Here is a 142,179-nt window from a genome sequence, read left to right as displayed (position 1 = left end):
GTCTGTTTGAGTTTTTTTTGGTTAGATTTTTTGTTTATTTGTTTTGCTTGGGGGTTTTGTTTATTTGTTTTGCTTTTTTTGGTTTTGTTTTTGGTGCAAGAGGATATTTCACTGTCATCTTCCTGCACTGCTGGGGTCTCAGATCAGGCTTATTCTGAGACTTTCACTTTGTTTACCTGGGTGCGTGGTCACAATTAGAGAAGTGGTCAACAGAGGTTTAAAAGAATTAAATGAAAGCATTTCTCAATTTTTGACTGACCTCCAGGAGGTTCATGTTTTCTCCCTTGAACGTAGCACAAGCACAACACTTACATCTTGGTCTTTCAGTAAAGCACTGGCTGTTCCTCAGTCCCAATCCTAACGAAAATGGAAAAATATGGAGTGGAGGAGTATTGCTTGAAAAGTGTCATTGGTGAATAGTGGTTCTTTTGTAAAGGGTGGTTGTGGCTTTTCTAACAGCCCTATTTCCCACTTAAAAATAAAAAAAAAAAAAAAAAAAGAGGAAAAGAAAGGATGAAAAAATTACAATCTTACGTAGAAGTTTTAAAACCAAGGACCGTGTTTGCAGGTCTCAGCGTTTCGTTCTGGGCTATGAAGCACCACAAGTGCCTTCCTCATCCAGAGAAGAGTGCTGGGGATGGGAAGCTGGCCTGGCCTTTCCCTCCTGCCTCCCACAAGAATTGTTCTCCTGTTCTGAAGCACATGAAGGAGCAGGCAGGACTGAGAAACCTCCTGTGAGCAGCAGCACTGAGGAGAGTCCAACCCCCCCGGTTTCCTCAGGCTGTGGCCCTGAGGACCGTTCAGCTCCACACAGGGTGGGCCAGGCTCCACCTGGGAGCTCCACCATGTCACCCCAGACACTCTTGAGATGTCTTTGTCACATCATTCTGCTCCTGCCCTCTGCCTTCAGTGGGCACCTGCTACTGGGCCACCAGATATTAGGGCTGCCTGGGCCAGGTCTGCACTGGGCCGGAATTTCATGGAATCATAGGATATTTTGGGTTGGAAGGCACCTTCAAAGTCATCTAATCCACTGCCCCTGCCATGAGCAAGGACACCTTCAACTAGACCTGGTTTCTCAGAGCCTTGTCCAACTTAACTTTGAATGCTCCCAGGGATGGGGCATCCACCACCACTCTGGGCAACCTGTGCCACTGTTTCATCACCCTCAAAATAAAAAAAATTCTTTGTTGTGTCTCTTCTGAATCTTCCCTCTTTCGGTTTGAAACCATTACCCCTTGTCCTATCGCTGTAGGCAGCAACCAAAAGTTTGTTTTCAGCTCTCTTGAAGCCCCTTTAGGCACTGGAAGATCTTCTTCAGCCTGAACACCCCCAGCTCTTGCAGCCTTTCTTCACTGGAGCCCTCAGAGCACGTTTGAAGCCTCCTCTGCACCCGCTCCAACAGGTCCTTGCCTTATTTCTTGGGGAGGTTGGTGCTCCTGATTCATCCACAGCGGCCACCGAGGTCTCCTCACCGTGCTGGATCCTCCTCTTCCAAATCAAGCCGGCTGGCCCGAAATAATCCAAGTTTGGCGTCCGTGGAGCACCCAGCCCATGGCTGGCCGTGCCCGGCCGCCCCCTCCCCGCGCTCCCCAGCCCCGCACAAAGGCTGCTGCCTTTGAGCTGCTGGCAGTGCCTGGGCGCAGCCCTGATTAGATCGCTGTCACCAGGGAACAGGAAGGTTAATTGCCATTCTCTTTGTGTGCCGCTCGGAGAGGAGACCAATTTCAGCTCAGTAGCAACAAAGTGTTGCCTGCTTGCTTTGGAGGGGGGGGGGTAGGGGGAGAGCAAAGCAAAGTGGAGGGCAGGGAGGGGGGGAGGGAGGGAGAAGGGGGGGTGTTGGACAAGCGGGGCAGGATTGTGCATGGACTTTGAGCATAGCTGTGTCTTGTCTGGTCTAGCAAAAGAGAAGTGCTTAACAAGTATTAAGAGACACAAATAATTCTCCTTTTCTCCTCTCGCCCATTCTTTTCTCTCTTTCTCTTTGCTTGTAAATCCTGCTTATCGCATCTGAATAGCAGAATGGTTTCACACCGGACCTTTAATCTGGCCCAGAGCAGCCCCCAGAGGGGCAAAGTGGCTGAGGATTACCTTTTATTTTATTTGATTTTTTTTTTTAGCTTTTTTTCCACTCCTCCCCTCCCTTGTGGTGGTGGGTGTTTTTTTTTTTTTCTTCTTTCCCCTTGCTCTGCATTTGTTCTTGGAAGGAGTGAGGAGCAAAGGCTTAAGGGGGGGAAGGGGAAAAAAAAAGAAGTGTGTAGGGGGTGTTACAAACTTAAGGGGATCTGGATCTATTCAGAGAGACTTGTCCATAGCCTTGCTGCTTTTGTTCGCCTGCCATTCTTTAGCTGATTTCTTCACTCTGGTAAAAGCTCTTTAATTCCCTTGTAGATACCGAGAATCCCTCCTTCTCCTGCTCTCCCCTCCTTCTCCTCCTGCAGCCCTGCACACCCTCTTTCACTTTCTCAGACTCTTTATCCAGTGTCCTCCTAACCACCAACAAAGCCCAGAAACCATCAGGTTTTCTTTCAGAAGGATGAAAGAGAGAGAAGGAGCAGGAGGAGGGAGAGGAGACGGGGAGCAGTGTGTGTGTGTGTGTGTGCACACGTGCATCTGGATGTCTGTAGCACCTGCCCCACGCTGGAGGGTTGTTTTTTGGCTACCCCTGGCTATTTCTGATGTGGGTTTTGATCCCTCGTGGGCTATTCAGCTCCAGATGTGAGGCATATGGCAAAGTCCTTCAGGAGAAAAGGGCTGAGGAGCCAGCCAGCGTTGGAGGATGCAGAAGGATCTCACACCCATGGGCTGTCTGAGGGTTGATGGAGCTGGGGCTGGAAAGTGTCACCAGGGCACAAGTGTGGGCTGGAGACCCCGCCACAGACCTGGGGTGGGTTACCTGGACAAAGGCCAACAGACCAGCAGCCCTTCCAGCCACTGGACACTGAGGGAGAGGTTTGTCTTCTCCCACATTTGGCAAGGAGAGATTTTCCTGCAGGGGGAGAGTCTCAGAGCACCAGGCTGTGAACCACCCTCTGCAAACACTCAGTGAAGGTACTGACAGCTCAGTGGTGGGAATAGCTGCCCAGGATCTCAGTCAACAATCTCTCTGGGATCAAAATAGCTCCTTTGCCCATGATTTTGACCCAGAAGCTCAGGCAGGAGTTCAGCTGCCTGGCCTTGTGCAGGACCTCAGAGATGGCTGGCTCCAAGTGACAACGCCAGTGCTTGATGTGTTGTGAGGACAGTCACTGTATCTCAGGAAGGAAAACATCGTGGCTGAAAATGCAGATTTTCCAAAGGCAGTGGGGATCCTGGAAGCTGCCCTTGCTCTGCTTCAACCACCGGGAAACAAGAGCAGCAAACAGATGGAGTTTGCTGGAATTCACTGTTTCACCCCCTGGGGGTTTATCCATGGGAATCTTTAGGTGTGATTTCCAAGATCCCACAACTGATTGAGGTAATTGGTTATCAGCCCTCCTTAACTGATAAGAGAATTTACCAGGCTGAGCTCTCTGCAGAAAGAACAATCTCCCATCCTGGCCAAGGCAGGTTTAGTCAGGGTTTGTGGATGTTCCTGCTGCCAGCATGGTCCAGACCCAGCTGGCACTTGTGGAGACAGGAATCCTGGTAAAGGGGGAGGGATTGGCACATCCACCAGTGGGGGTGAATTGCTGCCTGTCTCACCGTGGGGAGAAGCAGATTCTGCACTGTTTTCCAGACAGTGAATACATGGCATGTGAAACCCACTCCCAGTTGGTTTGTCTCTGAGCTGTGCTTGTGTCTGATGAAAACCAGCACTCTAAACTGGCACTAGATGTGCAAACTGCCAGTCAACAAGAAAAATATTTGGACCAAACCTGCTGTTTGTGGAGCAGTTCTGAACTGGGATGTTCCTGTTCACCTTCCAGCACTTCTCCCTGCTTCCAGTGCTGCCTGGGAAGCTGGGACTGATGGAGCCAACATATGGCCCCAGCAAAGCCTGGAGAAGGCACAGGGAGAGAAAGAAGAGCAGACAAGGCCAGGTTGGGTGGGGGCCTGAGCAACCTGGTCTAGTGGAAGGTGTTCCTTCCCATGGCAGGGGGGTTGGGACTAGATGAGCTTTAAGGTCTCTTCCAACCTAAACCATTCCATATTCTATGATTCAATGACATGTAAAGGTGTTAGACAGGCTAACACAACATGTGTCTGCTCTTCCCTGGTCCTGGAGGTTATTATTCCAGTACCAGAAAGGGAGATGTGCCTTTATGTCCAATTGTGCACTGCAGCTGATGAAGTGTGGGGAGGTCTTTCCCAGTGCTGGTTCTGCTGCAGGAGGTGATAAATTCCTTCCTCTCCTCCTGTCCCACCTTTTGACTTCGGATTAAATCATATCCTTGGTGTTTGCTGTAATGCCAAAAACATCCCACTGAATCAAAGCCACCTTCATGTCGAGGAGATCCTTGGGGCTGTTGAAGCACTTACCACCACCACGATATGTTGAGCTAAACAGACCGTGCCCAGCAGGTGTGTGAGTGCAAAGCACACATGTCCCTGTTGTTACAGCTCAGCTGAAGGGCCCAGACTGGAGAGGTGGCTCCAACATTGAAATGAGTCAGGTTTTTTAGCTAATTAGTCCCAGCAAACCAGTAAACTCAAATGTCTGTGATACCCAGGATCTTGCATAAATAGTCCTGGAAGAGAACACCACGGTCTGTGAGTCTGGGATCCTGCTAACACTGATGTTACCTGCACAAGAAACTAGAGGCATCAGCAGAACATGAATTCACATGTTTGTCTCTTCACAGGCTGCAAAGGAGGCATTAAATCTATCTACAGACCACAACCTCTTCATCCAAAGGCCAGAAACCTTGAATGTGGTGCACTCCAAGAAAAGAGCAGGGGACAAGACCAGGCATCTAAAATTACAGTATCTCATGGGAGAGTCACATCTTTACTGAGTTGATACCTGATGGAAAAACACTGAAGCCAACTGATATGAAGGGAATGGGGATGCAGAGATGAGCCTTGTCAGAGTCCCCAGGGCACTGATTGCCCTTAACTGCCCTGACCAGCCTCAACTGGGTCACCCACATCTGCCCAGAGCCTAGCAGCTCTTCTTAAGGGTGGCCTTGTGCCTTTGCCCCCTCCCTGGATGTGCTGTCTATGGGATCAGGACCTGCTTTCACCAAGAGGGTTTGTTCCCACGTTGGCCAGGATTAACTCCCCCCTTCCCCTCTGAGCAATAGGAAAAGGGGGAAGCTGAGGCATTTCCTGCAATGACTAATTAGATCCAGCTCCTAACAACAATATGCACCAGAAAAAAGCAAAGCATTAGCCAGGACAAGGTAATGAGACTGTTTCCCCCCCCCCCCCAACAATTTCTCCCAATAATCCCAGACAAAACTCCCAACGCTGGACCATGTGTAAATCAACGGTGTAAATCAGCATTGCTCCACTTTGCTGATTTATAGCTGCTGAACGTCCCCAATAATCTACATCTTGAAAAAGTCTCATTTTGTGTATGTTCCCCTCTAATCCTTCTCCCCTGGGGTGCCACGGGGGCTCCCAGGGCATGGCCCTTCCTCGGAGGCACATTAAAGCTGCCACCACCATCACCGAGGGCACTGCCACTGCTGACTGAGGGAGGCATGAAGAGTGTTCCTGCTTTTACAGATGGCTGGATTTCTCCTGTATCCACTGTGGTGGCATTGGATTAAGCCTCAGGCCAAGCACAGGAGCAGTTTAATAATGAATGATGCTCACGTTGCCAGCGATGAGTAATTCAGGCAGCAGCGTGTGTAGCACAGCTGCTGTCTAAGCACCTGGCCTTCAAAGGGTGAATGAACATTAAGATTGTTCCATAAAAGCCAGTCCAGCAGTTGCAGGGGGGGATGTTTTATGAATGGAGGTGGCAACCTGGACCCAGCATTTTTGCAGGAGTTGGCCAATAGTGGAAGGAGATTTGTGGTATGTGTCTGTTGGCCAAAGGCTGGAGCAGACCAGAGCACGGTGGGGAGGCCTGGGGAATATGGGAGGAGGTTTAGGAACACCCAGGAGCAGAGGGATGTGGAACATCTGGGAAGAATTTCAGAGTGGGCAGTTTTTCAGCCGGAGTTTCCAGAGGAGATGTGTCTGGGCTTGCTTGGAAGTCACAAAGTGATGGGGCAGCACAGGCCCCACCTTTTCTCCTCTCCTTTGAGCCAAACCCATCAGATGGCACAGACAGCAGGACAAACAGCTGGCAGAGATGTGCTGAGGGTCATTCTGGAGCACCCAGTGCTGCTGCTCACAGACCATCAGGGTGTAGCTCAGTTCTGGGTGCATAGATGAGGAGCTGGTGGCTGCCAGACAGGGTTGTTGAGGATTCTACCCCTTGTGTAGAAGGGGTAGGCATCCTTGTAGGCACAAGACCAGATGAAATTATGAACACCTGAAGAGAAAGTGGTTTTGGCAGCTCCCTGAGAGTTGAATGCTGACCAACCCCTGGCCACGAGGTGGAATCCAGCCTGCTGGACTGCCCTCTCTGGTGCCTTCACTTCTTCCTCCAGATTCCTTCCTTTGCAGCTCCACCCTTACCTGCCAATCCCAGTGACAGAAAGATTACATTTGCCATCTTTCACACAGCCCAACAGAGGACCTGGCACTTCAGTTTGGCACAGATGCTCCCAGCCACGGGACAAGGGCTGCATATTCCCACAGCAGTTCTGGGAACTTCTTCCAGATTAATTCTCCACCATGGGACTGCAGATGGGAGAGGGATTTGAGATCAGCATCAGAACCCAGAGAGCCAATGGAGTCCAAAAAACCCATCCAATATTGACTGACAAGAAGCAATTCTGCTCTGCAGCAGCTGAGCCCTGAGTCTTTAGGAGCACAGGGTTCTCTGCAGTGATACCCAGGTCCCTGCAGTGGGTGTTTTGCAGCCCCCTCAGTGGCTCTATCCTTCTTTGAGAAGGAAAACACGGCCCAAAGAAGTAATGTTGAATGTGAGAGCGTTTATTTATTTATTTGTTTGTTTATTTATTACACAAAACCCACCCACAAGCCAGCACTGTCCTCTTGGCTGCTCAAATGCAGGCACCTCGGTGGAAGAAAACGCTTCTCCCGTGGGAATTTCGCCCCTCCTCCTCTTGGAAGGCACCGTCCAGCCTCTTTGGAGCACAGGCTGGGGAAGGCTAGGGAGGAACAGGGGAGAGGAGGAGCTGGATGTGTTTGCTTGCAAATAAAGGACTGTGTGCTCAAACACTCTTCCTCTGCCTATCCCTCCCCGGCAGCGTTTGCTCAGCAAACAGTGCTAATTCACCGGCTATCCAGCGTTTGATTCAGTCTGCAAAAGCAAACCTTGTATCCCACGTCCCCAGTGGCCTCCTCTCCCCCTCCTGCTTCACCCCAAGACGTGCTGCTCAGCACCAGCCCTTTGCTCTTCCCCACATTGCCTTTTTTTCCCTTCTACCCCCCAAAATCTGGTGGCTGGTTAAAATCATGCTGAGGTGTAGGTGGTGGGCAGGTGATGCAGCAGCCTCTCGTGCAGCCAAGCTCTCCTGCGCTGCCAGCCTTCAGAAACGTGGGAAAACACAAGCCTGGACAGTGTTTTCCTGGGATGCCACCCGTGCCCAGGCAACAGGCCAGCAGATAAGGGGAGAGCACAACCCTCAGGCTTCATGTGGGTTCAGTCATGGGAAGGGTCACGAGCCAGGTTATGTGGAGGTGGAGGAGGGAAAGCTGGTGTGAAGCAGAGGGGTGGGGAGAACTTCAGCCCTCACTGCAGAAGGGGCTCAGCACCTATTTTGGATTTGAATGGTTATTTGTAACCAGGGGCCCTTCTAAGGACATGACCCTGCACCTTTGGCTGCAGGAGTGGGAAAAGGTTTCCTTACTTGGCTTGAAGCTGCCCAGTAAAGCAGTGGCTGTTTGAAGTTATCAAACTACCAGACACAAGAAAACAACCTGAAATCACCAAGTTCATCCAGATATCATCTAATATAGGAGAGTCATCAGCTACTGTGGTGCAGTACAGCATGGAGGCACTGCAGGATAAAACAGGGTGGTTGTGAAGAGATCAGCATATTTAACAGGGGACACTCAGATGCCAAAACAACTCCAAAATGTTGAGTTTGAATCAGAGTTTTACATCCTTTTCATTTTGGGATGGCAGTGAATATATTCTGCTGAAATCAGAGAATCATTAAGGTTGGAAAAGCCCTTTAAGATCATCAAGTCCAGCCATTAACTCTGCACTGCTAAATCCACCTCTGAATGCTATGTGTCGTGTCTACACATCTTTTAAATGCACAGACTCATAGAATCATTTAGGTTGAAAAAGATCTCTAAGATTTAGTCCAACCATTAACCTAGATGGTCATTAACTTCTGTTTGTGGCTTGGCCAGGAGTTTGGAAGGATTTTCCATCTGGAAGCATGTTTTATCAGTCCCACAGCACTGCGGTGAGGTGTCAGGAATACCTGGCTCTAGTTGTGCTTGGACAAGGGACTTGTAGGACCAGCTCACCCCAGGTGCTGTGTCTTCACTGTGTTTCTCTTGATCACAAGGTTGTAAAACAGCTCACACACCTTTCCATTCTCCTGCTCATCCTCTGAGCTAACAGTACAGGGAAAAAACGATCAGAGCCAGGACCAAACCAGGAGAGGCTTGATTTGGGTGTGCTTTGCATTGTGGCTTTGGTCAGAGCTGTCTGGAGAGCTGCAGCTCCTGGCCACGCTCTGCTGGCCTTTGCCCTCACGCTGTGGGTATCCAGTGTCCATCACCCACCCTCCAGTCACGAGCATTTGGGTGCTAAAGGCCACAGCAGGTCCCTGCTGCGCTGTTGGAAAAGGAGAGGGGTTTGGGAAAGCGATCCTCTCCGCCTGCCTATGGCATGGGAAGCATCCCCCTGTCACTTAAAACCAGCCCCGGAGCTCAGGCGGTGACATATGCTCCCTTCTCGCCTCCTCTCCCGCCCGCCTTTCATCGCAGGTCCTCGCAGGAGGCCCATTAAACACTTAGCTGACCTTGGACCTCTGCCCGCGCCAGCTGCCCGCGAGCACGGGCAGGAACGCGCTCGCATCGCGCCGTGCCCGCCGGAGCTGTCGGCCGTGATTTACCGAGACTTACCGCCCCGCGGGGCCGGGAGCGGGAGCCGGGATGGCTGCGCGGGGAGGGCGGGAGGGAGGCAGGGATGGAGGCAGCGAGAGCCGAGGTGGCACAGCGATGCCACGGGGCAGCGGCCGGCTGCTCTGCAGGTCCGCTGGCCGAGCCGTCCCTCTTAGTGCCCCTCCGGGTTCAACCCCGGCTCTTAATTTTCCAGCTGACTACCCTCGTTCCTAACAGGAGCGAGAGGGGAAATGCAGATTAAAACAGTCACGGCCTCTGGCGCTATGTGGCTGAAGGATGGATAACAACTGGGTTGGGGTGGTTTTCCCCCTCCCACGCTGTCCTGATGGGACCAAGCCTTCCAGGGAGGAATTTCTGGTGAAGGGGTGGTGTGTCCCGGCCACAGGCTTTTGGGTGAGGTGTGTGGGCACAGCTGGGCTGGTCTCACATTAGGAATCAGAGTGGTGCCCCTCAGACCATCCCATCCATGCTGCAGCCCAGGACAGCATCCTTTGGGTGCCCACACCATTTTAGTTTTTGATTTGACACCCTGACTCTGAGCCACCACCTCACCATGTCCTGCTCGGCCACTCAGATGTCCTGGCCTTATCTCTAAAAAAATCAAATTTTCCATGGCTGCTTATAAAAGATCTTCCATGGTCTTAGCAGAGCTTGATGATCCCCTGTCCAAGCATCTCTGGGATCCCCTCCACTACTTGACCAGAATGACCAAGAGCAGGTCCTTGTCCCCAAATTACCTCCAGCATTTCTCAGGGCTGTCCTGGGATGCTCTGTTCATCCCTGGTTTGTGGTGTGAAACATTGAGGTTTAGGATATTCCTCGGGAAGAGAAGCAACCAGGAGCTGCATCTGCCAGACTTTGAAGGCAGCTGGAAAAGAAGAAGCCACATGAAAGAAGGTAGGAATGGAAAGTTCTATAAGGTACTTCAGCTGCACCATCAGCAGAACAAGGCAATGGCAAGCATAGCTATATTTGGGGAGAGCCTTAGGGAAAAAAGGGTGTTAAAGCACTTTTAGCTGCACCACCCTATTCATTGTATCCCCAGGGTCAGGAAGAGAAGTTCTGCCTTCCCCACCAGTGCTTCTCTCGGGTCATTTTTGGTAGTAATTAGCTTTTCCTGGGAGCCTGATAGGATACAGTGAGCTACCAAGAGTTGCTGCTCTTTGTCCCAGGGGAAATTAGTATGTGGGAAAGGGTGGAAAATGTGAATCTCTTTGCCAGGTGCAGGATGGCTGCTCAGAGAACCTCTTGAAGAGATGGGAATGTTTTCCCCAGAGACAGGCTGTAGGCACCTGTTAAATTAGAGTAACCTCCCATCAGAGAACCAATTTTTCTACCCCGTAGTGATGAGCAAAAGCTCACCAGAAGCTTGGGATGAGTTTGTACCTTTTTTTTACTCAACCCAGCGCATAGAAATGCCCCAGGGAGATTTTTAGGATGTTGTCTCACTCCAAGGGGAGGAATCCCCAAGACTCCAGTTTTTGCCACCCATCAGACCTCACCCTCCTGGTTGTCAGGACTGGGCTCAGGGCAGGGTGTATTTACAGCTGCGTGGCTGCTGTCAGGGATTTCTCTGCACACACAACAGAGCCAGGCTGTGATTTTCCAGCAGTAACCTCTGGTTTGGAGCGTGTTTTGGAGCAGTTCAAAGGCAGCTGGGCTGCAGCAGACAGCCTGCACCACTCCTGCCCTATCTCTGCTGGACACAGCAGAACTTGGGGACATGAAACTGAGGATCTAAAACTCTTCCTGCCTTTGAAAAATCTTCACTTGGTGACTTTGCTTGACACAGTGAGGAACAAAAAAGGATTTGGAGCTGCATGGGGGCACAGAAGGAGCAAGATATGAAGGAGAAGTGCTGCTCCTGATGTGCCAGTGCTATTTTGGTGCCTTGACTCTGAAATAAATGCTCCAACAGGTTCTGGGCTGAGATCTGCTGGCTTATTCTTGCTCAGCCGTGGAAACCCCATCACTCTTGGCTTGTCTTGGAAAAGAAACCCCCTTCAGGGCATTGGGGTTTTGTCTTCATTCCTACTGACCAGCATCTTGTGGGGAGCTCTTCAGGATGAGACATGGGAGGTGCTGGTGGAGTGGTGGGACAGGCAGGGACATCCTGATGTGGGAAACATGCCATGACTTCACCACCATCATTGCAGGGCTCATAAAATCATAGAATGGGGTTGGAAGGGACCTTAAAGCTCATCTTGTTCCAAGCTCCTGCCATGGGCAGGGACAAGTTCCACTAGACCAGGTTACTCCAACCCATGTCCAACCTGGTTTTGGATGGCTCTGCCACGATCCAGAGCCTGGACATTTCCTGGGGGAGGCTGGAGCCTGTGTGTGGGCAGAGAGAAGCTGGGCTGGTGCTGTGGCACCCACCGTAGGAGCATCCTGGAGAAGGCTGGGATGATCTTTCCCAGTGTCTCCCATGCATGGGTGTTGAACATGCCCTGTGCTGGTCACCTCCTTGGCCAGGAGAGGCCAGGAGAGAGGTCTCCTGGCCCCAACTATGACTCCAAAGTGTGCTGCCCTGCAGGTGGAGTCCTCCTTCATCTTTCCCCTTTGCATTATTATTATTTCCTCCCCCCCCCCTTTAAATTCATCTCCCTCCGCCAGCCGGGGCTGTCCCTGCTGGAAAATTACTCTGACAAAAGCTCCCTCAGCAGTAATTACCTAAATGGGGGGAAGGGAGGGGAGATCCATTTAGAATCCACTTCATTGCGGGATTAGCTAATTAATTAACGGTTTCACTGACAACTCGAAGGGGAAGAGTGTGTTAAATAGGAAGGCTCCGGAGCTTGATTTATGTGATCTGACACCCACGGTCTCTCCGCCAACTTCCCCTCCTGCCTTCCCCTGGCCGTGGGGTCCCGCCCGCCGCCTCTCCCGGGATGCTGCGGGGACGGTGCTTTCCCGGGGCTGCCAGAAGGCCGGGACATGTGTTCCTGCGAGCGGGGAGACAATGTGGAGGTGGGTGGGAGCACGGGGTTATTGGCTGGCAGATGAAGCCGGGCTTGGAGGGGGCTGTGGCCACCGGGCAGGCAGGGCCACCCATCTGCCCGGCTCTGGCACAAAGAGCCGGGGAGGAGGAGGATGGTCCTGCCCTGTGCCCCTCCCCGCATCCCACGCGCTGTCGCTGGGAGAAGGAGATCATGCAAAGTTGGGGCTGAGCTGCATCTGCTTGTCACCCTCCACCCCCAAACTCTGCCTGTGGTGACTGCAGTGGGCCCTTGGGTGGGTGGGTGGTGAGGGGTGGGATGGAGAGCAGGGTATGTGTCCCCTGACTATGAACGAAGTTGCTGAGAGGCCCAGTGGCCCCAGTAGCAGATTATTCCTCTCCTGCCACAGGCTCCTGTCACCCACAGAGCCTCCCTTTCTGCCCATCACCCTGTGCAGCCCCTTGGCTCAGTGCCTGCAGACCTGGGGGACATTGAGAAGTGTCCTGGGTACCAAACCTGCTCCTCACAGAGTTGGCACCGGTGCTGACCCCAGTTCAGTCTCCCTCTGGGCCTGACCCCCTACCCAGTGGCTGGGCAAGGTCCCAAAATGCACCAGGGATGGGGCTGGCCAGTGAAGCTGTGCAGAACAGAGGACCAGCATGGCCCTTGCCTGGCCATGTCCAGCCAAAGGGAATGAGGAGCCTGAGGGACACAGGCTGCCCAGGAGAGAGCTGGCAGCACTGCCCAGCCCAGGACACCCCATAACACAGCTGGAATGAGTTTAATGGTTCTCAGAAGGGAGTAGTTGCACTGAGTAGGAGTGAGATCCCACCAGCAGGAGGATGGTGGCCCCAATATCCCCCTCAAACATCCTTGCTTTGCCTGTCCTCTGCCCACCTTCCCCTCTGTTTTGTTTTTTGGGGAGTTGCAAGTTCTTGGAGCAAATTGGGGTTCAGGGCTTGCTCTGCCCACCACCCAAATTCATCCCCTGCTGCCAGGTGCCTCTCACCCACACCAGCATCTTGAGGGACAACCAGCTGTGTGTTTGGATGGGAAAAAATAAAACTCGAGAGTTTCCATCTGGATTTGTTAATTTGAGGCAAAGGTTAAAATGTGTATTGAAAAAAACATGCTTTTTTCCCAGTTAATTTGCATTTGTTTGTTTGTTTGCATTCTGCAAGGACTGTAATTCCCTTTGGAGGGAACAAAACTGCCAAGTTTCACACCTTCAGTGGAGGTGAAAATTTCTCACATTGGTAGCAAACCCAGGGATTGGTTTGGGGAGAGATAGGAAGGGGGAGAGCAGTGGCACTGGGTTTCCTTCTACTTTCATCTGCTTCTGCAAGGATGAAGGGGAAATATTGATTAACAGTTGCTCCAGAGCTGCCCATCCTTCCTGCAAAAACAGAGGGGGAGGGAGGGATGTGACAGGGGACGAGGTGGGACATCCAGAGTGATGGCCATGGGATGGCCATGGAGAGCCTTGTGGGCTGGGAGCTGGGCTTGTCCCGACCTCTCTACCCTGCTCCTTCCAGCACCCCATCCCAATCCCCCAGCACTGCCCAAAACCTCTCCCTGCTCACTTCGAATGTTGTTTCAGCCACTTGAACGCCGGAGGCAGGGCGAGGGTTAAATCCAAATAAATGTTAAATGCCAAATAAATAAATAAAGGCCGTTCTGGGGTGGGGTGCGCCCGTGTCTGACAGGCCCGTGGCCCCCCCTCCCTCCCCGTGGGCTCCCCCCCGAGCACTTGGATTGCTTTTTTTGATGGCTTCTAAATAGAGGCGCCCGATCGCATCTGGGAGGAAAATGAAACAGATTTCATTTTTCACACGCGGCACAATGGCCGCGCCGACAAAAGAGGAAGGCGGCCCATTGTCCTGCTCTGCATCTTCACATCCTACCTCTGTCCCCCGAATTAACCCCTTTCACCTCCGCCTTTGTGGCGACACCACTTCGGAGCTGCCGAACAAAGGCGGCAGAAAGCCCTCGCCGTGTACGGCGGGGGCGGGAGGAGCTGGGGAGGGGGGGAGAGCAGCGGGCTGAGGCATGTTGGTGTCCCTCATCTCGCTCCCCGGGGCTGGCAGTGGCCATCCCTGTCCCTTTCCCATCAGCCACTCGCCAGGCAGGACCTTTCCATCAGGTCCTACCTGCCTCCCTGGCCGTCAGGGGTGGGCAGGGGGATTTCTTGCCCCCGCGCCTCCTCTTCCACCAGGATGTTGGGTTTGCAGCAGCAGGGTCAGACCAAGGAGGTGGAGCAGCTTCACCCAGGGAGTGTCTTCACCCAAGGAGCTCTGGATGCTTCAGCAGCCTGGTGTCTCCAACCATGACGGACGTGCAGCACCCGGATCCCTGCAAAGGTCCCCAGCACCCCTTCTCCTCCAAAGGGCTGAGACCTGCTAGACCAAAACCCAGAGCTGTGGTGACCCCATCAACCACATCCTCCTTTTGCACATTAGGGGCTTTATTTGTTTCTTCCATAGTCTTTTACTCCCAGCTCCACGATGGTTTGGCTTATCCTGCTCAGATCCCAGCAGTGCAAAGCCACAAAGCTAAGAGGGGAAAAAAGGGCAAAGTGCTTTTGGGCAAAGCTCAGAGGCATTTGAGGGTTGCTCAGGCTGCTTTTGATCTGAGCCTTGGGCCTTCAAAAAGAGGGTGGGAGGGCTGGCACAGCTGCTGGAGCCGGACCCCAGCACGTGGCTGCAGCACAGCTCGGACAGCAGAGGTTTAAACCCACGGGAAAGTGATCTCAGAGATTTCAGCCTTTCTCAGAGCTGGGGAAATCTCAGGATTTCTCTCCCAGGCCTGCTGGTTTATCTGCTCGAGGTCTTGTTGCCGTATTTTGTTTCCCCTGATCATTTTGACTCCCTCACTGCCTTCTATCTGACAAGCCATTCTGCTCAGAGATGACACCGCTGTGATGCAGCCCGTGATAGTTCCCTCTGTCCCTGCAATCAGTGCCCTCTCCTGCAAAGGCTGCCTTCAGCTGCAGCGGGATTTTTAGATGGGAAAAAAAAAACAAACCATAAAACTCACACCCAGAGATTTGTTTTTCTGAGCTCAGTCTTTGCAACAGCTGCTCATCCTGGAGGTCCCACATCCATTCGCTGCCTCCATGTGCTTCCCAGCTGGGATGGCCCCTTACACTGGAGCAGGACAAGGGGGAGGATTGGGCCAGGCAGATGTTTTGAGGGGGGGATTTTGCTGCAGGATGATTTCTCTTCCACCAAAAGAAGGTCACCACGTGCACTGCAGAGGGGACAGGGACCTGGCCTGCCCTGTCTCTGGTGGTACCCATGGCTGTGCCATCCCTCTCTCTGCAGCTGCCTCGTGCAGTTCCCAACTGCAGCATCCCTTTAAATAGCGAGGGACTGCACTCCCACCCGGGGCCTGCAGAAGGTTAGATAAGAGAACACAAACCACAATGCTTGCCCTTTTTTTTTTTTTTTTTTTTTTTTTTTATCTTTCCCTTTTTTATTATCTTCTTATGGCTTTAGAATTATCTTCACAGACACTACATGAATTTAGTCAGGGCAGGTAAGGTCACTCGCAGACACAGTTGCTCATATTTATGTATATTCACCAGGCAAAGGAGATAAATGGGAAAACAGGCTCAGAGGGGGACGGGGAGGGGAGGCAGGTCGTGGGGGAGGATGGGATGCAGAACCCCGGGGTAGGACGAGGAGGGGCAGCAAGTGGGCACAGGCATCAGGGCCACGGTGAAGGTGGGGGTGAGCAGGGTACCATGATGGGTGACAGAGGGGACAACAGCCAGGAGGAGGTAGAACAGCACCTGGACAATGGCAAGGCCATTTCTAGTGCTGTGGTGTTAGAGGAGGGAGGGCAGGATTTCCTTCAAGACCGGTGGGAAATCACCCTGGATGATCATGGTGTTTTGGTCAAGCCCTTTCTTCTGCACATTCGTGACCGTGGGGTTCAAGCAACCTCATGGACGGTTGTGGATTTATAAAGTGGGTTTATAAAGTGAATTTCAGCTAGTTCAGGCTTTGGTAGCTCACTTAAAACACCAGAAAGTGAGGTGAGATTATTCTTACTCAGAGTCTTCGTTGCAGAAGGCAGTGTCCAGTCATGTGTCCAGGCCCTGTCTTGCAGGTCAGATGACACCACGAAGAGGTGATGGCCATGCCCTGGGGAGATGGGGGTCACCACATCATGGAGAGCTGGGTGCCCTGTGACCTCAGCCTGGCAGTGGCTGGAAGGTGGGTGCTGGCAGAAGGTGAGCAGTGCTGGGCTGCTGCCCTTGGTCCAGGCCTGGCCACAGGGGACCACGGGGCAGGAGCTGATGGTGCCAAGTGCTGCTCCAGGCTGAACTGGGGTAGATCTGGGGCATGGGAACCTGAGGTTTGCCAGGTGATGAGATGTAGCTGGGAACCCATCCAAGGACACCGGGATGGTGTGTGAGGGTTTGTTGCAGCGTTGGAACCAACTGGGATGGAGGAAGTGGAAATCCAGCTGGAAGCTTGTTCCTCCTGAACTGTGCTTTGCATTTTCCAGGGACATGGAGCGGCACCTTCCCCACACTTGGGAGAGTCATGGAGGAGGGAGTGTGGTTTGGAGGTGACAGAGCTCCTGCAGCAATGGATCTCTTTCCCTGGGAAGCCCCATTGCTGCCAGGTGTGTGCAGGAGAGCAAGCCACCTCCAGCCCAAGCAGCTGCAACCTCCTGTGTGGCAGGAGGGACCTCACAGGCACAAATGGCCTTTGTTGTGCTGCTGAGGTGGCCAAAACACCAATCTGACCCTGAAGTGACCCCCTACTCACTCAGCTGCTGCTCACCAGCACCTTTTCAGGGGAAGAAAAGGAGATTGAGACACCCAAAGGGCTGCTGAGATCAGGGTCAGCTTGGCTGGTCCTTGCTCATGCCATGGGCACCTCCCCATGTGAACCTTTGAGTCACCAACCCCATGGTCCACAAGCTTCCCAAAGGCTGAACATCATCTGTCTCCTGCTGGCAAAACTTTCCATGGGCTCCAAGCTGTGACCCCCCAAACTGGGTGGCTTTCAATGAAATTCAGTGACAAAGGTGATTTTACAAAGGTCTCTTTGCCTTGTGTAGACCTGGCTGGGAGGGGACAGGGGTCTTCCCCTGGTCTAGGGCAGGGACAGGGACAGGGGACAGGGGCTGGGCATCAAACTGCTGATGGCAGGAGCCTTCCTGGGAAGCTGGGTACCTTCCTGGGTACCCAAACGAGCGGCGTGTGATGCTATTTCAAGGAAAATATATAATGCACCTAAAGAAATTGTACAGAAATTGCAAACAAAGCATGCACAGGAGGATATAAAATACCGAGAAGCACAAGGGCACCCACCGATTATAACTTGATTTAAAACCACTTAATTCACTAAATAATAAATGAAGATTTACCAGAGGTGTCAGGACTAAAAGCATGCCTAACAATGCGTTTATTTAATAACTGTTTGCTCTCAATGTCAGGGCACTGTGTCTAGAAAATACAGGCAGCAACCAAAGGCTGCATTTTTTATTCCCTTTTTTTTTTTTTTTCCCCCCAAGGCCTAGTATATCTAGGGGGGGAAATATCAAGAAAGAGAAGTCAGAAATTGTAATGATCCAGCTGAGATGAAACCTGGCTTCTCTTTACCCGAGGAAATGGGAAACTCTGATGGGAAGTGGGAAGCAGAACAAATCCACCAAGGGTTTTAATTCTCTGCTGGTGTATGAGGGTGCAAAGGAGAAAGAGGTGCTGGTTTAAATGTAGCCTTCCTAAGGGAGCATCACCCAAGGGAAATGGTCACAGAATTGGCTCCTCACTTCACAGATGGAAGGTGATTTGTAATGTCAAATCAGGTGGGGATATTCCCAGGAAAACAAGGAGCTGAACGCTCTGCTGGTGACTTGTGAGCTGCTGCTGGGATGGTGGGAAGCTAAACAAATGCTGGGTTTGACTGTCTCATGCCCCAAGGTGTTCTAAGGAGTCATTTTTGCTGGTCTGGGAGACCACGGACTTTTATTGGCTCTGCACTGGCAAGATTTGAACAGCCACCCACCAGGATTTGGGGAAAACAGGAAAACTGGGGGGTTGGTGTTGAGCTGGAAGAGGATTTCACCACACACACAGGTCGAAGGAAGACCTCTGGGTCTTTTTGGGGGTTCAGCTCCACATGGGCAATCCCCATGCCCCCAGTGATGTCCTGGGCTCTGGAGTTTTAGCCATTAAACCTGGATGTGGAGCATTCCATGCATTGCATGATTTTTCAGCTCAGTGTGATGGGGCGCTGAGTCCAGTTCCTTGAAAACGCAGGGACAAGATTCCACCACCTGCCAACCTGCAGTTTAGGCTTTAGAAGATACCAAAAAGCTGAGAAGACCTCATATAGGAGGACCTGTCTTCTGCAAAGCTGCTGAGAGTTGTTTGCTGGAGCTTCACACCAACACGTCTTAGTGAAACCAAAGCAAAGAACTCCCCCACCCAAAACCCACCCTCCAGAGAAGCTCCTTTGGACCACTATTTTCCTGCTAGTTGCAACTGAGCATCCACAAATATTTTGAAGTCTTTGATCAGGAATTGAACCAAAATGTTCAGCCCTGCTGGTGGCCCCATGTGGGGACGTGCTCAGGACAGGGGTGATTTCCCCCTCAAAATCCATCTCCTGGTCTCCTCCCCCATTACCTTCTGCTCCATGCCCAGCTCTGCTCAGCATGGGGTGGGAAATTCGGGATCATTACTCTCTACATCCTTTTTTATTCAGTCTTTATATATAATATATATATAAATTATATATAAAATCATCACTGCTGCTGTGCTGGTGAACATGAGCTGCTCCTTACCCAGGCCTTCTTTCCACAGGTCCATCCCTGTGGCTCTCTGAGCCTCACACAGGGCAATTTTCACATCTCCCCAGGTTCTCCAAGGCCTTACTGAGCAAGCTGAGTGTCAGGCTTTGCAAAAATCACGCTGTGATGACTTTATTAGGTGGTGCCCACGAGGACCTGGCAGGGCTGTGATGGGCCTGGGTCAGCCTGGCTCCTCTGAAGGGGGCTCAGCACCGAGGGCAGGAGAAGGTATATCCCTGAATTTCCCTTTGAAAAGTCCAAGGCTGGTTTGTTGTTCGCCCCGTGAGATATTCCACGTGCAGCACATGCATCTCCAAAGCCTTCTTTGACCCTTGCTTTGGGAAAACCGGCACCTGTGAGAGCTTTGTTCCCCTGCAGCACCTTTCCCTAGAGCGTGGTGTCGACACAAAACCTCAGGGGTTTTGTGGATGTGGCTCTGTTGTGCAAACATTGGAGCAGGGGGACCGGTCTCCTGAGGAGCAGAGGAGCTGGGGACGAGCAGACCTGCTGGGATGTTTTCCCGGGTGACCCTCTGGCTCTGCCCCCGGTGATGCCGGCAGGAAGCAGCACGATGTGATAGACAGAGACGCTTTGCTTTACGTGGCTCGGGCCAGGCAAAACGAAGCTCTGAAGTCAAATCTTACCGTGGCGGGGCTCCCTGCCCGCACGTGGGTTTCTCCAAGCCCAGCCTTTCCCTTCCCACAGAACCCCCGTTCCCGCGGGGCCGGCAGAGCTCACACGGCTCCCAGCACGCCCAGGCATTGCAGATTCAGCTGAGGGGCGGGGAGGGGGGTGTCACATCCCTCTCCAGTGTCCCCCCCCCAGGGTGTCCATCACCCCACGGATCTGCCCCTTCTCCGAGGAGGACACACCCTGCCCTCCGCGGCAGCACCCGCAGCCGCGGGGTTTGGGGAGGGGAAAGAGGAGCCCGTGTTTCTTTCCTCTCTTTCTCAGCGTCACATGTCCCTGAAAAGCCGGTTATCTTCCCCAAATCCTGCGCCTGTCAGGGCACAAAGAGCCCCCCAAACCCTTCCAGCGCCGCGGCGAACCCACGGCGGAGGTCTCTGCTGGGCTCCTCTTCCTTATCCCCCTCCCCTCCTGCCTCCCCCACCACTGTCTCCCAACCTTATCTTCTGTTGTCTTCTCGTGGAAGAAGAGATAAAAGTAATTCTTATGGATGCTTCTCCAGCGGAAGGCTTGCCTCCTTCCCCCCCTGCCTCCCCCAGCATCTCCCTGCTCCGTCCAGATAAAGGGTGAGGACCAAGCACATGTCATTTTCTTTGTGCAAAATCAATATTCAGCAAAGTTTATCTGTCCGACATAGCAGGAAGCGCTAATTTCATCCACGTCAATTACTTTGATGAACGCTTATACTGTTCAGGGTGCGAGAACAAGATAAAAGAATTACTGAAATAAAAAGCACACGCCCGCAAAAGCGCCCCCCTCGCTCCCCCACCCTGCTCTCCCCCACCCCAAACCGCCCCTCCCGGGGTCGTGTGGTGCAGGGCAGGGCTGGGGGTGGCTGCTGGAGCCCAGGAGTGTGGGGCTGGGATGCTGAGAGAGATGCCCAGGCAGAGCAAGCAGCTTGTCTCTAGACAAACCAGCAAAATTTGGGTGGAAAAAAAGCCATGGTTTGGGTTGGGTGAAAAGCCAGAACTCCCCAGCTCTGGGCAAATGGGCATCACTCGTTTGTGGGCACATCCCCCAGCACATCCCCTGTTTGTACTTGGGGTTTTTTTGGATGTGCAGAGAGCAGATCGTGGGCAGGACCGAGGTTTTCCGATGCACTGCTTTCCCCTGGTGATGGTCTCAAAAATGGATAGAGGGAAGGATGGATTCCCAAATTCAGGCTTGGAGATCCACCTGGGGAGGGTGAAAGCTGTTGCTGAAATCAGTCAGGACAAAACCTGATGCTGCAGCCCATGAGAAGTGACCCCGGGGTAACCAGATGAGCCCCTTCCACCTGAAGCCACCGACTCCTCCAGGAGCTGCCTCTGCCCCTGTGTGGGAAATGGTGTGTGACAATTTTATGGCACTGCTGCTGCAGGACTGAACAAGCAGATCTTGGGGCCCAAGTCTTTAATTAACCAGCCAGACTTGATTTTTGCAGCAGGGCTGAGTGCACACCCACGCTGTCGTGCTGACAGTGTGGCCCAGACCTCTGCAAAACCTGCCTGTGGGTGCCAGCCTGGCCCTGCCACTCGTGTTCCCAGACCCTGGGTGGCAGGAGAGGTTGAGGCCTGGTATGCCTGGAGTTGGAGCTTGATCCTTGGAAGAGGAGGTGGTCCATTTCTCTTAATTTCCAGAAATTCATCCCATTAACTCTAGGTTTTGTTGGACCCCCGTGACAAACCCCCTTCTCCTTCCATCCCAAGCCCAACAGGAGTGGCTCCTGACCAGGCAGAGTGTGAGCCTCCCATGTCCATGAGCTCAGCAGCCCTACAGGAGCCTGTACAAATGGCTTTTCTCAAATATCTCTGTCTGTCCAACACAATTTGTCAGCCTGATTCTCCCCTCCCAGCCCTGGGTACGTGGGGCATGGAGTGGCATGAGCTCCCCACTGGAGGCCCAGGAGGGATTGGGGTTTTCCATGGGGATGCCTGAGGTTCTTGTCTCAGGACACAAAAGCTGGCACAGCTCTGGGTAAAGTCTCATCCTCAGGTTTTGTCCCCTTTTCTTTTGGGAGGCATCATCCCCCTTGCCAGGAGCAGCCACCCCACACAGGCAGCCCTTATCCCACCAGGCAATCCATTGGCAATGCCTCCCCTTCCAAAATACCCCCACAAACCTAAAGCAAATTAAAGTCAGGATGGTGGGAATTCTTCTCAGAAATCCCTGTGCTCTACAAAGCCTTGATATATATTAAGTTATGCGAGGCCTAAAGAGATCCTAGAAAATCCCAAACGCCTGGGGTGGGATGAGGTTGTCTCCACGAGGGACAGGCTGGATGCAGTTCCCTGTGTGCTACAAGGTGGTGGTGGGGGAGATCCAGGCAAAGCCCACCCAGAGCCTGGGGGGTCCCCAGGAGTGCAGGGTCGTGCCCCCACTGCCAGTCCCCAGCTCCCGAGGGAGGTGGCACTGGCTGGGGGATTGCTGATCACCAGGTGACCCTCGGGGCGCCTTGCAAGCAGCGGAGGAAAATGTGGCTTAGGCGAAAAGTGCTGCCTGCACATGTGCAGGGGCTGGGGACGTGCACTGGAGCGATTTCCACAGCTCAGCTCGGCAGCGGGAATTTGTTAAGTCACGGCAATTTGCCCGAGCGGGGTGGTGTGATCCAGAGGCTGTCCCCATTTCCAGCCAGCTGCGTGTCCCTGCCGTGCCAAGGCTCCCCGAGCGTGGCACTGGCACCTGCTGTGGCAGGATGGCCCCTCGCCCGTGCCGTGGGGGAATTCTAGTCCAGCTCGAGGTTAAGTAAACCTCTTCGATCCTATTCGAGGAGCACAGGTATCCCCCCCGTGGTCCCCAAACTGGACCTCATTCCCATCTCTGATGGGTGCCCACTCTGGGGGGGATGCTCTGTGCTGGGGCAGGGTGAGGATGTCCCCAGGAGAGGGGTTTGGGGTGCAATCTGAACTGGTGGCACCTCAGAAGGAGGGGGACTGTACCAGGGCTGGCAAGGGATAGGGAAGCCCTGGCTCACCTGGCTGGCAGCTGGCACCCCTCTGCTGGAGAGGGGGGTCTGGGGGTGCCTCTCTCTCCACTGGCTACAGGGGGAGCCAAGACATCGAGCTAAGCTGGGACGTGGGTTTTATCCCTGGAAGAAGGTAGGCAGAGCACACGGTGAGGATGTGCTCCCACCGGGATCTGCGGGAGGGCACGGGGACAGCTGGGGCAAAGCTGCCAAATCCACACGATTTTTTAGGGGTGACGCTGGAATTGCAGCATCGCAGTGCCCCAGGGGAGGGCTCCACCCTGAGGCAGAGCTCTCCATCTCTTTATCCTTATTGGAGCAGGTAACCCAGCCAGGCCCATCCTCCCCCAGCCCACCTTTAGCCCCCCTGTCCCACAGTGAGGACTTCCCCACAGCAGCAGGAGGATGTCCCCACCCCCAAATCTTGCTGCATGGGGGATTTAACTTGGAAACCCTATTGTTGATGGCAGTGAGGGTCCCAGTGTCACCTGTGGGGTGGCCAAGAGAAATATAACCCAGATGCAGGGCAGGATCCTGACCTCACATCCCCTGGACCTCCTCCTACTCCTCCAGCCCAACCCAGCAGGTCTTTTTGATGTCAGCAGTGTGTTTCTGCATGTTTGTGCCCCAAAAAGGGACCCAAAAGGCATGAAGTGAACTAAGAACAAGCCACACAAATGACAAAGTCCATAAACCAGGACAATTACTGCAGGATACTGTCCTCTCTGAAAGCAAACCAACCAACATCCAGAGACAAACACACAAGCCACAGGCTTAAAAGGTGCCCAGTGAAGAATTATTTCATTTTGGAGATTATTTCAGATCATGTATTTGCTCATTGGGGGTGTTTTTTTTGTCTTTCTTAAATGAGTTGCTGTTAACAGCACTTCAAGGGTTTTACAAGCGACAAATAAAAAAAAGTCTCTCTAATTAGTAAGACTTTGTTTGGGAAGAATAATCCTTCTTTGTTATTATTTGGAACAAGCAGACGTGGGTGGGTGGGATGTGTGTGTGTTTGTGTGAGAGAGGGAGAAACCAGCTGAATTATGCAACTAAATGTTCCAGAGGGGATGTCAGGACATGAGGCTTCGGTTTAAGCATGTGCATGGTCAGGCTTAGCTTTAACTGGGGCTGTCCAGGCACTGGGAACTGATGTGACCCTAAAAAGTCTTCATCACCCCAGCGGGGTGAGGAGGGATGGGGCAGTGCTGGCTGGGGATGAAGCCTGGCTGAGGAGGAGGTATCAGGGCAGGATTCGTCCCCCAGCTCTGAGCTTGCCCCATCCCCCCGGCCCCCCGGCTCCCTCCCCGCTCTCCCTCCTGGAGAACACAAAGCTGAGACTTGGATTATCTTCATTTCCATATGGAGAGCGATGTAAGCCCGTTCAATGCATGGCCGGTCATTTTGTTCACAACTTTACAGCAAGCGGGAGCAAAACCCGCTGGGGAAATCAACTATTCAGCTCCTCTCACCTTGTGTGCACACGCACGGAGCCGCAGCGCGGGAGCCGGCTCGGGATAAAGCTGCCTCCCCGCGCTGCCTCTGACCACCCCGGTGCTTTTTGGGGTCGAACTCCACACTGGGGAAGCCACCTGGGGGACAGATGTCGGTGTCAGGGCCGGCGTTTGCCGGCGAGCAGAGGCATCACCGCCACGGCATCCCGGGATGCCTCCGTGCCCCTCGGCTGCATCCCGGCCCGGGGCAGACCCAGGCCGCTGTCCCCCCCGCGCCACGGCCCGGCAGCCCTGAACTGCTCCATGCCTGTCCTCACCGGTGTCCCCTGCCGCGTCCCTGCGATGTCCCCGCTCCTCCTGACCTGCAGCCCCCTCTGCCGTTCGCCGCTCCCGCCTGGCCCCAGCGCATCCCGCAGGATGCATCCCGCGGGGAGCACAGGCTCCCGCCCTGCACCGCCCCGGCTGCTGTGACCCCTCTGGCCCCACTGTGTCCCCTCCCTCCCTGCTGTGTCCCCTCTGTCCCGCGCTCCCTCCCTGCAGCCACCACCCCTCTCACGGAGCTGGCATTGGCACACCGAGCACGGAACTGCTCCTTCCTTGGGCCCACGATGTGAGGAAGGGAATTGAAAGACCCAAACTTCAAAGGATTCAACCCAAAATTCTGCTTCCTTTTCGCTCTTGGCCTCTTTGTGAGTTCAGACAGCAGGGACCAGCTGGGGTGACGGGCAGGTCCTGCTTGGGGTGCTGGAGGCACCAGTGGGGCTCTGAGGGGATGCTGTGACCCCCCTGCCTCTCATCTCCATGGCAGATGCCCACCTGGCTCAGGACATCATTCCTGGTCCCTGCAGGGAGCCCCTGGCTTGGCCACAGAAGGGGTGGAGGTCCAGTCCATGAGGACACCAAGAAGGGCAGTTGCTGCTGGATGAGGATCCCTGACATTTCTCTGCCACGGAATTTTCTCTCGGGCACTGAGGCCTCGTTAAGAGCAGCGGGATAATCGTGTGTGCTCTGGGGGGCTGGCAGAGACCCCCCCCAGGGCCATTCCCAGGACCACTCTGCTGCCCTCTGGCCGGCCTGGAGCCCCCTCTCCCCTCCCTGGATGGGCAGTTGCTGTCTCAGACACCCCGAACTGGAGGCTGAGCACTTCCAGACGCATTGCTGAGCCCTGGGAGGGCTGAAGCTGTGGGGGCATCACCCCTTCCAGCTCCATCAGCCAGGGAGGTGATGGGCTCAAAGGCTGGCGGGCTCTGGGCTCGGGGAAGGCAGCTGGAATAGCGTGGGGTGACACTGGACCAGCCACCAGAGGAGCCAAGCCCAGCACAGCAGCCTGGGTCCCTCCAAAGCTGGGGCCTCCCAGCAGCCTGGGCTGGCTCCCACACGTGGCAGATGCCTTTGAGGGGAGAAAAGCCCCCTCATCCTGGCCAAACCCCCTGATCCCACCACCACACCCTCTGGACATCCCCCCCTGGCCTGGGAGGGGGGAGCTGGGAGCCTTGTCCTGGAGCCTCCAAAGCCCACCTGGCCTGCAGCTCTGCCCTTTCTGCTCTGCTCTCATCCATAGTTTTATTTTTTTCCTTCAATTTTTTTATCCTTTTTCATTTTTTCCCTTCTTCCTCTCCTTTTCTTTAAATCTTTCCCCTTTTATTCTTCTTTCCCCCAATTCTTTTACATTCTTTTTTCCTTCTTATTTCCCCTCTATTTTTTCTTCTTTCTTTCCTTCTTTTTTCCTACTTTTTTCATTTTTTCCTTCTTTTTTTTCTTCCTTTTCCCCTCCTTCTTTACACTTCTTTTCTTCTTCTATTTTCTTTCATTTTTCATTCTTCTTTTTAATTCTATTTTTTCTTCTTTCCACCCCCACTTTATTTTCCTTATTCTATTTCTTTTTTCACCCTTCTTTTCTCTTCCTTTGCTTTCTTCTTTCTCCCTTCTTACTTATAACTCCTTTTTCTTTTCTTTTTCTTTTTCTTTTTCTTTTTCTTTTTCTTTTTCTTTTTCTTTTTCTTTTTCTTTTTCTTTTTCTTTTTCTTTTTCTTTTTCTTTTTCTTTTTCTTTTTCTTTTTCTTTTTCTTTTTCTTTTTCTTTTTCTTTTTCTTTTTCTTTTTTCTTTTCTTTCTTTCTTTCTTTCTTTCTTTCTTTCTTTCTTTCTTTCTTTCTTTCTTTCTTTCTTTCTTTCTTTCTTTCTTTCTTTCTTTCTTTCTTTCTTTCTTTCTTTCTTTCTTTCTTTCTTTCTTTCTTTCTTTCTTTCTTTCTTTCTTTCTTTCTTTCTTTCTTTCTTTCTTTCTCTCTTTCTCTCTTTCTCTCTTTCTCTCTTTCTCTCTTTCTCTCTTTCTCTCTTTCTTTCTTTCTCTCTCTCTCTTTCTTTCTCTTTATCCCCTTATATTGTTTTATTCTTTCTACCTTCTTCCTTCTTCTTTTCCTTCTTTCCTTCTTTCTTACTTTCTCCCTCTCTTTTTTTTTGGTCTCCTTGTTCTTTCTTTTTTTCCCCCCTTCTTTTTCCTTCTTTTGTTTTCTTTCTTCTTTCTACCTTCTTCTTGTCCTTCTTCTTTCCCCCTCCCCATTTCTTTTAGTCTTCTTCTTCTTCTTCTCCTCTCTCCTCCTCCTCCTCCTTCTCCTCCTTTTATTTTTTCCACCTCCAGCCACTTTTTTTTTTTTTTTCCCCTTTCCCACCCCTTTCCCCGTTCCACGCCGCTCTCCCCGGGTGTCACCGCGGCGCGGGTGATAGGACACGGTGACAGATCTGCCTCGGCCACCCCTCACAATAGCTCTCAGACAGTCTATTAGTCAGCAATTGTCTGCCAGGCAGCCCGGCCCGGCCGTGTGCCGCCGCTGATAATGGCCAAGAACAAAGATGGCAGCTGCTTTGTAGAGGAACAGATTTGTGGCAAATCGAGATAAAATAAAGAGGAAGGAGAAAGGAGTGGAAAGAGAAAGAAAAAAAAAAAAAGCGGTATAAAAAGGGGGGAAAGGAGGGAAGAGGAGGAAGCGGCGGGGGGAGGGAGGAGGAAGGATGCTCGTGTGAGCTGTCAGGCTGCCCCGGCGTCGCTGTGCTCTGATCTGGGGGGAAAGGAAAAACACCGCGGGAGGAATAGCAAGGCTGGTGTACAGGAGAAAAAAGTCCTTTTCAGGCTCCCGGTGTCAGAAGTGCAGATGAGCCCAGGCAGGGAGGCTGTGGGGGGAATGGCTGTGGCCATTATCACACATCACATGTGCTGTATCTCCCACCAGCAGTGGGGGGATGCCCGGGGGGAAGGCCCGTGGTGGGGGGCACACCTCTGCTTGCCCATATGGGCAATGGGGCAGGCCCAGTGGTGTTTGGCCCCTTTTGGGCAGGGAGAGCAGGGGCTTAGCCTGGCTTAGGGGGGATCACCATCCCATCGAGCATCCCGTGTCCTGGGCTCATCCCACAGCAGGGTGGGCAGCAGGGAAAGGGGGGATTCTGCCCCTCTGCTCTGCTCTGGTGAGACCCCACCTGCAGAGCTGCCTCCAGCTCTGGGATCCCAAACATCAGAAGGACATGGAGCTGCTGGAGCGAGTCCAGAGCAGGCCACGGAGATGCTGCCAGGGCTGGAGCCCCTCTGCTCTGGAGCCAGGCTGGGAGAGCTGGGGGGGTTCACCTGGAGAAGAGAAGGCTCCAGGGAGAGCTGAGAGCCCCTTGCAGGGCCTAAAGGGGCTCCAGGAGAGCTGGAGAGGGACTGGGGACAAGGGATGGAGGGACAGGACAAGGGGGAATGGCTTCCCACTGCCAGAGGGCAGGGTTAGATGGGATGTTGGGAAGAAATCCTTCCCTGTGAGAGTGGGGAGGCCCTGGCACAGGTTGCCCAGAGAAGCTGGGGCTGCCCCATCCCTGGAGGTGTTCAGGGCCGGGTTGGACAGGGCTTGGAGCAACCTTGTCTAGTGGAAGGTGTCCCTGCTCCCATTATGCAGCTCTTTTCCTGGCTCCCAAGGATTTGTATCCACGTGGAATGTGCACCCAGGCACCTGCCAGCCCCGCTTTGCTGGGACACTGGAGCTCCTCAGAGCCATCCCAGCAGCTCTGAGCAAATCCAGGAGCTCCAATCCCTGCCCCCCCTCCCAAATTTGGCCCATGGATCTGGGACTAAGGGAAATGCAGCAGCCAGTGGAAGTGGTGGGTGGTGTTTTGAGGCTTGCCTGGCTCTGCCACCAGCGAGGGGAGACTGATCCCAGTGACCACAGTGACACCCACGATGCCCGAGGACTGTTGCTTATCATTCTGTGCAAAGGGGGGATCAAAATCAATTAAAAAAAACCCGAAATTAAAAGGTGGATGTTATAATTAAAAGCTGATTTTTCATTGAAGCTGGATTTTTTAATTTAAATGAATTACATTTGCCTTAAAAACTTAATCGAATTAAAATTAAAGTTAACATTATGGTAAACCTATGTTGAAGCCTAAGGTTAGTGTAATCTATTCACATGGAAATTAAATATATATGTACAATTTTATATACATATATAAAAAGATAGCTGTACGTATTTGCAGTTGAAGTTTTTAAGCAAGTTGAATTACTGAACCACCCAAAAGTTGACTGCTAAGTACCTAAACCGTGAGTTACCAGAGTGGTCCTTGCTAATAACATTATATGTGTAAAGATACTTCTTATTTTATTTCAGTTTCCTCAATTGGTCCAGCTCAAAGATTGATTTGTCCAACTTGGGAGAGGAATTGAAAGGTTGAAGGCAGGAAAACGTGGTTTTGTCTCCTAATTCTGCAGATTAAAGCCACGTGAGGGGTGAAGTTTGCTGGGGGACAGTTGGTTTGGATCCCTCGTTACAGACAACACTTCCAGTCTTCCAAGAGCCTATCCAAAAATCTGTTTAATGTTTGGGAAATGCAAGGTCTTGTTTCCCTTACGTATTCAACTTATTTAAGGTTTTGTTAAGGTATAAAAAGAAATGTCAAATCTTACTTTTGTAGGTTTAATTGAATTCCAGTTCCCAGCTAAGCAGTGTTTGATATGATGGAAAAATGGATTATCACCCATGTGGTACCTTCCACTGTCCATGTTTGGGGAGGAAACCCCAGGACACCCCAGTCACCTGGCACTGAGTGTGTGGGGTGGCCAGAGCTGGGCACAGCTGTGGCAGTGCCAGTGGGACCCCAGGAGAGCGATGCCATGTGGGGTGAACCAGGCAATGGGGTGTGCATGGCCAGGTGATCACACTGACCCATCCCGACATCAATGGATGCTGCATTTCCCCATCCTTTGGCTTCTCCCAGTGTCCCAGCATCCAGCATCCCAGTGTCCCAGCATCCCAGTGTCCCAGCATCCCAGCCTGGTGATGAAGGCTCCCTCCACACCTTATGGATCATCTCTGGAGCATCCTGAGCTGTCATTTCAGATGGAGAATTGTTGTTCACACATTAGCTGGGCCTCTCCTGCTGGAGATGCCAGCTCCAGGCATGGGTGGGTGTTTTGGAAGTCCCTGGCTAAAGGCAGCACCACTCTTGCCCATCTCCCTCCCTCCTGCCCCATCCCAGCTTTGTCCCGGGAGCCTCCCCCAGGGCCCAGCTCCGGGTTAGTTCAAGTCTAGCCTATTTAGATAACCTTCTGGTGGGTCTATAGAGAGCCAGAATATCCCTGCTGGAGGATCTCACTACAAATGAGCCAATCCTCCTAATCTCCTTATCGTTGTAGGCCTCAGCCTCAGGGCCTGGTTATCTATATGGATAAAAGAAAAGGGACACTGCACAGCACCTATCCCAGCAGAGACCCCTCCCCTTTAATCCTGCCAGGGTTGTTTCTCCCTTTATCCCCCTATTGCAAATCCCCAGCGAGAAGCCCCCGGCCCCCCCCACGCCCCTCTCCCCTCCCTTCACGCCTGAGCAGGGAGGCAGAAAGGATGTGAGAGGGCTGAGCAGCGCCGGGATGCTCTTATCGCCAACACCTGGAGTGGGAAAGCGGGGCTGGGGGGCACAAATCCCCTCGGCCCCGGCCGGGAGGGAGGCTTAGAGGGGCGGGGGGCTGCTCCGTGCCCCTCCGGAGCTCCCTGCCTGATAAGTACCTTAATCATTCAGGGCCAGGAGTCCCCCGGGGCGCAGGCTAAGCCCCGCGCATTCCTGCCGCACACAATTAGGGCTCTTTCCCCCTCCCTCTTTACATTTTTCCCTCGCTTTCATTCCTGCCCTCCACCCTTTCACCTTTGCATTAGCTCCCTCTTCCCTGCTTGGTCCCCAGCACATCCCCCCCATCCCCATTTCTTCCCACTCTTTCCCCCCTCTCAAATTTCCATCTTTATCCATTTTTTGTCCCCCTCCACTCCTTCCCCTCTCCTTCCCCCATCCCATTTTCACCCCTACCCTCTTTACATCCCTCCTTCCTTCAGCCCCTGCTCCCCTTTCCCCTTTCCCCCTCTCGGTTTGCTCTTTGTCAGTCTGTTCTCCATCCCTCAGTCTGCCTCTAATTTCTGATTAATATGTTCTTAGCCAAGGAAAAGGGAGAGAGAGAGAGAGAGAGAGAGAGAGAGAGAAAGAGAGTGTGAGAGAAAAGAAGGAATCTTCTAAATAAATCATTTAGTCATGTGAGGAGCTAATCTCCAAGTGACGGCCTGTGTTTATCTAGTTTTTAGCAGTGCATGTTAAATAGTGATATGGGACTAATTTTTTTTTCAGCTGGAGCTGCTGTGAAGGGATTTTTAACTTCATTTCCCAGAAAGAAAAATGGTGAAAGCAGAGATAAGGCCCCTGAGCAGCTCTTCCCCTGAACCGTTAGCCAGTGCAATTAAACAAGATGCCACAGAAAGGGCAGCAGAGCCCAGGTTGCCAATTACTGATGACTTCCCCCCATGCCAGGCACTGGGATTAGCATCCCTGGGACCCCCCCTGGACCATCTCACCCTCCCCTGAGATCCCCCTTTTGCAGAGATCCTGCTGCATGACCTTAGTCTTGTCACTCAGCACCAGCTTCTGCTCCCCTGGGGCTTTGCAGGACCCCTGGGAGGGTCTTGGACTTGCACAAAAATCACCTGGTGTGGGTTGGGGTTGATTTGGGTTGGGTTAGAGGCAAGTTTGGTAAAGGAAACCTCTTGTTTTGCAACAAGGTGGCCAAATATTTCCGTTGGAAAATGACCAGAGTCAAACATTTACACTTTTCTGGGGGATGAATATATTTTTATTCTCCTCTGCACTGGACCCTTGGATGAAAGTGACCTGAACTTTGAGCTCTTTCTGGATCCTCCCCCTCAAGAGATGAACATACATAGCATTTTTTAACATATTGCATTATTCCCTGACTATTTTTTTCACCTTTTCTCATTACTTTCCCCCTTGGTTCACTGAACAGTCACACCTTCCCAGGGTCACAACATCTCACCACGATCCCTTGCAAACCCCTCATCCTTTGGCTCCTTTTCCAGATAGGCAAAATTTTCAATTTTGGTCCCACCTCCCTCCTTCCAGCAAGTGGTTCTGCTCCCACCCTCCCCCTGGTGCTTCACAGCCCTTCCCATTTTCCTACCTCTTTTTGAGGGACAAAGATCAAAGAATAACAGAACAGTTTGGGTTGAAATGGACCTTAAAGCTCATCCTGTTCCACCCCCTGCCATGGGCAGGGACACCTTCCACTATCCCAGGTTGCTCCAAGCCCTGTCCAACCTGGCCTTGGACACTTCCAGGGGTGGGACAGCCACAATTCTGGTGTGACTATTTTTCCCTCTGGCAGATAACAGAGGGAGATGACAGGGAACCCCCCCCAGTCCCAGGGCAGAGGGATGGATAAGTGGATTAATCATGGGAAAAGCAGTATGGAAGCCATCACCACAGCTCAACTTCTTGAAGAAGACCTCTCCTCCTTCCAACAGCTTCTCCAGGCCCTAAACCCCAGGTGCTTCCCAGGCAGATGGAGAAAAGCATTAAAATAGATACCATTATTTTTAGTGCTCCAGGCAGCTCCTGTGAGAAGGGGCTTTTCCCTGGAGCCCACAAAACCCCTCAGGAGACACCCAGACCTTCTCCCTGGACCACACTGGAGCCTCCTGGGTTGGGTGGATAATGAGTGGGCAGGAGAGGCAGCTAATTTCCACTGAGAGCTTGGAGGGGGAGCCCACCAGCGATTGCAATTAAGCCCAGAGCATTAAACCCACGGTAATAAGGGGCTGGGCTGAGGGGAGGCAGAGCAGTAATTTAAATGATGGCCAGCTCAAATATGGAATGTCTAAATGCTCTCTCAGAGAGATTTATATGAGCACAGGCCTACCTCGCTCATTTATTTCGTTAACTAGCTCCTTCTTGGTGTATCTGCCCGCTCCGCCTGTGGGAAGACGGGTGGAAAGAGGGATATGGGATGTGTGGTGGGAGAATCCCTGTGCGGGATTCTGTGCCCTAAAAGCTCAGGTCACCCTGCTAAGGTGGGCAGTGCTTCCCATCCTCTTCCCAGCAGCTGATTTGCCTCCTCCTTCCACGGGTTTGCAGCTCCTCGGTGCAGTCAGAGCTGAAATCTGTGGGGCCATGGAGGGTTTGGGGCTGGGGGCTCCTGGCACTGGGGGGGTCTGTGGGCAGCTGTGGTGCCCTGACTGTGGCCAACAGCTTCCCACCCTGTGGGATCAGTGGTAAAAAAAACCTGGATTTGCCCAAGAAGTAGGAAAACGGGAAAGGTTTGTGATGCCCCAGGGTGAGAGTGGGAACGGGAGCACTTGCTGGAAGGAGGGAAATGGGACAAAACAGGACAATTTTGCCTCTCTGGAGAATGAGCCAGAGGATGAGGGGTTTGCAGGGGATCACAGCAAGATGTTGTGACTCTGTTCAGCGAGCCAGGAGCTGAAATAATGAGAAAAGGTGAAGATCTTTGGGACAGAAAGCCCTCCTCATCCTCCTGCAGGAGGGCTAGCAAGGAAGGGTGAACCCCCAAAACGCTGGAATGGGAATATTTTTCAGGGAAAGAAAAGTGCCGGTGCCAAAATCCTCCCTTCCATCCCTGGCTCATCCACCCTGTGGGACACAGCAGTGTGGGGACCCCTTCCATCCCGGCCCCCCACTGCCCCACTGCTCCCCCTCCAGAGCATCCCTCGGGCGGGTGGCTGGGAACAGCTGTCGGAGAGCTGAGATCTAATGGCTGCCTGGAGAGCAGTTAGTGGATAATTAATATTTGCAGCACAGAGCTGTGATTGCTCTACATCTTCCTCCTGACAGCGGCACGGGGAGGGAGCCCACTCCGACCGGGCTGGGAGAGATCCCAAGCTCAGGGCTCGGTGCCCTGGAAGAAAGCAGGGAGCTCAACCAGTCCCATCACCCAAAATGCTTGGAGATCCTTAGCTGTGCGTGGGGGAGGGAGCATAAAAAGCCTCTGCATGCAGCAGAAGGGCATCATGACATGGATGTGTGGTGAGGCCAGCAGGGCTCCATCCCTGAATCCCATGGCAGCACCAAGCAAGCCCCGCCCTGGAAAATCCCCTCGGTGAGATTTGTGGGTGTGAAAATGCTCCCACTCTTCCCTCGTTTAATTTTTTGGTTTTGGAGTTAAAAATCTAAGTAGAAAAGTGCTCCTCCTGTTCCCTGCCCTGTGGATAGGCAGGATGGGGATGCTCTGTGTGCCCAAAACTTTGGGATGGGAGGTGAGGAGGAGAAATGGGGGGACCCCAGCACCACCAAGGCTCTCCTGCCTGGCACAGGGAAGGGCAATGGGAGACCCAGGTCGACAAATCAGGATTGAGGAAGGAGGGGGTCACTGGCAGGGGGATGAGCAGACAGGGCATGAAGCCATCCAGGAGATGCTCCAAACAAACAGGGCACATTTGGGAAGGCAAAGCCTGAGTGTTTGGCCGTAGTGAGCTAAGCTGTGCCTGCCTTGGGACAGACCCAGCCAGGCTTTGACCTTGGGCTGAGCTCCCAGCTGAGCCTGGAGCGCTCCTGCTTGCCAGCCCTGGCAAATCCCTCCTGGGCTCCGAGGAACGGAGGCAGCAGCCCATGGTCCAGCCAAGCCACGGCTCTGGGCATCCCCATCCCAGCCACCCCCTGAGGGAGCTGCATCCTGACCACAGGGCCCTCAAACCTGGAAAAATAAGGAAGCAAAGCCAACAAAGAAATAAAAGCCTCCGTGCAGCAGGCAGGGACTCTGTTATCCTTCTTTATTAGCGTTGTTTTCCTAGTTTTTTTTGGCGAGGAGCAAATCCAGCCGTCCCTGGCTGCGAGCGGGTTTGCTGCAGCTCGTGGCATGCAGTTAATTCCCTGAACTGTTTAATTTAACAGCCTCTGAGCGTGCAGACAGAACACTGTCACTTGGCTCTTCGGAGAGCAGCCCAGGGACCCAGCCAATAAAGGGAAAATGCAAACAGTGTACTTGGGAGAGGCTCAAATCCCACACAATTCCCGCTCCCTCTGCCGGCAGCGGCTCCTGGGGCTGTGAAACCCACTGAGGGTGGTGAAGCAAGACAAAGAGTGCCAGGAAGGATCCCACCACCCTTGGAGGGTGCTTGGTGAGGAGCATCTCCCTCAGCTGGGCCTTTCATCTGCTGTTTGCAGGGTTTGGGAGGGTAAATGCAGCTGGTGCTTCAGCCCCATCCCCATCTCCCTCCTCATCCCCATCCTCATCCCATCCCCTCCTCATCCCTATGCTGTACTTACATCCCTACTGAAATAATAGAATCCTGGAATATCTCCAGCTGGAAGAGGACACACAAATATCCATTCTGAGCACCACCATCAGTGGCTTTGCACCACCCGTGCCTCAGTTTCCCCTTTGGCATGAGATGTTTCTTCTGATCCATGCTGTGAGATGGATAAAACTACTAATACTTGGCCAGTGAAGGGATGAACCCCAAGGAAAATCCCACCACTGTGGTCTCTTCCCGGGATATGGGTCACCTTTCCTACACGGGCAGCTGCCAGGGGGTTGCTCAGGGAGTGGGCACAGGGGTAATTAGGGGTGACTAATTGCACTCATGGGCTCTCTGCAGCATCACTGGGGGAAGACAAAGCCACTGAGGCAGAGGGTGAGATGTGCTGAGGGAGAGGAGCTGAAGAGCCCAGAAAAAAGACATTTTTTCTTTGCTCTGCCACCATCTGCCCATATGGCCTTGGCCATATCCCTTCATCCAGCAGATTCCAGCCTGGATCCCTCTGTACTGGGACAGGCCAGGCTGGAGGTTACAGGCACTGCTTTGGGGTTAATATGGAAAATTACCACCCTAAACCCCCCACTTTGTGACTGCCTGTGGGACCCCTGTGTCAAGATAACAAAATGAAGCCATCAGCATTTAACACCCTCCCAAATCACCATCCCCATAATCCCTATTTGGGGCAAAAGGGATTGTTTTCAGAATTATTATTTCCCAGCAAAAATCCCCGAAGTCTAGAAAATTCCTGCCAACATTTCCTACTGATTTACAAAAAAATAGAGCAGGAATTTGGCTGCCAAGAAAAATCCCTGGGACTGGCGTAAGCACTGCCATGATCTCCAGAGCTGGCACCACCAGGCAGGGGCTGTCCCCAGGGACATGTGGGACTGTCCCCATGGACACATGGCAGTGATATGTCATGAGTTGGGCAGGTCTCAGCATCTCCAAGAAGCTGCTGCACCATTAGGTGGGAGAATGGATTAAAGAAAACAGAGGAAGATCAAGCTGGAGGAGCCAGAGGGAGAACCACAGCAGCCCCTGAACAAAGCAAACCCCGCTGTTCCATGAGGATTTTGGGGTTGTATCTCCTTGTTGGCAGGGCATAAAGAGCTGCATCAGGCTCCAACATCTGGGAAGATGCAGGAGGATGCAGGAAGCTTTTCCAAACCCGGTTCCAACCCTGAGAAAAGGGAAAGGGAGAAAACCCCATAATTCTGGGGTGAGGGTAGCACTGTGTATTATACTAACACCCTGCTGATGTGTTGGCCATTGGGATGCAGCAGGACAGTGTGATGCTTCAGGATAACATGATTCTTTGGGAATAACATGATCCTTCAGGACAACGTGATGCTTCAGGACAGCATCCAACCCAGTCTTGACTCCAAACCCACCCCTAACCTTTCCCTTTGGCTCGCCCAGGAGGCAGGAGGGGAGCAGGGGGCTCTGGGTGCCCTCCATCCCAGCACCCAGCCCCGCATACGGGGCCCCCAAACCCTGTGCCTTCCCACGGCCGAGCAAGTGGAAAATGAGGCTACTTGTGCCATTGCTCCCTGGATTAAAAAATCCTATAAATAGCGGGGTGGCTGTGAGCAGCACCTCCCCAACCCACCGCCCGCGAGGGGGCCGCTCCGGCTCCGGCTTGATCCCGCCGCCTCCGGTATTATCCTTCCAATTTCTGCCGCAAACCCCGGAGTGCCTGGGCTTGCACACGCGGGAGTTCACACCTAGAGAACAGAGCCTTATCTCGGCGCTGTGTGCAGGACAAGGCTGTTTTACTCCTCCCTCCATAACCCTCTTAGACTTAATCCCGTCTTTAATGCCGCTTGGAAGGGGGCTTTGAACGGCTGTGCAGCCTAACTGGCTCTGACCTCTCCGGCTGCTCTCTCATGCCCATTTGGAGAACTCCGACTTTCAAAGAGATAACAGAAGCCCGGTAAATCCTCGCTGGGAAGCTAAAGCGATTGTCACACTTAGGGGAAGTTTACTCGGAAAGCAAACTTGGAGCAGCTTCCCGGCCCTGGCAAAGCGGGGGCGGGAGGGGGGGGTGGGATGGTCCCTGCGGTGGGAGGGGCTGTGGGGGGATGCACGGAACGGTTTTTGGTGACGACAGTCCCTGTTTTAGTTTTGTTGGTATGGATTTGGGATGAAGAGGCTGGGGGATGCTATCTGGTGGCCTTCATCCGCCTGCCTGGGCGGGGAGATGGGTGGGAGGCAGGGTGGGTGCTCCTGGCTCTCTGAATCCATCTGTGACGCTCTTCCCTCGCGGATTCCCCCCCCACCAGCCACAAAACAAGGAAGCTGCTGTTTCCCACCCCATCCTTGGCCGTCCCCATCCATCCCACCGTGCCGGAGCAGCCATCCCAGCGCTCATCCCGGGATGAACCCCCTCCCTGTGCAGCCCCGCGAGGTCCCCGGCAGCCCTGGGAATCGACACCTTTCTGTTCCGCTTTAAATTAATCAAACCCAGAGTCCCTATATTAATACTGTGGTGGGAATTAAAATCATGCAACGCATTAAAGATGTAATTTAAAATTAATAACTCATAATTATTTATCATGGCGTATCAGCGGGGCTATGAATTTTCTCGCCCGGCATTCATTTCCTTCCCTTTCCCTCCTTCTCACTCCTCTAATAGCTGCTGGACCATTATGAATATCTGCCAGAGATTTTTGGGAGATGCTGAGCTTAAGATAAAATGTTTCTGATTTTTTATTTTTATTTTTTTTTTCTTCCTGCCCCCGAGTATTCCTTGGGGTGGATGGGAGGAGAAAAGCTTTGCCGTGCTGAAGAGGAGGAGGATGCTGAGCCTGAGGGTGTTCTCAGTGCCTAAATAACAGTGCAGGTTTTGCCATGTGTCAGTGGCTTCTAAAGAGACAGACAGTCCCTCCCTGTGTGCCCAGCTGGCTTGGCCATGGCACCCATGAAAATCCCAGGAAAGGCCTTGGGAATGGTGAGGGTTTTCCATCTCCACTCTGCTTTGGAGAAACGTGGGACCATCATGAGCTTCTTTGCTGCCCTTCCCCACCAGTGCTCCGAGGGGAAGCATCACCATGAAGAGCAAGATGGATGAATCCCTATGACCATCCTCCACAATGCTCCTGTTCCCCCAGCAGCCAGGAGGGACAACTCATCCATTTTATAGGAAAAACATGGAGAAAGCAGCGGTGAAATCAAGGTGGGAGGAAGAGAGAGAAGCCCAGCATCCCTCCAGGTCCTGCACTTCCCTGCCTCTGTCAGCGAGCTGTGCTGGCAGGGGAATCAAATCCCAAACAGCAGCTGTTGAAAGCTCACAGGAGAGGGAAAAAAAAAAAAAAAAAAAAGAGGCAAGAGCAGCTCTGTCTCTTTAAAAATAAATAAATAGATAAAGACTAAAAAAATGCAATAAGTATATGCAAATGTGTTGAGCCGAACATCGCTGTCTGTGAAACAGATGAGGGAGAAAGTGCTTGAAGCTAGAGAGGAATGAGGCAGCCAGCACTGACCTCGGGGTTAATAATTTTTACTTCTCCATCTCATTCCGTCCATAAAAAAAAATATGACGGGGGAGGGAGGGAGGGAGGGAGGGAGGGAGGAGGCGGTGCGGGAGGGAAGGGCTGGGGAGAGGAATGGTGAGGGGAGCCAGCGCTACCTGGAGCTGGTCCCACCCCATGGGAGCCAGAGGGGTTTGGGAAAGGGGCTGGTGCAGTGTGGGGCTGAGCCCTGGTGCTCAGAGAGTGGTTTGCAGGAGGCGTCTCACAGAGAGGTGCAGAAAGCGTCAGAAATCCAGGCTCCAGCTCTCCTCTGGATGAGGGTGGTCACTGGGAATGAAACAGTGCACTAAATACCCCGAGTGTTGTGATTTTAGCAAAGCCTGTGTGGGGCAGCTCAGCCTTGCAAAGATGCTGGCATCCGGTGGGTGATGATGGAGGGGAAATGCTGCCACATCACCCATCACAAAAGTTTCATAAGCTGGCAAAACCTCTGCTGGGAAAGGGCTGCTTTCCCTCAAATCAACGGTCCTTGATGGAAAACCCATCCAATGCCAAATTTCCACCAGCAGCAACAACATCCCTCATCCCATGGCTCCCGCTGGACTCCTCTGTGCTGCACCCAAAGGTGACCTCAAAAGCTGGTGCACCAACAAGGGTAAAGCCTTGATGTACTCATGGGTATAAATAATTCTTACCCCCTCTGGTATTCCATCAGGCTGCTTGGGTGTTTTCTAAATGAAGCCCTAAATTTTGCTGGGATACCTGGGAAGACACAGCCATAGCCCAGCGCCCAGGATGGTGCTGCCACGTTTGCTGATCTGCACCAACTGAGCTCGTTAACCAGATCAACATTCCTGCTTCCTTCCAACCCAGGCTGAGTTTTAGCTACAAAGCCCCTAAAATTTCACCCTGAATGTGAGTGGATTCCCCATATTATTATTTCTAAGCTTGGTGGGTGTGCAGGGGTGTCTGGCGTTCACCATGTCCCCTGGAGTTTGGAAGCGCACACATTGTTCCTGCTTTTCCCCCATTACATACAACCCTATTACTCAAACACTGAATTAAAGGAAAGGTCCTTTCATACCACAAATAACCCCAAAACCTCACCTGCTGTTGCAGATGGAGGTGAGAGAGTTGGCACTGGGGCAAACCCCACTGTCCTGCACCAACAGTGCCCCAAACACATCTCCCTCTTCTTCCCATCTCAGGAAGGATGAGCCCCCCCCAGGGCGGTGGGGTGTTCAGGATCTCACTGGTTTTATGGGCCCTCCCAAAACCCAGACCTTCTCCTCTTCAGGTCTCCCCACATCCTGTGTCCCCACTATTCCCACTGGAATGGGACAGTGGGAGCAAGGGGACCCCATGTGCCAGTGACCTGGGCAGCTGTTGTCTGTCTCCATCCCTGCAGGATCTGGTGCTCCCTGGGGGAGGATTGAAGACCTTGGGGAGCTGCAGGGGGAAACTCAACTCTTCTCCAGGAGATTCTTTTTGCCAAGGGAGCAACTTGGTGGAAGGATGTAGCCCAGACCCTCCTGGGCCAGGCTCTCTGCATGGCCAAAATCAACAACAGGGCCAGAGCCCTGGCAGGAAAGTTGATGTTTGGCTCTCACTTGGCTGTCCCCCACCTCTGCAGCCCCCTCACCACCCTGTCACCCCCAGCCCTCCTTGCCTGCCTGCTGAGGGCAGCATCCTTGCTGCAGCCTGGCAGCCCGTGCAAGCCTGTGACCCTCCCTGCTTCCCACCCTGCATTCCAGCCTGCATCGTTCCCACATCCCTCCTCGTGCAAGCCTGCTTCCCACCCTGCCTCCCTCATTGTGCCAGCCTGAATCCCACCCTGTATCCTTCCCTGCATCCCTCATTGTGCCAGCCTGAATCCCACCCTGTATCCTTCCCTGCATCCCTCACTGTGCCAGCCTGAATCCCGCCCTGTATCCTTCCCTGCATCCCTCACTGTGCCAGCCTGAATCCCGCCCTGTATCCTTCCCTGCATCTCTTCTTGTACCAGCCTGAATCCCACCCTGTATCCTTCCCTGCATTTCTCCTTGTGCCAACCTGAATCCCACCCTGTATCCTTCCTTGCATCCCTCATTGTGCCAGCCTGCAGCCCACCCTGCATCCCACCCTGCATCCCTCACTGTGCCAACCTGAATCCCACCCTGTATCCTTCCCTGCATCCCCCATTGTGCCACCCTGCAGCCCACCTTGCATCTGTCCCCACATCCCTCCCCATGCCAGCCTAAGCATCCCCTCTCCAAGAACCCCCACCCCCCATCATTATGCATCCTCCCAAATCTCACCCAGGTCCTGACCAGCACCCTCCCAGCCCACCCCCAGCCCCTCCCATCCCCGTCCTGCTCGACCGAGCCGGTGACCCCGCGCCCATCACCGAGGCGTCAGCGGTGCTCGGGGCCAAGCCGAGGAAGCGCCTCCTCCACCCCCACGCTCGGGCGCTAAATGGAAGCGGCAGATCGATCCCGAGTGTGCCAAACTGACACGGAGGCTCATTAGGGGTTAGTTTTCATCCTCCTGCTCCCTGGCAGCCTTCACATTATCCCATAAAATTTATTTACTATTTCATGAATACATAAGCAGCAGGCAAACGCCGGCTTTTTATATATTTACACTGTATATATTTCACGGGAGAGTTATGTGTGTCTCTGAGGCAGAGTGGAGGGAGCGAGAGGGGAGCAGGAGCAGAAGGAGAAAGCAGCTGTGAGGGAAGAAGAAGGGAAGCAAGCCGTGGGGGAGGACGGGGATGGAGCATGCCCAGCCACCGCTGGTGCGGGGCGGGAGAGGCGGCAGGAGGAGGGGAGCAGCTCGGAGCATCCTCTCCTTCGGAGCATCCTCTCCTCCAGCCCACCCTGCAGCCCCAGGGGCTGGGGATGGAGGCAGGAGTTGGAGTGCAGGCTCTGGGGGGACCACGAGCTGAGAGTGTGGTGAGGACCATGCACTGAGGTTGCCAGGGATGCCCCCCAGCACTCTCCAGGTGAGGCCAAACCTGCCCAGCCCTCGAATCCCATTTATCCCAGCAACGCTGTGGGACTTCTCCTCGTCCCAGCTGTGCAATCAGCATCACCCCACAGTAATTCCCAAACCAGTGCTGAGGGTGCAGTGAGGGGCTCGTGCCTGTGCTGGGATCACATGGAACCCCAGCGGCTGCCACCTCGGGTAAAATCTCCCCCAACACCTGGCAGCAGGTTCTGCCCTGCACCCCAAGTCAGGCAGCACTGGCTGGATGGGCTGGAGTCTCCTTCAGCAGCTCCCACCTCTCCCTAAATATGCTCCATATTCAGGAATCACTCACTTAGGAGTGTGTCAAAGTCCTGAGGCTGTGGAGTCACCCACGGTTTGTTTTGGGACAGAGGGGATAACAGAGAAACAGCAGACACAGGACTTCATTCATAAAGCTTTGGCTTGGCAACGTTATATATTTCTCTAAAATCCAGCAGAGATGTTTCTATTAACCCCACGAATTGCAAGAGGCTTGTTTGCAATCTTGTTTGTTTTTCCTCATCCAGCCTGGCTAGAGGAGGAAGATCCCTTTCCCTCCTCACAAGGTTTGGGCTGTTGGGGTTGCCAGCACTGCAGAAAAATAGTTCAGAGAGGGGCAAATAACCTTGTTTTTGGTCTGAAGTTGGTTGGTTTAACTTCTGAGCAATAAACTTGGAGAAGCCTGGCTGCATTAATCACTGAGGCAGCTGGAATACGTGGGCATGGATTTATAGGGTGTTGGGAAAGCTCAAGGTCACAGCAATGTGTGTTGGCACCCATCACACCTCAGGGATGGTTTCAGGCTGCAAACCCCGTCCTGTTTCACACAAAGCACACGGGATCACCCCCACAGCCCAGCCAGGAGCCACAGTCCAGGGCCACTTGGTACTCCCAGAACCAGCACAGACCTCACCCTGGTTCCCATCACCCACAGGAGCACGACACAGCCACCTCCATCCCAGCAGGAGGGGCTGCAGGGAATTTAGAGGCAAAGCCAGGAAAGCACTTGGAGCACCAAGCAATAGGTGGGATCCACAGAAACCCCTTCCTGCTGGCTCAAAATCCACTTTCATTCCCTGTTTCGCATGAGAAGAGCCAGGCCCTTCATCGGCAGGAGTGGTGGCCACCTGTCCCCAGCACTGCTCCTGTGGTTCCATTTGGTGAAAACAGCAAAGGATCATCTCCCCCCAGGCACCTGCTTGCATCCCAAAAGCACAGGAACACCACACTTTAAGAACTCTCTGTATGTTCAGACCTCTCTGCATTCATGGAATTTGGTTGATGTTCAGTCAACGGGGGTCAGAAGGGGACAAGGGGAAAGGGACAGCCCCCATCCCTTGGGAATGCAGCTAGAGAAGAGCAAACATCCCCATTTCCAGAGTGGATGCAAGAGAAAAAAAAAAAAAAAAAGAGAAAACCATTGTGAGGGTGTTCATTTTAACTGTTCAGCCACTTGTAGCCTGATGCCATTAGAGAAAATAAATAGGTAAGAGCCACTCGAATGGTACGTGCAAGAGGAGATGGGAAGAGAGACAAAACAAGTGCTGGAAGACAGAAGGAAACACTATGGCTTTGAAGAGAATCGAGGAGCTGGAGTGATGCTGCTGCCCAAGCCCCCACTTCCCAAGTCTCCACAAAGTTGGTAAAACTCCCTTTAAAAGGCTGTGTGGGGTGAAGCCCCTCCCCACGCTGCCCCCCCCGTGCCATGGGGATGTGGCACCCCGGTCACCTTCCAGCTGCTGGGGCAGGGAGGGAGAGCTGGGGGATGGATCCTGCTGCTTCTCCCCGCTGTCAAAGCATTCCCTGAGCTCCCGGAGCTCGGTGCCAGCGCTGTCCCCGGCTGGTGATGGACGAGGGGAGCTGACACAGCCGGCACCGTCTCCGCAAACGCCGCTCGATACCTCCTGGAGCGCGGCCATTCATACCCCGTGATGGATGCGGCGATCAAGGGGAGCGGCCGCGGCTCCTGCCACCCCCTCCCCTCGCTGGGAAAGGGTGTAAATTTGGCAGAACAGCTTCACTAACCTTCGGTTGTTTATTATCTGGGGCTTGCTGGCACTGCCGCAGCCCTGCGCTGGGAATGCTGGCTGTGGCCCCACCTCAGCCCTGGGAAAGGCAGGTGGGAGCTGCCGAGGGGAATTCCTCACCTGGAGGAGGGCTGGGAAGCACAGGCCAGCAGAGCGTGGCTATCCGAGCACAACTTGCCACAGAGAGGGGTTTTTTTTGGAGGTGTCCTGTTCCTCTGGCACAACTGAGCAGACAGAAGCCCCCTGTGCCACTCCTCCAGGTCCCCATCCCCTCAGGCAGAGGGGCAGCAGGGGCAGTGCCTGGCAAATACCTGAGCTCCAAGTGATTCCCTGAAGACCCTGTGTAAGAAATTGGTCCTTGGTCCCACCTCCTCATGCCACTACCAGGTGTGGGGCCTCACAGCCCCCAAACCACCCCAATTCCCCCTTCCTCTCACACACAGCTGCCCCAGGAGGACTCAACAGCTCTGCTGCAGAGGGAGCAGCAAAACGGCTCCATCTCCTGATTTCCCACGGGAGAAAGGACGGGATTTCTGCCCTCAGGCTGAGAGACAAATGCATGAATGGGGTTTCTTTGCAAGGCACCCACTTTCTTCCTCCTCCCCACCCTGTATTCCACCCCAGCCCACCCCAGCCCTATGTCAATCACCAGTTCACCAGGATGCTGCATGAGGCTCTTCAGGCACCAACCAGCCCAAACCTGGGCTCCCTTCCTAAATATCCACGAGCAAAAGAGGTGGAACAACAGGCACACACAGCTGGGCAGCAAACGGGGCTGCAGCTGTGCGGGAAGGGGAGATGTTACAGGAGGAAAGGGGAAAACAGGAGGAATTGCAAGGAAGGCACAGTGCCAAGGGGGTCAGAGGGTGGGGGAAGTCCCGGCTGAACCGAGAGGCACCAACTGGCTGAGGCTGCTGCTGGCGAGGGGTGATGGAAGAGGAGTGGCCCCATCTGCTGCTGTGTCCTGCCGTCCCTCCTCCCGGCGCTCTCTGGCAGGCATGTGCTCCTGACAGGCTACAGAGCTATTGATGCCATTTGCCTCTGCCCCGGAGGCTCTTTGGTGATGGAAGATGCCTGCATTAACGCGAGGGGAAGCAGCAAATGTCTGGAGATAAAAAAAAAATACTTAAAAAAAATAAGTCAGGCGAGTTCAGGAGTGGGATTCTATATCGCTGCGCTGCTCTGGCGTGGAAAGGGTTAACCACGGGTTTGCTCTGGGAAATGGGCATCTGGAAGTGAGACAGCAAGAGCAGAAGAACTTCAGTCAAGCAGCCCACGAGAGGAGTGATGCTGCGAAGCTGCTGTGCTTGGTTCCCAACTATCCCGTCCATCCTAGTGTCTGGCATCACCTCTCCCTCCCTGCCATCAATCATTTCTGCACTGCCCTCACCACAGCCACGGCTGTGAGGGGCCAGATAAAGGGGGAAGATGGCTGTTCCTCCTCTGGAGACCTCACAGACTACAAGGAGCGAAGGTTTGGTGGGAGGTCACAGGATTTAGTGCCTCGGAGAAGGTCCAGGGAGATGCAGACGCCGCCAGTCACCGCTCCAGAGGCAGCTCCTGGCTCTGTGCTTTGATCAAAGCCTTCCTGGAAGCAGAGCTGGGACCACTCATCTCTGCAAGGGTGATTGGCAGATTTGGGGCTCAGAAATCAGGGAATTGTTTGGCTTGGAAGGGACCTTAAAGACCATCTTTTTCCACCCACCCTGCTATGGGCAGGGACACATTCCACAGGTTGCTCCAAGCGCTGTCCAACTTTGCCTTGGACACTTCCAGGGGTGGGGAAGCCCCAGCTTCTCTGGGCAACCTGTGCCAGGGCCTCCCTACCCTCCCAGGGAAGGATTTCTTCCCAACATCCCATCTAACCCTGCCCTCTGGCAGTGGGAAGCCATTCCCCCTTGTCCTATCACTCCATGCCCTTATAACCAGTTCCTCCCAGATTTCCCAGTGATGCCAGGAGAGTCCCCGTGTAACACACCCCACCAGTGTAGCAGCATCATCCTTCAACCACCTTGACCCTTCCCAAGGATCAGGTTTTCCCAAGGCCATCACTTCCAGTGTCTCCCCTTCTCAAAGCCAAGAGATTGATGCTAAACCCCACAGCACTGACCTGTCCAGTTGCCTGCAGTTATTTTTCCAGTGGGAAAGCCCTTTCCACAGCCAGCCCAGCCTCAGTGGATGCTTCAGACATCAGCTGAGGTGCAAACACAGCTTTTCCCCCACAGTGCCCATGTTTCAGGCAAGGAAAGGGAGGAGCAGCTGGTGCCAGGGAGGTGACAAGGGCTGCCTCTCCCTGCCCTTGTCCCCAGATCCATGGGAAAGGTGCCTTTCCCAGGGAAGGATGCACCAGTCATGGGGGGAGGGTATTTCAGATATCAAACCAAAGAGCTAAATGGAAATAAAGAGATGTTCCCAGGGCACTGAAGTGGCTCCTGTCACACTCCTGCTGGAACATTAATATTTGCCAAAAATAATTTATCTTTGATCAGACACAGCAATATATTTAGTTTTATGTCCATTCTGTATCTGTCTGTATTACCTTGGGCCACTTCTCTCCACTGAGGAAGGGACAGGAAGGATCTCTCCAGGCCCATGAGCTCCCGGCTGTCACATCCTCACCATCAGGAGTTCTGGGGGTCAGAGGGAGCTCTGGGAATGCCACTGCAATCTGATACAGGGACTCCAAGGGAAATTGGGCAGAAACTAGGCCAGAAATCCAGCATTTCAGATATTCTCATGAAGGAGGTGGAGTGCTGCAGGAGGAGCTGCCTAAAGCAGCCTGGGAATGCTGTGCCAGGGCAGAGCATGGCATGGTTTGGATTAGGCATAAGGAAGAAGACTTTTACAGTGAGGTTGCTCAGAGAGATGGTGCATCCCTGGAAGTGTTCAAGGCCAGGTTGGATGGGGCTTGGAGAAACCTGGTCTAGAGGAAAGTGTCTGATGGTGGAGGGATTGGAACTAGAGGATCTCCAAGGTCCCTTCCAACCCAAACCAATCTGTGATTCTATGATTTCTGAGCTTACAGATCACCAGGATAGTCCCCAACAGCAGGAGAAGGCTCTGAGCATCCTTTCCCCTGCCATCCCCCTGGATCCAAACTCTTGGACTGAGCACCCAGAGCAGAGGCAGGTCACCCTTCCCTGCCTGTCCTGATGCTCCTGCTCCTGGCACTGACTGGGGAGCTTCAGGATCCCCATTTTGCAGCCAGTCCCTATTAAAACATCCTCCCTGTACATCCCCAGGCCCTACAAGCCTCCCAGGGCTGGACATGAGCCCAGCCCATTGCAGAGTCCCGCACATCCCCGCCTGGGGGATGCAGGAGGACAACCAGCCTGCTGGGCACCCACTGCCAGCTACCCTGCCACAAACCCAGCAATCCAGTGCTCATTTAAAGAGCAGCATGTTTGTCCACCCTCATCAGGGTCAGATCAGCCACCAAAGCCAGCAGAGCCCCTGTGAGTTCACAGTGCTGGGTTCCCCCACACCACAGCGATGACTCCTCTGTGACCACCTTCACCGTCGGATTTGGGGACTTGCAGCAGCCCTGAATTGACATGCACAGGGTGACAGGGGTAGGCAGGGCTGCAGGACACCTTCCCAGCCGATGACAAGCCCGTTCCTGTCATGGATTTGCACTTCCAGCCTGTGCCAATTAACGAGGTGTCACCGATGGCACCGCAGTGGGGCCCCGAGCTGGTTCTGCACAGCACCTCCTGCCCACACCCCCCTCAGCACCACACCTCACCCCCCTGCAAAGCCCAGCCAGCCCCTCTCCCCAAGCAGGGGGTGCACAAATCCTAGAGGGTGGGCTGGAGGAGGAAAATCCAGCCCCAAAGACCCCAAGTGCCAGCCCTCTGGCTCTGCTGCCACCTCCCAGAAGAGATGCCCCAAAGCTGAGCACAGCACCTGTTAATTAAAATGATGCTCCAAAGCAGTGAGGAGCAGCACAGCTCTGCCCCTTGGCACTCTGGGAAGCAAGCAGGGACCTTGCCCAGGGAGGCTCCAGCTTCCAAGCCCCATTTCACTGGCAGAGGCAGAGCTATGAAAGGGGAGGGCTCCAGCTGATCGGGTTTCCTGTGGTCCTGCTCTGACCCACTGGCACCCCCTGGGCTGTGCTGGCTCTGTAGCTGCACACAGGGACAGGAGCAGCGATTTTGCTTGCTGGCAAAGCTCCCAGTTTGTTTAGATAGTCTGGGGAGAAGCCCAAACACCACACTCTTGTGCTGCTCCTTGCAGGAGTACCTCACCAGCACTCCATCTATAACGTCTACCAAATAAGCCAACGGACACAACAACTCAGTGCAACACCACAGACCTTGCTGGAGACACCACAGATGCTCATTAGTGATTTTAAAATCATGGTGAGACCCACCAAAACCACCCAGAGGTGGCAAGAATCATGTTCCAGCCCCCAAGCCCAGCCCTGGACATCCCTCATCCCGGCTAATGCCACCAAGACACCCGCACATCCAGAACCTGGATCACTCTGCACAGTTTCTTCCCTCATCCAATTCATCCTTCAGACATTCAGAGAGTCCACCCGAGGTGAAAGACCATCAGAAGATGGGAAGCCTACAGCAAAGCTCAGAGCTTGCAAGACAGGTTGGATGGGGCTTGGAGCAACCTGGTCTTGTGGAAGGTGGCCACGGGCAGGGAGTTTGAACAAGATGAGCTTCAAGGTCCCTTCCAACCATTCTATGATTTTAAGACCCATACTCCCCTTGGTTGAGTTTTTCCCCCAAACCAGCTGTAGTTGAACATACAGGGTGGTCACAACCCAGAAACAACACTCAGTTAGAATATTCATGACCAAGGCACACACTCAAAGCAGTCAGGAAAGGTTCGTCGAATACATTCAAACAATTAATACATATGAGAACATTGCAATTCCCCCCTTTGCTGGTCCACAAACAGAAAGAAGTTAAATTCATTAGATTAATATTTGTTGAGACTTATTAGTTTAGCTCTAATTTCATGATCAGATGGCATTTTCAGGGAGTTGAAAAGCAAGCTCTGAAGATTCATCGAACCCAAACCACGGCATTAAAGAGAAAGCAATTTAAAAAATTTCCAAGAAGAAAGCCTGTGCCCAGTTGCTGGTTTGCTTCTAACACCATTCTCCCACCAACTGGGAAATCAGGCACTTTTATTCCTCACTCAATCTGAGGCCCAAGCTCAGGCTTTTTAACATTAAAGCAAATTAACAGCTTCTCCAGATGCCCAACCTTCCCAAAATGGGGGTGCCTTCTGGCTCTGATGGTGGCCACCTCTCCACACCGCCCATGAGACCTCAGAATAAGGTCCAGATGCTTTAAAGTCACCTGACTGAACTGGATGAAGACAACTGGGCTACCTGGAGTGGTGTCATCAGTGCAGAACCAGAGTGACCCCAACTCCTTTGTGCTGCAGCGAAGCAGAGACCTCACACCCGAGCTGAGGCTTCCCTGCATTTCATTACTTGGAGACCTCGTTCAATAAACCCAGCAAGTGCGGTTTGGGCATGACAGGAACATAAACCATGGCTGCTGACCCCGTCTCCATCTCTGTTGCTCCATGCATGAAGTCCTCCAAGCCCCCAGAGCCAGAGAAAAATATATTTCATCATGAGGAAGTCTTCATACAGCAAAAAGGGCTTCGGTGTGTGCATCAAGGAGCTGGAAAGAGCAAGAAATGCTCAGGGTACGGTTGTCCAGCAAAATTCCTGCCCCCAGACAGCTCCTCTGAACAGGGCTGGATGATGGAGAGCTGTCCCAGCGTGGCCTGGAGGTGATGGGGAGAACCTGGTCACATCCCCGAAGGCAAGCTGGGAAGGGCACTCCTCTTAGAGGTAATGTCATGCTTCATTCCCTGCTCCTCAAGGAAACTTTTAGGGAGGCAGAATTGATTCTGAAGTGTGATTATCTTAATTAGGGCACTGAAAAAGCCAAGGGCCGGGTTCTCAGCCGGTGGAAGCCACGGGAGAGTTTTGGTGGCTTTGCACCAGCCGGGAGAAAACCGAAGCTCAGGTGATGCCAGGGACGTTCCCGGGGCTCCGAGGCACCACCGTCCTCCCGTGCCGTTGTTTGCCTTGGCCACAAGCCCCCTCTTCTCGCGGCTGGAAAGGTCAGCAGGGCCCCGGCGGAGGGAGGGCAGGATCAATCCCGGGGGTGACCCCTCGCCCCGGTGCCGGCGCTGCCCCGGGGCCGACGCGCGCCCAGGCAGCTGCTGGGGGCTGACCCCCGCGGGTCCCCGCGCTGACAAAAGGCCTATCTTCTCTCCGCCTAAATGATTTAAATTCTAATCAAACATCATTTATAGCACATCTCGGAGCCGTCTCCCGGGAGCTGGTCCCACGTGAGCCGTTGCCAGGGCAACCGGGGGGTCTCATTTCAGAAATGTCAGATTGCATTATTGTCTTCACACTTCTCTGATAACCCGGTGTCTCTCCCTCTCCTGCCACCCCCCACAACCCCCCCCACACGCCCCCCCAGCAGCCAACCCCCACTCTCCTCACCGCCCCGCTCCCTGGAGGAAATCACCGGCTCCGTTTCATTCCTTGCCCTGCCGGCACCACCCTCCCAAGGCAGGGTCCCTGTTGGGCTCTGCCGCCTGCTCGGTGTCCTGTTATTTTGGATGGAGAGGAAAAGGAGGGCTGGGATTGTGTTGACCACGCTGGGAGGGAGGGGGAGAAGCTCACATCATCCCCCCCTGCATTCCTTGCCATGCCATGGGGCTGCACAGGGCTACTTGCTGGCTCCCAGAAATTAAAGGGAGAACGGGTGGACAAGGCTCAGAGCAAGATTTTTGTCTGGCCAGGGGAGCTCCACTCTCTTGCAGCCTTCACAGGAGACCTTCCCTCCCCAGGGTGTGTCCCAGCACATCTCAAGCAGGTTGTCCTGCAGGATGCAGCACCACAGGACACTGCAGCTCCTCCTGGAGGCAGGGTGAGCACTGGGGCTCACAGCCAGGTAAGGGGCCCATCCAGGAAAGGGATCCATGGACACCTTCTGTAGCGTGGCTGCTCCTCCACTCCATGGTCTTCCCCTTGGAGGAAAGCATCCCCTTCCAGTGGAAGGTGTACCTGGACATGGCAGCAGTGCTGGAACTGGATGGTCTTTACAGTCCTTTCCAACCCAAACCATTCCATGATTCTTGGAGAGGCTCACCTTGATGGTGGCAGCTCAAACCCTGTGCTGCAAGAGCTGCCCGGGAGTCTGTTGGAGGAAAAGAAGCTGCACATGGAGGGAGACACCTTTGCACAGAGAAACTTCTGGCCTCAGGCACCTTCCAGCTTCCCCCCAGCTGGGCTGGCCCATGACTGGAGCTCCAATCCCACAGATGAGCCTGGCCAAGCTCTCCAACCAGCCCCACCTCCAGCAAAGCTGCAGAGCCCAGGTGAACCCTCTGGCTTCACTGCTGCCATGTAAATGACATTCAAGAGTTATTTGATAATGACCTACAAACCACCCAGCCGAGGCAGGACCCCCCTGCACAGCACCCAGGGGGATGAAGCAGTCAGACAACTTCAAATCACCAGACAGTTCTCACTGAGGTGACACTGACCCAAGCACCTGTGTGACACAGCCAGGGGCAAGATCCCAATCAGGCAAGAACAGCCACCAGGAAAGAGCCTGGACACCTCACCCAGGAGAGAGTCACAGAACTGTTAAGGCTGGAAAAGACCTCACAGCCCCATCTCTCCCCAGCTGCACCTTCTCCTCCTCCTCGTGGTCACTCCACTCCCTCTTGCTGCCGTCATGGCCAGGACATGCTGCTTTCCCTTGGAGCACCAACAAGCCCCAAGGAACCAAATCCCATTTTATCCCCTCCCCTATATAAGCTCCAGGCACATGATGTGACTTTGGGATGGTCCTGTGCAGGGCCAGCAGCTGGACTCAATGATCCTTGTGGGTCCCTTCCAACTTGTCACATTCTGTGATCCTGTGATTTTCTGGAGGCATCACTGACTCATTGCAGCCAGCTGTGCTGCTCTGGCCCCCCTTCATGACTCCAAGACTCACCTCCACCCCCCCAGAGGTCCCTGCTTCCAGCTCCCAAAGCCAGCCTGGTGCAGGCTGTTTCCTACAGGAGCTGATATGCCAGCGTGCATATCAGCTGCTCATCTCTCACGCCATCCCAACAGCCCCAATTTCCCCATTTTTAACCCCATTTCCCTGCATCCCGCTGGAAGGCGATGGAGCAGTGGTGGTGTCATCCCCACAGTCCCCAGGCATGAGCTCATGTGTGCTGTCCCACATCCCTCCATCCATCCACCTGCCAGGCGCCTTGGCTGCCTGATAAACCCCTAATGAACCTCCCAACTCTGCCTCTTCCCAAAGAATAAACCAGCCCTGGCCCAGGCGGTTAATATTTAACTGAATAAGGGCCATAAATATGGAAAATGGGACTTTTAATTAAATAAGCAGCTTTTAAAAGGGCCCTTGGGCCGAAGAGGCTTTTGTTTAAATATGATTGATTTGACACGTCCTTTCCCTCCCGCTTTCTCCCGCTCTCTCCCTCTCCTGCTTGGTGCAGGGATGGGAAGCACAGTCTGCATCACAGTCCTGCTGTGGGACCCTCTGCCTGCCTGCACCCAGACAAGCTGCCTGCCCCCCAAAAACCTGCCTGTAGCCTCAAGCACACAGGTTTGGGGGTGTGGGAGTACTTTGATGGGCAGGGACAGCCCTTCAGCTCAATCCAGCCCATCTGATTTTAAGATCTAAAAGGGAACAGAAGGTTTCCCAGGGCTTCTGAGCTGCCCTTGCCCACCCCAGCTGGTGAAACCAGTGATACTGGTGACCCCCAGGGTGGGATCTGACCTCTCCCAGCACACAACTATGTGATTTTCCCCATGCAGGACACAGCAGGTCCCTTACAGAGGCAGTGGAGGGGAAACTGAGGCAGGGAGCAGGGAATGACCTGCCAGGGGAAGGGACTCTGCCCAGTGCTTTGGGGCCAGATTCATCCCCCCCAAACTTCAGCACACACACATATAGACTTTGGCTGCAAAAGTGCAGTAAAAACAGGTTTAATAACTTTGCTGTTCCTTGACATTTGGGCACTACTTGCCGTAGCAAGAGGCACTAATTACTTCTCAGTTACCCAGGCACCGCAGTGTGAGGAGAGCAGGGGCTTTATGGAGTGCCAGGGGCTGCTGGGGGGCACCAGGATGTTGCCAGACCTGGGAAGAGCCTGGGGAGGTGCTGGGGTGCAGGTGGCTTTGCCTGGCCTGGCAGTGTCACCCTGTGCAGCAGGCAGTGCCCTGGGCTGAACCAAGGGCTGTGACCCACCGTGTCCCCCCCGACCGCAGGGAGCATCGTCAGACCTGGCTCTGCAAGAAACAGGAGTGGGAAGTAATGGGAGGCTCAAGGTCAGAAATCACTGGGAAAAGATGGGAATGCTGGGAAAAGCACCAAGCAGGATCCTCACTGTGTCATGACATGGACCAGAGCTACGGCCACATCTGCAGGAGGGGAGGAAGTTCCAACGGGGCACAGAGAAGCTGGGAAAGGGCAAAAAGGATGTCCCCAAAGCTGAATGGCCTGAGGCTGGGGGACAATTAGAGACCAGGAGAAGGGGCAGCCCGTGGTGGCTGGTCCCACCTGGCAAACACCACGGTGAGGGTCACTCTCAGCTGGTTCCTCCTGCGTTTTCCATCCATGGTTCTCCCCATCCATCCCCCGCTGACGCCGCAGGCCTCGGGCTCCCTTCACTCAGCGCTGCCATGGCAGGTCTCAGCTGAGAGAACACACAGTTAATTATCTCCACAAACAACTCGGGGGAAGCAAAGTATTCCCTGGACCTGGACCTGCTGCTTCGATGGGATTTCATGAGTGAGAATGTGGAAATGGGGGGGGGGGAAAAAGGAAGGCATTAATTTGGAAAAGAGCAGGTTGGGCTTCACATTGCTTCTGGGTGTCCTTGGGCATGAAAATGCCCATCATGATGTGCCCAGAAGGATGGTGTTCTCAGTCTGGAGTCAGACTGTGCTGCTGTGGGACTTTCTCCTTCAGAAAAGGCCAGGTGGATCCAGTGGGATCACCAACACTTGAGGCAACCACAGCTTCTCCCTGGGTCTGAGCACCCCCAGTGCTGACACAACTGATGGATGGTGCCCAGGTCCAAAGTTTGCTCAGTGCCAGGGTCCCCAGAGGTCTTTGGCAGCAGGCAGGACTAGCATCCATCAGCAGTGGCACAAGGAGAGCTGCTGGCACCCCGGTGTGACTCCAGGTCCTCTGTGACACACAAAATATACTGCAAAACGACAAGTTTCTGGTTTCAGAAGTTAAACTAAACCTCATGTCTTAACCTCGTGCTTCAGGAAGCTCACACTTCCCCATGGCATCCAGTTTGGGCTCCCTGACTTGGATGTTACCTCCCAGCCAGGATCCCTCCTGGAGAGCAGCTTTCTCCTGAGCTGCCTTCCACCTGCAGTGACACACCCTAATTCTTCAAACCCATCACTAATCATCTTGTATTTCCCCCTTAAAACACACAAGGCACTGCCTGGGTTAGTTTGTGATGAACTGCCCCCCCTCTCAGGGCTCCTCTCTTCCAAAACCCCCTCAGGCACCCCCAGTTTTGGGTGCCCACTCCAAGGCACTGCAGTGTCCTCATTTTTCTCTCTCTGAAACCTGGCCATTTCTCAGCCCTGGTGTGCAGCTTCTTAACAGCAAAATATCCACGAATCCTGGTGTTCCCTTCATCCTTGGTGCCTAAATCCACCTTCTCCAAGCCCTTCCCTCTGGGTGCCAGTGCTGCTGGGAAAACAAGGGACATTTCTGGAAGGGGCAGCTCAGGAGATGGAGCCTGAGACCAGGGGTTTCCTGGCTCTGCCCCTCTCCTGCTGGAGCCAGCTGAGGGTTTTAAGGTTTTCAATGCCTAAACAGCCAATTTGAAAAGCAGAGCCCAAACTTTTCCCACCTGGCTCCCAGTTAAAGACGGGAGAAATCTATAACCCATGTTTGGGTTGGAAAGGGGATGTCCCTGAGCCACTGAGTCCATCATGTGTGGCTCCCTGTTGTGGTTGTCAGCATGAAACTTGGAGCTTGGTCCTCAGCTCCTCCGAGTCCTGCTGATCTCCATGGGTGTTGTGGGTGCTGATGCTGAGGGGTCCCAAAATATCCCACATCAAATCCAGCTGAAGTGCTCGGCCCTGACAGAATCAGTGGCATTTTCATGGATTCAGGCTCAAATTAACCTCATGTGAGAAAAACAAACTGGGCAGGTGCATCACCCGGGAGGTTTGATGCCACAGGCAGATCCGAACACGGGGCCGCTCCTGGGGACTTGAGGCAAAAAAAAAAGCTCCTCGTGGCAGTGCAGAGATAAAGATTTTTTTTTTTTTTAAAGGCATGTGGTTCTCATAAAGAAAAAAAAAAGGGGGGGGGGAAAAAGGCCCCATGTTTGCAGCCAACATGTGTAATCTGTTGCAGCCCTTGTCAGACAAAACAGTTTTGCCGTAAGACAGCGATTCCCAGAGGGGAAAGGGGCGAAGTGAAAATACTTTATCAGCTGCCTACATATGTAAAGCGGTACCCTGGTTGAAAAGCAAAGCCTCTTTCCCTTTGAAAGCTGGGAAGGGAGAGATGGGAGGCGACTGCCTGAGAGCAGGGACAGAAATGACACAGGCACAAAGCCCAGCGCGGCAAACCCCAGGCCTCCCTCCCAAAACACGCTTATCTCCCCATCAGCCCAACAGAACTACCTGCCTGTGGCAAAGATGTTATTAAACAAACAAACCCAAACAAACCCCAGACGTGATTCCGTGTGGAAGACTTAAAATACACTGTGTGGTTTTTAATGTACAGAAACTGTGGTTTAGTTCAGAGGCTAAAAGCGGGTTCCCGAGTCCCCAGGGTCAGCAGGGAAGTGTCCATCGCCCCAAATTCCTCTTCCACCAGGTTGGGCGGCTTCTCAGATGATGAAGGGAATCACATCCCTGCCTGGATTTAAGAAGTGATGCTCGGGCAGGAGCTGCTGGTAGACAAGGGTTTTTTCCTCCCGCTCTGAATTTAAGGTCTGTTTAAAAGCCCGGGAACACCGAGAGCTGGACCCATGGCATAAATCAGCCCTGGGGTTCACAGGGCGGGTGGACGGCACCGGCAACAAGTGTGCTGGCTGCCGAGTCCTCACGGAGGCTTCTCCTGCTCCATCCATCAGCCAGAGACCTGAGAAGATGGAAAGAGAATTAATCCCATGTAGCACCTCCCTGTCACCACCGGCAAGAGACAGCGAGGGGCACTCGAGCCAGGCTGGGGGGACACCAAGTGCCCGGCTCCATCCCGGGTACATCCAGCAGGATGGAGAGCCCAGGAAGGGATGAATGCACAGAGGCAGGAGGGAGGTAAGAAACGGGATGGGGGGAGGAAGTGGAGCAAAGCAAGGAGAGAAGGAGGAGAAGAAAGGGAAGGAGAAGTGGCGGCGGGGGGAGAGGGAAGGAGCAGGCGCCGCGTGCCCATCTGGGCGATGCATCACATTGAAATTGTCCCGCATTAAAAATTCACCAGCCAGTGAATTTTCAAGGGATTTGTAGTAATTAGATGACAAAATGCTGGCAAATCTCAGGCTTGCCAAAGATGTTACTCAGGGGTCAAAGACTCGACACTTTTGGCTGGGTAATTTGTAAGTGTCAATCACACTCAGCCATCAGAGAGAAAGGAGAGATCTAAGGGCTGAATCCTAACGAAGTCCAAGGCTCCTGCCTGCCGTGGCCCCCGCCGCCCCCTCCCACTGCCACACGGGGCTCCAGATCCCCAGCTGAAACACGAGAGTGGGGTGATCTGGTTTTTCAGTTCTAAAATTAAAAAAAGAAACTTCTTAGTTTTCATTTTTCAGCCCAAATCACTGGCGGGAGGAGCTCCTGCTCTGGTTTGCAGCTGCCTGGATGTGCCTGTCCCATTTATCCTGCTGGGGGGGTAGAATGAGCTGTGACACCCCCCCACCCCCTTGGTGTGATGCCTCTGCAGCCCTGTATCAGTTTGTCTGACACGTGGTTAAAATTGCTCCTGGGACAGTCCACCCTCCTGTTTCCCAGGGTTTGCTCAGCCCAGGCTGACACACTGGGCTGAATTCATCTGAAGATGAAATTAAAACAGCTCCTGTCTGCAATCTGCCTGTTTCTACCTCCCCATCGAGTGTCATGGAGCCTCTAGAGCCACCAGCAGCCCCACATGGGTTGTCTCTGCCTGCCTTGGCTCTGCTGAAATAACCTGGGTTAATTTAGACCCCAGCAGGATGCTCCCAGCCCTGGGATGGGGGAACAGCTGGAGGGGGGGTCCCGCTTTGGGTTGAGCCCACGGTGGCAGCTTGTCCCTCACACCCACCTGGAATCTGGGGGAGAAAAGAAATTAAAAGGATTTCTACTTCATCAGCTTAGAAACCAGACCACAAAATGCAAAATTAAAGCTTTACCCAAAACACCAGGAGAGATCCCTGGCCCTGCCAGGCAGGGCTCAAGGCTCAGCAGGAGGGATGAGCCTGAGGTTAAGCCTGGGCTTTGCTGCCAGGTTTTTGGGGCAGGGTGGTCTCTGAAAAGGAATGGAATGGCTGTCCAGAGCCCGAACTCTCGTGAAGAGATTCTTGCCTTTTGTGGTCTGATTTCTAAGCTGATGAAGCAGAAAACCTTTGGATGGACCGAGGGCAGCACCCAAGCACTTCTCCAGCCCCACCAGCACCAGCAGGATGACTGCAAACACAGGTTACACTTCACTCCAAAGAAGATTTTAGGTCACTGAACGTGGGAGAGGCAGGAGCACACATTTCTCTCCACCTCTTGTGGCTTATAAAGCTGTCCTCATTACACCTGCTAAATCCCACCTACGGTTTGGGGCCATGAGGGATGATCTGAGCTGTAGGGAAAGGACAGGGAGGCTCCAGCCATCAGCTCTAAGGTGCTGCAGCTGCTGGGACATCAACAGCATCTGTCAGACCCCAAGGAAAAACACTGCACACCCCAAACCCACTTTCCAATACACTTAAATAAGCCAAATCACAGGGAAAAAAACCCTAAAGGTTTGTTTTCTCCATGCCTCCCAGAGGGCTAAATTTTGTGAGTGTCCTCAGTCCAGTGGCACAGGGAAGGGAGAAGTGGGGAAGGGGAGCAGAAGGGCAGGAGGGAAATCACCTTTGGCCAGAGCTGCTGTGGTTTATTGGAATCCATAGCCACTCCTTGCTGTGGGACAGCAGGACTGTGCTGTCTGGTAACAGAGCCAAGTGGTGCTCTCCAGCCATTGTGCTGCCCTATATGAGGGAGCTGAGGGGACTGTAAACGTGGCTGTAGGTTCCTCCTCAATTTAAAAAGTCATTTAGCAGCTGCAAAACGCTGCCTGGTAGCAGCCAGCCCTCAGAGGGGCAGCCTTCCTCCAACTACTCAGCAGCTGCACCTCCAGCTTCTACCCAACCTATTAAAATAGCCTGAACCATGGACCAAGGTCTGCAGAGAGGCTTTTCCATGTTTTTCTTTATCTTCACTTGATCTAGCATCACCTTAAGAAGCTGCTAGAGGAATATTTGTTGGGAAGCAGCAGAGAAGGACTCTGTACTTCCCAAGTGCCCATCACTGCTGCTCTGTCTGATGTTGGGCATTTGAGAGCTGTTCTCTGTGAGCAGGAGGTGCCTGTGGGGCACCATCTCCTCCCTGTCAGAGCCTGTTGCCAGCAGATGAAGACCCACAGGCCGCCTCACTGCACCTGAATGCAGCTCCCACTGCTGCCTCGTTAGCTCTCACAGGAGAAAATTAACCACCAGCAAAGCAAAACCCAAATTTTAGCTGCGTGAACACAAAGAAAACCTTTTTTGCCCCCAGATCACCTCTCCTGACTCATGCTGCAGACCTCCCTACTACTGTCCTACTCTCATTCCCCTTGTGCCAGCAGCTTTGCTAAGCCCTGAGCTGGGGATGTCACATGTGGGGATGTGGTGACACTGTCTTCATACCCTCCCTGCCCGCACACACTCAGGCCCAGCAGCCCAGCGCGGTCCTGGGGCTGGGAGAGAGAGCCAAGCCTAATTACACAGCACTAATTATGGACTGTGGAACGTAGGGATCCTGCTCCTGCATGCCTGAGCCTGGCCACAGCTGCCCCACAGCAGGGGAGGTGGGATACCAGCCCTTCTCCAGGGTCCTTCTCCCCACTCCCGCGCTGGCACCGCTTCCCGCATTTCACCGATTCAGGTCACACCGTGCACACAGCGCCTCAGCCAACTCTGCTCATGTTCTCTCTGCCTCTCTTCCTAGCTCCAGTTTGGGGTGAAAGCCTCCCTTATTAGCCAATTTGGATACCTATTTACTGTGAATTACTGAGCCTGATTATTATTCATGAATGGCGAAGTCTGAAATCTCAAGCCCGGCCATGCGATTTCTCTCCCTCTCCAATGCATATATTTAGGGAAAACAGGAGGCAGCCTGTCTCAGTCACATGGAGCCATGCTCTGGAGAAAGGAGAACTGCACGCTGCCTCCTCGTTCTCCTGCTGTATTTCCTGGGGAGGAAGGTGGTGGTGGAAGCTGGAGGTGGTGGTGTCGAACACTGGCCATGGTGTGACCCAGGGTAAGGTCCAGGTGTGTTGCAGTATTAAGGAGGAGCTCGTGCTCCCCAAATCTCCCTCCAGCATCTCAGTAACAGCCTTTGCAAATGGGGAAACTGAGGCAGCGAGGGAAGGTCTCTGTGGGAGAGCTTTGCTCCACCAGCAGCAACCTGCCTTCATAGAATCACAGAATCACTGAGGTTGGAAAAGACCTCCAAGATCATCGAGTCCAACCTTTGACCAAACACCACCTTGTCACCCAGCCCAGAGCACTGAGTGCTTCGTCCAGTCATTCCTGGAACACCCCCAGGGATGGGGAGCTGCTTCCAGTGCCTGACCACCAAATTCTTCCTGATGTGCAACCTGAACCTCCCCTGGCACAGCTCCTGAGGCCATTTCTTTTTGTCCTATCACTTATTTGCCTGGGAGAAGAGACCCTCACCTCACCACAACCTCCTGTCAGGTAGTTGTGGAGAGCAAAAAGGTCTCCCCTGACCACACTGCTTCTTCCCTCTCAAAGGAGTAGCCACCAAAGCACTGTTTGTTTCCCAAGCCTAAACCCTTCCTGCATGTTCCCTGCCACATCTTGCTCAAGACAACTGCAAACATGCACAGACACCACACTTGCTGCCTCTGTGAGCAGGCAAGAAAAGCTGGTAAAGTTGCTGGGGAGAAGGGGATGGCTGTTGACAAACAGGCAGAGAAAATGCTGGAGATTCCAGAGTTCCTGGCTGGAAAACAGCAGGCATGACACAGGGGGATGCAAGCCTGTGCAGCCCTGGCAAAGGGCTGGTGAATGGCATCTCCAGTGTTTTCTGCAAGGAGACAGCCTTGCTTGGCACTTCCCAGAGCTCCACTCCGGGGAGGACACCCAGGAGAAAGACTTTGCAAAGGCAAGATGGGACTAGAGGGATGAGAAGAGCTGAAATTTGTGATCTGTAGGCAGGAGCAGTGCAATGGTGATGAAAAGAAACCACCAAGAGCTCACAGAGCAGGATGCTCCCTGCCTGCTCTGACTCTCCTGCCCCCTCCTCCCGTGGAACAGGGAGAAAAAACACCACAGATCGTGGTCAGGAGTTTTCCAAAGGCAGTGAGTCACTTTGAGCAATCAAAGAGGGCACTGTGGCACAGCCTGGCTCAGCAGAGACATGCTGTCTCAGCCCTGCAAGCAGAGGGGCTGGCAGTGCCCAGCAAAGCCAGGCCCCTTGGACATCCTCTCTGCCTTGCCTTGCCTGCTGTCCCTGTAAGTAGATAACAGCCCACACAGGCCTCTGGCAACAGGCAGCAATGAAGGAGAGCTGGTTCTACATTAAAACCAGTTAACCCTCTCATTCAGTAAAAAGGCTGCATTTGAATAATATCCTAATCCAATTCCAGAGCTGGCCCTGGGGAAGGGGATATGGAGAGTGCCTGGGGAACAGCCACAGCTGTCACAGCCCCTGCTGTTGTCCAGCTCGCTGGGGTCTCACCCTGGATGAAGATGTCACAACCTGCCAGAAGCCCACCAGCTCCAACCTGGGGTCTGCAGACCCCATGGGGACCCTGCATCATATCCCAGGCTCCCAGAAGACAGGACTGAGTGTAAACTACTGGTTTCAGCTCTCCAATGGGAAGAGCATGTGCTGAGCACGATCCCAGAGAGACTCCCTGACCCCATCTTAGGGTGGCTGTACCCCAGCTCTTGTCTGCAGAGCAAGGGGTGATGATGGGCTTGGAGCTGCTCATCCCCTCTGCCATCAGCACAGCCTGGGTAAACACACCCATCCCAAAAAGGACACCCAGAGCAGGTGAGCATCCCCAAGTGGCCAGCTCTCCCCAGGGAGCACAGGGCAGCCGAGGGGTGACCGGCACACGCGGTGACACCGACCCTGGGGTGCCAAGAGCCAGGAAAGAGAGGGGACCAGGGCTACAGCTCCTCACAGCCTCATTACAACAATTAGTGTGCAATCATTTGTTCCAGATACAACCTTTCTGAATAACAGTTATTGCTAAAAGAAACTATTATCCCTCCCAAACAAAACAAGTGCACTGTGACGGTGTTGAGCCGGAGAAGCACGGCCGAGGTTAAGGACCAGTGGGAGGCTGTTTCCCAGCTTTAACTACGTGGACAGTTAAGAGAGTTTGCATTATTTTATCATTATGATTGTTCCAGATCAGAGGGAAAAAAAAAAACCCCAGGCAGCGGGGAGTGATGAATTTCCTGCAGACCTACTTAGGCAATCATTTTAATTCAGGGTAATTAGCAGGTATATGCTCGTTTTCCAAAAATTCCTGGTAAACCCGTTGTAATTTTAGGGGTGCCATGTGTGGGATTCTCAATACGTAACAAAGAAGTCTTTGCTGGTGGAGCAGGAATTTAACTCAAACAGTTCTTCAGAGCTGTGATCAGCACTTTCATAATTAATGTCCAGGCACATATATATCTGTATACACATACACAGCCCCCCCCGCTCACATCAAACAGATTTCCTTGATACCAAATTGCCTGAAAAATTAACCAATGTCAAACTGCTCAACAAGATAAGTATCATTAAGGGAAAAAGAAAATCTTCATTACGATTGAAGGTACGGGGGGGAAAAAAAAAAGAAACCCTCATGAATGTTTTCCAGCCCGTTTCCAGCCCGGGAAATAACATGTTTTAAAACATATCAAAGGGTTAAATTAATTTTCATTAAAATTTAAATTTGAGAAGGCTCCCTCTCTTCTTTCCTCCCTCCTCCCCCTTTGAACGTTTGACTGGCAACCATTTCATATTTCAATCTCGGCAGAACAAATTGAATTAGATGTTGAAACCAAACTCTGCTCTGTTCTCTAAAGCCTACATGCTCTGCTTGCGCTAATCCTTTTCGTCGCCGCTGCAGACCTCAGAGACACTCAGCAAGAAACCTGCCCTGCCACAAAAGACAATGAAGGGAAAGAGAGGAAAAAAAAGAAAGACCAAAAAAAAAAACCACCAAAAAAAACAAACCTCAAAAAAATCAGGAAAAAACTCCCCCGGAAAATCCAAGCCCAACCTGCAACACTGCAAAGCTTCGCTTAAATCATGTGCTGGGTGATACACGTGCCTGGAAGGGACCCTGCCCGGCTCCTCTGTGCCCTGTGCTGGCTGTCGGCTGCTGGTTGGTCCTTCACACCCAGGATGTTAAAACATCCCTGCTAAATTTAAATCTAATTTAGCTAAGGGGAAAGTTTCCCTGCAGTGATCACCCAGTGCAGAGCTGCTGGGACCATCTCCCCAAAGGCAGTGGGGAGATGCAGAGGGAGTGGGGATGGGAATGTCACTCATCATTGCTAAGCAAAAAAAAAGGGGGGAAAAAAACATGTCACCACTGCAGGCGACACACTGACACCTCCTTTGACAGCCTTGCTTCTACACCTGTACCTCAGTTTACCCACCTGCAAAGGGCAGGGTGGATGCACTAGAGCTGCCATAAGGGCTGAGGGTTTTACGCTGCAGCTCTGCAGGGATCCCAAAGGGGTATCCCTGAATTCTGTGGGAGTCTGTCCCCTGAGCCAGCACCCCCAGGCCCCAACAGCAGGAATGTCTGGAGTTGGGGTCTGGGAAGCCCCTCAGTGGCAGTAGCAGGGCTCTGGAACTGCAGCACAACTTGGGGGACCAGCACGGGGTGTCACAGCTCTGGTCACTGAGCAGGAGTGCTCAGCCTCCTCCTGGGACTGCAGGAAGAGCCAGGGAGCCTCAAGCCCACCAGTGCCAACCCCCAGGCCCCATGGGAGGATGGGTTTTGGGAGAAAAACTGGCAAGGTCACATTTGTGTCCCAGAAGAACTGGGACAGGACACATCTGTGAGCACAGGGCTTGCCTGGCCTCTGAGCAACACTGCATGTCCTGCCCCTTCTGTGCTGCTCTGTCCCTCCCCTCCTCAATCCCTCCCCAGCTCCACCCTCGGGCTGGAGAAGGTGTTAACAGCAGGTACACCTGGAGGGATCCTTAAATCAGAGCTGCACCGAGGGGACAAACATTATCTGGAAGGCCCAGCACTTCCTGCAGAGGCACTGCACGAAGCAGGCAGTTGTTTAACCCAAGCTGGATTATTCCCGTGGTCACCTAAGCACCTTCCCTTTCATCAGGAGGGCCCTGGGGCTGTGCTCGTGCCTGGTGCTGGGGGCAGCCCGGGAAGGCACGTGGGTTAATGGGTTATTGGTTGGCTCCAGGGCCAGATGCGCCCGCGGCTCAGGCAGCCAGCGGTGGTGTGAGCTGAACAAAAGTCTGGTAATAAGTAAGGTTATGAGCACCCCACTGCTTGGTGTATTGGGCACCACCTCGCAGCAACAGGCAGAGATTGCTGAGAGGAAAACAGCCTCTCTGGCAGTAATGTGCATCTCACACACACACACACACACACACAAACACACACACACAGAGTGATGTGCATCTCACACACACACACACACAGACACACACACACAGAGTGATGTGCATCTCACACACACACACACACAGACACAAACACACACACACAGAGTGATGTGCATCTCACACACACACACACACAGACACAAACACACACACACACACACAGAGTGATGTGCATCTCACACACACACACAGAGTGATGTGCATCTCACACAGACACACACACACACACAGTGATGTGCATCTCAAACACACACAGAGTGAGGTGCATCTCAAACACACACACACACACACACACACACAAACACACAAACACACACACACACAGAGTGATGTGCATCTCACACACAGACACACACACAGAGTGATGTGCATCTCACACACACAGTGATGTGCATCTCACACACACACAGAGTGATGTGCATCTCACACATGCACACAGAGTGATGTGCATCTCTCACACACACACACAGAGTGATGTGCATCTCACACACACACAGAGTGATGTGCATCTCTCACACACACACACAGAGTGATGTGCATCTCACACACACACAGAGTGATGTGCATCTCACACACACACAGAGTGATGTGCATCTCACACACACACACACAGAGTGAGGTGCATCTCTCTCACACACACACAGAGTGAGGTGCATCTCACACACACACACACACAGAGTGATATGCATCTCTCACACACACAGTGATGTGCATCTCACACACACACAGAGTGATGTGCATCTCACACACACACACAGTGATGTGCATCTCACACACACACACACACAGAGTGATATGCATCTCTCACACACACAGTGATGTGCATCTCACACACACACAGAGTGATGTGCATCTCACACACACACACAGTGATGTGCATCTCAAACACACACACACACAGAGTGAGGTGCATCTCAAACACACACACACAGTGATGTGCATCTCTCACACACACACACAGAGACAGATTGATGTGCATCACACACATATACACAGTGATGTGCATCTCACACACATGAACACACACACACAGAGTGATGTGTATCACACACACAAACAGACACCTGTGAACATGGGGCGGCTTCCCGGGGTGGATGCACAGAGAACAGACCCTGCTCCCACTCAGCACACAGGTCTGACAGCACCCCACAAACCAGGAGACCCCTGGGCTGCTTAGATGAGATTTAGGAACAGGAGTCATTTCTGAGGCTGGAAAAACAGGAGTTGGACGTGGTAAAATCATTCCCTCTGTGGTGTTGAGCACACACAGTGCTGCTGGAGGAGACACCACAGGGACTTTGTCCCCAGCATGAGGGATTTGTCAGCCCCGTGCCCCAAGCCACCTCCTTGTGGGTACAGTGCCAACATGATGCACTTCTCTCTGTTGGCCCTGCATGAGTTTCTCAGCCCAGGATGAAGTTTCCCCATAGTGGAGGTGGATAGCCAGTCCATCAGTGGATGGGAAAAGGGGAACAGGGTGCAGCTCAAAGGGACCTAGGAGCCCTCCTGGTGTTCTCCAGATGCTGTGGTCGGTGAATAGGTTTCCTACCAGCAATCCAGGGTCTCCACCATGGCCACAAACACAGGCAAAGCAGATCCATGAGCCTGTCTCAGCTCTCTCAAACCCACCCAAGGTGTGCTTGGTGGTCTCAAAAGGAGGTGGGGGGCTGGCAGGACTGCACAGTGTTTGCCCATAGGGAACCATTTAATTCTGGCTCCCTCCTGCCAACCTCTGCCACCTCACACTCTGCAGCCTCAAGATGTCCAAGAAGACACATACCAAGGAAGAGTGATGTCAGCCAGGACTGGAGACAGCATGAACCAGCCCTTGGGGAGCAGGGTGCCCTTGGAGGGAGAGAACCAGGAAAGTCCTGGGTGATAGCAGGAAAAAGGCCTTTGCCAAACCCTCTGTTTCAAGGTGGCAGCTGCAGGTTGGTTTCCAAACAGGCATTTTTATTTCTTGGCAGCCCATCTGTTCTCCCCCAGCCACAGGGAGGGCCAATTCGTGCCTCGACAGCGATTTCTGCTGCAGCAGCAATTCTGCTGCCTTCCCTTGTAGGGAAGCAAACACACAAGGGAGCACACAGGGACACATGCAGTGTGTGCACTCACTTCTACATGGAGCCTAACCCCAGCCCAAATCTGGGCTGTACCCCCTGAGACCATGGCCACGAGCCTGTGGGGTGACAGGGAGGAGGGGTAGAGGGTGGGACCCCTGCTTGGAGGCTGCTGAGCCTTTGCAGTTCCACCTTCTCCTCTACCTGGCACTGACAACCCTGTGGCAGCCCAAGACATTCCAACCTTTAGGGCCAGCTGTGCCCACCACGGCCCCACTGCCCTGGTACCCACCTCACCAGACACCAGGCAGCTGTTACATGTCCTCTTCTTTGTTGTTCTCCTCCTCTTCCAGGTGCTCCAGGATTTCATTCAAAACTTCTGATCGTTTTTTCTTCTTTGGGGAGTCTGTCCAGGCCCAGGTGGTAGTGAAGGGGAGAAGAAGAAAAGCAAAAATTACAACCTGGACTCACACACAGCTCACCTCCAGCTCATTTACCTGGGAGGGCATGAGGGGGGCTGGAGGTAGCAGGATACCTCCAGTCCCCTCAAGCCCCTTCCAGGTAAAGCCCCTCAACTATCACGTCCTTCTCCTCCCCAGCCAGGTCCTGGTAGGGCACCATGGCTGGAGCTGTGACTCTCTACCTTCCACCTGTGCTTTAGTTCACAGGCTTTGCTGAAAGCAAACAGCCCCAGCAGCCCAACAGGCTCAGTGGTGATGCCAACCCCTCCTGTTCACCCCGATTCACCCATCTCTTGTGCAAAAGTGGTTGCAAGACCGACCCAGACACCACCAACCAACACAGACCCACCAACATCCTTTGCTGAGACCACACAGTTCCTATACCCAGTCCACATCCCTCACCTGGCTCTGCCCAGACAGCTGGGGCAAGGATGTCCCTGCTTTGCTTCTCCTACCCCACACTCACAGCACTGCCCTGTGACCCCCTGGCTCCCCAAACTCCCGTGGGGTGCAGCACCGTGTATCCCTCCCCACGGAAGCTACAGCCAGCCCTGGGGGCTGCCAGCACCTGAGTGAACATCCCAACCCCACTTTGGGGTGGCAAAGCCATTTAGTCCCTGTTCTGAGGCCAACACCCCCCTCTCTGGTGGGCAAGAAATGCCCTCCTGGCAGGAGCCACGGCACAGCCCCCTCTCCCCCCGCTCGCTCCCCAGCCAGCGGCTCTCGCTTGCGAGCAGCACATGGAGAACAGCTGTTTAAATCCTGCTTTCAGACATCAAAAGCCTCGCTGGGTTTCTCAAACAAACAAACATACCATAGGACTAAAGAAAAGGTGTAAAATAAATAAATGGAACAAGCTGTGCATTTTCTTTTAGTATTACAGCTGCTGCGGGAGATAAACAACAAGTAAATGTCACAAAACATCAATACAGAAGAAATTAACCTGACAAAAGCTCACATCCCCCCCCCCTCCACCTCCCCCCAACTCCCAACAATTTTGCATTTCTGGAGTTCCCATCTAATGATTTTATTTTTCAATTAATTCTTTGACAGAGAGCCAGAATCTGCCTCCCTTCCCCCTGGGGGCTGTGGGGACAGGCTGGGGACAGAGGTGCTGATGGACCCTGCTCCCCTCCCAGCACCCACCCTGCTGAGCCCAGGGGAGCCAAGAGGGACCACAAGGTGCCACCCCCAAGACCCTCCAGCGGCTCTTCCCAGTTCAATCACCCAAAGGCACAAGGGATAACCCACCCTGGAGAAAGGTGCCAGCTCAGCAGTTCTCCCTTGCCTTTACTCTGCCCTCATGCTTGGAAATGGCATCAATCATGGCCTCAGCTCCCAAATCCATTGCAGGGAAATGTGTCCTGCACCTGCCACCCTGTCCCCACCAGACCCTGAAGTGTCCCATGCAGAAAGCCTGCATGGAAGCAATGATGGGGGTTGCATAGAGGAGAGGACGTGGGATGCTGGATGCAAAGGGAGCATCCCTAAGCAGAGTGCTGGACCCACAGGACCTGCCGTGGCACGGGCTGGGGGCTGGCAGGGCAAATGCCCCCCACTGCATCCTCCAGATTCACCAGCTCGGCCACGGGGAGCCCCGGGAACATTCTCCCATCGTGTAACACGGAGGAAAACGGGACAATAAAAACCCAGGAGGGTGGGGAAGCGAATTGGTTCAACTTCCGTTCTGCTGCTCCAAGCTGGTTAAGGTTTGCCCGCTAACGATCCCATTTGCTTCCTTTAAACAATAGGCAAAGCCGGCGGGGGTGGGCCGAGAGGGGGATTACCACGGGATTAGAACGTGGCAGGGTTGCGGATGCCACGCTAATCCTGCAGGGTTTTACTCTCCGGCTACGGCATGTGTTTGCATTAGTTACAGATGCTCTCTTAAAAAAATTCTAAAAGAAAAAAAAAACGGAGAAGAAGAAGAAGAAAGGAGAAAAAAGGGAGGCCAAACGGCTGGGGGGTGAGGGAAAAGGAGCAGCCTGGAGGACTGTGGCCAAAGGAGGAACAACCCGAAAGGTGATGGGGACAGGGAAGACTTTTCCCACCCCGCCAGGGAGGATCAGGTCCAGAGTGGAACATGCCTTCCCTTGCAAACCCCCAACTTCCAGTAAACAACTGTAAATAACAAAGATGAGCCGCAGTGGGGCTCCTCTGCTTTACACCCACCCACAGCCTCTGCTGAGCAGGGCCCTCGCTGGAAACACAACTGCAACCCCCTCCTCAGGCAGCTCCCTCACTCACCCTCCCCTCCTTCCACCCCGTCCTTCCCATAAAACAAAAAAATAAAAATCCCCCACAAGTCATTCCTTCCCCTTTCTCGCGTCTCGCGCAAAATTCCCCATCTGTCAATTTAATTCTTTGATCGATGGGAAAGAGCAGGAAAAAACGGCCCAGCACAGCTGGCTTCCCAAGTTAGCCCTGGCAGGATAGCGGCGGCCCCGCTGGAGCCGGCTGAGTGTGATGTTTGTGAAGCGCAGAGAACACAAGTCAATAGTAATTTAGCTGGATTGGGAGCAAGTACCTTCCCTGCACGGACTGCGGGCTCCCGGGAGAGCGGGATCGCCGCCTCCCTCGCAAACCTGCCCCCAGCGAGGCTTGCCAGGCTGGAGCTGCAGCAGCAACCTGGGCAAGCAGGGGGGAAAAGGGGGTTTGAGCTGCTGGCAGACCTTTGGTGGGCTGTGGTTATGCGGTTGTGGGGCTGCAGGAGATGTGCAGGTCAGCACCGGGGCTCTGGATGTGACCCTGGAATGTTGCTTCCTGTGCAGGGCACGGATCCAGATCTGCCTCTCAGCCCAGGGTTGGCAATTCAGCTGCAGGGCAGGGGGATCCCTTTGTCACTGTTTGGGTGGTGGTTTCAAGGACATCAGTGATCCTTGTTTTCCTTGTTTCCCACTCAGGAGCCAAGATGCTGTGGGTGGCAGGGTTTGTTATCCCTCGCTGCCCTGATGTAGCACCTGCCACAACCCTGCTTCAGGTTATGAGCTGGATTATAAACCCCAAGGACAGCTGTTGGCCAACCTTTCCCTGGCTTCTCCTTACCAAGTTAGAGTAGATAAGTTTATCCACAGCAGCACCAAATCCTCTCCTGTCACTGGCCCAGCTCTCAGGCTCTCTGCACTCCTTGCAGCAGTGGGTCCCCCAAAATTACGAGTGGGGTGCAATTAAAGCTCAAAGTGGCCTTTTGTTTTCTAATATAAGATGCTCCTGCCTCAGGGTGAAAAGAAGGTGCTCTCAGAAATGAGTAAAAAGATTCAAAGCTCTTACAGACTGTTCTTGGGGGGCCAGGAGAGCCAGTGTGGAGTGCAGTGCTGCAGTCCCAGGCATCAGAGCTGAGCTGTGGCTTCACTCCTGACAGCATTACTGAAACCACCTCTGGCAGCCAGTGACCACTTCTGAGGTCCTCACTTTCTTGTGGAACATTACAAAGCCTCAGAACAAGCCATAAAGAATGACCTGAAAACTACACAAAATGGGAAGGAAGCCTATTCCATTTTATTGCATCTATTAGACCTATTGAAAAGATGGCTCAGAAGTGGCTTGATTGCCATGGCAAACGCCTGCATGGAAAAAAAGATTTGGGAGCCCAGACCTCTCTTTAACTTAACAAATAACAGCAGAGACCTGGAACTGGAAGCCAAATCTCTGTAAATGGTGTCTAGAAATTAGGTGCATAATTGTAGCAGAGAGTAGTCAGTGGTAGGACACGTCTCTCACAGCCCAGGTCTGGACTTGGAAATACTCCAGAGTGTTTCCTTGCTAAGACAAAGGTGATGGGGATGACACTGGAGCTGCTGGATAAGGGGTTTTGGCTGCTGCTACTCAAGACACCTGTAAGATCAAGGTGGCTCAGTCCTTTGTCCTGTGACCTCCTCTGGCATGTGCAAAGTCCTTGGTATGCTCCCTGGTTGCTTTTCTGTGGAATAACCAGGAAAAGAGCCAGGAGCAACAGAGGTGACGTGTCACCCTGTACCCATGGCACAGCAAGCCAACACAGCTGGATACAAATGGCAAGAGCAGCTTCTCCAACACTAAGGGTGGCTTGTGGTGTTGGAGGTCTCCAGGTCCAAAAGGATCAGAGAAAACTTGCAGAGAAAGGAAAAATGACAAAGGCTCCCCCATGAGAATGCTCAACCCTGCAAAGAAGTCCAGGGCAGGAAGCAAGGAATAAGCTGAGATGGATAGTGGGATAAGGCCTATCTCATCTACTACACTGTGCCTTTACATGGCATCTGCTTCCACATCCTGCTTCCCAGGCACTGCTGGCTGGGCTTGGCTTGGAGAGCAACTTGAAGACAGCAGCAGTGGTGACTTTTGGGGACAAAGACCAGCTGAGGACACAAGGGACTTCAGTCTTGACTGTTTCCTGAACCTTGAAGACTCTAAATTATCTTTTTTTTCCCATGATTAGCTCAGTTTCTTCCCACCTGGAGGTAAGAGACCAGATGGGCCTGGCCACTGCAGCCTGCAAAGCTGTGAAAAGACCCTCACAAGTAACCCACACTGAGGTGGGAGGGAAAAACTCAGGGGGACATCCATGAGCAGCACAGGGATGTCTGAGCTGCTCCTGGGGAGAGGAGAGTAGGGGAAATGGGTATGAGTAGGAAGAAGCGAGTTTGGTTTCTGGTTGACAGCACCTGGTCTGTTATCACCAGTGCAATGAGATGTGTGGTCTCAGCCCAGCTGAGTGGTGGCTGCAGGGGCAGGGAGGATGCAGGGCAGGGCGGGAATGCTGTGTGTGCTCCCTGTGGGAAAACCAGCCTCCAGCTACAGCGGGTAGGAAAGGTGAAGGAGCCTCCCCATGGGGGCTGCAGGCAGGGTGGTGGCTGCTGTTTTCCCCTCTTTATTACTATCACACTCTGCACCCCCACAGCAAGAGGGACAGGGTGCAGCTCCCCCCCACCTCGGAGCCACCGGGCATCGCTGCCAGAAACCCCCTCAAAATCAGGAAAGGACACTTTCCAAGGAAATAAAATCCCCCCCGTGACCCTCCATCCTGCCAGGGCGGTGTGGAGAGGCTGAGACCTGGTCCCAGGCCCCGGCCAGTGCCCGCTGTGTGCCCCAGCCTGGCTTTGTTACGGAGATCTGCTCCCGGCAGACCTGCCGCAGGATTAGCTGTGGAGGACGTGCCTGTGCACCAGCCAGGGCTGGAGTCATTGGATGTTATTGCTCTCTCCTCGAGACTGGAGCACAGCAGTGGCTGCTGCTTCCATCCCATTCCCCGTCCCTAAAGATGGGGAGTGATAACCTGGCTCCTGCTTTTCAGTCGAGCCCCTGGGGCCACTTCAGCTCCGAGGCTGCATTCCCCTTGGGATGTGAATATGCTCTTCCTGCTGCTCACCCAGTCTCCAGCTCGGTGAGGAAGAGCCCAGAGAAGGAGGCTGGAGCAAAAGGCAGACAGAAACCTGGGGGAGGTGGCAGAGCTCACAGGCAGCAGCCAGCATCTGCTGTGAGTTTGCAACGACCCCAAATCCAAGACTATTCATTTCCCCCTGGGCTGAATAGAGCAGAAAGGAGGGAAGGTGATGCTGAAGATAAAACTGGGTGCATGAAACATCACATCTGCTGCCTTCTCCACCCAGGTGGAGACTCATGTTACTGTGAGTAAGCACGATGTGTCCCCCCTCCAGCACTGGGTTCTGGGTGGGCACATCCAACCCCCAGCTGTGCCCACCCTCCCCGCTGCCTCCTGCACATCCAGGCTCTTACACGTGCCTGGATACCATTGTGCTCTTTTTAGTTACCTCTTTGGCACCACGTGAGAGAACAGCCTCTGGATCCCAGCACTTTGCTCCACACCTCTCTGGTTTTACCCACCCTCAGCCCTTCCAGCACCAACCTGCAGCTTCCCCAGCCTGGAATAACCAGCCCTGCACACACAATTTCAGGAACACGTGGCCAGACCCTGCTGGAGTCAGGCTCACTAAATAACCGAGGCGTGCTGCTCTTCCATCACCAGGGATTGTGATGTGCAGCCCCACAACTGCTCCTGCCAAACCCCCGGGCCATGGGCATGTGGTGATGGAGAGGGGAGGTTGGGAGGGGATGCAGGAGGAAGCACATTGATCTCCAGCTTAGCCCTCCAGCCCAGGGGAGCCCTTCCTACATAAATATTTGCCAAGCAATGCATTTGTGCCTGTCGATGGCTGTCAATAGGAGCCTGCAGTGCTGTCATCTGCAGGGCTGCCATTCTCAACCTGATCCAAACAGCCCTCTCTGCATCTCAACCCATGGCCAAATTATTGGTCCTTTTTAATCTGTGTGCTGCATGCACACAGCCTGTCCCCACCTCTGGAGCACCCTGGGGTGCCAGGGGATGGAGCAAAGGCACCGTGGTGGCAGGTGGCATTGAGGTGCCTCGGCAGTGCCAGCACACAGAGAGTTAAGCAGCTCACACACACAGAGCTGTCAGACAAAGCCCTGGCCTGGCTGCCTCCTGCTTCCCCCTGCATCCTCAGGCTCCAGCATCTACCTGCCAGCTCCAACACGCCAGCAGCAGTAGGGAAAGGGCTGGCGTGGACCAGCAGCGTGTGCCAGATGGGCTGGTGCCAGCCAGGCTGCAGTGACAGGCCAGCAGGATGCTGTGTGTTACCGTGGAAATGGTCGGCTGTTTTCCGTCTCAGGGCCTCCAGCGTCTCCTCCGTGTCTGCCCACTCCAGGACCAGCCTCCGGCCGTACAGATGTGTGCTGTGGCACAGGGCGTTGAAGGCTTTCTGCAGAATTGAGATGAGAAGAAATAAAAATTAAAAGAGAAAATAAGAACAGGCTCACATAAGGGAAAGCAAAGATGTCCCTCCCTCCGCCCTGAAGCTAAAAGGCCACCAGAGAACATCCTGCTCTGAGCGCTTTGCTCTGACGGGGCAGGATTCATCTCCATCAGTGGCTTTGACTGGATCATTTATCTTCTACATACTTGCAGCAGAGCAAATACCCACTGCCATTCCCTCAGGCTGCTGCTCATGGGAACAGGCTGAAATCCAGCACAGGGAGCAGCTCGAGGATGGGACCACACCTGAGCTGGGAAAGCTGCAGCCTGGAAAGGCTGTCGAGCCTTGGGGAAGCACATGGGGGGTCAGCAACAAAGCAGGGCCTTCATGGGACACCTCGTGACTCTCTACCACCCTGTTCTCTGCTGGCACGCAGGAAAGCACGGCTCAGTGTGAGCAGAGAGGTTCCTTTCTGCTCAGGGGCAACAAGTTTGAAAGCTGCCTTCCTCTCACCAACCATCTTGTGATATTGGCCGTAGTGGCAGCAAACAGGGCAGAGCAGAAGCCATTGGAGAAGTCCTCTGCTCTTTCTGCCTATGGTGGTTTGCTATGTCATAGAAATCCAGAGGCTTCCTCATTGTTATATCCTGATTAATAACATCCATATAGCTCTTGGTGATGTGGAATACAAGTCTGCCGGCCAGCACAGAGCTCAGATGGCTTTTTATGCCTGAAGGCAACCAGCAGAGACACTCAGAAAACAGCAACTCGATCCAGGGAAGTTTGGCCTTGTCCTTATTTCCCACAGACTTTCAAGGAAATTCAGGACTGAGCAGGGTAGGGCCCATAATGCAAATACACAGACACATTGGTCAAGTATTTGCATACCCAGGCACAAAGTACTCCACAGTAACGTGACACATGGCTGGGTACAGGGGGACAGAAATGCCCCAAACGCTCTTTTAAGAGCCCCAGCTAAGGCTGGGATTAGCTCTGCAAACTCATATCCTTGGAAAAAAATATGGCAGTTATAGGACCACAGAAAGACATCCTGCAGTCAAACAGGGACCTGTCCTCTGATCTGGAGGCCCTCAAAACAGCACCAAAGCTGTCCTGGAGAAACCCAGACCTCTCCTCCGAGCCATTTGCTAAGTGGCAACTTTGAACCACTATGGTTGTCCCCAAATGCCACATGTCTGGGCAGAGGGGCTTCTCCTGCAAGAGGCTTTGCTGCCCACAACTGCTCCTCAGCAGCCAGGACCCTCTCTGAGCCGCTGGGTTATGAAACTCAAAAACCTCCCCACTTCCAGTGACCAGCACTCAGTAACCTGCATTTCCCCCTCCTTCTGAATCCCTTTCTCACTTGCTATAGAAAAGAGAGATGAGGAGCACCAGCACCACCAGCTCCACAGCATGGCTGAGATTCCCACTGTCCAGCTGTCAGCAGCTCCCCGGGGTGACCCCAGAGCGTGGCCCCTTTTTGGGAGGCACATTCCTCTCGGAAGGGCTGCAAGCTACAGCTGTTTTTATTTGCTGCTGCTGTGTTTTAAAGGCCTATCTTCCAATTAGCAGAGCAATGTGTTGGCTTAAATAAACACTCGGGGGGAGGCGGCAGGAGGGAGTTGTGATGGCTGTTTACGTTGGCAGAACAAGCCTCTTCCAAAGCCTGGCAGACAACTGCAGCTCTAATCGCCGGGTTTCGTTTGTCAGTTTATACTTTTTAATTCCTCACTTCCCACAGCACAAGGAAGAGGAAGGTTGGATGGCACTGCACAGCCCCTGTGAGCTCGGTGTGCTCTGCAGCAGGTCGTGGAGGAGGGCAGACTGTGAGGAACGGGGTGTAACACGCGGCGCTTGGTGGTCTCTCGTCCTCTGAGCCACTTCTCTGCCACCTCCTCCTCCTCCTTGCAGGATTGCTTCCACGCCTCACCAGGCACACACAGCTGCTCAGCCCAGTCTGGGATGAGCCATCCTCTAGTTCTGCTGGCAGCACTGGGAAAGGTCATGGAGCAAGAGGGAAGGCAGATGCTGCCATCAACTTGTGTTGCATGAAAGAAACCCGCTGGGAGAGACGCATCTGCCAGCAGCCTGGTGACACCGGCCCTTCCCGGCCAAGCACATTCCCAAAATGAGCTGGTTTGCACCCAGGATGAAGGAAAGCTCCAGCCTGTGCTGGGAGCTCTGCTCCCTGTGACCTGTTTTCCAGACGAGCTCCCGGAGCTGGGGCTGCAGGAGAGAAGCTGCACATTTCAGGTGACAAACACACAAATGTCACTTCTTTGGAAAAAGAGCTAAAAAATGAAACGTAGCTCTTCGCTGCTCAGAGAGGAATTAAGACTTTTTCAGGGGGACAAAAAAAGAGAAATCACCGATGATTTAAAAGACAAAGAGACGAAGGGGAGAAATGCCATTCCCATACATCCACACTGCTGGAAATCTTCCAGTGAGAGGAAGAAATTTGCCACTGCTGCTGTTCCAAATGAAAAGATAGGGAGGGAAAAAATATATTTTAATTAGGTGAGAAATATGAAATGAGGACAAGCAGGCTGGCTTTCACAGAAAGTGGGGCTGGAAGCAGGAGCTATTTTTGGGGTGCAGCTCCTCCACCTGAGCATCTCCCTTCCTAGGACACTTCTTTTGAGGACCCAAGCACTGAACAGCCAGAGGTTTGTGCAGCTGTGCCCCAACGAGGGACAAAGAGAGGTGTGGTGTCCACTTAAGACCACCAGAAAAGACCTCTAATTCTCACAGCCTCACATCTTCCTACACCTTTAAGAAAAGGGGAGCCTTTGCCACACAAGGCTCCTTTTTAAATGCCAAAAAAGGATTTTGTTAAAGCTGCATTTGGTAACACACCCACTGCCAGGCCACACCGAAGGCTGTAGCTCCCTGGCAAACCTCCTCACAGGCCCCTTTTGCTTTTAGGGGTTGCATGAAAAACCTATGGTCTTCTCCCCTTAGAAAACAGCATGTGAGCATGTTTAAGAATTTCATTTCTGAACATTTTTTTGAATATGATTTTGCAGAGTTTGGTTCAAGCTCAACATTCCGGCTCAGCACAGCAAGATATCGTCGCTACCTGCAAGGACAGCTTGCCCAGGAAGTAGATGGAGAGGTGGACAGAGCAGGGAAAAGTGGACAGAGAAAGGCTGGAACAGCAGCTGAAAAATATCTGTGGGATTCAGAAAGGAAATTTCAAAATAAACTCAGATGAAACCCGGGCTGTTGGGATGAGCCAGACAGAGCTCTGGAGCAGAGCCTGCTGTGCCAGGGCGATGGAGAGGCAGAGATCAGAGACTGGACCGTGGTGTCTGTCACCCCTGAGTGTGACAGCTCCAACCCCAACTGCTGTATTAATTTGGAGGACAGGGCTGCTCTGCCTATAGATTCCCCCTTGCCCTATTAAATACTCAAGCCGAAGAGCCTTCGGGCTGGAATCATTAGAGGGACAAAGGGTCAACAACATTAGGAGATTGATAAATATCCCTTCCTTGCAAGAACCAGTCCCAGCTGAGGATGCTCTCTGCAATGCCAGCTGCACACGAGGATTTTTCCTTCCGTGTGTGTGCATTTTTAAAGCGTCGACTGTCTTTCCCAAATGGGCAATCTCTATTTGGAGACCAGATGTATTTTTATATCAACAGGGGAGAAAAGTGGAAACTTGGCTTCCAGTTAATAGTTCGAAAATAAAAACAATTCCACAACAATTCTGCACAGGGAACATCAGGAAATGCGAATGGTTAGTGCTTCCTTAAAGGGAGTTATTTTGCTACTGCCAGTGGATCAAAGTTCCCCTGCTCATCCCCACCTTCCAGGCACTCCCAGCTAGTGGCCAGCTGGCACAGGAGGTTTAAAAACAAAGGCTGGATCAGCCTCTTTGTGACCATCACTCTGTCCCTCCCGCTGCTGTCTCTGCCGTGGGTTCCTCCCCATTCCTGGGATCTGGTAAATGTTCACGACACAGGAGAAAGAGGGCTGCTAATTCCATCTGATGGGGGTGTAACACTCCCAACCGAGGTCCATCCATCACCCTGGGAGCCGTCAGACACCCCCAGAGACAGCCCCGGCCACAGACGTCACCGTGGGAAAGCCAGGAGTGAGGCTGGGGCTCTGAAGGATGAGCAGAGGATGGGCAGAAGGTCCTGCCACCAGCAGCATCCCGTGCCCTGCCTGAATGTCACCTCCCTGGCTGCCAAGGTGACTCACAGCCTGATGTTCACCCCTCCTGGGACAACACCTTTTGGCAGGGCTGGCTCTCCTCGAGCGGGTGGCAGAGCATCAGGGGAGGCTGAGAAGACAAACCCAAGCCTGAGGGGACAGAATCTGCAGGCACAGCATCAATGAGTTGGGAGGGGGAGCCCTGCATCCCTATCCTGGCTTTGGAAAATCTCCGTGTGCGCTCCCACAGCAGCCGTGGTTGCTGAGAGAAAAAGACAAACACGGGAGGTCACAGGCTTTAAATGCCCAACAAAGGCAGCCCAACTATTCTATTACAAACCCATCATGTTTTATAAGATGCTTATAAGCGATTTCCAGATTACCACTCTGAGCAAAAAACGTCACTGGCAGTCACAGCTATTCAGCTCAGAGGTCTCTGGGCCCACTCCCCTCCTCTCTCATTTCACTAAGCAATAAACTCTAAGCCAATTATGACCGTGTTTACAATATTCAGGATCCTATTCATCAATACACTGTGCATCCTTTTCCAGACGGCCAATGGAGTGTACTTGATGTGCCACTTGTGAGACAATTAAATCCCTCAAAGAGATGAGGGTAGAAAAAAATATGAAGGAGAAGGAAGAAGAGCTGCTTTGCTGGAAAAGAAGAAAACCCCACTGAGAGCTCTTCCACAGGGCAACTTGTTCCCTGCACGCTCAAATCCCGCAGCTTTGGGAGCAGTGCCCTGATCCAGAGCCCTGCCTGGCTCACTCCCCTCATCAGCCACAGATGGATTTCCTGCTACTCAGATTCCTAGTTCTCCAGTGCAGCTGGAATCAGCCACTGGGATGAAAAGGGATCAAAAGGGGAGGCAAACACTGAGCCTGTGCCTGTTTCCTCCAGAAACCACCAGAAAAGTGAGCGCTGCCTCACAGCCCCCCAAACAGAGCAGCAATAAAAAACCAGCCAGGTCCCTCTGTGCACCTTTCCATCAACTGCCTAAAGTTTCCTAAGTAAAAGATTAATTCAAAAACCAGGAATAAAGCCTGAACAACTGTGGAGTGAGGCAGAGGTGAACTTTGAGGAGAACGACGGGCACAGCTCATGGTACAGGGAGAGGAACCAGGCTCCTGGGGGGCTCAGTGCACCCCAAGCTGCCCAGCCAGTGGGTCCTCAAGGAGAGGATGAAAGCTGAGCAGAGGGAAGTTTGAATTAGGATCAATACAGGACTAACAAAGAAACTCCATGTACTGTGTTATATGGGAGGTCAGACTGGAATGGATGATCTAATAGTCCCTTGTGATCCTGGATCAATGAATCCTGTCTAAAAACATAAACACAGGCTATGCTGGTTCCCCCCTCCTCTCTCCTTCATCTCTGCTCACAGTCTTGAAAATCTGCAGTCTTGGGGAGTCAGTGGAGCCACGTGGTCCCTTCCCTTCAGCATTAACATCCCATGGTTTGTGCCTACAACCATGCTCTTCCAGATGCTGCTCAAATCACCAGGAACCAACAGCAGGATGAAATCCACCCTGCTGCAGTGCTGGGAGTGCCCACAGAGCAGCTCACAGAAGGAACAAGGACCCTCTTCTGCCAGTGCACCAGAGCTTATGCCTGAGCCAGCCTGCTCTGGAACCTCTAGCAAAAGGGAAGAGCAGGATATTATCAGGCAGGCTACAATCCCCTTGTTTCTGGTGCAAGTATGGAACTTAAACACACAGGAAAGCTTTAAAAAAATAAATGAACTAGATCAATTCACAACTCCTGATCTTCTGGTACACTCACTGTGAAAGCACCAGGGTGAGGCTGCTCATGGAAAGGGTCTCAAAACACACAGAGGAACTGATGAACACAAGCCTTGAGCAGTTTAAAATCAGTAAACAGACACAATATCCAAAACTCCCCTAAAACCAAGGTGGTGGTGAAGATGGAACAAGTACAGAGATTTCCTGATGTGTTAATGTTGGGTTAATACCATCCTTTTTCATCTTACTGCTGACAAACCTGAAAAATAAGCTCCTGTCCTTCTATATTACAAGAATTTTTAGCCATTTTATCAGTTACACCAAACTTATCCCCATCATGGCCTAGGCTGGGGTTTCTGTCACACAGCCTCCAGTGCCTGCCCATGTGGTTTCAGCCTCAGTACAGCTTTGCTGGGAATGGCAACAGCCTGCTCCAAATCTGGGATAAAACTCAGCAGGACAGAGCCTCCAGGCTCCCTTCCTCATCTGCTCCAAGACCTGGCAGGGAAGATGTCGGAGAGGAAGGACCACAGCTCACCTTGGCATCCTGCTTGGTGACAAAATCCACAAACCCGAAGCCTCGGTGGGATCCCGTTCCTGCCATTTTCTTGGGCAGCCGGACAGTCTTCAGCTCTCCAAAGGTGCTGTGGATCAGAGAGGGAAAAGCAAAGACAGTGTGAGCTCAAGGGAAGAACCAGGGCTGGTTGCAGACCCACGTTGCTGTGGACTCAGGTGAGTCTGGGTCCGGGTGTCCTGCAGCCACTCTGCTTCCCTGTAAACCCCATGCCCAAAGCACCTACTTACAGCTAAAAAATCAGTTTGGATTTCAAGGATTATCCTTACTGGTCACAAACCTTAACAAAGCAAAAAACTTATTTTATATAACTGCTATGCTTCTCCTCCCTTCAGGAGATCCAGCCTGCATGCCATGCCCTGTTCAGGGTGAACAAAAAGCATCTCCAGGTTACCAGGAGACAGGGCTTCTCCAAATTTCCACCAAAGCAGATTTATTTGCACCTCTGGAGAGGGGCTGGAGTGCACAGGATATGGGCATGAGACAGAGAACAGCCCCACATGGGCTTAATGTCTTTCCAGAATAACCACTCTATCCCCAGAGGTGACACAAAGATTTCATCCCTCTGCTCCATGGATGCTGGGCATCAGTTTTAAGGCTGAATTTCCTTGCTCTAACACTTCAGTCAGGTACCAGCCTTTCCCATCCAGTCTCTGGGCTGGAACAAACTGGTTTTACTTAAGCTTGCTGAATGTACAAAAGGAAACAGGCAAATCCAGCAGACCCAAGCCCTGCACAACAACCTCCAGATCCGACAGCATTTCAGTCATTCCGAGTGTCAATGGAAAGCCAGGAATGGGGAGACAAGGAGGTTCCTGCTGTGGGGTAGAGCTGGCAGCACCTGTGCTCAGCAGGAACCATGTCCCAACCTTGTCCCCAGAGAAAGAACCTGTGCCTTGAGCCCTCAGCCACCCCACCAGGGATCCCGCCTTGCCCAAAAAGCCTGAAAACAGCCCCAAAGGCAGCACTTGCTGGACAACCCTCTCCAGTGCCATCCCCTGGAGAAATTCCAGGACAAAGCCAACGCTTCCTCTGCCGCCGAGCTCCCGCTTCCCCTTCTCCTCCCCTCCCCACACACCCATTTATCAAACACATATGCACAAACTACAGGCAATAAATATTTAATGTGGCCCAGGTCTGAAGAGATGTGTTATTTTATTTGAAAATCTACACACAGGCGTGCATACACAAAAGGAGCCTGGGACACAGCAGTGCCAAAGAGCACCTGGGAATAAACACAGTAAAGGCCATAAACGCTCTCGTGAAATGATATAAGCTAAATCCTGGGAGTTAACCTGGTGCACTGGCAGCATGACCAGGCATTCATCCACCCAATTTCCTTAGGCAACGTGGTGTGTAAATGTACCATTATGAAGCCTCGAAATGAATCTGCACGTCTCCTGCTCGGAGCTTTCCCTCCCTCTCTCCCTCCTGCTCCCTCCGAGCTGGAGCTGCGCAAACAAACAAACAAACCCCGCTCTGGGCTGGTGGGGATGCTCTGCTCGGGGAGCAGCAGGGGCACCCTGGGGTTTTCAGCAGCAGGAGGGTCCTCCTGCAAGGGGGTGGGGGTGACAGGGACCCCCAAGGTGGCAGAGGTGGCTCCTCTTGCTTGGAGCAGCCCTGGAGCATCTCAAATGCCATGGTTAGGTTAAGGATGAGGTAAGGAGAGAGCTCGTGGCCCAAGGAGATGACCATCTAGCTAGGAAAGATGGAAGGCATGGGCAGGGGAGCTCTTGCTCCGACCTATTTCTCTGTGGAAACATCATGGGCACTGCCAAGGGAGCAGAGTATTCATTAAAGGAACAGGACCAGAGTGCTTGGTCAAAGGGAAGCCTCAGACAACACTCACTCTGTGTGCTGAAACACCACGTGTCCCTCTGACACAGGGTGGGCAAGGAGGTGCCCACAGGAGCAGGACCCCGAGGCTGAGGGTCCCAGGGAAGCTGTGCTGACCCACATGAGCCTGGGCAGAGGTGGGAGAAGTTGGCTCTCCCTTCCTCCCCAGCTCAGACCAGTCCAGACATGGAGGTGGTGGGGATCTGATCCAGAGCTGGGCTGGCCACGAGCATCTCCCCAGGCAGACGGTTTGAGGAAGGACAGGGGTACCCAGCACAGAGAGGTGGATCTGGGGAACAGGCAAAGGGGGGGGAGTGAGGAAAGCCGAGGGGCACAGTGGAGACAGGGCTGACCCCACTGGGGTTGTGGAGCAGAATGTTGTCCCCCCCACTGCGGCGCTAATTAGAAACCACAACACAGCAATTACCATCCCGGGAGCTGCGAATGAAGCGGAGAGCTCCGGCCTTTAATGTTCTCCTCTCCAGTGCCAGGCAGAGACTCACACCTCTCTTTTCCAATTATTTCCCCTGGTTTTGGGGGGAGAGAGGCAGAGGGAACCCAATTACCCCCCGCAGTGCCCAGGGAAGCCAGGTGCTGACGTGTTTGTTCCCACTCCAGCTGCATCCATGCTGCAGCCTTCCAGCTCTGGGATGGCTGCGCATGGATCACGCCACAGTCAAAGCCACAGGGGTGGGGATGGCAGAAGAAAAAGGGATGGAGCACATCCTCCAAGTAAAGCCAGAGCACACTGAAACAGGAGGGAAGAAGGCAGCTCTTCCATAAGACCCCATCAAGCTGCTTGAAAACATGTCCTCTCAGGGGTTGGGATGGTTGGGGAGGCAGGGGGATCACAGCAGCTCAGACCTGGTGTCACTGCCAGCTCCTTCCCCTTCCAGCACAGAGCTCCAAGGAGTGAAAAAACCCCCACAGCCCCTGGGTGGGGATTCCTCTGGGAGCTGATGTGTCTTTCCTGTCAAACTGGACAGAGACCAGAAAGTGCTGGCACCAAACCCTGCTGCTGGTGTGGAGCACAGCACCATGCCAGGCTCCTCACCTCATGCACGAGGGTTTACAGGGAAGCTCCTGGAGTCAGTGTGAGCGTGAAACCTGCCAGCATCCATGCCTTCTCCAAGTGCTCCTGAGCCCCTGCACTGAAGGATCCTCAGCCCCTGGCTGAAGGATCTGCTGGTTGTGAGAGCAAAGCCTTTTCCATCTTGAGACATTGTCTGGCTTACAGTCAGCCTGCCTTAACTTTGCAGAAGATCCTAACCTCCTTCCTGGTGAATCCTGTCCCCATCAGACCCACTGGGGCTGGATTTCTGGCAGGACACTCCCACAGTTGCTGGTGGCACCGCACCGGGCTGAATCTCACCTGTAATGAGTGCAGCCAAGGTGGGTGGTAAAACCAAATCTCTTGTATGAATGACCTCCCCGTGGAGCTGTTCACAATTAATATGGGCAGGTTGGGGCAGGGGGAGGGGGCAAAAGCAAAGAATTTTCCCACAGAGGTGGCAGGACTGCAAAGCCCCTGGTGACCTGCCATGCACACGGCGGCTCCATTACCTCCTTCCCCTAGCACGAAAAATGGTGTCCAAACAGCTGCTCCCTGAATTCCCAAGTGGAGTCAGGGCCTGAAGGGGAGGGCAGAGGTGTGGGGTGGGTCTGGGGATGGGGCTCTGCCTGGGCTCCCCTCTCCCTGCAGGAATCCTGCCAGCCAGGCTGGCAACTCCGTCCTCCCGCCTACGCTCGCTCTCCCAGGCTTGGCACATTTTCACTCTGTTGGCTGGAAGGGATGACAGCCCTGAGCAAACACTGCAACTACTATTTCCTAAATGAGAACCTTTGTTTTATGCTGATCCAGATTTACTGGGAAACCAGGAAAAGCCTGTTCTGGCCCTGGCTGAGCGACAATCTGCAGGGCTGCAGGATAAAGACAGCCACAGCCTCTCCCTTGACTAGGCACCCATTCAAAGCTCAGCAGAGACACGGGATGTTCCAAGAGATGCCAGAAGGGACATCCCCTCCCTCCCACCCACAAGGGATCCAGCACTTCTACATGGCACTGCTGCTTTCCCAATGTTTTGGCAGCTCTTCCAGTGGTGCTGCAGCCATCCCGCTTCCCTGGCTGAACAGAGGGAGGAGAAGTAGATTTCTCCTCCATGCTGTAAGATGTACACTGCAAGCTGGCTGCAGGTCAGAGGAACATCACTCCTTGGGATTGTAATTATATCCTTCTGGCACAGGCCAGCTGGGAGGCAAGTCCTTTGCCTGCTAATTATAGGACATTATATTGCTATTAAACAGAGCACATTCCAGCTCGGAGACAACACACTGCTCACTTGGCTTTGCCTGTTCACCAGAAGGTGCCTGCACATCCTTCACCAACATAGCCCAGCAGAAACAGGACAGAGGAGGACAGGGATACAGGTGGTCTCCAGAAACCCTCTTCCCTCCTATGCCAGCATGACACACAAGTTCCACCCGGCAGCTCCCTCCCCTTCCATCATTGCTCTCCTGTGACAGGCACAGCCTCAAACCCTCTGTGCTTCCACCCCAGGATTGCCAGGCACACCAGTCCTCTTCTGCCACTGACTCCATCACCTCTTTTCACAGCTCCTCCTCTCCCCCAGGGTTTTGTTTGAATTTCTGCCCCTGCTCCCAAATCTCTCCTCACCCTCCCTCAGCTCCCAGTGTGTAAGTCTGGCCCCATCACAGCCTCAGGCAGTGGTGACAGCCACTCACACATGCTTGTTCATGGGACAGGCACCTCTGGATCAGGTTAAACATGGAATCACAGAATGGTTTGGGTTGGAAGAAATGTTAAAGTTCATCTCATTCCGAACCCCTGCCATGGGCAAGGATACATTCCATTATCCCAGGTTGCTCAGAGCTCCATCCAACCTGGCCTTCCAGGGATGGGGCAGCCCCAGCTTCTCTGGGCAACCTGTGGCAGAGCCTCCCCACCCTCACAGGGAAGTTTCTTCCTAAGAAGCTGTGAACATCTCTCCAGCTGGGAAGCAACCCCTCTATTGCAACACCTTCCCTGTCTCAAATAGCAGCATTTGAACTACAAGATCAGGTCAAGACCTGTCCATCCCTGATTGGTATTTTCAAGTCCCAAACACACAGATGTGTTCATCATGCTTGATCTTGGTGCACCCTAAGCCATGTGCTGAATAAAGACTCCTGGGATGCCAAGTTCTGTAGGGGAAAGCACAACTGACACCACGAATCCATGCCATGATTGAAGAGACCAACCACTGTCCACTGCCAGGAGAGCAGAACTTCTTGGAAAACAAACAAAAAAACTCCCCCTTAGGTTTCTGCAGATGTGTACAGACATCCCACGGCATGGGGGGATCCTAAATCCCCCTTTATATCCCTACAAGAAAAACAAACCAGCAATAACGTGTTGAAAAAACTGAACCTGAAAACCTCTAGCAAGGCTGCCACCCTTCTCGTTGCTTGCCATCTACCACCACCACCTCCTCCTCCTCCTCCTCCTCCTCCTCCTCCTCTCCTCTCCCTGCCTTCCCATCCCAAGCCCTGCCACTGCCTAAATCCCCCCTCGTGACTGCTGGCAGCCCTAGGACAGAGCTCAGGCGAAGGAGCCAGGCAGCGTGACCGCTCATCAGAGATGGCTCTGGGCAGGGATGACGAGCCCAAAAGAGACACAAATCCTTCCCTTCCCAGCCTCAGCCCCAGGAACAGGCTGCAGCCACACGTCAGCCCAGCAGAATTCACTCAGTTGCTTTGCAATGGTCGCCTTCATTTCATTATTTTTCCCCCCTCGCCCCCAAACAGGACCTTCCCTCCCCTAGAAAATTACGGCCTTGCCCGTCTCTGCCTCTGCACCCACTCGCTGATTATAAGGGGGAGAAAAAAAAATATAATAATGTTCCTTTTTCTTTCTTCCTCCTTTAGGAACGCAGGACCCTGGCAAATGGTTTTGCCCCTGGGCTGAGCCATGGCCAGTTCCACCCCCTGCATGAGGGAGTTAATGGAATACGCAGTGGAAGGTCCCTCCCGCCTCCCGCTCCAGGACTTCAGCTGACTCCAGTACAGCTAATCCCATTACAAGAAAATAACGTGGATAATTCAAGCTAATGAAATCGTTACAAGAATGTGGACAGCCAGGGGTGGACATTCAGAGCCAATTTAACACTCCTTGGTGTTGTTATCCCCAGCACAGGAAATACCTGAAAGGAGGAAGGGAAAGGAAAGAGGGAGGAAAAAAGCCTTCCTCTCTTGTTAGCTTAAATCCTGTTAGAGAGTTCAGGAATTAATCTGCCACCTATCTCCCCTATTACCATCATCATCATCATCAATAATGTCTCCTCGGTAACCTCTGAAAATTAGCAAATGAAGGCGCAGGAGGACAAGGCGGGAGCGGAGCCTCCGGATGCACCGAGCCAAGTCCAACTGCCGCTGCCTCCAGCTCTGGAAGAGCCACGGGTGGAGGGACTTGGCAGCAGAGCAGGTGTCCTAGTGGACGCCCAGCCCACGGCTGCATGGATGAAGTCACACCGGGAAGCAGGTCCCCACTGCAGAGCTGCTCCTTCACTCCCACTCCTCGCCGGCACTGGACAGACCTGCTGGATAATCAAACCACCTGCAAAATCCTCAGGAAAAGCCAGCGGGACACAGGAGGGGGACAGCCATGTCTGTGCCTTGTTCTGTACCACATGGATCATCAGTTTTTCCAGCTTCCTCTGCTCCTTGCCCAGGAGCACTGCCTTTGTTTGGAGGCCTCTTGATCTCTGCTGCTGCAGCAAAACCGGGCTTTGCTTTATGTGATTCCTCTTTTTCAGGGCCAGCCTCGTGCTGCTGGGATAACTGCTGTCATCCTCTCTGAGCTTGGCTGCTCCAAGTGATGGATCCCTTTCTGAGCCCAGTTTCCTGGGGAAGACCTGTCCATGGTGCACAGAGCCTCCTGTGGCAGGTCCAAAGCCAGGCTCCCTCCTGCTCACCCACACCGAGGGAAGCCGAGCACCGAGGGCAACTGTCTGAGCTCAGCCACAGCATTTCATCCCAAATCATTCCTTTTGGCACCAAGCATTTCCAGGCAGGAGATGCTGGTCATGCTGAAACTCATGGATGCAGTGGGGTACCACCTGAACAAAGCACAGCCCTGCCTGCTTTGGGTTGGAGCTGTGGGAAGCCTCGGTGTGACAGGATTTCTGAGCTGTTCAAGCCTGTATCCTCAGCTCATGTGGAATAATGATTGTTCCAATGCATCCAGTATTTTCAGCTGGATATGGGTGATTCCTACTTGTCTCTACAGTCCTCTGCACTGCTGGGTGATGGTAGGAAAGGGTCACACAGCCCCTCCAGAGGCAGCTGCTTTCCCGGGGTGCTGCAACCTCATCCCAGCCAGCATTCAACGTCATATTACCCAAAAAACACCTACAATGTATTCCCCAGAATCTTTAAGTGCTTGACAGGGCAGTGAAACAACAAAGTGAAGGGACAGGGAAAGATTCCCAAATCTCCTCAGAGACAGAGGTCTCTCTGAAACAAGGTTTCTCAGACAGGAGTCCTATGTAAAGGGCCCACAAAAATTGGGAATGGCATTTTCAAATCAGGACTCTCTCCAGGATTGGTGACGACCATCAGGTTTGGATAAGGCAGAAGTGACCACTAAGAGATGCTGCAGCTCCCTAAGGAGCTCAGTAGCCAGCAGTGATGCTGGGAAGGAAATGGGGAGACCCCAGGCCCCTTTCCAGCCTCTGCTCCCCATACAGGTGCTCTTGGAATACCTCACCTCTCCCATTTTTCCAGCTCACTGCCTGCAAACCCACAGCTGCTGCCTACCCACCTCACACACACATACAACACTTCGACCGACCCATGAAGGCTGCAGAGAGACTTGTGATTTAAAAAAAATATATCCTGTGCAACACGACTTTGGTACAAGAGAGAAAGAAAAAACCTCATGGCAAAAGCAGCAGGAGAGCTGGAAGTGCTGCAAATGGGTAAATGGGTCTTGTAAGAGAGAGAAGTCACTCAGGGATTTCTCTTTGCTGGGAGAACTGAAGCCAGAGAAAGGCCCACAGGAAGCAGGTTGCTGAGGGCTGTGGTGGTGGGACATGGGGTGGCCACCCTCTCTCTGTCATAGACTCGTGGGATGGTTTGGGTTGGAAGAGACCTTAAAGATCATCTTGTTCCATCCCCTGCCATGGGCAGGAACACCTTCCACTAGCCCAGGTTGCTCCAAGCCCTGTCCAGCCTGGCCTTGAACATTCACAGGGACGAGTCAGCCACAGCTTCTCTGGGCAACCTGTGCCAGGACCTCATCACCCTCCCAGGGAAAGATTCCTTCCCAGTATTCCATCTAACTCTGCCCTCTGTCAGTGTGAAGCCACTCTGTCCCATGTGGAGAATCTCTGATTTGCCACAGAGTGGAATTTTCCACCTTTCTGCCACTGCAGCACAAATAACACCCTTCCCCATTTCTCTATTTCCACCAGGCTTGTAGGAGTCCTACACCAGCCCAATTCCCACCTTGAACCCCCCAAAATTCGGCTGGAAGGGACCAATGCTTTCCAAAAGCAGCCCTGCCCCTGGCAGAGGAGGGGGAGCAGGACAGAGTCCCTGGGACGTGCCCGGCTCCATCCGACGTCTCCGGGACGCTCTCTCTAATTGCATCCAGACGGTGCTTTCGGCACACCTGTCACAGCAACTGTTCATCTTGCCAGCAACTTAAAGAGCATCATTTGCCGAGTTTTCTGGGAAAGGAAAGCCAATTAGCATGTCACTGGTGAGGCACAAAGATCCTCCAGCTTTATCTCTGCAGTGGTTGCTCCAAGGACCCTTCGGTGCTAATCCCCTCTGTGGCTCCTCCACTTGGAAACACAAGGCTGTGCTTTCTCCCAGAAGAGACCCAAAAGCAAAGCGAGGGGTTGTGATTTAAGCTTCACAGCCGCCTCTCCCTGATGTGCCTCCCACACTCCACGGAGTAACAGCAGTGCTGGTCCCAGCTCCAGCAAAGGGAGGAAGGCCACAAGATCCACCCAGAAACCAGCCCTGGGGAAGTGGGTCCAGCTTTTGGATTGCCCTTGCTTCCCATACCTGCCTGCAGACAACTAAGCAAAGTTCAGCTGTCTTTGAATTCATTGGATTTTTGGCACAGATCTTTCAAAATTATTTAAATGCCCAACACCACAACCACTGCCAGTGCCAGAGACTGTGAGGACAAGCTTCTTCCAAGGAGCTGTGAATTTACCCACAAGACTCCTGTTAATATCAAATCCCATTTTTAGTGGGCCTTGGTAGGAGTCTCCCTTGGAACTCATGGCAAAGTGGGATCAGAAACATGGCCCCAGACCAACAGGCAGATGTGGGACCTTCCCTCTCCTCAGGAGGCAGGACCAGAAGGCAGTGGCTGCTTCCCGTCGCTTAAACGGCTCGTTTAAAAACGTAGCAAAACATTTTACCCCTTCTCGATTTATTTTCCTTAACAGTTGCTTATGAGGGACCTTATCAAAAGCTTTCTGAAATTCCAAGTAAATTAGTCATTAGGCAGGTTTTCAGAACAGTAATTAGGCCACTCCATGCCCCTGATGTATTATTTACCTGAGAAGATATACATAATTAGGGCTCTTCTTTATAACTGGTATTACAGGCACTAAATTCTACTCCAGTCTATCGTGTAATTACGCAATTAGGCTGCACGCTAAACAGAGAGAAACCAATCCTGAAAACCAAGCAAAAAGGAAAAAAAACCCACCAAACCCACAACAGTAATTATTATTTTTTAAATCCTCCATCACCAGCACAGCAGCAAGCTTTAAAATTTTAATATCCCTCCACTTAAGTCATTTCTAACCAGGTGCTGCAACCAGGTTTGGTTTCTTAATTTTGCCGCATTTAATCCTACTTTGCAAGGTTTAACGTCGGTCGGTTCCTTAAAGTGATTTTCTTTAAAGGCTGGTGTTAAAAGGGGCCTTTCTCTTCCCTGGACAGCACAGATTTGTGGTGCAGGAGGAGGTGGCAGTGTTGCCTTGCAGCCTCCCTTCCCTCCCTCCTCGGCCCCCCGCTCCTCCCAGTCCATGATTATTTTTCCACAGCTCCCCGGCTCGTGGAGGCAGACAGGTACAGTTGCTATGGTGTGACTGTCACAGTAATTTAGTCCTACAGAGCCGGTTCCCAGGCTGGAATTTCACGGGGCAGCGTGGCAAAAGGAAAGGTGGGGACGGTGGAGGGGAGGAGAGCCAGCCCTGGAGCCCTTGAACTAGGAGGTGGGGTGTGCAGAGAACCACCCAGCAGCCTCCCCACGCTTTTTGGATGGAGGGATGGGCTCAGTCACCTCCTGATTTGTTCCCATCTTTCTGGTCTGACAGCAAAGTGAGATTTCAGCTCTTCTGAGGGTCAATTCCTACCTGAGCCTGCCCACAGGCAGAGTCACGTCTGTTCACATCTATCCTGCTTTGTTTCCTGGTCCTCGCTGATAGAAGAGTGTCTACCATTGGGGTGGGGAGTTCTTTTTAATCTATCTATTCTTATAAACCTATTTTAGAGTTGTGGAGACCAAGGAAAAACTCCCAGGACTCGCTGAGCATGCTGACACCTCCCACACAACACACCTGCCTGTTATCCTCATTTATTTCCACGCTTTAAAGACAATGATGATTCACTATTTAGTTAAAGCACAAACGGATTTCCTTGTGAAATTCTCCATCTCAATGCTCACAACTTCCAATCCAGTTCCCAAGGCACAGGGGAAGGTGCAGAGCTGGCACAGGGAACACCATAAGCTTCAGGAAGCCCCAGATTTAAACAGCACTGCTGGACTTGAACTCTGAAAGGGAGCTGGGACTTAAAAGTCATCCCAAAAGAGTGTGAGCTGATGACTCAGAGGATTTAAAGATAACTGCTCGTGGACATATGTGACTGAAGAGGTCATCCCAAACCAGAAGAGAGCCTGAAAATCCCACTCTAATATTATTCAGGTTTTGCTGCTGCTTCTCTCCTCTTTTGCAACCTCACAGAGCTCTGAGCTGGTCCTGGTCACAGCAGGGCTCTCCTCTCCTCTGCTGCCATGGGCCAGCCCTGCCTGGGCCATGGCCATTCTCAGATTCTCTAATTCCATCTAACCAATGGTTCTCTTCTTAATCCTATTGTAATTTTTTTTTTTTCTGGGGGAGACAAAAGACATGCAAAGCTGTATCAGGACAACTGAAAAAGGATGTCTCCCCCCACCTCCACAGACCACACCAGGATCAAACCACCCTCCCCGTGGCAGCTCTGCCTGAGATGTAAAAACAACAGAAGTAATGACCCTTATAACCCAAACCTCACGAAATCTCAATCCTTGCATGGACTTCAACCAGAGCCTTTTGCAGAGCTCACACTCCTAAGCCACAGTTCTCCCCACACACAGCACCTTGCAGGACCAGTGCTCAGGAGCCACCAAGTCACTGCCCCAATCACCAGCAGGTCAGGATTTCAAAGGAACCTGCAGCTCCAACAGCGCTGAGATTTGGGGATTTATCTCTCCTGGGCTCTTTTGAAAATCCTGATCAGAGTGCAGCTCTGGTCAGAAACAAGTTATGCTAAAAATAGTGCTCACAGGAGGGTCTAGTGCAAATCTCTGCTCCTGTAGGATTCCTGTGAGTCAGCTCGTTTCAAAGACAAGAGGAAATTTGTACAACTAGCAAAGCAGGAAACACAGGAGGAGGATTTAGCCATGCCTCATGTACCCACAGAGGTGTACTCAGGGCATCCTTTGGAGAAGGCAGCCTTGCTGTTAAGATATCAGCTGCATCAGCCCCATTATATATATATATATATATGTCTCATATTCAACTGTAGAGCCTCCTGCACTGAGCTGGAGGAGAATAAATATAGAAGCAATGAGATATTTATAGGCAGACAGCTATTTTAACATAGCTCTGCTTTAAAGAGAATCCTTATTTAAGTCTTGTCCCTGTAAAGCTGCAGGATGACTTAGAAAAATAACCTGATTAATTATTTTCATCAGAGGAACAGAGAAACACGTAGGGAAGATCAAATGCACACAAATGCACCGGGAACGCGGGAGCTGTTCTGGTGACTCAGACACAAGGAGGATGGTGAGATCTCCTGAGGGCAGGGCTGTCTCTGAAGAGCCCAGGCTGACCACATCTGACGTCTGCCAGGCATCAGAACAAGGCAAAGCATGAGATCCGGGCACAGGGCAGCTCGTTGGGAGCCACCACACCACTGTGCTCCCCTGGCCAGCACTGTCCCCTCCAGAGATGTGACCCACAGCACAACAGCAGATTTCCTCATTGTAAAAGCAGTGTGAACAGAGGGGTACTTCTAGAGGTACTGTTTTACACTGATAATGATCCCACTCACCCATCCTGTTCCCAAACTGCAGGTGTGGCTGTCACCCAAGCTCCAATGGTGGCTCTCTTCCTGCTCCCAGTGTGCCCAGTCCTTCGGTCACTCCTTCCCAACCTGACACAACCACACCACCTGCTAAAGTTCAGAGGCTGCTTTACACAGCAGGACTCATCTTTACAGATCATGTGGAAAACTCCCAAAAGACAGGAGGACAGGGAGTGATGGCAGGGTGCAATCATTACCTGAGCCATCATGGGATTCAACAGTGATGTTCCCGCTCTGTTTCTGTGGAAAGCTCATCAGTATCCACCCACCCATCTCAGAAAGTGCTGGGTCACGAGGAGAGAGATTTCACAGAACCAAAGAAAGGTTGGAAAGGGCCTCTGGAGATCACCTAGTCCAACTCCCCTGCCAAGGCAAGGTCACCTACAGCAGATTATTTGCACCACCACCACCAGCAAAGAGAGGCAGAGGCCAGGATGGAAGTCGCCAACTCTGACCCATGGGATCTTTTGGACAAAGAAAACTGCAGTGGCAGTAACTGCCTGTTGGGTTTGGGTTTCTAATTTGTTTCCTTATTTATGTCTTAGCACAGAAGAGCATTTTCTGTGCAGCAGGGCTGGACTGTGACAACTGTGACTGAGAGGAAGCAGGAGTGTCCAGGTGCAGGGAAGTGGAAGCCCATGTTCATGGGAGCTGCTCTGGAGCCAGGCACACACTTCCCAGAGGCAGATCCTCCCTGTGGGAATGGACCTCTGCCAGGCACAGAGTGAACCACTCACATCCCCCTGTGAAGGGAGATGTCCAGAGGTGGGACAAATCTCCCTGCACTGTCACAGAATCAGAATGGTTTGGGTTGAGAGGGGCCTTTAAAGATCATCTAACCCAACTCCCCTGCCATGAGCAGGGACACCTTCCACTAGACCAGGTCCTGTCCACCTGACCTTGAATGCTTCCAGGGAGGGAGCACCCACAGCTTCTCTGGGCAATCCATGCCAGTGCCTCACCACCTTCCTTGCAAAAAAACTTCTTCCTTTTATCTGGTCTAAATCGACCCTCCTTCGGTTTCAAACCTTGTCCTCGCTCAGAGTCACTGTATCAGTACACAAACACCAGCAGCCCTGAGCCCTGTTGATACAACCTTGCTAATTTAATAAATGGATTTTGACGAGGAGAAGCATCTGCTTCAATGCTCCCCATCCCCCTGCCCCAGCCCTGACTGCCCCCTCCCAGCTCAGAGCCTCTCCCATAAATTAAACCACCCAACAAATGCACAGCCTGAGCGTTTTACAGCTCTGCTCTCTGGTGGGAGCCAGAAAGATGCAAATAAAGGCAGAGCTGGGCAGGACAGGTCAAAGGCAGCACCGAACGCTGAGCAGGGTGTCTGCATGGCAGGGTGTGAGCTCTGCCCATCATCCCCCTTCCACTGCTCCCTCAAAACCTCTGGGAAGGCTCATTCCAGCGCCCTGGGTGTTCACAATCGATGGCAGGCAGGAGCAGACACTTGTACCTGGCTGACAGATGCTGTCAGAGCCGTGTGGCAGCTGCAGGCTGAGAAGGGGAACGTGAGGCAGAAATGAGGGGCTCCAGAGGAGGAACAGAAACCACATCGTTCTGCATCTGCTGGCAGTGCCTCACCAGCCAACCTGAATGAGCTGTAATGCACCCATGGATGCTGGGAGGGGAGAAGAGAGGTAATGACACACCTAAAAATCACCTGCTGGGGCTGCCCAGGGTCCAAAAGGGCCAGAGTTTGCCCTCTCCAGAGGGGGCATTTCCAACAGCATGGAATACCCAAGCAGGGACACCCAGCTTGCAAGAAGTTGGGATCTCCACCTCGACTTGATGTGAGGCTTCCAGGCCAGAGGCTTTCAACAGATGATCCTAATTTTTAAAGGCTACACATGTACAGCTCTTCAAGCTGGTACACAAGCTGCCATGCCCATACTGAAGGAGCCAAAGAGGTGAGAGCAGGTAAGAACACCTGGAGAAGAGATGCTTGGCTTGAATAGAGCAACTTGCCAAGTTAAGAGCTTTCCTCTGATTCTTGCACAGATATTGAGCAACAGGGCTCAGGAAACCACCTCCACCATCACCTGTCTGCCTTGGAATGGCCACAACACCCCACATACCTCCCAGAAGGAACATCTCTGCTTCTGGGGGAAAGGGTAAAAGCCAATGCCAGGAAGCATCACATGGGCTGGTCACACACACAGTGCCAGCTGCTGGGGTGGTGCTTTAGCCCTGCAAAAGGAGGTTCAGAGAGCTTTCCTGCAGCACTCCCTGCTCCTAAGGTCAATGCCAAGGTGGGGGAGGCGCAGCACGGAGATGCTGATGTTCCCAAGGGATGTGTCTGTGTAGGAGGAGCCTGCTTTCAGTTCACACATCAGAGGATGGCCTTTCCAAGCAAGATGGGACCTCAGAAAGGAACGAGAGCCAGAAAAGCACAAGCACAGTTGATTAAAGAAATGGAGTATGGTAGATTCCCTAATGTTTCCAAAGCATTGATAAGTCCCAGCACACAGCTGGAGGTACCAGAGGCTGCTGTTCTCATCCTCCACTCCCAAGGGCCCAGAGCCCTGTGGGCATGAGAGCCACAGAACCCTTGGGGCTCATGAATCTCCTCTTCCCTCCTCTCCCAAGGTTTATTCCAAAGCTTTTTAGCCTCAAACAAGGCTTTTCAGCCCAAGCCACCAGTTCTCTGCTGTGGGGAGAGCTGTGTCTCTTAATGTACCACTTCCTTCCCAACTCTGCAAACACAGGGAGCCCCGAGCTGCTGCTCTGGATTTTGCCAAGTGCTCCAAGAAGTGTGGCCACAGGTTACATGATGGAAGAAAAAGGGAGGGGATGATCCTTCCAGTTCCAAATCACAAAAAAAATACAAGCACACACATGGGGAAAAAAAAAAAAAAGTGAGTCAGGTTCTAGGGATGAGAACAGTAAAAATGGCTGGGGACAGAGCGGAATGCCTGAAGCCAGAGAGTGAGCTTCCAACTGGGATGGGCTTGGGAATGCTAAGCTTGTGTGGGAGCTGTCAGAGTCCCAGCTGATGGCAAGAAGTCCCTGCAGAGGTGACAGCTCTGGCAGACACAGCAAGTAAAGAACCAAAGAGGGGGAGAAGGGGAGAAATGAGAGAGGAGGCAATGGCAGCTCGATCTCTGCAGGCAGAGCCAGGTCGTGCTCAAAAACACAAAGGGAGGCAAGTGGTTAAAGACCAACTTTCAAGCAGCACCCTGGCTGCCCACAGGTAGGGCAGGGCAGGCTGGCAGCTCCCCTGCCTCCCTCCTTCCCTCCTCCAGACCTCCCTGCTGCAGCAGACCTAATTTCATGGGGTTTTTGCACAAGCAGCGGGGTGGAAAATGATCCTCGGGAGGCAGCGCACGGCGGTTCCCCAGATCCCCCCGCAAGGTGAGCGGCCCCAGCCCAGTGCCAGCCCCGCTGGGTCGGTACCTCAGCCAGGAAAGAGGCCACCAATGAGCTCTGCAAAGCACACCCGTGGTGAGGAGGGGGGGACCTGCACTCCCCCCATCCCCGTCACCCTCCCGGATGCTGACGAGGGAGACAGCGCAGTCCTGCGTGACAGCGTGAAATTAATATGATTTTGGGGGAAGTTGGCAGTGAGTAATGAGCATCTGAAATACCTTGTCCCCACCCCCTCGCCCCCCAGACTCTTTTAACCCTTCAGTTGCTGTCCTGGCAGCGGGATCAAAGGGTGGGGAGAACAGGAACTGGGTTAAAGAGAACCAAAGAGGGGTCATGCAGCCCCCCGACAGCTGAATTTGCACAGCAAGTTTTGGCACAAATCCTGCCAGTGCTGCTTGTGGTCAGGCTCAGCCTGTTGAGGTGCTGAGATTGGCACTCTTGGGCTTGGAAAAGTCATCATTGCTGCTTTTCCATGTGAGTTTCCACAAGGAAATTAAAAAAAAAAAAAAAAGATGGATGGGCTGAAGAGGGACCAAACCTGTCCACCAAACATCCCTGGGCAAGGCCCAGAGACCACCCATGAGGGGGAGAGCCTGATGTGCACGGACCACTGATGGGCAGCAGAACACAAGCAGAACAGAGGAGGTGGCTTTCCCAGGGTCAGCTTCCCTGGCATCTGGTCAGAAAAAATGTCCCATCTTCAAGGGCAGCTTATGTGAACTCCTGGATGTCTCATAAGGGTCAAGGTCACAACAGCACCTTCCTGAGAGGGCAAGGCTCAGGAGCTTCTTCCTGTGCTTAATTGCACCAAGCTCTCAAATTTAAGGTCTCCTGTCCTCTGCCAGATGCCTGGAAGTGCTCAGGATACTGCTGGGGGAGGAGGGAAGAGAGGTGAGAAGACAGATGGTCATCCTGCTCTGCCTTAGCTTGGTTTCTTCAGGAAAAACAACGTGCAGACAGAACTGCTCCTGGTGCCACCAGCTGCAGAAGCCAACACGGTTCAAAGGCCTTTGGCACAGGGGCTGCCCCAGGGGAGGTGAGACACTGTGGCAATGGAAGGTCCTTAATTGCAATCATATCCCAAGGCTGAAAACCCACTGGATGAGAAGAGGGGGGAAAGGCTGCAGCAGGCTCGAGGTTGAAAAAAAAATAATGATGCAAACAGAGATGCAAATAAAGGACACGATGTCATCCTGAGGAGAAAACTGTGATTCATTAGAGGCTTGTTCAGGACCTTCTCGAGAAGTGAGACTGAAAAATACCCACATGCACATGGTAGTGAAAGACAGGAAGGTGGATGGGTCAACAGCACCCTGCAGGAGCTGTAGTTAAGAAATGCAACAGACACATGAATTTTAAGATCAAGAAAATAATCATCTTGATTGCACCTTGACTTAAAGGCTGAGACACAAGCTCAAAAGTTAGTCCAGTGTAACTTCAACACTGTAGATTCTGCAATGGCTGCCAGACTCAAAAAACAGACTCAGTGGCCAAGGGACCAATTTTGAGAGTGAACAAGAACTGGGTACAACATAAGGCAAAAAAAATGATGCTTTTCCTTCCTTATACGCAGAGGCACACATACTCTTAACAATTCAGACAAAAGAAGATCTTCTAATACTAACAGCATTGAATGGGCTGTTTACAGGAGACAGCACAAGCAGGCTTTGGTTTGTTGCTTCCCGGGAGGAGAAGCAGCCCACATGTCTGTACACACATGTGCCAGTGCCACTGGGCACTGAAAAAAGGCAAAAACCCCAAAGCAAACCCCAACTTGAATAAGACATTCCCAAAGCAGCCCCTTCCCCACCTCACTCCCCCTCCCTGAGCCCCTTCACACTGATGAGCAATGGAATCTGTGTGTAAAACTGAGTTCCTTCAGGAGGTTCAGGTGGGTGCCCTGGCAGGAGCTGGGAGGAAACAGCCCAGAAACTCCCTTTCATTTGCATTGGGCACCTGGACTGAGCAAGGCAGGCAACTGAAAACTCCTCAGCAGAGGTTTTGGGTGAGCAAAAAAGGGACCTGTGGGTATGGAGTATGTGGAGTGGAGAACAGGAGGAAAACTATAAACATAAAAATCAAGTATGCAATGAATATTCAAACCAGGGAAAGAGATATGCTGAAAAATCTTCCTTCTGCTCTTGGGAAGAGCCACCTTTTAAAGCAACCTCGCCAAGATAACACAGAGTTAAACATTTCCTTATCTATGTTAAACACCTTTATGATTCCAACTGAAAAACAGCACTGAAAACCTATTTCACTCTCCCCCACCCCATGGCTCGCTTTGGAGAGCGGCCAAATTAAAGTGGCCAGTTACATTTCTGCTCTCTGAATATCAACAGATACTCAGTGTTGGCACTGCTGTGTTTGGGTTTCCAGCACACAAGGAAAAGACTTGAAGAAAGACCAAAAAAAAGAAAAAAAAGTTTAATTTATGATCTTTGAGAGAGTAAGGGGAAAAAAAAAATCAGCCCAGCAGAGCCCTTTATTCCCACCTGGAGCTCTCAGCTTATGATGCTGGTGCACACATCTGCAAGCTGCTGCCCAGAAAAGCACTTGCAACACTCCCTGTGCAACGCTCCCTGGCACTGCAATTTGGACATGGAAACACAAAGGACTGGTAAATCCTCTGGGCTAAGCCAGGCTTTAAGGATGTACCTGGGCTGGGCTGTGCAGGAGATCCAGGTTGCACACAATCCAAAGGTGTGGAAGAGCAGATGCCAGGGGGTGGTTCAGGGAAGACTTAAATCTTAAATCTTCCAAGAGCCCCAGCAAAGGAGGGAATGGGATGCTAACAGAGACCAAGGGTGGGAAGAGAACCAAGCTATGCAGTGGGATCACAGGGAAGATCACAGCAGCCCAGCTGCTGCACTGCAGCCAGGACCTGCTGGAAACACCAGCCCTGAGCCTGCTGGAAGGCTGCAGGGAGGAGACAGTGCCAGGGATACTGCAGAGCAAGGGAAAATGAAACACCGTGGAATGGTTTGGGTTGGAAGGAACCCTAAAGATCACCTCACTCCAACCTCCTGCCATGGGCAGGGACACCTTCCAACTGTCCCAGGTTGCTCCAAACCCTGTCCAACTCGGCCTCGAACACTTCCAGGGATGGTAAGTCCACTACCTCTCTGGGCAACCTGTGCCAGGGCCTCACCACCCTCACAGAGAGGAATTTCTTCCACATATCTTATCTAGACCTGCCCTCCTTCAGCTTCCCCCTTGTCCTGCCATATCAGGCCCTTGTCCAAAGTCCCTCTCCAGCTCTCTTGGAGCCCCTTTAGGTACTGGAAGGGGCTCTAAGGTCTCCTCAGAGCCTTCTGTTCTCCAGGCTGCACAGCCTCACCCCCCTCAGCCTTCCCCTGGAGCAGAGGAGCTCCAGCCCCCCGATCAACTCCTCTGGACTCGCTCCAACAGATCCACACCTTGTGTTCCCCTTGCACACCAAAAGGCACTAAAAGCAACCAGTGGGGCCAAGCTCTTCAGCCAGGGAGGAGGGAGCCATCAACCAAACAAGAAAACACATCCAGAGATGCAATTTTTGTAAGAACTTTTAAATAACGTGGGCGGACAGGGCCCGCACAGCCCGTGGGTGAGAGGGGCAGAGCCACCCTGGGGTGCAAAGCTTCACTCCAGAGCAGCATCCTGAGCCCCCCACACCAGACATGCTCCTCCTCAGACACTCAGCAGCCCAGCACAGCCCTTGCATTCTAATGAGAGGCTGGAATCCAGCATTAACACAAGTGCCACATCGTCTGCGGTATCATCGGACACCGCGAGCGTTTCCACCTCCTGAGGATGGGCCCTGAACCACCTCACTGATGCTTCTTCCGTGCACACAGCCCTGCAGTGCTCCTGGCGTGGGCCTGCACCCTGGAAAGCCACCTTTGAAACGGGAACCAGACGTTATTATCCCTAAGGAGAGACCAAAACAAGGCAGAAGTGCTGCTGGCACAGGAATCCTCCCGTGTGCTGAAGGTGGTTCGGATGCCAACCACCACACCACGAAGTGTCTGTAACCTCTGGCACTCAGTAGCCTGGAGAAGGAGCCTGGGAATGGCTTTGGAGATCTCAAAAGGTGGGTCACCTTTTTAAACCACCCATTTGTTTCCTGGAGAACACGATATGGTGCTCCCAGCCAGCACCAAACCCAGCTCGAAGGCATCATTACTGCTCAAAGGGGGAATGAGACAGTTCTTGCTCCTAATACTGTTTCTGACAGGTTTCCACCTGAACATACACCTCTAGGTGAGACACAACTCTCCACAGTCCTCCCACGTGCTGGCACCAATGTCCTAATTCCCAGGGGAAGCCAGGAAGCTGGGATCCCACCCCCTGATGGCTGTATGCAGGGTGCCCACCAATGTCAGCGTCTTCCCCGGGGGCTTTCTGCTTCAACAAGACTCATTTTTGGGCATCCTTTTCATGACCAGGCTTGCAAGCAGGGTACCCTGGGTTGCCTGTTCCTTCTGCCACCCTATTGCATCAGTAGATCTGTCCTAGGTCAGATGTCTCAGATGTCTCCTGGCTTCTCCCAAATGTCTTTCACCACCTTCACCTTCCCCTGCTGCAGCTGTGCAGCCCCTGTCCTACCCCCAGCAGACCCTTACACCACAGGGAGGTGCTCGTGGTGACTTCTGCAGCTCTCCCCACACCCATCTACAACATGGAGGAAAAATTTTAAGCTGCTAAAAGGAAGCAGCAACGGGTTTTGAGACGTTTCCAGCACATGAAGGGCTTTAAAAGTGAAAGCATCACTGTTCATCCAGAAATCCTGACAGCACTGGACATCCCAGGGCTGTTTGCATTGAATGTTCTAATTAATTCTGCCCAGCACTTGCTGAACAAACTCACATGTTTATGAAGGGACTAATTTTTTTCCTCCTCTGCCTTTCACTAGCAAAGATTTCCACGGCTTCAAACAGGGCACTGTTACTCTGGGAAGGAGAAATTGTCTCCAGTCATGTAGACTCCATTACTGGGAGAAAGGTGTGAACAGCAAGCATGTCTGGCAGAAGGATTCATTATACCACCGTGTCCTTTATAATGGGAAATGAAAAGCCCATTCTGATAACTACACTTTATTATAATAGGTCAGAAGAAGTGAAAGGCATCATCTTATAAAATTAACTTCATAAAGGCTGCTTTTAAAAAAAAATATCTCTGCCACTTTATCCACTGCATCTCCCTTCAGAGATTTTTCTCCTCCTAGAAGAGACACGACTCCAAAGTCTTGTCCCACTGCCTGTCTTCACTTTTACCCTCCATCAGAGGGAATAGATCTGTTTCCTCCTAATCAATCCCAGACACTTGTTTTGCCAGATGCAATAAATGCCACGTCTTTGTCAGGACGCAGAAAATAGTCAGCAAAGGAGTTAAAATTAAAAGAGACACCCACCCCCAAAGGTCTTTGCAAGAAGCAGCGTTACTTTCTTCACAGGAAAGTCAGAATATGGAGATAAATGCACCTGATAACCTGTTCCCTGCCCTGGAATACCTTTCAGTTGCTTTTCTGCTCGCTGCTTCTTTAGTCAAACTGAAGTCCAGTCTCCCAATTGATGATAATTTTGTGATTTAACAGCTTTATGCAACGTGTTTGACTGCAGTTCCTACAGGTGAAAGGCAAGGGGTGGCCAGAGGGGAGATAAAACACTTTCCACACACAGGGCTGGCCCCTCATCTCACCCTGAATTTGGAGGGCTACCACAGCTAAGTGGCAGGGGAAGGCTCAAAGTGACAGTCATTGCAAATTTAAGAGAAATTATAGATACAGACCATATGATAACTTCTCAGATCTATTTTACATAGAAAAAAAGAAACAACTCCATCCCCAAAACACACTACCTGAGGTGCAACTCCAACAACTGCATCCTTTGGTGGTAAAGCATCAATGATGCCAAACCCTAAGCAGGCTCTGGACTGTATCTATCCCTCAGGTTGCCTTTGGTTGGGTAGGAATCTTTTAAAAAGTCTTTTTCTAAATCTAATCGTTCCCCCTTTGAGGAAAATAAAACATACATCTCAAAATGTTCTACAGGAGCTGCAAAACAGCCTTATTTTTAATATTAATGCAGTTGGTGCAGACAGGGGGAAGGAGGATGGAAGAGGAGGCTCTGAAACAAACAGTTAATTGGAACTTCCAATGAAGGCTGCGTGGATCTAATCTGATAGATTTTTAAAGGAGCCCAATTTTCAGAAATTGCCAGGGCTCCAATCTGTGAAAATGTGGCCTTTCACAGATCTCCAATTCAGCTTGCCACATCTAGGAGCTCCTTTTGAAAAAAAAAAAAAGAAAAAAAAAAAGTATTGCCATAAAAGGCCCACAATTTGGTAGCAAAAATTAGCACCCTTCATGGGATAGCAATCCCTTTGTCTCTCCTCCCCTAACTATGGCTCTTTGGAAAGAACTAAGGACCATTTATCTTTTGTTATTTTTCCTGGTAGTAAAGATAAGAGTAGAATCCAATAAAGAACAAAAAAGGGGGAAAAAAACCCACACACCCACAAAAGCTAAATCTTCACACCTAGCCCAGAAGCAGCCCCTATAATTGAACAGCTCTCCCTCTGAAGAAAACAACACCTATAGGGTCTCAGAAAAAAGAATAAATAAATCCAGGAGGGTGCAAGAGAGGTCAAAACCTCCAGCAGAACGTGGCAGGACACGATCTGAACCAGCATCACACATCCCAGCAAAGCCTCTGGGGCTGGGGGGGAAGGTGGGCAGCACCTAAGGCTGCTGGAACTAGAAGACATTGATTTTGCAGGCAGAGGACTTGAGCTGTTAACCAGAGAGTCCCTGACTCCCCTACAGAGAAGATTAAACACCACTTTCTCCAGCCCAAGAATTAGAACTCGATATCCTCAAAGTCCAAAATCAAAAAGTTCCTACAGGCTGTTGTAGGAACACAAAAGGCAGTGCAGGGCAAGTCTGAGCATTTAAGTGGTGGGTCCATAAATAAAAATATCAAAAAGTCTAAAGGCAACCAGGACAGGATTCCCTGGACTGCCAGTGCTGAGCAGCACAGGCACAACAGCTTTAAAAATCCACTATTCAAACCACCCAGCTCCCTTGTTTTGCTGTTTTCCAGTGTCATTAACACCTTCTGTGGGGCTGTTTGAAAAGCGACACAGGGTTCCTTGAAAAACCTCAAAACATGGAAATATTAATTTGGGGAAATACATCCAACACACTTGTATTATGTATATTTTTGGAAATATGTATTGGCACAATATATGTATTTGGGTTGATACATATAGTGTGTACATATATAGATAGACACATATACTGGGTGTGTATATGTAATATACATATGTGTGTGCATAATAAATATATGTACAAATATATTGTGTGTGTGTATATATATTTATTTATTAATTTTTCTCCTTCCCAGGCAATTGGAAAAAAATAAAAAAAAGCAAGCACAGGAGGAAGCAGGTTGGGGGACAACATCAGCTGCAGGGCTGGAAAGTGGCCCAGGAGCATGTGAGACAATAGAGAAGATGCTCACCCTGCAAAGCCTCCCACCTCCACGGGCCTGGGGCTGTCACCCTGCATGGCAATGCCTGCTGGAGTGGCCTGGTGGTCCCTTGCTGTCCCCCCAGCCTGGTGGTCCCCAGCCAGGCTTTTCTGGGCAGGCTAAGAGTGCCCCCTGCAGCCCTGCCATCCATTCCACTGCCAAGTGACTGCCTGCAATTTTAAATAAATAGCTAGCAAAACACAAAATAAGACAGCTAAAAAAGCTCCAGAGCAAAGGCACCTGATTTAAAAGCACAAACCAAAGCAATCCAGGAGGATGAAGTGCCTGGCAGTGCTCTGCCATGCCTGGTTTTAGCCTCTCTGAAGGGAAGGAGGGATGGCAGGGGTGGATGGAAGGCTGTGTGTGTCTCCCCACAAGCTGTTGTTTTGAGGATAAACCCCCCATCTCTGAATATCCCAGGAAAAATGCAAGATGTTCCCATGTTGCTCCAAGACCACTGTCACCAGCACATGCAGCTGGAAGTTGCACATTCCTTACAATATTCACCAGACTGTTCCTCTGCCCCTCCTCTCCACAGCACTGAGGTGCCAGACAAGACAGGAGGGAAAAAAAAACCACACTAAAAAAAACCCCCACAGTCTCTACTGGGCTTGTCTGTCCTTGTGATACACATAAACCTCCCAGCTCCCTGAACTTAACCCAGCACCCCAGAAAGCAAACAGATGCCTCTGGTTTTGTTTGCTCAAGCTTTAGGAAGGTCACCTCTGCAGCCACAGTGCTGGGATTTAAATTAGCAGTGCTGCACGGGGTAAGAAAACTCAGAGCAGTGACTTGGAAGTCCAGGGATTTTGCCTGGACCTGTCAGGGTAGCACTGAAGCAAAAGCATCCAAACTGCACAGCACAAGGAAGGAAAAGCTTTTGCTGTTTTACAGAGATCTTTACATTCTACTATCAGCCTTCCAGCAGTGTGTGTTTAAGAACCAAGTCATGGTCTGCCTTCGGTGAAAACCCCAGAATTCACCCCAAATCCAGTGTTGCAACACAGAGCTTTCCTTATACCTTGCATGGAAACAGCCTCCCAGCCATGCAGACAAGCCAGGAGAACACCACATGCTAAAAAAGTAGGTGGAATTCCCTGCAGACAGGGAATTGGAGTTTTCCCTAACACAAACAAATCACTGCCAGTGGTTTTCATTGCATGATCTGGGCAGGTTTCAAAGAGTTAAGCAATTCCTGAACTCCTGAACTCATTCCCACAGTTGTGACAAAAGCACCTGCCTCTGCTTAGACAGGCCCACAAAGAGGCCACCTCCTAACACAGCAAGTACTCCACCATGCCCTGCACATCTGAGCTATCATCCTTATTTTGCAGGTGGGAAAGAGTGATGGGCAGATTTGAACACAAATTCCTCCCAGATTCCTTCTCCAAGCAGAGCAGGGACCATGGCCTGGGACAGTGAGCTAAACATTCTCGTCCTAAGAGCAGTAAAGATGGTTTTCTTTTTACCAAGTTTCCCCTGTTTTCCAGGATGCATTACAAGGCAGCAGAAAAGGTTGAGGACATACAGAACACACAGAAAGAAGGCAGGCTGGGATCCCAAAATCCCTGTCCAACACTCGGCATTATCCCAGGCATGTTTGATGGCTGACAAGGTTATTTCTTGTCAGAGAGAGTATTAAGGGCAGCAAAGTTCCACATCCTTACAGATGGGCAACACCCCTCCAAGGGTGGGAGGCACAAGCAGTGGAAGGGAAAGCCAGATGGAAATGCTCCCTCCACGAGGGGATGGAGCTGCACCAACACGTGGGCGAGGCAGGTGGAGGAAGGAGCCAGCCCCACTCAAACCTGGGTGCTCCTCCCCAGGCAGATGTGCTGAGCATCAGGAATGCTGCTGTACAGCCTTCAGGAGACAGGGAAAAATACCCAAGGCTGGATCATTTACTGGACAGGCACAGGGATCTCCAAGCTCCATGGATATCTACTGCATGGCTCCAACAGCTCACAGTGGCTCCAGCCACACCACCAGCTCATGGGATCACCACCTCACCAGCAGAATTTCCACACTGGTACCTCTACTGGAATTTCTACACTGTCAAACCATTTGCCTTTACACTCAGTAAAAGCCTTGCTTACTTCCACCAAGGCAACAAAACCGCAATTTTAAAATCCAGTATTTAAAAATCCAGTAACAAAATCCCATATGAAAATCACAGCAGCTCCAGCCCAGAGCACCCCACAGACCCAACAGGAAGCACTTTTTTTCCCCCTACCTGAAGAGCTCCCTGACTTCCCTGACAGTGGCCTGGAAGGGGATGTTTCGGACCAAGATCTTGGAGGTCTTCTGCTTCTTGGCAGTCTGCTTCTTTCGGGAGGGTTTCACAGCAGGTCTGGGGAGGCAACAGCAAGGGCAGGTGAGGACCACGGGGCAGCAAAGCCCCCTTTGCACTGGGGCTCCTCCAGGATTTGGAATGTGGAAAAACGAGGCAGTGGGAATGTCACACAGTACGCCAGGAAGGAAGGAATTTCACTGATTTAAACCCCACACCTGCAAATGAAATAGTCCATCTTCAACCCCAGTTGTGGTCCTGGACTCGTGTTTTCCACTAACTTTTGTTCTGACACCAAATCTCGTCCATTCAACTGTCAAAGAGAATGTACTAATTGATATATTTTTAAAAAGTTAGCTTAATGTAAGCCAATTTTGATTCTTTTTCTTCCTGGCTTATAAAACATCAAGTAAAATTTCGTAACAGAGTATTAATTTTTTTTACCTCCAGAATTGTATTGCATTTGGATGAGGTCAGAATTTACCTAACACAAAAGACAGCAGCTTATTTCATAAAGCAAAGCACTTCACATTGAGGGCTGGATACCTGCTGAAGGGATTTTAAAAATCAAAATGGATAAAAATGGTTTATTAAAGAACTGAAATACAAAGTGCAGACAGGGAGCTGTCAGACAGCTTCTGGTCCCCAGGAACCAGATTTTCAAACAAATTTTGACATTTAAGATATACCAGCTCCAGTAGGGTTTCCAAAGTGCCTAAAGGACAGTGTTTAGGTGCCAACATTCACCTTCAAACATGTGGATTAATTTTCAATTTTGCATTTAGAATAGTCTGTACTGAATAAAAACTAGGAAGGAAACCCTAAAAATCAAGACTCTAATTTCAAGTAAACTCACCCACAATTAACCATCTCCTCTGCACTTGACTGACCAAAGAAAAGAAGGTAAATCTAAATTTTTTTATCAAGCAAGAAACCTGTTTGTCTTGTTTTGATCAGAATTGGCAGCAGAACATCATTCTTAAGCTCTTGTTTTCTCAGAGGAACTAGGGCAAAAGATTTCATTACCTAGAAAATATTTATCTTCAAGAACTTTTTAAGCCCCCTGGAACTTGGGCTATAGTTGGTTTTGCAATGCTGAGCAAAGCAGAGGGTTTAGAGGAACCTTTTCCTTGAGCATGGAAGGAAACTCTGTGCCTGGTTCTCACTCTGAGCTCCTTTTTGGGGTCCTACTACAGCTACTCATCATTTCTTTTTTTCTTTTCAAGCCAAACTGACTCTGAGTAAAGCACAAAGCCTGATGTGTTCAACAGCTGGAGCACCACTGCTCACATCCCTTGTGATGCAGATGCCAGGGAAGAAGGGAAGAACCCACCAAGCATTAGTGCAGCTTAAATATAACCCTGTTACACAAGTGAGACATGAGCTTTACCTGACAGCTCTCTCTGAGAGTTTCACTTCCAGCTTATGGCCATCTACAGAGCAGCCCTAGAAGTTGAAACAAAGAAACAACAGAAAAAAAAAATATAGTTAATGTTAATAAAGTAATTGAAAGTCAAAGTCACGACAGCTTCCAGGACATAAGCACAGCATTTCAAATCTTGCTTTTTTTCCCATCTAGTCCTCCCCTTCTCCCAACCAAAGCTTTTCTCTGTTGAACACTGGTCATGCTTCCCATGCCCCAAAACCTCCCAGAGTTCAGCCTCTTTCCTAATCATCCCTGACAGGGCACAAAACATGCAGTGGGCACTACACTGGGAACCTGGAGCCCTTCTGCCCAATCCCTGCCCAAAATACCCATTTTCCTCTCAAAAGGATGGAGCATGTACATTTATCCCAAGACTGTCCAGGCTGTGGAACGTGAAATGACCACCTGGTGAAGGGGGGACTCATGGATAACAGTCACTGAACATGAACAGATGAGACAGTAATTCCTTCAATCTCCAGTTGCCTGGCCCATAATATCCAGGTAGTGTGGACCAAACACTTGGATGTTTTATTTTTATCATTCATTCCTTCAGAGGGCAGCGAAACCCCGTGTCATGGAGAAGGCAGGAGGAGGTTGGAAGACCCTGAAGTCACAGGCAGAGTCACAGAGGGTAAAGTCAAACTCTGCAGCACTAATTAAATACTAAGCAATATCTGTTCTCCCTGTGAGGGAGAACCTGGGTCTCTGCCCCTCTGCAAAGGGCACCTTGCAGAAAACCTCATTAAATTTCAAATTCATTACATTTCAAACACTGTAGGTTTCCTGTCACCCCCCCGTTGGATCAGGACTAGGAAACACTCTTCTGCATGGTCTTGTCCCTTTACAAACCCCCTTCCCTCACAGACCTGGCCCTTTTTACAGGCTTCTCCACCTGCCCAGTGCACCTCATAGCACTGACATCCTCAGCTCCATTTTGAACTCCAAGGTTCATCCAAGTCCTTGTCCACCACCTCTGCAAAGAATTCCAGGCTGGGAACACCTGAGCTTACCTGGAGCTGGCGTAAGGCTTTCTGGGCACTCTCTGGCTTCTTGTACTCCACAAATCCAAAGCCCATGGAAAGCAAAGTGCCTGTCAAGAAAGGAGACTTTTTAAGCTACCAGGAAACAGGGATGGTCTAAGGTGTAAAAACAAACCAGGAGCAAGTACTGATTGCCAAAACTGGGGGGACAGAAAATTAATACCCCAGGCAAAGGCCAGCCTGCCCATGTCCTGAGGCTCCTCATGAGCACCCCTGGCTGATTTGTTCTGAGCAAGAACAGCTGGTTTTGGTGCTGATGTCAAAAAGGAGATAATCAATGCTGCACACAGAACAGATTTTTTGCTTTGCAACATTTCAGTGCAAAACTTAAAATAAAACACTGAGTCCCACAAAGCAACTGCTGACACAGACAGGAGAAAGTGATCCCGTTATGGAGACACAAATACTCCCTAAACCTGAGTGGGCAGCTGCAACTTCTACAACAAGGGAGAGGACACCAATTCCACCCCCCCTCCACAGCAAAGGTTTGCATCGCCTGCAGTCACACCAGCACAGGAGCCACAATTAAGGTATGATTAATAATGAGGGAAGGAAAAATCCACAAGTGAAAACATCACACCCAGTTTCCAACTTCCCAACCTCAGTGGTATCAGACTGCAGGGATGACCCACAGGGACAGAAGGGAAGCTCTTGGGCAGGTGGTACAAGATCAGCCCAGACTGGGATGTTGCTGTCTGGTCATGAGCACACCAGACACACCAGCACTACTGAAGAATTTGCTTTATTTCTTTTTCTTTCACTGAATCCAAGTTTTTAAGTACCCCATGAAAGAGAAGCCCTGTCAGGGCAAAATCTCATAAAGCTTTGCAGCTCCCAGAAAGAAGACACGGCCCTTCCAGCCAGCGCTTGCCTTAATCCAAATTTTCCCTGTCCAACTGCCTGGAAAGTGAGAGCAGTCAATGCAAGAGCACAGCCTCTTGTCCCTGGCAGCCTGTGGGGCCCAGGGCTGGCAGGCAGAAGGCAAAGGAAGCCCACTCAGCCCAGCACTCAGCCAGACACCCTCGAGGATCCCGGCCCTTCCTGCGGATAAGGCGCCGTGCGCAGTTAAATCATGGCGGGGCACCGGTTCCTTTCAACCCACATCCTGCTCTCTTCTGTGCTTCTGAAGGAGTCTGCCTTCTCTATCTCAAGATCTCAAGAGAAGGCCAATTGAGCTTAACCTCCTAGACCGAACCCCGGGGTACGTTTGGTTGCTGCTTTCAGCCATTTCAGCAGCAACACTTCTAGAGACACTAAGGATTTTGCCAAGGAGAACACAAATGCTCAGCCAGATGAATGCTAAAGCAATGCCACACCTGAGCCCCCAGCAACCAGCCAAGGGAAGGAACTGAACAGCAACATCTAGAGTACCTGCTTTGTCTTTCTTCTTGGATATTGTGCAGCTCTTCAGGGCTCCCACTTTGGAGAATGTCTGCAAGGAATTTGGACACGTGATTCAGTTCCCTTTGTCACAGGCTTGCAGCTCAACTTGAGTGACAACGTGTCCCTCTTCCACAGCAGCACACACTCACAGGCCCACCTCCCCCAGCACACACCTGACAAGCAGTCACTGCAGCTCAGTCTTTCTTACAAAATTATTTCTGTAAAAATATACACACACACTAAAAGATTGTTAAAGAAATCATGATGTGTTCCCATAAATCATCTACCACTCCTTGGAAACAGTGCAGAGGTCTGAGATGGCACTGGAGCAACACTGTGGATTGCAAGATGCCCTCAGACACCTTAGGGGTGGGTGACTTCTGTGATGTCCCCAAAAATTCACCTCTTTCCAAAGATAAACTATTTTTTTGACTTCTTTGTAAAACTACAGCCAGAAGGTAAAAAAAGAAGAGGGGACAAGCCCCAGTCCTCCTCTGAACATTTACATTTGTCCCCAGACCCAAATGGACCAGGGTCTCTACACAGTCTCACAGTCCCAAGGCAGAGAAACACAAGTCCAGGATGGACTGACACTGCTCCAGCATTCTTGGGCCATGGAATGTGGCATTTTACACAGCTACAAAAACTAGCAGAGCTGAGAATTCCCAGCTGCTTTTCCCTATTCTGCTATTAGCATCCCACATGGCTTTAGTAATGCTACACTCTCTCCCAAGTGCTTTGCTGAGGCAAAGCAGCACAGACAGCTCAATGGCAGGAGAAGCTGAGATGAAAAGCACATCTCTGAAACCATCCTTTATTTATTCATTGCCTTCACACACAAAGCAGTATGAGGAAAATGCCTATCCCAAGGAGAAGCATTACAGAAAGCATGGGAAATGAGGACTCTTAAAAGATTTTCTACTGCCTCCACCTGTCCCGAGGTGGAATTAAACCCCATCAAAACAGTTTCAGATACATTTGTCTTAACTGATGCCTGAAACCCCAAAAGTGGATATTCCCAGTCCCAGTGTAATAATGTTTTCTCATCTCCCACTGCAATTTAACTGCTTTAAACACTATATCCCCATGGCTCACCTCCTTCAGCGTGTCTTCTGTGGTGGCAAAGTTGAGGTTTTTGATGAACAAGGTACACCCAGGAACGTTTTCTTCTTCCTCCTCCTCTTCTTCCTCTTCTTCTTCCTGTGCTGCTGCTTCCCCTGAGTCCTTTAGAGCTTCACCTGAAACAAAAAGGATAAACCAAACTTTGTAAGATGAAACAAAGTCAAACTTAGGGGGGAGCTTGCCCACTCAAATTCTGGGAGAGCTCCTGGAATGGGGAGAAAGAAGGGAAGATCATGTCCTTGCAGTGGGAAATCACCCAGACAAAGCATATATTGTGGCCTGACATGAGCAGGGAAACACTGCAGGGACCCACAGCCTGTCAACAGCAAGTTGGACAAAGTTCTTACCTGGTACCAGCCCTGCTTCATCCTCCTTTTCTGGAACCTCAGCCTTTTTTTTCTGAGGGGCTGGGCTTAAAAAGACACCCATTGGAGCCCATTCCAGATACAACGGCACAGAATGAAACTGTGAAGAGAAGACAGGAAAGAAATGAAGACTGAAGGGCAAGGCCTGAAGAAAAACCTCTGCTCTCAGCCTCATTTTCACCTCGCTCTGTAATGGAAAACACCAGTGGAAAAGCTGAGTAGCTTTTCTAGCTGGTTAAATTCTTTCACAAAAGGATCCAGCCTCACGCAGGACCACAGTATTACACTCCTGTGTTGTGAAAGGGAAAAGAAACCCTCTAAATATGTCACAGCCCCCTCCTCCAGCCATCCTCTGCAGGCTGAACCCTATTTAGCCACTGCTGCACAAGGATGCATGAGGCAACTCCCCAAATCCAAGGGACAGAGGGTAACAGCAGCGGCTCTGGGACAACTCGCTTCCCTCAGAACTCCTGCCCCCCTCACACAGCAGGCACTCCCTCCTGCAGCTTCCCAAGCAGCCACCATCCACACTCTCCAGGCAGCTGCCTCACCCTGGAGTAGGCCAGCCTGGTGAACGCCTGCTTGGCCTCTGTTGGCTCCAGGAACTCCACGATGGCCGTGATTCCCCCCTCTGGCAGCAGCACCCGGCCCAGGCTGCCGTGTTGGCCGAACACGTCCTCCAGCTCCGCCGCGCTGGTGCCGGCAGGGAGGTTCTTCACCAGGATCACCGTCTTGCTCCGCTCCCCAGCAGCCTGGCAAGTTCGGTGGGGAAAGAAAGGGAAGATGGGATTTAAAACTGCAAACTCTGCCAACTGCCTAACTGAAGGTTTCAGATCCAACACGCCGTGCTCTCTCATTCCACGCCGCCCCTTTCCAGGGTCCAAGAGGGCCAACGGCCATTTAGAAAACACTTCCTGTAAGATCCACACCCCAGTACGACCTCCCTGTTCCACAAATGCTCGTGTGTGGAGGTTTCAGCTCCAGATCCACCCTGATATGGACACAGGACTCCTTCCCTGACCATACTAAAGCCATCACATTATGGATTTAAACCATCCCGAGGGCAGCTGCATTTTCAAACGGATATAACATTTCCTAGGGGTTCAATCCTGCAAGATGGTGAGGATTTAATTACCAGTTTCAGAGAGAGATGAGGACACCAGGACTAGAGGAGGTAGGTCCACAGTGCTGCCTCCAGCTGAGCATCTCACCTGACTGAAGGAATCCAGGCTGACTCCGTTTTCAATGAGGAACCGGCGAATTTCCTGGACCAGCTCGGTTTCTCCCAGAGCAACTCTCACTGCCACGCTGTCTTTACTCTCCTGCAGGCAAGAATGTCAGTCACCTGCTGTTCCTGCTGCTCCAAGAAGCAGATGTAAAGGAAATGTGGCAGAAAGCTTAAAGGTAAAATGCTCCAGCACCTCTGAAGCTGCTGGAAGTTTTGCTGTTGGAATCGAAACACTTCCCAAAGCAAAACAAAGTTTCCAGGAAGGAACTGAGCTTTCAGGTGCAAATTCCCATCAGTTGCTGGTTATGTAGAAATACAAAATTCAGGCACAGAAAAGCAGAGTGGGAAAGAGGGCTGGGAGTGTCACTGTCCTAGTGACAAAGGGATTGATGGGCTCAGATCCCACAGAGGTGCTACAGCATCACAGACCTCCCAGCCTCACGGAAGCACAGGGGCTTTAGGAGAGACCAGGACACAAGGAAACAGGTAGGAAAGGGATCTCCCACCCCAGCTGATGAGAACCCAACTCACAGGATCCAGCACTTGGCTTTTGGAAGCGTTGTACTTCTGAGCCATGGCATCAGCCACAGCGTTGGTCCCCACAAACAGCGTGTTCCAGTTGTGAGAGCTGCAGAGACAAACAAGGGCCAGGTTCAGTCATACGGCCCCTTCTTCCACTGAGGGTTCTCTAGTTCATACTCCTGGGAAAAAAATAGCTTTGAATGCCACCACAAGCAGCCAGAATGAAGAGTCAGAGAGAAGGTAGGGTGGAATATCCTTAGAGAATTGACAGGATGAGGGAGACATGTCTGGAGGGCAAAAAGAGAGGCAGCAGTGCATACAGCTGAGCTCTTCTTCCCTAGACCTCACTGATCACAGCTCTGCAGCTACAGCTGGGAGTTCAGGTGTTGGCTCAGAGGAACACACTTTCCAACTGTTTTCCTAAAACCACAAAGCCCACGCAAGCAAGGTTGCATCTCTTTCCCTTTAAATCAGAAAGTATTGGCCACTTCTTTCAAACTAATTTGTCACACAGCAAGATAAAGTTCCTACAAGTTTTAGAAATACAGGTGGCCAAGTAGAGGAGAAAGACCCAACTGATCTGAAACCATCACCCTGAAGAATTACAACTTTTATTAGACACCAGAGAAATAAACTCATACACAAAGCCATTCAAAACCCTGTTTTTCTCAATTTCTGCTCACTGAACTACTTGAACAAAGGACTCACGTGGGTAAGAGACAAAGGAAACAGAGCTGCACAGCAAATGCTTTATTGACTTTGGGAATCTATACAGCCCTGCAAAGCCCTCACATGCATTTCTGCCACCTGGGAATTTGGCAGGTTGTGTTGTACCTGGCACTGTTGGCTTTGTCCTTGGCCTCTTTGCGCTTTTTGTAGGAGGAAGATTCTTCTGCATCCCCACCTTCGATTTTCTCCTTTTTGATCGTGGATGGTAAAAGATGCATCATCCTGCCCTACAAGACAGGAAGAAGAAGTCCAGCAGCTTTGAAATAACCCACAGAAGTCCATGAGCTAAGTAGAGTGGAGGAAATTTTCTGGCACCTTTGCTAGTCAAACAGCCAAGGTGGAAGGAGGGAACTTTCCTTCCCAAAGGAGACACGGCTGCAAGTCAGAGAGGCCATATAAGAGACAGACTTGGAGCTCTTTCCCCACCTCTACCAGGATTTTGGTGCCTGCAAGGCTGTTCAAACCAAGCTACTCTACCAAAAGCACCTGTATTCCCAAACAGCACAGCAGAAGAGACTCAATCTGTGCAGCAAAGCACAGAAGGAAACTCTTGGTCGTGTTAGTAACAAACATTCCCAGCAGCTGCAGCCCAACAGCACAGGAAAACCATCAGTTCTGTACCTGGAACACCTGCCCATCCAATTCTGCAAAGGCCTTCACTGCATGCTCGGGAATCATGTAGGTGATGAAAGCAAATCCTTTGGGCTTCTTGGTCAGTCTGTCAATAGGGAAATGGATCTCCGAGAGGGGCCCTGCAGGGGGAGAGGCTTTATGGTGAGAGATGTCCCTGAACGGCCACCACACAGGATCCCAGAATCATTTAGGCTGGAAAAGAGCTCTGAGATCACTGAGTCCAACCTGAGACCAACCTCCACCTTGTCAACTAGATCATGGCACTAAATGTCATGTCCAGTTGGTTCTTGAACACCTCCAAGGATGGTGACTCCACCAGCTCCCTGGGCAGCCCCTTATGATGTTTAACAATGCTTTCTGTGAACCCTGATGTCCAATCTGAACCTCTGAAGAGGATGGGAAGGGTTACACTTTGAACTGGCATCTCCCAGACACAGCCAGGGATGAGGGAGTCAGGGAGGGCAGAGCAGCTCTGGTGTGTGGTGAGCCACCAACCTGAGCCAGGAGCTGCAGGCTGACAAGGTGGGCCCAACAAAAGCACCCCAAGTCTGGCTGTGCACCACGTGGCAGCTCACAGGGCTCTGACACATGACACAAACCAGGCAAGCTCTGAGCAGCTGCATTTATCTTCAGTCTTAATCCTCCCACAACCTAACCCTCTCTGCCCCCAGGACACTCAAACGCAAAGATAGCCTTAAATCTGTTTAAATTCAAGGTAGAAAAGGGAAACTCCAAGCTTCCACCTGCCATTCCAAACAAACTTGGGGTGTATCTCAGAGATTCCCCTCTTACCTGCAGCATCTATAAGTCTCCTGCCAAGCACACCCCACCACACCAGGCAATAAAGATAATGAGAGCTGGGCCATATTCAAGAGATGTGGGACATGGAGCTTTGTCCATTCACACCCAGCACGAAAACCTCTGTGTTTACAGAGGAAAGATGTTGCTCTGCAAGTCTCAGCCCCCGGGCAAACACTCACCAAACACTCACCATACTTTGAAAAGATCTTCTCCAAGTCCTCCTCGGTGCTCGTGAAGGGAAGATTCCTGACAAAGAGTCTCCCTGATTCAGACAAGTCCTCTTCCTCCTCATCATCCCTCAGCCTTCTCTGCCATGGCTGGTTAGTGGGTTTTGCTGGAACAGTTTCTTTTGGGGTGTTCCTGCATCGGGAAACCTCAACACATCGTCCACCTGAGCCCCAACCACACACAGAGACACGTTAGGTGCTTCCCAAGGCCATGGGCAGCCAACATCAGTGCACAAAGAGCCCAGGGTTACAGCAGTGACACAAACAATTACAATCCCAATCCCACAAGCAATTACAATCCCAATCCCACAAGCAATTACAATCCCAATCCCACAAGCAATTACAATCCCAATCCCACAAACAATTACAATCCCAATCCCACAAACAATTACTACCCCAATCCCACAAACAATTACTACCCCAATCCCACAAGCTCTGAGCAGGACTCTGCGTGATTTAAAAAAAAAAATAAATAAAAAGAGGTGGTGGGAGCTACAAGAGATCAGTCCTCATAAAAACCAGGTTATCAACAACTCCTCAGTCTCCCTTCCTTTCAGGGAGCTCCAGCCCCTCTGCCTGTGCCAGCCAGGCTCCTGAGCAGCTGTTCCCATTCTGCATGTGGGTTTTGCAAATGTAATTTCAGGAGTTCCACTAAGGCCAGGCACAAGTCTCAAGCACAGGCTTACAGAACTGTTTGTACAGATCCCAACCAGACTGAAACAACATCACTTTTATCCCAGGAACAAGATACACCTCGAGCACAGGACAAAACACGAGGGCCCAAGAGGAACACGCACAGTTCAGTCACTTCCTCCTGACACGGCACCGGGTTTATCCCGTGTGGGCTGAGCAGAGGAACCACCCCCACCATCTGCCTGGGAAAAACTAAACAACAGGAGATACTCCTACAGTGAACACTCCAGCAGCTGAGCACCCTGCCAGTGGCATCAGCCAGAACAAGGAGGAACAAACAGCCCTTACCCATGTATTCTTTTTTTCTCTTCAAGGCCCTCTGCACTTCTGCTTCACTCTTCAAGTCAACAAAGATGTAACCTTGGAGGAAGGAAACGTTCAACTGAGCATCATGTGGGGAACACACAGCCACTAATTGGCTAATTAAGGGTGAATTGGGCTTTCTCTAATATAGATTCCTATAGATAAAGCATTCAGCTCCCATTAAAGTTTCGATCCAGCCTGAAAACGGCCACGTCCGACTGGAAGGCTGCCTTTAAAAAGCTTATTCTCTACACACAAATCAAAGAAGCCCAACTTAACAGCTGAAGGAGGCTTTTACAGGTATCTACAGGAGGAAACAAAAGGTGCATCTGTTTTTAGGCTATTAAAGGAAAAGAGCACATAGCCAAGCTCCCTGACAACTCCAAGAACCTGCTCCAAACTCTTTCACAGGCACCTCCAGCAGTCACAGCCTGTCAGGAGACCCACCTTGGCTAAAGGCTGCCCTGCAGCCCATAAACACAGGTCAGCACAGTCCCTGGGTGCTGCTGCAGCTATCCCAGGGGAACAGGCCTTTCCTTGGCATGGTTTGGGATGTTTAGGAAAATTCTGGAGGCAGATCCTGCAGCTACTCCTAAGGGAGCACAGCCAACAATTACTCTGCCCCAGGCATCCTATGGACAGCAAGTAGGGCAGGAGAGCTGCAAAGTCATAGAAAGGTCTGGAATAATCAGGACACAAGTCAGTGCTTTGAAACTGCAGATAAAAAGAGCAGATAAAAAGGACTGAGAGGTCCCCTAACTCACAGGTCCACCCCCCCCCCTTCCACACATAGACATTACCTGAATTCTTCCCCTGGGTGTTTTTTCCTATCCTAACTGCCACTGGCTTCAGAGGCAAGAAGAAATCACGAATCTTTTCCTGCAGGAAGAATTACAATTGTCTGAATAAGTTTTCAGCTGCAGGAAGCAGCAAGTTGCAGACTTAGGTTTTTACATCCAGTATAAAAAAAACACCCCGTGCAACAAAACGTCTCTGCACAAAGCCAGTTCTAAAGTTTCCCTGACTGCCCACACAACCCTCAAAACTGCTCCATAAGTGAAAAGTCTCTGCAAAGATCATGTTGAGAACCCCCTCTGGAGCCTCCATCCCCAGCTGGGTAACAAAACTTGCCTCAGTGATGTTCGAGGGGGCACCGCGAAGTTTCACTGTGAACGGGGTGCTGGCTTCTGCTGAGCTGCCTTGGTTCTGCACACAAGAAGGGGGAAAATAAAGGAAAAAAAAAAGCTGAATGAAAGAAGAAAAATCACAGCACAACAAGCTGGTCTTGTCCAACAAACAGGAGGCTGAAGAGTGGGAGGGGATATCGAGAGATTCTCATCACCACAACAGCCTGGGGGGCAGGTTGGGAGGCTGGGACAGTCACACCCCGTCACTGACACCGAGTTCTGCAGGACAGCATTTCCTGCACACAGGGATGGACACAGGGAAAAACAGGAAAGCCTCTGAAAAGAGGCACTAGCAGCACTTGTTTGGAAGGCTGATCTTTAGGAATTCATTCCTAAGAAGAGATTTTTCTAATGGCTCTCACCCAGTGAGCCAAAGCAGCTGGTACCTAGAGGGTCCTGCAGCCTTCACAGGCCTTCAGCTCACCCCTAGGGAGACTGACAGACACATACAACCCATAAAGTTCCTGCTTTAGAGAAGACAAAAGTCTAATTCAGCTGTACCTCTACTGTAGATCCTTTTTTCTTCTTCTTCTCCACTGGTGCCTCTTGCTGTGTGTTTTGGGCTTTTACCTTCCCCTTTTTATCTGTGCAGGTGCCAATGGTTTCTGCAATGCCTGAATCCTCCTCAGTCTCACTTTCCTCTTCCACCTCCTCCTCAGTATCTGTTTCTTCCTCTGTACTGGATGAGGAGGAAGAATCCTTCACCACTTTAGATTTCAGGTACTCCATATCTGAGAGGTCTTTGCTGTTAGCTGCCTTCTTCCTTCCTTTCTTTGCTGCTGGGGAGGAGAGACCAGAGAATTTTTGCACACAGATGCTGCTGCTCTTTCCTCAGCCAGAGAAAAGCTGAGAACTGGCACAATCATGACAATCCCCTTCCTCTACCCTTTCCATGAGAATGACAGGCTTGAGAACAGCAGAGCAATTTTATCTCAGCACTTCCAGGCTGACAACTTCTTTTTCAAAGCAACAGTTCATGTATAAAACAAATTAGAGAGGAGATGGAGGAACTCCACGACAAGGGATTTCGTCACAATTTTAACTAAATACTCCAAGCAGACCACAGAGGAGGTTTTAAAACGTTCAGTTTAGTTTTGCAAGGAGAAGGACAGAACAAGCTGTTCCTCCAAAACACCCCTCCACCCCTTGCCAAGTCACACCTACACCTGAGTTACCCAAAGGGAGAAGAGGAGCAGCAGGGAAAATGCTGTTCACTCCAATGGAACAGCATAAGGAAATACCATGTAGGGAGGGAGAAAGGCTCCAAAACCACACCCATCACTGCTGCAGGGACACTGGATTCTAAAAGACATACATTAGACTGCAGCCCAGACTTCCCAGTCTTCTAAGTTAACCCACTACTCCAGTCTTCCTTTCAGGATCCAAGATACTGAACTCTGTCCCTTCCCATCAACTCCAACAGGGCCCAAGCACACACCATTTCCAGAAATATGCAAGCAAAGGCAGACTAGATAAGTTCACAGACAGGTTATTAAATAAACACAAACCACATCCAGCTCTGGAAATCCCAGGGATGAAAGTAGCTGCAGGACAGGAGAGCATTTAAGGGAAAGGTGCAGACTTTTTGCCCTGTTCTCTTCCCTAACACTGCCCTGAGGACCCAGGGGTAGGCACAGATGCTTAATACCAGAAAATATCAGAAACTGCATTTCCCACATTTCCCCAAAATTGGGAAAACAACCATACATCCACAGCACACAGAATGAGCACCATGCTTGAGGAACCACCTTCCTTGTTACAGTGTCTCTGTGTGGAGGAAGGACTCTGATTTGGGTCCTGGCAGCACCTCTGCCCTCACAGTCACCACGACCAACACAAGTGACAGTTCCTTTTGGTACCTTTAGTTTCCTCCTCATCTTCAGAGGGCTCATCCCCATCCTCACTCAGCTCCTCAGACTCATCTGAATCAAAGTTGAGATAATCAGCTGCTGCTGTTGGTTTGCTCTTCTTGGGCTCCTCTGGCAAAGTGTCATTAGCCCAAGTGGCCACCTGAGACCGTTTCTGGTGAACCACCAAGAACTCCTGGAATTTTTTATCTTCTTCCAGCTGTTAAAAAAAGAAACAAAGCAGATAAGCTGTGAAGACAGACACAGGAAAGCTAATAGTGAGTTTGAAATAAAGATACCCCCTCATTTCCAGCAAAGTAAAAACAAAAGTCCCTTAAGGAGAGCTCAATTTACACTGACAAGGTGAGCCCTTAAAGTGATTAAAGTCTTCATGAGATCTCTCATTCCTACTCTTTTTTTAAAATTCATTTTTAGAAAGTACTTTAAAAAAGAAAATAAAACATTAAAAAGAGCAAAAGATGCAGAAGTTAAATGTGAAAAATCTTGCACATGGTTAAAACCCAGAAATGTTGAAACAGGATTGTCCTGGATGCAGAGTGTGGTCACATGGGAGTACCTGACAATTAAAAGGCTGGACCCCAGTGTTGGGGCTGTTAAAATGAGAGTTTGTTGCAGTAGAACTGGACTGTCACAGCCTGAATTAATAGCATGGGAAGAACTACAGAAAGGAACTATTCAACTCTTGCTGTTAAAACAAGCTAGCAAGGATGTAGGGACTGCAATTCAACCTCAGCTCACCTCCTTCAAGTTATCCGTGGGATCTTTCTTCTTTTTATCCTTGGGGAAAAAAATTAGAAAGGCTTATTAGAAGCACAACCAATTTCAGGGAACATAATGGTCCAGGGAACAGAGATGCCAAGGCAGAAAATCCCAGAACCAGGACTCCAACATCCACTGTCCCAGCTGTTCTGTCCCCTTCCCTACACACCAGGCCACCCTTCTCTCTGCCACATCACTGACACACATCAGAGCCTCAAGGGATCAGGCAAGACTCACTTTCTTTGTGGCTGCAGGAGCTGCACTTGCCACAGGCTTCTCTGTCTGTTTTTCTGAGGCAGGAACCTTCTGAGAGTGTTTGCTCCACGCTTTGGGTTTTGAAGGGTCACCAAAAGACTTGCATAACTCCACCTGGAAAGAATCAGATCTCTAATTAAACACATGTTCAAGAGTCTGCTTCTGTAACTGCTGGATAACTTCACTCAAGAATCTTTATTGCAACCCTAAAGGGATGGAGGGTGTGTGCAGGAGAACAGGCGACTTCATACAGATGTTCATTTTAAAAGCACAGAGCTACATGTTCAATCATGGGAAACAATCTAACATGGGAAACACTTTGTTTTGCTCATTTAAGCTGAGTCATATCATCACATAATCCTGGAATGGTTGGGGTTGGAAGGGACCTTAAAGTTCATGTTGTTCCAGGGACATGTTCCACTAGACCAGGTTGCTCCAACCTGGCCTTGGACACTTCCAGGGATGGGGCAGCCAGAGCTTCTCTGGGAAACCTGTGCCAGGGCCTTCTCACCCTCACAGGGAAGAATTTCTGCCTAATACCTAATCTAAACCTGCCCTCCTTCAATTTGAAGCCATTCCCCCTTGTCCTGTAACTACAGCTCCTGATGCAAGTCAAGTCAAATAAGTTATCCTGCTTATCCTGAATCATTCTCTATCCAGAACAGCAAGATTTGAAATGAAAAAATGAGCTGAAATTCAAAATTTTGGATTATGACAGCTCAAAATCTGACTGTGCTGCTCCAACCAGCCCTGAAATCACTGCTATGCACAACCACAGCCCAGCTGAACCCAGCACCTGCTGAGACTCCAGCAGTGAGAGCTGGCACCAGGCTTTGCTGCTTTACTGCAGAGACCTTCACCTTCAGGCTTTCCTGATCCCAGCTATTCACCCCTAAGACCCCCAAAATCTTCAACACCAAACCTTCTTAAAAATCCCAAGGAGATAATTTTTCAGCACCAACTCACCGTGATCCTGGAAGTGTCTATGAAGCTTTTGTTGAAATGCTTCAGGGCCGTTTGAGCTTCATCTTCAGACCTGTAGCCAATGAAGCCAAACTTCCTGAACTTGCCATCCTTGGTGAACTTCAAGCAACAGTCAGTCAGTGTTCCAAAGGCAGCAAACAGTCTCCTGAAGCGATCCTCCTTCATCTGGGAAAGAGGAAGGACAACGTGAAGGGAAGTCAGCAATGGAATGCAAATACAGAGATGCTTTGTGGACAAGTCCAAAACAAAATGTTCTCTATCAAAGGGCTTCTGAAGGGCTGTAGGAACCAAACAGTGGAAACCAAATCTCTTAAGCCCTCCATGAATCCCCTCCATGGACAGAGAGGGAACACGGTGGGATCCTGTGGAGGACCTGACTGGGGCAGAGCAGCACAGTGGGCACCTGTACCCACCTCCCAGGCACTGAGGGAAGGGCAATGGCCACAAGCTCTGCTCCCCCACCCTGAGGGGCTGCCAGCTCCCCTGCCCTGGGGCACCTCCACACGCTGCTTCCAGCCCCCCAGGGCACCTCCCTGACCACTCCAGGAGCTCTCCCTGCCCAACGTCCCCCACTATCCTACCCCCGAGGGAATCCCCACGTTCTCCCAGGAAGACCCCCGTCCCAGTACATCTTCACAATCTCTTATGTCCTTAGAGCCCCTTCCGCCACGACATCTCGCTGCTCCCCCATCAAAACATCTTCCTCTCTCCAACCCGAATCAAGAACTTTCCCTGCCGGGGGCGGGGGGTGTCTTCCCGCTCACCCCCGTCCCCACCACACCGCGGGACTCCCTCCCCTCCTGGTGCCTCTCCCTGCCCTCCCATCCGCCTCCCCCCGGCGCATCCCCTCAGACCCGTCTCTACACCCGCCACACCCCTTCCACCGGCCCTTTCCGCAGCCGCACGGCGGTCTCACCCCATTGGGGAGGTTCTTCACGATAAGCCGCGACATGTCAGCGACAGGAGCCGCGGGGAGGGGAGCCCGGAGCACTCGGAGCCGCCGCTCTCAGCGCCGCGCACGCCGCGCCGTGGGCGCCGCCATGTTCCCAGCGGGTCACGTGGGCCGGGGGGGGGCGGCGGGACCCGGATGTTGGTCCTTAGCAACGGCCCCTTAGCAACGGGGCCCTGCGGGTGGCAGGGGGAGCGTCACTGGGGCACCGGGGGACAGCGACAGGCGGCGAGGGGGGGAACAGGGGGAGAATCCCTCTGATCACCCCCGGGTTTCCCCGAGGTGCGCGGCTGCGGTCCCCCGGCCTGTCTGCGCTGCTCGGCGGGGCCGCAGGAGGGAGCTCGGCGCCCGCCGGTCCCGGCTCCGGGCGGCCACGGAGCCGAATTCCCACCGGAGCTGTTGGGCTTGAGCGAGGGGAAGCCGCAGTCCCCCGCGGCTCTAAAAGCCACGAAGGAGCGAGGAGGGAAGGGGGACGGAGGGTCTGGACCAGAGAAGCCGTGGCTGCCCCATCCCTGGAAGTGCCCAAGGCCAGGTTGGACGGGGCTTGGAGCAACCTGGTCTATGGAAGGTGTCCCTGCCCATGGCAGGGGGTGGAATGAAATGAGATTTAAGGTCGCTGCAATACTGAACCATTCTGTGATTCTAAGGGAAAACAATTTCCCTCCAAGCAACAGCTAAATAACCCCATGGCCAGGAGATGTGTTGTCCCATGGACAAAAGAGGGCAAAAATCATGGGGGGGGGGGAATCCCTTGAAGGTTATTAAACACTGTGGGTCCTTTTCTACCTAAATATCCAACTACAACTTCCTTGTGAGGAGCAGTAGAGGAGCAGCACTGATCTCTGCTCTCTGTGAGCAGGGACAGGACCCAGGGAGCAGCTGGAGTTGTGTGAGGGGAGGTTTAATTTGGATTTCAGGAAAAGGTTCTTCTCCCAGACGGTGGTTGGGCACTGAACAGGCTCCCCAGTGCAGTGGGCACGACCCCAAGGCTGCCAGAGCTCAAGGAGTGTTTGGACAGAGGGAGATTTTTGGGGTGTCTGTGCAGGGCCAGGAGTTGGACTGGATGATCCTTGTGGGTCCCTTCCAACTGAGGATATTCTACGATTCCATGATCCATTGCTGGAGGGTGAGCATACCTTGGGGAAGCAGGACTGTTCACCTTCAAACATCCCCTCCTGCTCACAGCCCCTCAGCCCAGCTCTGTCCATCTTACACAAGGCACTACAAGTAACCTGGACCCAAAGTCTGACTTTACACCTTTATTCCCAGAGGAAGATCCTCAGGGCATCTCTCAGCTCCAGCACAGACCTCACTGTCTCCCTGCCCAGTTTGGCTCCACACTGGAGTTACCCCAGGGATGGAGATGCCTCTGCCCAGATCAAGCCCCCCCAACATGGAGCTTTTCCACTCCCCCCATGCCATGTCCTAATGCCCCTTTGAGTCCAGTTCAGCTGGCTGAGCCTATCCCAAAGGCTCAGAGCATCAGGGAACACAGGGCAGAGAGCTCTCTGGGGGAGACAGCCCTGACCCAGCCACACCACTGCTATATCCCAGTGTCCTGGTGGGACTGGAATGTAGGATGGTTAACTGCAGATTCCAGCCTGAGCCAATGCTCTCTCCTCAGGAGAGCAGCAAGGAAAACACTTGCATTTATTTTCCAGGTAGGAAGAGCAGGGACAATGGCCAGGCTCAGTGCATGGGAAGCAGGAGAGGGTGGGATGGTGCTGGGAATGTCATCCGGTGCCCCGCTCAAAGGGAAACTGCTCAGCACAAACCCCTCTACCCCCACAGCCCCAACTGGGGGCTCCTGTGCCCCTTCACCTGCCCTTCAAAGGAGTCTCTGTGAGGTGTCACAGCACAGGGACACAGCTCCCTCCTCTCCCTCCCCCCTGTGCCCTCTGCTCCTGCCTCGTCCTTGGCCGGGCTGTCAGGGATGTCACTGGGGATGAAGGCTGGCACTGACAGGACACTCTCACCATCACTAACGCTTCCAGACCTTGCCCTTGTCATCCCTGTCCTCTCCAAGACACTTGTCCCCCTCTCTCCCTCCCCATCTCCTCCTCACCTGCTGTGTGCAGCCAGCAGCAGTGCCCAGCTCCTGCCCACGCTGGAGACAGCACTGACCTTGTCTGTTCCTGCTCCTGCCCGGCACTGCCAGGACAGGGATTGATCCTGGCTGTGTCCATCCATCCTGCTTCCCATGAGTCCTCAGCCACAGCTGCACTTAATGCTGCAATTTCCCTCCTAATATGGAAATTTTCTGCAATTGGGGATGATTTTTCCCAGGTGAGAGCCTGGCCCAGTGCTCAACTGCTGCAGCTGCGACCCCTAAGGATGCCTGGGATCAGAAAGAGCCAGTTCTCCTGGGAAGCTTGGGAGAGCAGTGCCTAACTGAGCCAGGCACCAGGGCTCTTGATCCCAACAGGAAAACCTCAGTGCCCATGCAGGGACATGGGTTTTGCAAAGTCCATGGAGATGCTCAGCTTTACTAATCTCACTTCTTTGAAAACAACAAATTTATCCCTCCCCGGATGCAAAGATTCAGTACAGAAGCACAGGCTTTACATACACACTGACTTTAGATTTGGTTCTGCTCCCCAGGGTGGGTCAAGGTTTTAAGTTTACAAATGTGAGATTTAGAACATCCTTTCTCTGCAAAACTGGAGATTTTAAGGGGATCAGAGAGACAAGAGTTGCTCCTTCAGCTGGTGGCTCTGCTGCACCACAAAAGGTCCTTCCCCAAGGCAGGCACCCTCTGCTCTGAGACCCCAGCCCTGAGCAGACAAGAGAGAGGCCCTGTCTTGAGAAGGTTCTGACAAGGTTTTGGAAAGCAGCTCCCAGTACCTAAATATCTGTCCTGAAAATCATCTGTAACCCTTTTGCTGCTGGCACAGAGCATGGGCAGGGGATAGACTGGGCATTGTAGAGCCAGCTTGCGTGGGTCACTGGGTGCAGGTCACACAGCCCGTGCTCCAAAGCAGAGGCAGGGAAGGAGTCCAAATGCATTGTTTGGGATGCTTTTCGCCATGGAAACTACTGTCCTTGGTGATGCCAGGGTGAGAAACTCCTGTCCCAGGGTCACTGTGTGCTGGACCTGTTCCTGGTGAGGTGTTCCCAGCAGTGGATGGGATGGATGCAGAAGGCTGGGTGGGAGCCGGGTGGGGAAGTGGAAGGAAAAGGACTGTGCCCAGGTTTTTTTTTCCCTGAACTGGCTTGTAGCAGCAGGAGGCAGAGGGTAACAGGGAGGTGATGTGCCCAGCAAAGGTGGCACATCAACCCACATCCGGGGTGCTGCCTGGAGAGGGCACCAGGTTTGCCTCCTGCCCCTCCAGTTGGCTCCGTGTTCGGGTGTCCAAGGGCTGGTGGCAGGGTCTGAGTGATGTCCCTTCTCCCTCACTCCTCCAAATCCCCCCTGCCATGCCGGGCAGAGAGGAGCCCCCATGGTTCTGTCAGCCCCACACTGGAGGGAGGGGAAGCCGTGGTCCCTCCGTGAGCTCCCTCCAGCCGAGCTGTCGGAGCGCGTTACGTGCCCGGCCCCTCAACTGGCCGGACAGGGGCTGGCACAGCACCAAAGAGCAGGGGTCACCTGGCTGTAAAATGGTATTATGGGCTGCCTGCAGCCAGGGAAATGAACTTTGGAAAGCAGGGTTAGGGCAAGGGACCGTGGTGTCGGGGCCGTGTGTCAGTGGGGAGAGGCAGGTGTGGGCGGAGGGGCAAAGGGGCCCTGACATTGTGCTCCGGGTCGTGAGTGCACCGGGGTTAAAGTGCTGCTGAGAAGGAGAGAAGGGAAGGAGCTGCTGCAGATCCTGTCTGCCTCCAGGTATGAGAAGGCAGAGGTCAGATCAAAGTCTGCTGCGGTGTCTGGAGAGATGCTGCTCTTGCTCTACGGCCTCTGCACTGTCCAAAGGGGCACCAGAGGTTTCCCCCCAACTTCTCCAGGTGCCACTTTTGCCACCCCAGGCAGCCAGAGCTGTGGCCCTGAGCCCTGAGCCAGAGCAGCTGCTGTGATGTGGTGTTGTGCCTTGGACATCCCTGGGCTGGAGGCTGCTGCTGCCATCCCTGGCCCAGCCCTGCCTGGGAAGGACGAGCACAGCCCCGGGGTGCCCTTCATGCCTGTCTGATCAGGAGTGCCTTGGCCACTGCTGGACACTGGGGAAGGTGAACAGGGAAGGTAAGATCCATCTGAGCCAGGGTCACCTTCACTGGGACAGGATCCCTCACTCCAGGCAGCTCTCCTGGTGCTCATAAGATGCTGCTGAGCAGGTTTGGGGGCTGTGGGGGGTTCTGAGTGTACCACAGTCCTCCATGGCAGTAAACACTGGAGGTGCTTGGTTTCCTTGGCACTCAGACCTTAAGTCCTTCCCTGGGTAATGAGCAAAATTCAGCCTCAGGGAATTACTGCAGAGGGCTGTAACCTGGCTGAGGACCTTCTGCTGATTGAATTAACACACAGGTACCAGTGAGGACAGGGATGAACGTGACCCAGCAACACTCACCACCTGGTTTTTGTGTGCTGACACCCCTCCAAGGCACCCTGCTGAAATGGGTAACGTTGTTTTAACAGCACTATTGGAAATGCTGCCTGAACCTCCTCAGTTTTGCTGCCAGAGACATTAGATTTTGGGAGAGGAGACGGCTGAACCCTCCTTGTATAAGCCAATTGTCCTGACAACGCTGAAGGAGATAAAAGGCTACCTTTAATGACACAGTTGGTGCTTGGAAACTCATTGCCTGATACACCTGCCCCTACAGTGTGCTGCACAACGGGATGGGGCCAGGGAGGAGGAGGACAAACTGCCCTTCTGAAGGCCTTCATCCCCTCCCCTGAACTCTGCCCAGCCTGGCCTGCTGGACCCTCTGCTCTGCTAGAGGGACAGGACACTATTGTCCTTGCCTGGGGGTGTGATTGCTGCATGTCACCATGGGTAGCACAGTTTGGCTTTCAACCAGACCAACCCTCCCCTGAACCTGCTGTCTCAGCTAAGGAAACAGTCTGCAGGTGTGTTCCATGATCCTGCTCTCTGCCCTCTGTTTATCTGCAGTTTTTGGGTGGACACTGTGTTTTTTCAAAGCCCCACAGCTAAACTGTAATGCTGAGTAACAGCAGATGAATGTGAGGACGAGGAAGGGCTGGGGAGATTTTCCCCATCTCATCAAGCACAAGGAGCCAGCAAGGAGGACTCAGGAAAGTCTTGGCACCCCAGATAATCCAAGTCCTTTGCATTACAGGAGCTGGGGAGCAGAGTTAAATCCTGTGAATGAACAATAAATCATCTGCCAAAACATTGTTAATGGGACCACACTTGCTCTGGAGAGGAGCCACCACCAGAGCAGGTCTCAGACCTTTCTCCTCTCCCTTTGAAGGAGCAGATGCTGGTGGCTGGCAGAGCTGCAGATGGTCTGTGAGGTCAAACCCCTCATGGCATCACTCTGCCCATCACACCAGCCCACGTGTCTCCAGTAACAGAGGGGACTGCAGGGACCTTGGTACTGAGCACACACAGACTGCTGAGATTGGAGTGGACTTCAAGGAAAGGCCAATCCAGTCTCCCACCTAAAGCCATGGGAGATGCTGGCTGTCTCTGCCACAGCTGCATCCAGCCCAGTCTACTGCTGTCACCCACCAGGGACAGTTTCCTCCAGGTGCCAGATAAGGTCCAACTTCTTCCCAAGCTGCCCCAAGTCACCCTTCAGATCTCTCTTTAGGCCCATGGCAGCCCTTCTGATGGGTGTGGATGGGATCCACCATGAGGAGACCAGGGAGAGGGATTTTCCTGCTGCTGCCCCTCTCCCAGTCTCTCCCCCATCCATCACCCCACCACCACCTTCAGTTCCCTTTATTTCTGTATTTTTAGGGGTGTGTGCATGTGTGTAAATGGACTCAGGGGAGGGTCCAGGCAACAGCTGCCTTTGATCAGCGCAACATGTGGGAGATGGAGCACTTCAGGAATGCCGACTCCTGATCAAAGGTGGGAACACAGTGACAGCCGGGACTTGGCAGAAACCCATCCCAGCTAATCCCTGCTGGGGAGCTGAGGGGGTTAGATCAGCGACCCACACGGGCAGGGCAGCCCTCAGCCCGTGGAAGGGAGTGATCCATGCCCTGACCCAGGGTGGAGGGCAGCAGAGCTGCTCCCGTCTGCCCCATCCTGAGCAGGGTGTTACCCTCCCTGCAGCAAGGCAAGTGGTGGCATTTTCATCTCTTCTTTTGCCCTCAATGATTTCATCCCCACTCCTACATGCTGAGCATGTAAGCATCTCTGCCATCCCAGCTCCAAACCCTGAAGCTCCTGCACCTTCCCCTCGGAGAGGGAGCTGAAGGAAAAGCGGGTCAGTGATGCCCCAAGACTTTTATCGCCTCCAAAAAGATGAGCCGAGGGTTGAAAGGTCACTTGCTATAAAAACAGCTGGGAGGAAAAGGGAAGACAAATTAGCCCCTCCTGACAGACACCCAGGGCTTGGGGACAGCAGAGACACAGCTCCCAGCCCCTGTCCATCCCAGGTGTGTGGGTGGCAGCATGTAGGGCAGCCCCATGTGTGGGCTGGGCCCTGATGCCAAGCCTGTCCCATGTCACCTTCCCCCACAGACACTCTTATCTCCTGCTGGGCTTTCTCCTGATAATCCCAGTGGGAAGCCTGTCTGGAGGAACAGGTGGACTCAGGCAAGCTCAGCCCCCCTGAGCTACAGCCAGCCCCACTCCACCACGATACTTGGCTCTTCCAATGGCAACCACGTCACAGCTTTCACCCCAGCAGAGGCTCTTCCCAACCTCAGCCAGCAGGAATAATCCCACCCCACGTGCCTGCACCCGCCCACACCCTCCTCTCCTCCATGGCTATTCAGGCATTGCTTGGCTTGGCCAAGGCTCCTCTGTCATGTTAAAAAGGGAAGCTTTTAAAGCCGATAAGGGCGGCTCCGTCAGGGTCACCCCCTGTCCCCAGGTGGGGTCACAGGTCGCTTCCTCGCCGTGCGTTGCCTGATAATGAGTCAATCAAGGCCGGGGTTATGGAGACAGGATTTATCAGCAATCCCTGGGAAAATAAAGACATGAAGATGTCTGCTCCTGCACCGGGCTGGGAAGCCAGCAGGGATGAGCCTTTTTTTTGTTTGTTTTTGATGTGGGTGAAGAGTTTTGGGCTTAAGAGCTGATGGCGCTGGCACAGAGCTTGGGAATTGGGAGGCAGGGAGCTGTGGGAACAGACCAGCAGCTCAAGGTTGCTCCAGAGTGGTGATGCTCCGTGCTGGGATGCTGCTGACTGCCTCCATAGTGAGCTGGAGAGGCTGCCACAGCAAGTGGGAATGGCTGAGATTACAGGATCATTTAGGTTGGAAGAGACCTCCAAGCCATCAGATCCAACAACTAACCAGCACTGTCGAGCCACTAAATCATGTCCTTCAGTGCCACACCATCATGTCTTTTGAATCTCTTCAGGATGGGAACTCCACCACTGCCCTGGGCAGCTGTGCCAGGGCTTTAAAACACTTTCCATGAAGAAATTTTCCCAGATATCCAATCTAAATCTCCCTTGGTGTAGAGCTTGGGGCTGTTTCCTCTCGTCCTGTCATTTGTCACCTGCGAGCAGAACCTGACCCCTACTTGGCTCCACTCTCCCATGAGGGAGTTGTAGAGAGCAAGAGGGTCCCCTCTGAGCCCCCTTTTCTCCAACCTGAGCCCCCTCCAGCTGCAGACATTCCACTCAGACCAGGATGGATGGCAGCTGGGGAATGAATAATCCAACCCCAGCTCTGCCCTACTGGGACAGGGCAATGCCATGCCCAGGCATTACCCTGTGCCAGACCCACAGGATGTGGGGCCAGGAGGTGCTGGATGTCCCCATGAAGTGAGTAAATCTCACTTGGAAGACCCCTTGGGAAGATTTGCCACAAAAATGAGAACCCAGTAAGCAGCAGTAAGGCAGGAGGGATGGCCTGATCAGCAGTGCCATATCCCCACAGACACAGTCGTGTCAGACAACACCCAGCCCAAAGGATTCACCTGCCAAAATATCCCACAGACCACAAAAAGCTCTTTTTCCCCACTTGGTAACAAACCAAGATCCACAGCCCGCACCTACAGCCATGTCTAATCAAAGTTCTGCACCTCAGCACTTGGAAGCTGAAATCAAAGAACAGAGAGGGAAACAGAGGCACAAGAGAAAGCCTGGTGACACAGCCAGGGTGCAACCACAGCCTCCCTTTGCCATTGCTGGGCTGTTTGGGCTCCAGCACTGGGGGTAACCCAAGGACCCTCACTTTTGTGAAGGTGATGGAGGTGGCCAGAGGCTTCCTGAGCTGCAGGAACAGCCCTCGGTGCAGGGATGCAGCTCCTTCATCCCACCCCAAATGGACTAACCAGAGCTGACGCCTGGGCACGGATGGAGGGAGAATTCAGGAGAGCAGCGAGGGACAGACAGCAGTGGGAAGGGAGGGCAGAGCACTGGGCACTGCTGAAGCTGCTCCAAGGCAGCACAGGGTGACAGGCCACCCCTGACACCTCGGGAGAGCTGCACACAGGGACAGGCAGCAGGGCAAGGGCAGACGCGACGAGGGACGGCTGTGACACGAGGCCATGGGGCAGCCCCGGCCAAGGACTTGCCACCTCCCCGGGCTGAGCTCCCTCCTCCACCACATGCATCTTGCAAACACTTCTCCCCATCGGAGAGGCTTAGCAAGGGGAATATTGAAAGCACCTGCCTCCCTTGGCCGGGAATCAAAGGCCCCAGTGCTGGGATCAGCACAATTATTCCTGACCAAATGCCACGGGTGAGAATGTAGGGCACCCTCTCTCCTCGCTGACCCTCATCAGGGCACCACACAATTAAAACAAGCAAAGCCAGATGGTTTATTAGTGACTACAGAGCTGGGAGCCCACACTTGTTTTCTCATTCCAGCACTAAGGCATCAGAGGTGGGTCCGTGACAAGCCTGTTTCCCCTGCCAGCACACACTCACTCCCTTGGCAACAGGGCAGGAGAGGCTGGAATCATTTGGGAATGCAGCACTCTGTAATGGGCTTGGCGAGTGGAGAGATGGGATTAGAGCAGGTTGTGGCATTGAGGAGGCAGATAAGGAAGAAATGGAAATTGTCACCTGGGTTAATAGTAATTTGTTCAGAAGAATGGAATCATTAAGGTGAGAAAAGGCCTTCAAGATCAAGTCCAGCCCTCAGCTGAGTACCACCGTGCCCACTCAACATATGGCAAAGTCTGTCTGTTTTTTGAATACTTAGAGGGATGGTGACTCCACCACTTCCCTGCAGTTCAAACAGCAGCCTGTTCAAACACTTAACCACTCTTCCAATGGAGAATTTTTTCCTAATATCCAACCTGAGGCCATTTCCCCCTGTCCTATTGCCAAAACAAGGTGCTGTGCCTTGCAGCTCACCCTCCTCACTGAGCAGAGCTTGATGCAAAGACCACGAGTGATGACAGTCCCACTGCATCCAGGGTTGTTCCTTCCTCCCACCCCATTCAAAGTGTCCATCCCTTCTCTAGAGGCACAACCCAAACTGCTTTTAGTGCCCACACAGCTTTTTCTAAGCCAATTCTGTAATTTCAGCAGTGGGCATCACGTTGCATCTCCCTTAGCATGGATTTGCTGGGAGCAAAGAGGACTCCAGCAGCAGGTGCCCCAGTACAGGAGAAACCCTCATTAGGGCAATATATTAGTGCCTGAAAACATGCAACCCTGAGGTATTAAACATCAGAGAAACACAGGAATCCTATCAGAAGATTTGCACACTCAGTATAAGAATTCAGCCCCAACTCCTCCCCTAACCAAATTCCACAATTCCAGCAGTGAGTTTGCTCTGCCTGGACAGGCACTACATTGCACCTCACTTTGGCAGGAGCAAAATGCTCTTCAACCCCAGGGCCCCCAGCAGAGGAGCAGCCCCTGTTACTGCAACAGATCCTGGCCTGGAAACACAGAGATTCCAAATCCCACTTTTTTTTTTTTTTTTTTTTTTAAAGGGTGATGCTGCAACTGCAACTTTGCTTCCTGCAAAGCCATCTCCCGAGGTTTATTTTCCTGCTGGCAAAGCTGGATGTTGGAAGCTGCCAGGCAAGGGGTTCTCCAAGCGAGGAACTACAAAGCAGGCTGACACCTCTAATGAATTACAGTAATACCAGCTCGGGGTGAACTCTAAAGTGCCTGTTTACACAATCACTGACCTCCCTTCACCCGCTCTCTGGGGCCAGTCCCCCCCCTGCCTTGATGGATCACAGCTGAATGGAGGCAGACCCCAGTGTTTATCATCTCCCAGCTCTGGGAAGGGAAGGAAGAACAGCATTTCCTGGCACGCTGGCCACCACTGGTGGTTAAATGCACAATCAACACTTGCTGTAAGAAATGCTCCCTGCATCATCTCCTTTTGTAAATCCCTGTTTTGGGGGGACAGCTCAGTGCACAGGAGGAGGACTTTGTAGCATCAAGCACTGGGACCCACAGGGAAACCCCTCACATGGAGCAGGGATGGTGCTGGGTTCAGGGATGGATGCTGGGCCCAGGGAGCAAGGACAGCCCCTGTGCTCACCTTGCCCTGGGTAATGAGGCCACAGAGCCCTGCAGGGATGCTGCAGGATGGTCTCTTTTGGTCAGCAGACACCCTTTGGGGTGTTATTCTGATTTTTTCCCACTTAGCTACAGGATTTCCCTGTGTCCTGGTGCTGAAAAGCTGCCAGCTCATGGATTGCTCCCTCTGACCAGCTCAGTGCCAAGATGTTAGAGGAAATATCTTCTTCACAAAGCCCTGAGCTCAGTGTAAGGGTGGGAAACTGGTGTTTAGATCAAGTGGGGTGGGGAAAAATAAAAGCCACCAGAGCAGCAGGTTCCTCCTTCCCCACCTGCAACACTTCCAGCCAGAGCTCCTCCACCAACATGGTCCCAGCATCTCCCTTTATCCAAATCAAATCCTGCTCTGCAAAGGGGGCCTGGACATGTCCTCATGCCTCTGCTTGGGTTCATGCACAGCAGACCCCAGTCCTTTCTCCCTCTCTGCTGATCTTCCCTCCAGTGCAGGCAGAGCCTGGTGAAACCCCACAAATGTTTCCACCCTCTGGGTAATCCCAACTTCATCTCCAGACAGACACCCACGGGTGTGGACCAGCACACACGTGGGTAAGGGACCAGAGGAGCCCCTCAGTGTCCCCTCCTGCCCCATGCCAGAGTCATGGGAGTCCTGGGCTTGGGAAGCAGCTGCAGCATCACCACACAAGATCCAGAGGGGCAGGCAATGAGAGGTGCCATGACCATCACAGCGATGCCACCGTGGCCATGTCCTGCTGTATCCCAGCTCTGACTGCACAGAAGAGAAGAGTTTGTTGAGAGGGTGATCTGGGGGAGGCTCAACTCCAACCAGGCAGTGGAGGAAGGGCAGTGAGATGCCCTGTGCCATCATCACCTGTCTGCTCTCACACGTGCCAGTGCTCACCGTGCCACAGCTCGTTTTAGCTCTGCAGCAGGGGACTGCCTTTAATACAGCCAAGCTTTCCTTCCTCAGGTACTCAGAGGATGAGAACAGGGATGCTGCACCCTGGGGAAGGCACTTCTCCGTTTTCCTGCTCGCCCTCTGACCTCTTCATTTTGTTCCACAGTTATTTTTGGAAGTAAAAGCCTTTTTTTTTTCTTCACCCTTCCCCTGGCCCCCATCTTTCTGCCAGCCAAAGTGGCATTTTAAGCCTCCTGCCCACCCAACCAGAAAAATGGTGGCTGAGGCAGGGTAGGGTTAAACCTTTCCATCCTTCTTGAATCATTAACCCTCCATCAACTCAGCTGCCTAAAGAGGAGCTCTCAAAAGCCTCTGTGGGGAGCACCTGCCCCCTCCAATATTGGCTCATGAGGGGGGAGCAGAACCACAACCCCCAAAATAGGGTCTCACTCCATGTTTCCTTCCCCACAGCACTACAAATCCACTTTATTATTTGCAGCACTGAAGTATCCACACCTACAGTCCCCCCATCATGTACAAAATCCCAGTTGCACTCCAAGTCCGGCTTCCACAGGGATCTGTATGAACCAAGAAATTCCCACCCCAAAAAGCCATGGGGACTCAAAGCAGGGACCTTGTACCGCCAAAAATACACACACAGAGCAGATGGACCCTGCTTCATGCTGCTGGCAGCCAGGGAAGGGATGTCCAAGCCAAAGAGCAGGAGCCCAGTGACCTACAGGTACCAAAACCCCCAGGGCCACTTTAGTCCCTGATTGCTGCTGGAGTTGCCACTTTATTCCTTGACTGCAAAGGTTGAGGCTGCTCCCACAGCAGCTCAGGGGAGGTGGATCCCTGTCACTCCTGGGGACCAGGACAGTGGCAGGAGGGTGCTGAGAGCCAGGGCATAAGGAGATCAAGGGGAGTAAGAATATCTCCAATGTACTCAGCAGTAGCACAGTCCCAACCACCATCCCTGTCCAGGGATTAACCTTCTCCTGCACAGAATAAGCAGCCTAAAGAGCCAGACACTGTAAAACCTCCCCATCTCCCAAAAAAGCAGGGTGCTTGTCCTTCCTCCCCACACCGGAGCACTGGAACAGGCACTGGGTGCAGTTCAGGGTGTGATGAATTCTCAGAGCTCTGCCCTGATGTTCTATCTCAACATCTGGGACTGAAGCAGATTCCCAAAAGACACAAAGTGCATAAAAAACAGCAGGAAGGGGCCAGTCTGGACACCCAGCTGGCTCAGCATCCTCCTCCTCGCACCAGCCAGCATCAGGCAGTCAGGCAAGGCAGCCACATGTGCATGGATTTACAGCCTCAGCTGCCAGTGGTCCAGGGACATCCCAAGTTTTCTCCAAGCCCTGCTGTTTAACATCCCCTGACAGACAGCCCTCTGCTTTCTAAGGTTTCCAGCCCCTGATAGTTCTGGCTTCCCTGGCATCTCACAGCAGTGAGTTCATGTTGGATTACAGACCCTCCATCAGGTTTTAAGTCCACTGGGCAGGATCAGGGCAGAGTGAACTGAGCCCACCGTGTCCCCATCACGGCACGAACCCAGAAAAACCCATCCACAGCTGAAACTTTCACTCCCTGATTGGCATAAGGGGGGAAAACTGGGGAATTTATCCTCCTGCGGAGCACCGGGGCTTCCTGGCCCCCGGCTCCACCCGCACACCCTGGCAGAGTTCGAGCTGTGCGGGCGCTTCGGACGGCAGCCAAACTCCCAGGGAATGTTTGGGGGCCTAGAGGAGCTCTCCCCGTCCCAGACTCCGGGATTTGAGCCGGAATGGCCGAGCAGCCTCTGCTGCGGGGACACAGCCCCGGCGAGGAGCCGCTGCCACCAGGTGTCACCCGCCCCCTTCGCCCCGAGCCCCCCGAGAGCTCCCGCAGCGCTGCCGGCCCGGGACGGGCTGGGGCATCCCCCGGGAGGTCCCCCGCCCCCTCGGGGGGGATCCGGCCACGCTACCGCCACCCCGGCGACATCAGAGGCCACCAAACCGCATCTCAAACTCGGCATCTTCCCGTCTCCATGGAAATCCCCCGGGCGCAGCATCCCCCAGTGATCAGTGCTGGACCACGGGATGCTTCGTGGGTCCAGCCCAGGAAATCCCTGTCCCAGTCCTGAACCCTTTAATGAACTGGAATTATTCCTCCTTAAGTTTTCATCCACCCAGAGACCTGCAACCCAGACTTTTTAGACCAGAAATAAGCAGACTAAATTGCTTTCAAACTCATAATAACAAACTTTTTCTGGCTCAGGAGTGGTTTGGGTTGGAAGGGACCTTAAAGATTTTCTTGTTCCAACCCCCCTGCCATGGACAGGGACACCTTCCACTAGCCCAGGTGGCTCCAAGTCCCATCCAGCCTGGCCTTGAACACCTCCAGGTTTGGGGCAGTAGTAGGTATCTGTGCACAAAAACATGTAGCTGAATTATCACAGAGGGGATTTGAGTAGAATTGTCCCAATTCACAACAGAACACCCTGGGTTTGCAAGTAAATAGATTGGAAATTTATTTAAAGCACTGACTCATCAAGATATTTTGCTCCAAAGTAATTCAATCAATTTGAGTAAGACCCTCAAAATCAAAGATTAAATAAAATTTAAAGGAAAGATTGTTCCAAAGCAAATGACTGGGCTATTCTGCAATTACAGAGGTGAACAGTTTGGGTTCAAGGAGAAATTCACTTTTCTAAAGTAATACGCCAGAATACGCTCCCAAAAAATTCCCAGATTGCCAGATCTCTGTTTTTCCCAACTAAAAATACTGGTGGAAACTGCAACCTGTGCCAACCTTGGTGTTATCCCACAGACCCTGAGCATTTTGTAGCAATTTCTTTTCCTCCCCCAGCCCTGGTAGAGAGAAAACAACCTGTCAACAGGTTAAAACCTCAAAGCAAAACACTGAAAGCACTGGGGGAAGGACAAGCAGACACAGGTCTCTCCTTGATGCCCACAGCCTCCTCAGATGACATGAAGATGCTCTGCTCAAGTGACAGCAAGTGACAGCAGCTGAAGACCAAGGGCAGCCCCTGCAGAGAAAGGACACCAGGGGGGTCGGTCAGGCCAAATTTAATGTGAAATTATTGGTTGGTTTGGTTTTTTTCACCCCACACTTTAAGTCCACCCTGAGTTTTGCTGCAGCCAAATGATCTCTGAGCCCTGCAGGATTTCCATCCTGCTGCCTGAGAGGGGATGGGCTGGAGGTGAGGGAAGAATTTAAGTGCTCCAGATGGCTGTTCCTTGAGAAAACACCAGCAGATCCAGAAAAGGAATAAGGCAGAGAGTGCCTGTGCCCTTCGCACGCAGGCAGAGCAGTTGGGGGCTGTGAAAAGCAAATGTATAATCCCTTTTTCTCTCCCTTTTCCATGGCAAAAATAGATGGGCAGGAAAGAGCAGATAAGGCTGGGATGCCAGAGGGTTATTTCCCATCTCACAGAACACTGAATTTGGTTTTGCAGCTCAGCATTCAGGCAGGGAACTCAAACCCTCCTTGGGTGTCCAGGTTACAAGGTTACATTTCTGCCCAAAGCTGCTCCTGCTCTTCATCCACTGCCAACAGCCCCATGTCAGGATGGGGTGAGCAGCCAGGCTCTGGGCAGAGAGAGCAGATGGGACACCCTCTCTCCTCTTCTGACAATGCAAGAGAAGGACCCTGAGGTGCTGCTCAGGTGGCAGATTTTATACACGAAAGATTTTTCCCTTTCAGTCTGTAATCCAGTTGGAGAACACCCTGACATAAACAATGAAACCAACTGAATGCTCAGAAAGGTCTGAGAGGTTCAAATAAGGGCTGGTTGCCCTCTCCAGCCTGGGACATCCCTCAGCTGATGTCCCCAAGCACTGCCCACCAGGGTCTGCAGAGACCAGTCACAGAGGTGTCCCATGCTGCCAGCTGTGGGCCCTGCCCAGACAGCAAGCACATGACCCCCCATCTCCCAAAGAAGGTATTTTCTCCTCCTCCCCCCTGAAATCTTCCAAAACACACTTTTCTCCAGTATCCCAAAGAGCTGCAGCTTTCCCATAACAGCTGCTGCTCTTCCGAAGAGTCACTGGCTTTGCCTTGGGGCCAAAGCCCATCTGGTGAAGACAGAACCAGGACCAAGAGGTGTGCCCAAGAGCCCCAAAAATCCCACCACACACCTGAGAGCGTTGTCCAAAAGCTTCTTGAACTCTGGAAGTCTTGGGGCTGTGCCCACTTCCCTGGGGAGCCTGTTCAGTGCCCAACCACCCTCTGGGGGAAGAACCTCTTCCTGATACCCAGCTTAAACCTCCCCAGCTCAGCCCTGTGCCATTCCCTCAGGTCCTGTCCCTGCCACATCTCCTGGGCTGCAGACCACTGTAACACCCCCAAGATCCTGATGAGAGAAACCTTCTCAGCAAGAATCCTGAAGTGCCTCACCCAGGGCTTGACACACCACCAGCAACAAACCCGCAAGGACCAGCGGCGTTTTGGCCAACTAATCTTGCAGCAACAACCCAAACCTCTTGGAAAATCCCAACCCTGGGTCTTTTCACACTTGACCTTCCCTGCAGCAGCACATTAGCCTCTCTGTACAGGCTCTTTGCTGCTCCAGCCCTAAGTGGGATGCTGCTGAGTTTATTACAGAAGCAGAGGGGTCGGCTCGGGAGGGTCCCCGGGGGCTCCGTCCCCTGCTGCTGTTTAGCTCAGGTTGTGCTGTTTAATGGACTGGGTTACAAAAAGCAGGTCTGTTGTGAGCCCCCACAGTGTCTTATAAAAGCCAGCACCAACAATAAGCTGCAAACTGGGCTGTGTGGCTTCACTGCTCTGCTTCCCAAGCAGGTTATTGCTTGTAAAAAAAAGCCCCTCGCTGGAAGGAGCAGCAGCTCCGAGGGAGAGTCAATGATACCTTTTGATATGTTAAATAAAAAGGCCCCCACACTTGATTCCTTTCCCAAGGAATATTTGATATTAGTTGCTCTGGGGTGTCTAGAAAAGAAGAAAATTACTGGCCCATTAACTGCTGCCCCTTGGCCTGTTCTTGTGCATTTAAAACAATGTACTCAAAATTGGCAGTCGAGGCAGCCTTAAACATTTGTTTTGCCTCAGATTATTTGCAACACCCTGTAAACTCGGGGGCTTTTCACTCCCTCGCTAAGGGGATTTCTCCAGTGCATTTTTCCATGAGTCTCCAACATATGGAGCAATAAAAAAAAAAAAAAAAAAAAAAAAAAGAAGTCTAGCTCATGGCTGGTGTCACGAAATATTTTGGGGGTGGGGGGCCTTGGGGAAGTGGTGTGGGATTCAGAGCAGTATGACCTGGCAGAGACCTGGGCCTGAAGGAAGCTCATGTTTTTATGAGCCAGGAAATTGCAGGCTCAGCTTGGGCTGTGCCAGTTGTCCCTAAGTGTTCAAGTTTGACATCATAATTTGGGTCTTGGTGGAGTTGGAGGGAGGCAGGTGGGGACAGATGGCAGCTGCACAGGAAGGTCACCCCCATCAAGACATGGGCACCAAGAGGTGGAGGGATGGCCAGGACACACTGAGTTGGGGAAAACATCTAAGAGCCAGTCAAGGGAGAAAAAAATTCATCTGATTTCCATCCCCAGCCCACAACTGCCAAAAAGCTGATGAGCTGGGAACAAGTTGCTGAGGATCCCCCTGACTAGGAGCACAAATGAGCCTGGAGCACTTCCCTGTGGCAATTAAGAGGAGAGACAACCACCCTTCTGCAAGGTCCCAGCTCTCCACGCAGCTGGTCCACCCAGGCCACCCCTGTCCAACAGGCACATGGTGGGATTCTTGGGATTGTCCAGGGCAGGGCCAGGAGTTTGACTTGATGATCATTGTGTGTCCCTTCTAACCTGGGATATTCTAGGTTTCTATGAATATTTATGTTAAGGGGAGAGAGGGAGGGCTGGCAGAGGAGATGCTGTGCAGGGGAAGCAGTGTGGAAGAACACAGGGAGCTGGGACAAAGTGAGGGAGACCCACAGAGTTCAGGGAGAGAAGAAAACCAACACATTAACTCAGAGCAGAGACACTGGCCAGGGGGACACCTTAGAGCATTTTCCTCTATCCATCAGCAGGAAAAGAGTTCACCTATGCCAGAGCTTCTCAAAATACATTTTCTCTGCCTCACTCTGAAAATTTTACCAGGCTCAGGGGTTTCTGGAGGACTCACTGCCTGCCCTGAGGTGTCCAATGCTCACCAGGGCACTGCCAGGGAGCCACAGTGACCCAAACACACCCATGTGTGCATGGCATGTTGGACTGAAGGACTTTGGGCACAAGCAGCAAAGCTGGTGTTTCCCAGAGCACATTCCCAGAGCTCTTACTCACTGTACTGCCCACATGCACACTCTGCTCTCTAGGAAACCCTGCTGGGAATATGGGAATAATATGGGAAATCTGGGGATGCTTCACTGAGCCACAGAAGATGGTAAAGACCTCACTGAACTCTGCTTGTGCCCTGCCCTCCTCTGTGCTCTGTCTGCTCCTCCCCACCTATTATTCCTATTGAATTACAGGGCTGAAAATTCAGTTTTCCAGGTGGATGGTGGGCATCCAACAGCACAGGCAAGTGGCCAAAACATCCCAGCTGCTCCCCCCACCCTTCACATATAAAGGCTGTGAGCCACCCATTCACATTAAGTGCAACACAAACATCACTCAAGAACCACGGCAACACAATCCTCAGGCCCCTGCCAGAAATCCTCAGCAGGGTACCACAATCCAAGGAAATGATGTATTTAACCTCCTATTTAAGTAAAAGGCAGAAAATTAATCAAGTCACTCAAATTCTGGTGTTTCCCAGCTTTCTTCATTTGTCACTTCAGTCATGTTGTTCCATGCAGGTTTCAGGGAGGACTTGTACAGCCCAGCAGTGCTCCAGCAGCAGAACAAGAGCTCTTTCTAGGCTTAGCAGAGCAGGGAGGGAATTCTCCTCTGCCTCCCTTGTCCAGCTTTGTGGTCATCAGGAGCCTCAGGTCTCTGCCTGCTCTTGCCCAGACTCCTACAGCAACCCCAGTGAGTCAGGCAAGTCCCTTTGGCCACCAGAGCAAGGGCTCTCCAGGGCAAAACAGCTTTTGAGCCAGGCGCTGGCACAGCCAAATTGTTCAGGAGCCTCAGCCAGAAATTTTCAGCCCAAACCTTCCTGCAGTGAGGAGATGAGTGTTTTTTCTGCCTGGCTTCACCCCTTACTCTGGGTAGACATTAGAGGGTGACAAATCCCCACTGCCCTTTTGGGAAATCCCCACTGACTTGCTCGCTGCCTTCAGCTGCCCTGTTTGATGGTGCTCCAAGCACTGTGCTGCTGCTGGGTTCCAGGCACACATCCCAGGGGAACAGCCCATTTCCAAGGTCCAAATAGACCTTGGCTGTGGGCTCAGAGAGGGCACTGCACCCAGACATCTCGACACAGCCAAGGGGAACCCAGCTCTCCTCCCTCACAGGGCAGGCAGAAGGCTGGAGTTTGTAAAGTGGCGTCCAGCTGTCATCGCTGGCATTTGTCAAATGAAGTGACCACTCTCGGGACAGGTACTATTTCAAAAGTGGACATCACTTTAAAAACGTGCTAATGTACAAGGCTGTCAGGTCCTGGCCTCAGGAGCAAGATCAGCTCTCTGATGTTCGGGGTAGAGATAAGGCGACGGCGCGATGGCCGAGCGGCCGCAGCCCGGGCTGTTTCTGGGAGTCACTCAGCAAAGTGCAACGATCCTGGTCCTCCAGAAACGTTTGACCAACGGCCTCCTCCTCAGGTTGCTGCTACAAGCAGCTCCCTGTGCTGGGAGGTGAGCTCCAGCCTGCTCAGCTGGTCCCCAGCATCTCCCAGAGCCGTCCCCTCCATCGGCAGGGTGAGCAGCACGTGGGGGAAACTGAGGAGCAGAGGCAGCAAACCCTCAGTCAAATGCAGAGAGTTAAAGTGCAGAGCAAAAACCTTTGGGGAAAACCTGCACAAGGAGCTTTGTTGGATCTGTGGGCTTGAATCACAGAGAAATGTCATGTATTTCACAGGGGGGTTTATGGAAATAGTTAATATTTAATGTGATACAGAAGCAAAAGTTTCAACTGGATAGACTGGGAGAGAGGAGATGGCAAAGCAGAATTGCAAGGGTGTTGTTTTTTTTTTGTTTGTTTGTTTTTTTAATGGACCTTTCAACACATTTGAAGTAACTTGCCAAGAAATCTGCAGCAGGGGACTTATTTTTATAGAACAGGCAGCAGCTTTCTCTCCTGCTGCTCGCTCCAAGTGTTCTGCTCACCAAGGACTGCTTCATCCAAACCATTTGAGGGCTTTCCCCAAAACCAAGAGGGCTCTGAAGGCTGGGAGGAAACACACAAGCCTTCAGCCTGGTGTTCATCACCCCTTCTCCCCAGCAGGGCTTGGACACCCCTCAGTCAGAGCATGACCTACACCAGGCTCATGTGAGAGCCCTCACCTCTCCTTAGTTAACTCCAGTCCAGCAGAGAAGTGGCCTCATTCCTACAGTAACCTGGAAGCTGTTTATCCACCTCATTTTAGGAGAAAGAGAGAATAAATTCCCCAGACCAAGAACTCAGCACCTCCATGTCCTCTTTCTACTTTCACTTCTGGAAACAGCCAAGCCCCGAGCTTGAGGCTCTGAGGATTTTTAAAGATCATCCACCTAATGTTGTGTGTTAGCTCCAAAACTGCCCCCACTGGAAGAGGAGCCTTTAAAAAAGAACAAAATAGTCTCTGTCTGATGCAGGTACTCAATGGAATAATTTTTAGAGGACAGGGAATGACTTAACCCTGTCTCTTGGTCCACACCAGAGCATTTGCCTGCAGCCACATCCTCACAGCAGGATGGCCCCCCAAACTCTGCTCCCCAAACACCAGCAGCACCTGGGGCAGAACATTTTCCACCTCCAAAATAACACAAACAAGCAAACATCACCTTCCCACCCTTCACCCTAGTTAAAAAAATTCCACCTACCCCAGGGAAATCCTCACTTTGCCACCTCCCAAACACCACCAGCATCACAGCAGGTCTTCCTGAGCTGGGGCTTATATAGGATTTACCACCCCAGGGAGGGAAAGTCCTGCCCTTTCTCTAATTACTGGCAGGTTGTCCAGCTAATTAACCTTCTCTCCTTCCCTCCTGGGTGTTTACCAGCTGTGCTGATCAGGACATCCCATTCTTTTTTAAAATCAGAGTGAAGGTTGTCTTACTTGTGCCTCTGCTGTGTGGAGCCCTACACTTGGTCTGTGATGCATGGTTGGAAATAAAATCATATTTAAAAAGTATTTTCCTTAAATGATGTAGTATTTATCATCTCTAATACAGCATAATACGTGGCAGCAGCACGGACAAATGAAACCCAAAGAACAAAAAGATGTTACAGAAACACAAGGGCCCCTTACTGATCAATGACTGTTGGTTGTTCTTTGCAAATGATCATTTTAGGGAAATCTAGAGGGGGAAAAAAAATCTATCTAAATCAGAACATTGTTTTGAAAGTGTAAAAATTCCCATCCATGCATGAGGAAATATATCTATTTATTTATAACAGAAACACAATTGTTTATTCCTTATTAATAAAAGGAGATGATTATGGGAGAACGGAGTTTCTTATTGAGTACAGAAAAAACCTGAATTAATAAACGCCCCAGAAAGGCTGTCTGAGCCCTTCCCCAGGGTTTCAGGCCATGCACTGGCCAGGGAGGGGTCTGTGCTTCTGCAAGGAAAACTGCAGGACAAATGAAAAGCTGAAACCCTGCAAATTCCAAGCAGAACCGAGCCCCGCGTGTTTGAGGGAGGGAGATTATCACTGGCACAGCTCCCCATGGGAAGTGATGGATTTGCCATCTCTGGATGTCTTCAAACTGCATCTGGATGATCCCTGGGAGCTGCCTGTCCTGCAGCCCAGCCCAGGGGCTGGGGGTGACCTCCCCTGGCGCTGTGTTTGCTACTGTTCATCCTGCAGCCCCCCAAACCCCCTCTGGGATGTGGGGGAGCTCCTGATTTGTTCCGTACACAAAGGTAAAATTAGTGACACAAAATGGGCACCAAAATGGGTTAGGAGAAGAAAAACAGGCTTGGAAAGACCCAATTTCCCCTCCCGGCTCCGCCTCTGACCCGCTCTGAGACTTTATCAGGGTTATTTCTTCTCTCTGTGCTTTTTGCTGCCAGTTCTTCATCCTTGCTGTGAGTGCTGAGGGCAGGAACGCCCTGCATGGTGGGTTGCACCATGCTCAGAGTGATGGATGGGTCTGATTTTAGGGATTTAAGACACTGTTTATATAGAACTTTTCAAGGGTTATGCACATTTTAGTGAGGATAAGGAGTCTGGAGGTATTTCCTTGCCATCAGGTTCTCATGAG

The 142,179-nt window shown here is 52.1% G+C and overlaps 1 protein-coding gene across 2 annotated transcripts; it reads right to left on the bottom strand.

Annotated features, from left to right (window-relative positions):
- Positions 1 to 51,961: 51,961 nt before the first annotated feature.
- On the bottom strand, positions 51,962 to 120,555 carry RBM19 (RNA binding motif protein 19). Of its 2 annotated transcripts, none has more exons than XM_064674665.1 (25): positions 120,405 to 120,555; positions 119,471 to 119,653; positions 118,487 to 118,618; positions 118,229 to 118,267; positions 117,482 to 117,689; positions 116,124 to 116,401; positions 115,567 to 115,641; positions 115,236 to 115,314; positions 114,421 to 114,492; positions 113,403 to 113,603; positions 112,400 to 112,530; positions 111,884 to 112,005; positions 111,059 to 111,155; positions 110,511 to 110,621; positions 109,851 to 110,051; positions 109,282 to 109,399; positions 108,908 to 109,050; positions 107,801 to 107,861; positions 106,400 to 106,479; positions 105,354 to 105,409; positions 103,907 to 104,023; positions 78,539 to 78,644; positions 71,983 to 72,103; positions 65,219 to 65,332; positions 51,962 to 55,133 (listed from the first exon to the last, which is right to left on the bottom strand). In XM_064674665.1, exons 1-24 carry the CDS (start codon positions 120,438 to 120,440, stop codon positions 65,241 to 65,243), a joined length of 2,859 nt encoding a protein of 952 aa, XP_064530735.1. In that variant the 5' UTR covers positions 120,441 to 120,555; the 3' UTR covers positions 51,962 to 55,133; positions 65,219 to 65,240. The 2 variants fall into 2 exon arrangements, with proteins under 2 accessions (XP_064530735.1, XP_064530736.1); XM_064674666.1 differs by having other exon boundaries at positions 116,124 to 116,398; positions 120,405 to 120,546.
- Positions 120,556 to 142,179: the final 21,624 nt, after the last annotated feature.

The sequence above is a fragment of the Pseudopipra pipra genome, chromosome 18 (assembly GCF_036250125.1).
Source record: "Pseudopipra pipra isolate bDixPip1 chromosome 18, bDixPip1.hap1, whole genome shotgun sequence".
Lineage (NCBI taxonomy): Eukaryota > Metazoa > Chordata > Aves > Passeriformes > Pipridae > Pseudopipra > Pseudopipra pipra.
Note: the sequence above shows the minus strand (reverse complement) of the source record. Positions and strands in the feature narration are given on the sequence as shown.

Excerpts from the sequence above, each read along its gene's own strand:
- RBM19 (XM_064674665.1), bottom strand. The coding sequence starts at position 120,440 with ATGTCGCGGCTTATCGTGAAGAACCTCCCCAATGGG. Across the intron at positions 112,006-112,399 it reads TGGATGGGCAGGTGTTCCAG|GGCAGGATGATGCATCTTTT; the intron begins GTACAGAACTGA and ends CCTGTCTTGTAG. Across the intron at positions 107,862-108,907 it reads CAGAAGACACGCTGAAGGAG|ACATTCTCCAAAGTGGGAGC; the intron begins GTGAGCCATGGG and ends AATTCCTTGCAG.